We start from the raw sequence: 112,979 nt of genomic DNA, 5'->3' as shown, positions 1-112,979 counted from the left end.
AGTACTATGTGACATTTTTTATAGCTCTAAACCATTTTATAAATGTTTACATACATTATTTCCACCAATCCTGTTATGAAGCAGGTGATCATCAGTAGCGGCTTCACATAACACAGGGGCTCTCAGAATACAGCAGCATGGGTCAGCAATATCACTTGGGTCCTTGTTAAAATGTAAATCATTGAGTCCCACCCCAGACCTACTGAATCAGAAACTTTTGGGGTAGGGCTAACAATCTGTGTTTTAAGAAGCCCTCCAGAGGATTTGAAAAACCACTGATGTAACATGATTACATATGCATTTCTATGTGAGGAACTCTATCCACTACCCCCTAAAACTCCACCCCAATGCAAAGCAATATTTTTTAAAAATTCAGTCCAGTGAGTCTCAAACTGGGGTATATCAATACATCAGAATGACCCTTGGAACCTGTTCAGAATCCCAGTGCTCAGGCCCTAAACTGGACTCACTGAGTCAGAATCTCTGGGGCAGCATCTTACATGTGAGAACTTCTGTGATATAGTTTGGCTGTGTCCCCACCCAAATCTCATCTTGAATTCTAGTTCCCATAATTCTCACATGTTTTGGGAGGGATCCTGTGGGAGATAATTGAATCATGGGGGTTGTTTCCCCCAAAACGTTCTTGTGGTAGTAAATAAATTTCACGAGATCTGATATTTTTATAAGGGGTTTCCCCTTTCACTTGGCTCTCATCATTTTCTCATGTCTGCCGCCATATAAGATGTGCCTTTCACCTTCTGCCATGATTGCGAGGCCTCTCCAGTCACGTGGAACTGTGAGTCCTTTAAACTTCTTTTTTCTGTATAAATTACCCAGTTTCCTGTATGTCTTTATCAGCTGTGTGAAAACAAACTAATACACTCTGCTTACTCCATCAGCTCGAGACACCTGAAATAGATTACAACAAGCCAGAAGGAAGAATGCACATCATCTAAAGAGTTAACTGGTTACCACTGAGGATTGGGAACAGAGGTCCTAGGGGAAGATCCAGTTGCTTACAACAGAAAACCCTCTCTTCCCGTTCCAAACCTGCAACAACCTGTAATTGGTCTGAAGGCAGCGCCCCACTTTCCTCAGAGTTGTTGCAGATTTGGAACAGGGAGAGAGGGTTTTCTGTTCTTCATAGCTGGATCATGTTTGTGGCAACTTTGGATGCAGATAAGGGTATAATGTTTGATCTATTTTGAGCTCCCTGCCCACTCATGTCTCTCATTCTGAGACTACTACCAACCATATCTCCCACTAATTGGGCATATGAGCAGTACCCCAAGCCCCAGATGATTGCACCCAACCAATTTATTGGCTGGCTAGCAACCAATCAGATTCCCTCTCAAAAAAAAAAAAAAAAAAATGCAGTAAGGCCTTGCTATTCAAAGTGTGGTCAGCTGACCAGCAGCATTAGGGGAATCCCTGGGAGTTTATTAGAAAATTAGACTCTCTGGCCATCTAGACCTACTGAATTAGAATCTGCAATCTAACAAGGTCCCCAAGTAATTCATATGCCAGTTAACCTTTGAGAAACACTAAGTCTGGGCAGCATGGTGAGACGTTGTCTCTACAAAGTAAAAATATTAGCTGGACTTGTGGTGCATGTCTGCAGTCCTAGCTACTTGGGAGGCTGAGGTGGGAAGATTGCTTGGGTCCAGGAGGTCGAGGCTGCAGTGAGCCATGATTGCACCACTGCACTCCAGTTTTGATGACAGAACCATACCCTGTTTCAAAACAAACAAACAAAACAAACAAACAACAACAACAAACACTGGCTTAAGAAACAGACATGATAAGTCAGTAGTAGGCGCCATACCCCATCCATGATTGGTTTGTTTTTATACATTTTCGATACATGGAGAGAAAGAGGAAATAGCCTGCGTTCTTGAATTTTCTGTATCAAGCCCTCTGAGGGGAAAGCTTTCCTTTATTTTGTGATCTTGGATGTCCAGGAGATTTTTGGTTGTATCCCTAAGATACACCTCTCTCTACTTAAGCTATCTTGAGTAAGTGTTTTTTGCAAGAGATAGCTTGCCAAGTGATGAACTAAATCATGACTAAAAGAAAACTAAAATGGATATTTTGAGTCCTTTTGTAGATTTTGTACAGAGTATTAGTTATGGGTAAACCAACTTTTCTTTCCCTTTTCAAAATAAGAAATAATGAATCGTCATGAAAAATTCAAAGCGAGGTAACAGGCATGCACACTTGGCCAGCTACTGGGGAGGTGGGAGGTTCACTCAAGGCCACAGGTTTGAAGCTGTAGTGCACAATGATCATGCCGATGAATAATCACTGTGCTCCAGCCTGGGAAACATAGCCAGACACTGTCTCTAAAAAATTTTTTAATAAAAAATTGAAATGTTTCAGAGGGTAGCAAACTGGGGGAAAAAGTTTGTCTTCCCTTAGGATCTCTGTTCCCAGTCCTCAGAGGTAACAAATTAACAACTTTCTGTATAACTTTTAATAATTTTCTTGATTTTTTTTTTTTATTTTGACGTGGAGTTTTGCTCTTGTTGCCCAGGGTGGAGGGCAATGACGTGATCTCGGCTCACCACAACCTCTGCCTCCCAGGCTCAAGCGATTCTCCTGCCTCAGCCTCCTGAGTAGCTGGGACTACAGGCATGTGCCACCACGCCTGGCTAATTTTGTATTTTTAGTAGAAACAGGGTTTCTTCATGTTGGTCAGGCTGGTCTTGAACTCCCAAAGTCAGGTGATCCACCTGCCTCGACCTCCCAAAGTGCTGGGATTACAGGCATGAGCCAGCACGCCCAGTCAATCTTTAATAATTCTCATACGCACCTCTAACATTTTCTTTTTTTCCCTTAGCCCCAATAAAAGAAAATCAGAAAGCAGATTATCTTATCATCAATACACATCTAGGGATATATATGATAATATCTAACATTTGAGTTTGCCTTAACTCAAACCTTTTTAAATTGCCTTTCTATGGCTTTATTTTTAATAGTCCTTAGAGACAAGTAGTAGGACAAACACTATTACTTTCATTGATTCGATATATGGTTACACTGATGTTTAAAGTCACATCCACAGTTCTCATTGAAGTTCATTAAATAAGTAGTTACATGAAAGTTCCTGCTGTATTGCTTTAACATAATAGAGGACATTATTCAGTAGGTCACATGTCAGGATTTTCTTTTAGAATTTAGTGCTAAGGAAAGATGATCAATGGCCGGGCACGGTGGCTTATGCCTGTAATCCCAGCACTTTGGGAGGCCAAGGTGGGTGGATCACCTGAGGTCAGGAGTTCGAGACCAGTCTGACCAACATGTGGTGAAACCTCGTCTCTACTTAAAATACAAAAATTAGCCAGACATGGTGTCGCATGCCTATAATCCCAGCTACTCAGGAGGCTGAGGCAGGAGAATCGCTTGAACCTGTGAGGCAGAGGTTGCAGTGAGCCGAGATCACGTCACTGCACTCCAGCCTGCATGATAGAGTGAGGCTCTGTCTCCAAAAAAAAAAAAAAAGATGATTAACTCTGAGAAATTGGAAGAGTTCTTCCTGTCTAAAATAAAGACTGAGTCACTGACTATATTTTATACTTTCTGCCTTGACTGCCAGGGTCCTCAGGGTCAAACTGGAAGTTCAACCACAGAAACTGATTTTTCTAGTTAGCATATTTTTGTTATTGTCTTTGGCTATGAGCTTGATATGGTTTGGCTCTGTGTCCCCACCCAAATCTCATTTTTAATTGTAATCCAAATTGTAATCCCCAGGTGTCGAGGGAGGGACCTGGTGGGAGGTGATTGGATCATGGGGGTGGTTTCCCCCATGCTGTTCTCATGATAGCAAGGGATTTCTTCCACAAGATCTGGTTGTTTGATAAGTGTGAGACTCTTCCCCCTTCGTGCTCTTCTCTCCCTCCTGACACCATGTAGGATGTGCCTTGTTTCCCCTTCACTTTCTGCCATGATTGTAAGTTTCCTGAGTCCTCCCCAGTCACGCAGAACTGTGAGTCAATTAATCCTCTTTTGTTCATAAATTACCCAGTCTCAGGTATTCTTTATCGCAGTGTGAAAGCGCACTAATACAGAGCTACTATTTCTGTGTCACAATTTCATTATATTTTTTGTTTAATTATAAGCTGTTTCAAGTATTTAGGGGGAGTAAGAAAGAGGTTTAGATAAAATGACTTTTAAAATGGGGAACACAAAGCACCAACAAAAACTTAAATGTACCGAGATATTTACTGGCAGAGCTGGAACTGGAATTATAGTTTCCCAAATTTTAGTTCATAACATTTCCTCTCTTCTACATGAAATGAATGGTGAGGTTTTCCTTCTTAATCATTTTATGTGTGTTTTTAAAAATATGGCAGTTCCACAAACATCACGGCTGGATGTTGTTTGCTGGAACCTGTGCCCCAGCTTTTGAAGGCCACCCTCCCTGCCTTATTTGTTGTTTTCAAAGGCAGTTTTTCTATAATGCGGTGCTGGGTGCCTGGGGTTTGCCGGCAAACAGAACGAAAAGATAAAGGTCATACATTTCCTGCTATACTAAATGGTCCTTCAAAAATGCAGAACACCATTGTTCTGTTAGCCTTTCTGCAAAGGGATGGCAAATATCTACCTTGAATAAAAGCATGTTAGAAAAAAAAAACACTTTGGGAAGCAGAGAGGTGAGTCATATTTCAACAAAGGATTAATGCAAGTCCTGTTTTGTTAGTTTTGAGAACTCAGTTATTTTTTTAATCAGGTAGTTATGAGAATTTTAAATTCTATTTTATAAAAAACAACCCAACTTAATCCTGTGATGAACTATGACTTTTATTGACCTTTTACAAAAAGTACAAGAAAGCTATTGATAAATCTTTTCTTTTTTGTAAAAAAAAAAAAAAGAGAGAGAAAGAAAAGAAAAAGAATCCAGACAAAACACAAAACACAAACTGCAGCGTATGTGGGATGGCGAATGCCATTGACTTTCAAGGCGCCCTCTACTGGCAATGGCTTTAAGTTTTTAAACATCTATTGTATTGTGGGCTTTGGAATTTCATTCTTTAACCAAATGAGATTTTCAGTACATTAGTAGAAAGAAAACATATGCAGGAAAAAAAGCCCCAGATATTTTCTCTCAAGAATATAAATAAGCAAATATATACAAAAGTATCAGGCATTATTTTACATATCCTGAAAACTATGCGTTAATTGTTAACAGGAAGAAGAATAATACAGTCAGTTGTTCATCAAAGATTTATTGAGTTCTTACAAGGGGCACCATGTCAGGCATTGGGGTCACAGAGGTGAGGCTGACGTGACCCCCACATCAAGGGTCCTACTCTTGTGAGGGAGTCAGACCTACCTGCAGACAATTAGCGTGTCATGTGTGGAGTGCAATGTGAGACCTGAGGAACGACCCCTAAATCCTCCTGAGAAAGGAGTTTAGGAAAGGCTCCTGGAGGAGGCTGGCAAAGAAATACAAGAACATAGAAAGGCACTCTAAGGACAGGGAAGGGTGTTAGGTAAGAGAACATGATGTGTGTGCGGAACACAAGCAGAACCACGGTGATAAGTTCCGGGTTGGCTGGCTGTACACAGCACGATGTGTAGGGACGGCCAGGAGAGGATGCTATAGAGCAGCAGCTCTCAAACATTTCAGTCTCAAGACTTTACAATTTTAAACATTATTGAGGACCCTTCCCCTCCCCCACGAAGTGCTTTTGTTTATGTGGGCTTCATTTATTGCTGTTTATTTTTATTTATTTATTTATTTTTTGAGATGGACTCTGGCTCTGTCGCCCAGGCTGGAGGGCAGTGGCGTGATCTCGGATCACTGCAAGTTCCGGGTCCCGGGTTCACGCCATTCTCCTGCCTCAGACTCCCGAGTAGCTGGGACTACAGGCGCCCGCCACTAGGCCCGGCTAATTTTTTGTATTTTTGGAAGAGGAGGGGTTTCACCGTGTTAGTCAGGATGGTCTCGATCTCCTGACATCGTGATCTGCTCAACTCAGCCTCCCAAAGTGCTGGGATTACAGGCGTGAGCCACCGCACCCAGCCGATGTTTACTTTTAAGAAACTGTTGGATGGGCATGGTGGCATGCGCCTGTAGTCCCAGCTACTTAGGAGGCTGGGGTGGAGGGATAACTGGAGCCCGGGAGGTGGAGGCTGTTTGCCAAGATTGTGGCCCTGCATGCTCCAGCCTGGGTAAGGGAAGAAGACCCTGGGGGCCGGGGAGGGGAAGGAAGGGAGGGAGGGAGGGAAAGGGATTAAAAGTGGTAAGTTTGAAATGTAGTTATCAATGTATTTAATTACATGTTATCTTAAGCTCTATTTTATGAAAGAAATCCTGAATTTCTCAAATACAAATTAGTGAAAAATGTGGCATTGTATTATATTTTTACAAGTTTTTTTTTTTTTTTTTTTTTGAGATGGAGTCTTGCTCTGTTGCTAGGCTGGAGTGCAGTGGTGCAATCTCGGCTCACTACAACCTCCGCCTCCTGAGTTCAAGTGATTCTCCTGCCTCAGTCTCCCGAGTAGCTGGGACTACAGGTGTGCATCACTACGCCCAGCTAATTTTTGTATTTTTAGTAGAGACGAGGTTTATCCATGTTGGCCAGATTGGTCTCGTACTCCTGACTTCAGATCATCCACCCACCTTGGCCTCCCAAAGTGCTGGGATTACAGGCGTGAGCCACCACGTCTGGGCCTACAAATCTCTTTAATGTCCAGCTTAACTAGAGACAGCTGGATTCTCACACCTGCTTCTGCCTTGGATCTGTTGCAACATCACGTGTCTGTAGCTGCTGGAGGACTCCACTGTGCACTCATGAAAGAAAAAGTGACAAAGGCAAATAACATAGTATTATGAAAATAGTTTAGATTTTGTCGGCTCCCAAGGGGTCCCCAGACCATATGTAAGGAACTACTGCTGCAGAGGTGGGCAGGGGCTAGGTCACGAGGGAGAGCTGGGCATATAACATTAAGTGGCTTGAAACCTGCCAGCAGGCAAAAGGACTTGAAGCTGAGAAATATGTTTTCAGGTGTGAATTTTAATTCATCGTTTTTGCTGCTGTGGAGGGGATACATTTGAGGAACATGAAATTGAGGGAGACAAGAAAAGTAGTTAGAGAGTTATTGCAATTGATTGGGCAAGAAGTGATGACTCAAGTAAAACAGTGTGTCCAGGGATGCAAAAAAATAGGGAATGGTGTTGGGAAATATTTAGGAAGTAAAACTGATTTGGCTTGGTGATTGAAAGTTGAAGGACTGGAGGAAATAAATAAAACTTATAATTATAGCTTGGGTAACTGAAGAGAAGGTGATACAATTAAATGACCTAGGGACCGTATAATGCCATGGTGCTGCAGGGAAGAAGGTAATGAATGCATTTAGATTGAGGCTTGCTGCCCTGGTGGGCCTAAGTATGGTTCAGGAGAGGCATCTGGAAGGAGGGTGAATGTGTGAATCTGAATCTTGTGCCTGCACATATTTACCATCAAACTTGAGTTTAGGGCCCTTTATCTGAATAGGCCCCTTTTATAGGGACACAAGATACTGCTTTTTAAAAACACACATAGGTAAAAATACTTTTTAACTCTAGTTAGTATCACTGACTCTTCCCACCACAACTTCTCCTCCATTGTGATTCCCCACGTTAGATGGCTTGGAGTGGCTACAGGCATTTTGGGGATTCCCCTAAGGAAAAACTGAGCTAGGGATACATTTAGCTTGAGTTTAGGATGTATTTGTTACTTGCAGCTGCTTCGGTTAAGTTGTTGCTGACTTATCCAGTAAAGGAACAGCTTCCAGGAAGATCCCATCCTATACTCTGCTGAAGTAGAGGGTGTATGTATTGCAATATGAACTTATTCAATGGCACCCAGCAAAAGACATTTCAGCAGAGTGTAACAAAAACAATGTTAGAAATGTTTGGGGTCAGAGTGAATCTGAAAAATTTTCTCAATCATTAGACATAAAAAATGTACAAAGAGAATTTTGTTCTTATCAATGACTAATCAAAGTGGAATTCTCTTCTGGAAAGAATTGTAGTGCATTAAAGATGGCTATAGGCCGGGTGCAGTGGCTCACGCCTGTAATCCCAGCACTTTGGGAGGTTAAGGTGGGTGGATCACAAGGTCAGGAGTTCAAATCAGCCTGGCCAACATGATGAAACCTCGTCTCTACTAAAAATACAAAAATCAGCTGGGCATGGTGGCGCGTGCCTGTAGTCCCAGCTACTCAGGAGGCTGAGGCAGGAGAATTGCTTGAATCCGGGAGGCAGAGGTTGCAGTGAGCTGAGATTGTGCCACTGCACTCCAGCCTGGGTGACAGAGTGAGACTCTGTCTCAAAAAAAAAAAAACCGGCTATAAAGTCTTAATCACTCCCTCCATTGTGTGGTAGTGTCTGTTTCCCCTTTCCTTAAATCTGGGCTGGACCTGTAATTTGCTTTGATCAACTGAATATGGTGGAAGTGATGCTGAATAACTTCCATATCTGGACCTTAGAAGACAAAAAGCTTTTCGCTTTTGCACATTGAGAATGTTCTGTCTTGGAATCCAGATGCCATGCTTTTAGAATTACAATTCAGAAGGGAAAGCCATGTAAAGGAGATCCAAGGCAGTCAACCAACAGTGAGCACCACTGCCAGCCTTGTAGTGAGCCATCATGGAGGTTCTAGCTCAGTGGGACTCCGAAGTTTGCAGTCCCAGGCAACACCAAGTTTAGCAGATAGTCTGCCAAGCTAAGTTCAGTCCACCCAGAATTCTGAGACAAATGACTGTTTTAAATTGCAAGTTGCATAATAATTTGTTGCTTGGCAATAGATAACAAAACCCCTATTGCATCATGTGTAATTTTAACAACTTCTTTGGTGTATGTGGTGTGTGTGTACACACACAAAAATTTTTCTTTAATGGAAATTGCATGAAGTAGAATTTTGTGATGTTGATATTTGTCAACTTTTAAAACGATAGACAATTCAGTGTTCGGGCCAGAAGGAAAATAAAAGTCAAAGGGGAGTTTTTTGTTGAGAGGATAAATTTGACTATATTTATAGAGCTAAGAGGAGGGAGTAAGTAGAAACAGAGAGTTAAAGGTACAGGAGAGAAGGGAGGTACTTTAGCAAGTCCTTGAGTGGGACAATAATGAATTGGATTAAGGACACAAATTGAAATACTGACTTTGTCCAGAAGGAAGTTAACTTCATTCTGTGAGAGTGGTGGAAATGACGTAAGCAGGAGAGATGTTACCCAGCTTAGTAAACCATTTATCTTAAAGTACAATACTTAAAATAACATTAACCTGCAGCTAAGCAAAATAAGTATTATTTCTTGATTTCATGAATTTAACTGGAACATAAAACATTTTCTCTATTAAAAAAAATGAAAAAAGAAAGAGAAAACCACATCTTAAAAGTGGTAGACTGCTGTTGGTCAGGCGTGGTGGCTCACGCCTGTAATCTCAGCACTTTGGGAGACTGAGGTGGGAGGATCATGAGGTCAGGAGATCAACACCATCCTGGCTAACATGGTGAAACCCCATGTCTACTAAAAATACAAAAAATTAGCCAGGCATGGTGGCGGGCGCCTGTAGTCCCAGCTACTTAGGAGGCTGAGGCAACAGTATGGTGTGAACCTGGGAGGCAAAGCTTACAGTGAGCTGAGATGGTGCCACTTCACTCCAGCCTGGGCAACAGAGAGAGACTCCATCTAAAAAAAAAAAAAAAAAGGTGGTAGATTGCTTTGTCTGGTTACAATTTCTCAAACTCTAAAATTGACTTCAGGCTGGACACAGTGGCTAACACTGTAACACTATAATCTCAGCACTTTGAGAGGCTAAGGTGGGAGTATTACTTGAGCCTAGGAGTTTGAGACCAGCCTGGGCTACATGGTAAGACTCCATATCTTTAAAAAAAAAAAAAAAAAAAAAATGCCGTGGAACACTTATAGAATGTTAGATAGGTCATTCTTTTAGTGCAGCTTACAATGGTTTATTCAACATAGCAAAAACTATCTGCTGATAAAAATTTAGAACAGACTACAGTTGTGGGAAAAGCCAAAAGAACTTCATTCAAAAGCACTTTTTGCTTTAAAATTTGGTAGTTAAAAACAGGGCTTCCTTTCAGTTGTTTAATTTTGTTTGAAAATATTTACTTTTTAGTCTTAATTATATTTAACATAACTTACTTCTAATTAAAAGAAGGGCAATAATACCCTAATTCTTATAAGTTTAATTTTTCTTGGTGAGGATTTATTCAAAATCAACTTTTTTTTTTTTTTTTGAGATGGAGTCTCGCTCTGTCACCCAGACTGGAGTACAGTGGCACGATCTCGGCTCACTGCAAGCTCCGCCTCCCGGGTTCACGCCATTCTCCTGCCTCAGCCTCCGGAGTAGCTGGTTCTAGAGGCGCCCGCCCCCACACCCGGCTAATTTTTTGCATTTTTAGTAGAGACAGGGTTTCACCATGTTAGCCAGGATGGTCTCAATCTCCTGACCTCGTGATCTGCCCGCCTCAGCCTCCCAAAGTGCTGGAATTACAGGCGTGAGCCACTGTGCCCGGCCTATTCAAAATCAACTTTAAAAACACCACTCAGGCCAGGTGTGGTGGCTCACACCTATAATCCCAGCACTTTGGGAGGCTGAGGCAGGTGGATCACTTGAGGTCAGGAGTTTGAGACTAGCCTGGCCAACGTGGTGAAAACCCATCTGTACTAAAAATACAAAAATAAGCCGGGCACAGTGGCACGTGCCTGTAATCCCAGCTACTTGGGATCCTGAGGCAGGAGAATCGCTTGAACCTGGGAGGCGGAGGTTGCAGTCAGCCGAGATCCTGCCACTGCACTCCAGCCTGGGTGACAGAGCGAGACTCAGACCATGTCCTCTCCCTCTTACTCTCCCAAAAAAGAGAAGAACATGGCAAATGGCAGTTACAGCAAAGCAACACACTCAGGAAGGAGGCTTCAAAATCATTTTTTCAAAGTCTACTGTGTGCCCTGTTCTAAGTGCTGAGAAAACAGGAATGGCCAAGAAAGACAAAGTTCCTGCCCTTGTGGAGCTTACAAATAAGCATGGGGAGAAAAGAAGACAAGCACATACATACAGACATGATCATCAGAAGTGAGACGGAAAACAGCAACAATCAGTGTCGCAATCAGATGAGAGGGCTGGGGGATGGGGAGAGCGGTGGTGACTGGGAGGGTTGGGCAGATTGGCTGGCTGAGGTGGACTTCTCTGAGGCAGGGGCATTTAATCGAAAATGCCAGTGAGCCAGCCATGAGAAAATCTGGGAGAGGAGCCTTTCAAACGAAGACACGTGCAAATGATGTCGCCAGCTTCTCTCACTCTGATGACACAAAATGTACCGACAGCACTGAGCTACCGTGTGTCCCTATTAGAAATCATATTTACATTTTCAGTCTTTGGGATTTGAGGCATCTGGTACTGATATCCGTATCTTCTAGATGTTTCAATAGGGGGTCCATTAGAAAATCTGAGTTATAAAAAAATTAAAAACATAGGGGATAAAGAGAGAATGAAAATAACAAGAAAAGCAATATTAAAACACACATACAGTTTACATTTAAATGTCCCAAAGGAGATGTGTTGGAGCTGTTTGTGGATCCATCCAGCCAAATAAAACCACACACCAAGAGGTTCTGTTAGGGAAGATGAAAGTAACTATAACAGAATAGGAAAACCAAATTTACACACTTGTATGTGGATCATTTAGAATATAAACAATTTACTCTGAAAAAAAGTTTTATAAATCCCTATGGTATTGACATAAACTAGGCATAATAAACTCAAATGTGAAATCATTAGATTTATTTGTAATGACAGGGTCAGTTTGAGAACCTGTGTTCAGTGATAGTGATGCTTTGGATGAAACAATTCAGCTCAAACTCTTGGCATTATGATCATCCTTTCCTAATATGTGTCTCGAAGGTCCCCAAATAGTCCCAGGACCTGCCTGGCTTTTGTGAATACTCTAGCAAGTCCAAAGTAGGGCAACACATCCTGTATCCAGACATGAAACGAATGTCATCAAGGAGGCCACTGAACCACCTTTAAAGGAAAGACAGCTGGAGTACTCCAGTGGGTAGAAGATTTGGAGATAATTGTGGCTAGCAATTTGGCATGCAGAAAGAAGAGAAGAGAACACTGTTTTCAAATGGGAAACAGAAAATGAGACGGGGGGCCGGGCGCGGTGGCTCAAGCCTGTAATCCCAGCACTTTGGGAGGCCGAGGCGGGTGGATCACGAGGTCAGGAGATCGAGACCATCCTGGCTAACATGGTGAAACCCCGTCTCTACTAAAAATACAAAAAACTAGCCGGGCGTGGTGGCGGGCGACTGTAGTCCCAGCTACTCGGAGGCTGAGGCAGGAGAATGGCGTGAACCTGGGAGGCGGAGCTTGCAGTGAGCCGAGATCGCGCCACTGCACTCCAGCCTGGGTGACACAGCGCGAGACTCCGTCTCAAAAAAAAAAAAAAAAAAAAAAAAAGAAAATGAGACGGGGAAATGAAAGCACATTCCCAGATGGATCGATTTTATTTCCAAACATGATTCACAACAGATATATGCTTTGCTACCTCCACACTGGATTTTCATTTTATAAAATATATTTGCTATTAAAATCATTCACAAAATCTACCTTCCCCTTCGTAGTGGGAAATAAGCAAAGTCAAAGGTTAAAAGGTCATGCATAAAATAGATCCAACAAAATAATTATATAATAGTCTTAAGTTCTTCACAAATCAAGAAAACATTAATTTATACTTCACTATACAGCACTTCAAGGTTTTTCTTTATATATTAATGTTCATATTTCACAGACAATTTTACAAAAAGATTATCATTTTTTTCATAAAATAGGAAAACAAAGCCACAGTACTAAAAAAAAAAATCAATCCACAGAGTGTAAACATTTTTTATAAGAATAAACACTAAAAGAACAATGAAACTCAAGTGCTTTATCAGAAACAGTGGTTGACCTCTTTTTTCCTTTACTCCCTTTTCATCTGAGAGAGCCTTTTAGAGATCGGGAATCATTTGTTGTCTGCAATTACTAGAGGCTTTGGCTCACAATTCTGGGGAAAAATATCAATTTAAGGAACCCTGTGTATACATTTTATTTTCTTTTTCTTTGAGACAGACAACCTCAAAATAAAGTCCAAATATTGGTTCCTTCCAATATATAAGGAGGGTAGTTACCATAGAATAAGAACTAAAATCCCATTTTTTTTTAAGGAAAAAAAAAGACCTTCGATGATGCAGGTGTCTGTGTATAAGGAACTATGACCTACCAAAAAACCACCACATAAGAAGAGGCCAATATAATTTGCCAGTCTGACAAGACAGTTGGTATTATAGGTGGAAGAGACCTCAAGGATCACATAATTCAGCTCTTTGATTTTAGAGGGAGGAAAGACGAGGCCCAGAGATGATAAGTGGCTTGCCTAAGTACATTAGCAAGTTAGCTTCAATGGTTATTTTTATACACACACAGGCACACATACATACTGTTGCACTGACTTCTGTTTTGTACATAAAATGCTACTGGCTCATACAATACATCAATAAGTATGCAAATTTTCATTTGTTATTTGATTGCTGGAAGTGGGAAATACTCATTCTTCCTAGGAGTGAAATGGTTCTACTTTCTCTCCGTGGTGTACTGTATCATTACTCAGCTCTACTGCTGCCCTCTACAGCCCCTAACAGTAGCATGGATTGGGGAAGAAGGAAGGATGGCAGGAAGGCAGGCAGAGATCCTCAACTCAAATCAGAATTGGAGTGTCTTGTGTCAAAGATGTTCCCACTGGCAGTGAAGACTTTACATGAAGTTAAGCTTGAGCTGTTGAAACTTCCAGACCTGGCTGGAAGGAGGAAATGGGGGATCGAGGCACCACCAGGTACCAGTGTACGCCCTTCACTCAGAACATGAGTTGTGTTCCTCTGACCCTAAAAAGCAGAGATGAGCAGTGTGTGTCCTGCCTAAGCTACTGAACTATAAACTTAGATGACTTTACTAGGTGCAGTCATAGTTTCTAATTATCTTAACTTGTAGATGCATATAAACATGAAAATATTTATGCCTATGTTATAGTAGTATTAATAGCTATTATATCATTTCCACAAAATTACATGTGGTTATAACTGTAGGGAAGATTTTAAAACCCTAAGGCAATTTTTTAAAAAATACCATTGTTTTCGATATTTATTACGGACATCTTTCTGAAAAACCTTAAGTCTAGCTATGTATATTAACATTAAATAACTTAAAAAAATAAACAATACATTATATTGTAGCAAAATAGCTCCATTTTAACGCCATATAAGTGAAAAAAATTGAGTTTTCAAGAATAGACTAGACCTCTAAAGGTATTTTTCACAATTCTGAACTAATATTAAATATATTTTCTTTTTCGACTATGCCAAATATATTCACACTGCTCTTGGTACTTTATGTCAGAAGTATTTTTATGTGAAACACTAGGTTGTTTCATTTGTCTGTTTTTACTTGCTCTATAATGAAAAGTTTACTCTCAATCTAAATAAATTTGCTCCCAAAGATCTCCCCAGGGAGAAGGGGGACAGCATAACCAAAAAACAACAGAAACCTAATGATATACAGATATTCAGTGCATGCGACTTCATATTTTCTAATAATAGTAGTAGAAAGTAACTTTCAAGTATCCCTGTAATCCAACTGGTCTTACAGATAGTGATCTCATAAAATGAATAGTATTCTAGAGGAAGGAAGTCCTTTAAGAAACTCGTTCTTTCTAGAAAACCTTTGCCAAAATTCCCATAGGAAACAAAACCATCCATTCACGAAAAAACAGAGGGTACTTGGTCCCCTGCACTGACCTGAAAGCGCGCACATTTAACACTGCTCTGAACTCAAGGTTAACTCTAGCAGAATTGAGGAGTCTTCGTTTTCTTCTTATTGAAGGTCAGTCTGTCATCCAGAGCTGGAAGAACTGCTTCTAAAAAGAACATCTTGATGAAGGCAGGACCCAAAGTTATTTCTAGTTCCTAGTCCTGCTTTCTGTAGCTGTAGGTATGAGTATAGTTGGCTAAAATAACAAGAACAGAGAGATTGGCCCACTCTGGGAACCAAATTCAGATGTTTTGCACTTAAGTTAGTCAAATTCATTTTTAAAAATTAGGTTATCATAAAGACTTCAGTTATGGAATAGAGACTCCACAACTCACATGTAGAGGGGGATGAGAGGAAGAATTAGTCGGCTAAAAAGTGCACGTCTTTCCAAAGCAGGTGTAGGAGGTCAAGAGGGTCTCGAGGCTTCTGGAAGTTTTGCTCCTTTACAGGTTTTGATCCAGCCACTTGATGTAACTATTCCTAGTCCGGATTCCCACTGAGAAATTGGTGGGCCAGCTAGTGAAAATCATACATCCGTGAAAGCCATCCTCAAAGTGATCCAGGGTCACTTCCACACCGGCACTCTCCAAACGCTTGGCATACATGATCCCATCGTCTCTGAGAACATCATGCTCACACGTCAGAATGTAGGTCTTTGGGAGGAGCTGCAGCACTGCCTGGTCTGCAATGAGTGGGGCAGAGCGGGCATCCAGCAACTGAGGAAGCTCCTGGACAATCCTGGCATTGCCTGTGGTCTGTACAACAGGCTTGTAGTTCTTTGTGAAGGATGCAGGCAAGAGGGATGTCCAGTTTAGACGGGCCCTGAGGGCAGCAGCCTCTTCCACATCAAGTGAGGTGTGATTGTTAATGATCATTGCCTGCACAAAGTCATAGTTGCCTTTGAAGTAGTCCACCCAATACTTCACCATGACATAGCGGGGCAGGATTGGCGTATTCACATTTTGCTGATAAGATGGTGTGTTAAAATCTAAAGCTTGAAGAACCGGATAAATTAAAGCTTGCAGTTTGAGCTTATTTTTTAGGCTGGCATCTTGAGTAAACTAGAGAAGAGGAAGCAAATGCATTATTTCATTTTGCATGCCTTCTTTTATAGGAACCATACCCTATAGAGTAGCTTAATGTGTTGCTCTGTCAATGGTATAAGTGTTACATTTCTACCAGGCACTGTATAAATAATATAGTTTTAAAAATGATTCTCCATCGTTACCATCACCACCCTATCAAGCTGCTAGATACTTAACTAAGAAAGGTATGATGTTTACAACTCATAGTTTTGAGTGAACCCTGTACTTGTATCTATCTTTAGGCAGTTAAGACACCTGGGTATTATGAATGGATAATGTATGAACCTTCTTTAATTTTTTATTCCCTACAAAACTCCCAAAAAAGGTCATGACTTCCTAGGGAGAAAAAAAATTAGTCCTACTCTTCCAGAAGAGAGGGGCAGAAAAAAGTTAAACAGATTATGAGACTCCTGAGTGTTTTAGTAGGACCTCAGGGTATGTCTTCTGGTGAGCATCTTCATGCTTGGTGAGAGAATTTAAACAGTTCTGGCAATGTACCCTCCATTCTACATAATGAGCATATGCCATAGAGTGAAGTTGTCATGGGAATGTGAATGAGTCCCCTACCTCAACAGATTTCAGTGCCCCCACGCCTCCCCATCATGTTAATATTGCTCCATTTTGTAATTCTGGTGTGCAAAATTATGTATTTGTCCTGTAACATCTAAAAGAAAGCTAACGAGTCATGAAGCTTCATAGAAAACTAAATGATCTTCAAGGTAACTTTAGCCATACACTTCTGCTTCATACCTGGACTTTAGAAACCCAGGTGAGATGTGACTGCTTTCCAAAACATGAATGGTCAGTAAATAGTACTTTGAATATGTGCCAAAAATTGTATACACATCACCTTGCCAAGTCCTTGCAACAGCCCTGCAATCAGATGACATCGTCCTCATTTTTCTGAGGCTCAGAGAAGTTAAGGGACTTATCCAGGGCCCCACAACACTCAAGGGTGAGTCCTGGGTTAGATTCCAGTGCTGTCTGGCTTGAAAGCCAAGTATGTTCTCTCCACTGAGCCAAGACTCTCTTGTGACCACATGTGGATGAAAACCTTGCCAATGCCAAATGGAAAATCAAGTTCTTGAATTACAACAAAAGAGTTAGAAACCAAGGTACCTCAAAATTAGAATGACAGATGGTATTTGAGGACACCAAATGAAATTTGGAGGTGAGACGACAAAGATGTCTTAAGTTATTTCATCCATAACAGGAAGAAAACGTGCTTTTTCCCAGCTGCCAAAAAAATTGGGGTGCTATTAGAGCTAGACATAGTTTTCAAAGAATTCAATCAGGTGAAACTCATAGTAACTTGTAAGATAATAGTTAAATGGCTGAATTGTTTAATTTTTTTTCTTTTGCATTAAGAAAAAGTTGGGGAAACAAATTTTAAGGTTTTAATGTGGCTCAAAGTTGTAAGGAATAATCTTAGGAACTGGAATTTAAGCAAAAATACTCTGCTTTGCAAGTCAAACATGAAAAAGGAGCAGGGAACACTTGAGTTCCATACATAGCCCTGAGAAGCAAGGGATGTCAGCCCTTCTCTAACACTGACTGTAATCAGGGACTTTACAAAGTCTCATAGGTGACACTTCCTCCAATGACCCATCTTTCTACTTCAGCAAGATCTCTGAGAGCTCTACAAGTATAATCGCATGAACAATTTGGCCATCTAGTGACCAGCCCACCCAGCTATGCCTTTGCCACACATAATGGAGGGTGTGTTGGTCTGCTGGACCTTATCATGCACCACTCAATCCACCAGCACCTTAGGACAGTGGTGTTACCTGTTGTCCAAGGGCAGCAGCCAGATTTCCACCAGCACTGTCACCAGAAATGCAAATTCTGCCTGGATCAACCATATACTTCTGTAAGACTTCTGGCTTCAGGAAATACTTTGTGGCCCGTACAACATCATGAATTTGCTCAGGAAAATAAACCTTTGGAACTAGCCTGTATCTGTAAAAACAAAAGTTGTATTCATTTAAGGCCTTTGCCAAGTTTTGGGGACATTTAAAGTTTAGAGACAAACTGATTCTTTTAAATCTGGAAATAAATAGATAAGAAATTGATTCAATGGAATTACTGTATTCATATTACTGTATGAAAAAGAAAAAAATAATAAAATATAAATATAAACCATTTTCTTGCAAATCAAATACTTAGTTTAAAATGTGATGATTTTGTATTAGTAATAGTACTATTTTTCTTTAAACTATCAGCCACCAAACCAAACCTACTTACCACCAAGAACAACCAAAATAAAATTTCAAAGTAAAAGGTAAAAGGTGGACGGAGGTTCATTGCAAAGACATGGATAGCACCATAATAGATTTTAGAATTTTATTTCTGGAAGTCAGTGTTCCATTCATAATGTCTCTGGGTTAAAAGGTGACTTGGCAGCATTAACCACTTCATTGGTCTCTCATTTAATGGTCCATCATTTACTTCATGTAATAAAATTGTACGTCACTGGAGAGGTCCATACTAGCCTGACATTAAAACCAAGCAATGCATTCACTACCTGGAAGACTGTAACTAAAAGGCCAGTTGTTAACCTGCAAAAGGGAAGCTAAGTTTTCCAGACAGCCTAGAGCAGGCCCTCGGGGATACTTCTGGGGCTCCTCCAACTGGCTCCACTTTGCAAGATCAGAATCCTTTGGAATCCTATCTGTACACCTAGCAGAATTCATATCCCTTTAAGACTCCCAAAAAGCTCTGGTTTTGTCAAATGCCCCACCCATAATATTATCTTACACATCCACATTGGCAATCTTGGTTTAGAGTTCTCTTCCACTCCCTATTCTCCTATTTTGCTTATTAATTCTCACTCATCTTTTAAGCCTTAACTGGAGGGTTTGGCCTCCTCTAGGTCACCTTCCTTGGTCATATCTCCACTTGCTTCCGGGCTTGAACTGGCTAATATTCCTTGATATTTCTATGTGCCAGGGTATGTCACTCACTGTTCTTATTGGTTTATTTGAAAAGTATTTGTGTTTTTCCTAAAGACTGTGTTCTCTGATATCAGGAACTATGTTTTATTCATTACTGTGTTTCCAGTATCTGCCAATGTGAGGGGCACATAATCATCCATCCAATAAATCTCTTTTGAGTATTAACATACCTTCGTTTTGCAAACGAAGAAACTAAGGCATACAAAAGTTACTTGATTTGTAAAAACTCAAAAACAGACCAAAATTAGGTAAGATAAAAGCTAATTACCTAATTAAAACTTAATAACAGTCAGTGAAGACTCAAACTTTTGATTTCCATCTTATAATTAGCATACTTATTTTCACAAACTAATTTTTTCTAAGCTACTCTAAATAAGGACATTTATTTTCCACCATCTAAAATCCAGCTAATTGGACTGGGAACGGTGGCTCACATCTGTAATCCCAGCACTTTGGGAGGCTGAGGTGGGTGGATCACTTGAGATCAGGAATTCAAGACCAGCCTGGCCAACATAGTGAAACCCCGTTTCTAATAGAAATACAAAAAAAGGGCCAGATGTGGTGGCTCATGCCTGTAATCCCAGCACTTTGGGAGGCAGAAGCGGGCAGATCACCTGGGGTCAGGAGTTCGAGATCAGCCTGACCAACATGGTGAAAATTCATCTCTACTAACAATATAAAAATTAGCCAGGCATGGTGGTGGGTGCCTGTAATCCCAACTACTTGGGAGGCTGAGACAGGAGAATTGCTTGAACCCAGGAGGCGGAGGTTGCAGTGAGCCAAGATGGCACCACCGCACTCCAGCCTGGGTGATAGAACAAGATTCCATCTCAAAAAAAAAAAAAAAAATTAGCTGGGCATGGTGGTGTGCACCTGTAATCCCAGCTACTTGGGAGGCTGAGGCATGAGAATCGCTTGAACCCAGGAGGTGGAGGTTGCAGTGAGCTGAGATCATGCCACTGCACTCCAGCATGGGTGAAAGAGTGAGACCATGTCTCAAAATAAAATAAAATCCTGCTAGGTAATTAAACATCTTGACATTCATAAATGGACAAATGTTTGAGAAATACGTTGGTAAGTAGTGAATGTGGATCTGGTCACTCTGGAATTACCACATTTTGAAACTAAATGCAATAAAAAAATTCCCTTAGTGGAGGTGGAGCTTGCAGTGAGCTGAGACTGCACCACTGCACTCCAGCCTGGGCGATAGAGCGAGACTCTGCCTCAAAAAAAAAAAAAAAAAAAAAAAAAAAAAATCCCTTAGTGTTTGCCATATAGCAGATAAAATAAGCTTTCAGATTTCTCATTTTTCCATCTGGGGTGGTCAATTAATCATGCAAAATGCTTTTTTTTCCAGTTGATTTTTCACTATACATGAAAGCTGCTGCTATATAATTCCATTTGAGCAAAAAAGTAGAATTACACAATTTTGTCCACTAGATGACATAATTTCATATGATTCTATTTACCTCTAGTTCTTGGGGTGGGGGGGTAGGGTCTCAATTTTTAATCTTCAGTATTACGAAGCTGAACTTTTAATTTTAATAAAAACAAATGTACTTCATGACTCAAGTTGTAAAAACAAAAGTTATTTTATTTCAGCAATATCCCACATATCACAATAAACTGTTTTCCTGGTTGCCCAGGTGGTCAGAACATATCCACTAGTATCCATACATCAAATAAGTTGAGTTTTTAGATGTTATTTCAGAAAAGGTCTGAGAGACTTTGATCAAAGGAAACTGGTAATCTAAAAAAAAATGCTACTGCTCAATCTTCTCAATTAATAATTGGCTTATATAATAGGATAAACACACTTAAAAACAAATAGGTTATGATGCAAGAGGGTTCCTGGTACCATAAAAATCCATGGCCTAACCCCTCCCCTCATCTGTTTTCATGCTGGAAACATTCTTCAGTTTTACTCAGTAAAAATGGACACTTTTGGCCAGGCACGGTGGCTCACCAGCACTGGGCGCAGTGTAATCCTAGCACTTTGGGAGGCCAAGGTGGGCGGATCACGAAGTCAGGAGATGGAGACCATCCTGGCCAACATGGTGAAACTCCATCTCTCCTAAAAATACAAAAATTAGCTGGGCGTGGTGGCGGGTGCCTGTAGCTACCCAGGAGGCTGAGGCAGGAGAATTGCTTGAACCAGGGAGTCAGAGGTTGCAGTGAGCCGAGATCGCATCACTGCACTCCAGCCTGGTGACAGAGTGAGACTCTGTCTCAAAAAAAAAACAAAAACAAAACAAAACAAAAGGATAATTTTTGTAGACTGGAGAATATCCTGAAAGTAGATATTTATTAGGTTACCTGGTATAATGATGAACTTTCGGCCGGCCGCGTTGGCTCACGCCTGTAATCCCAGCACTTTGGGAGGCCGAGACGGGCGGATCACAAGGTCAGGAGATCGAGACCATCCTGGCTAACACAGTGAAACCCCGTCTCTACTAAAAATACAAAAAAAAATTAGCCAGGCGTGGTGGCGGGCGCCTGTAGTCCCAGCTACTCGGGAGGCTGAGGCAGGAGAATGGCGTGAACCTGTGAGGCGGAGCTTGCAGTGAGCCCAGATCGTGCCACTGCACTCCAGCCTGGGCAACAGAGCAAGACTCCGTCTCAAAAAAAAAAAAAAAAAAAAAAAAGAGGAACTTTCAAAGTAGCTTGAAATTCACCTAATAAGTATATCAAAATGTTGTAATATCTAGACACAGAAAGCCAAGGATCAGGAGGAAATTCATGGGTGGTACAGCCAAATAATGCATACATAAATATATCTGCTGTCTGCTGCTGGTGCTCAAAGTTACGTCCCTGCAAAGTAGTGAAAGAGGGTTCTGATATTCAATATTTAAAAACTGCAGATCTTAAAGCACCTGATACATAAATACCAAAGATGTCATATCATATTAATACTATGGATGCATATATATTCCTCAATTTGCCCAGCTCACATCAGGGAGAGGATGACTCTGCAATGCCAAGTGGATTATCTATTTTTATCACTGCATGTACCTCCCACTAGAAGAATAAAATTTGGTGTAAATTCAGGCATGAGGTTTAATCAAATTAATGTGTAGAGTCTATAAAAATGACCATATTCCTGCTGGGTGACGTACGTTGCCAAATGTTCTACAGATGTATGTCGCTCAAATCTCAAGCAAACTTCTGGGTTTAAGGATGAGAATGTGAGGCTCAAGGAAAATGTGTAACTTGTCTATAACAGCTAGAAGTGGCAGAACTGGGATCTGAACTCACAACTGACTTCAAACCTATGCCTCTCTTCCTTTAAAGCCCTGAATGACACCAATGTGTTAAGAGGGTTGAAATGCGCATTCTTCCTCAAAATAACCTAACCTGGAAGCCACGTGTAAAACCTTCTGCTATGGAAAGGACACCAAGTTTTCTTCATATAGTGCCAGTTAGGCGAAAGATACGTGCAGCATTCTGGAATAAAATTATACTCCTATCAGATTCAGCAGGAGAGAGGATAAGCCTCACTCCTTTGCCAACTTTTTTACTTTTCACCATCACCCAAGAAAATCTCAATAGATTCATTTTGGGAACATAAAAAAGTTAATATTCCCCACTGTCTTGGGGATATTTTTAGTAGGGGATATCCAAAGCAAATCAATAATTAAAACCAGATTGTGCTCTCTGAGTGAGACAACTCCAGAGGGAAAATCTATTTACTCCGCTAACAGAAGCTTCCTTTCTACTGTTGCATCAAGAGGTTTAAAAAAAAAAAAAAAAAAAAAGCTTCCTTTCTTCCCTGCCCCCTTTATTTTTATTTATTTATTTATTTATTTTTTTGAGATGGAGTCTCACTCTGTTGCCCAGGCTGGAGTGCAGTGGCACGATCTCGGCTCACTGCAAGTTCCACCTCCTGGGTTCACACCATTCTCCTGCCTCAGCCTCCCAAGTAGCTGGGACTACAGGTGCCCACCACCACACCCGGCTAATTTTTTGTATTTTTAGTAAAGATGGGGTTTCACCGTGTTAGCCAGGATGGTCTCACTCTCCTGACCTCGTGATCGCCCACCTCAGCCTCCCAAAGTGCTGGGATTACAGGTGTGAGCCACTGCGCCCAGCCCCCTGCCCCCTTTAACAGACAGTCTTACTCTGTCACCCAGGCTTGAGTGCAGTGACATCATCATAGCTCACTGCAGCCTCAAGCTCTGGGCCATAAGCGATCCTCCCACCTCTGCCTCCCTAAGTGCTGGAATTACGGGTATGAGCCACTGCATCCCACCCAGAAGCTTCCTTTCCATTGAAAAAACATATAATAAAATTGTGCTCGAGGGGAAGGAATGTGGATGAATGATTGTTTCTCCGAAACTGCACCACTGCACTCCACCCTGGGCAACACAGTGAGACTCTGTCTCAAAAATAAATAAATAAAAAATAAATAAACTAGAGGTAAAAAGGTACTCAATTATAGTTAAACTGCACCAAAGTTTGTGAATATAAAATAAGGCCTTTCTAGATTATATAAATGAGGATACACCTGTGTACCTTAGATATAAGATAAACATTGTAATGTATTTAACAAATACTTATTGTGCAATTAATATGTAAAAATAGCATAGCGTTGTAGAAGCTGCTGAGTAGTAGGCATGGCTTTTACCTAGTTTTTGTAACTCAAGGACTTTACCTATTGGTTATTTGGTCTGTCTCCAGACCCTTGTGCCAGCATGAGTGACATGAATCATGGAGTCCCAACTCCTGGTGCTCATATGAGGTGATTACATTACCAAGGCTGCTGGAACTCCTGCCCACCAGCTTCCTCAGATAAGAACTTTCCCCAATGCCACAATCCACATGAAAGAATAGCAAAGCCATGACACCACTACCCACTCTAGAGGGCCTCAAGGCAAGGAGCTGCTGGCTCTAGACAGCCTCTCTTCTAGAAGGTGGAGGTCCAGGAGAACCAAGGGTCCACCGTCCTCCTAAAGACTCTCAGAATCATCCACCCTTACTTCTGTTTTCCTCAGTTGTCTCTCCATCTGTCTTCTCTCACATTTCATTCCCTCACTGCTCTCTGCCTCCTCCCTCACCTCTCAAGCCCTCTTATTACACCACTTTGGTCTTCCATGACCAATCCACTTTTCTAATGAGGTTCTGCTCATCCTTAGGGGTTTGATCCAAGCATCACTTTCTTTAAGACACCATTTCTGACCCTTTAAATGAGGTAAGATCTTGCCTGTTAGATGCCTCTATTACTACTTGCCCTTCTACTTCCCATCACTTATCACACTTTTAACATTACTTATTCAAGGTCTTTTTCTTCTAGATCATAAACTCTATGAAGGCAGGAATTAAGTCATTCTTACATTGTTATGTCACCAGAATTTAACACAGTAACTGACACAAAACAGGAATCCAATAAATATTTATGGAATAAAAGAAAGAAGAAAGAAGCGAGCCACTGAGATCCAGCTCTGAACATACTTTGCTTTTTTTTTGAGACAGGGTCTTGCTCTGTCACCCAGGCTAGAGTGCAGTGGCGCAATCTCAGCTCACTGCAGCCTTGACCTCCCATGCTCAAGCAATCTTTCCAACTCAGCCTCCCGAGTAGCTGGGACTACAGGCATGTACCACCATACCTGGCTAATTGTTTTTTAACTTTTTTGTAGAGATGGGGTTTTGCTATATTGCCCAGGCTGGTATTGAACTCCCGGACTCAAGTGATCCACCTGCCTCAGCCTCCCAATGTGTTGGGATTACAGGTGTGAGCCACTACACCTGGCCTGAACATCGTTTCCAAGAGAAACATCATGATCACATAATGTTGGCTGTACCTCAACTACAGCATAGGTTATAAAGTGCCCTTGGGTAAGCCTGAATCCTAACAAGGATTACTATCTCACTATTTCTTCAGGAAAAAAAAAAAAAAAAGTACTGTGAGTTCCAAACATGCTGATAAATAAATGTGTAAGTTGACCCTTTCATTCTATAGGCTAGATAGAGCAATAATCCTCCAGACTCATCTAGTGCTTTTGAATATCTGAACTCCTTTTATATCAATTGTCTAAAATGATTCTCGTGACAACTCTCTGCAGTCATTATCCCAACTCAGCATGCATTTACCTAGCATGCACACTCCAAGCCTTGCACTGGGTTCTGGAGATGCAAAGGAAGGAAGACGTGATTTCTGTTTCCAGGAGTTCACATTCTTTTGTTTTTGCTTTTTTTGTTTGTTTGTTTTGTTTTGTTTTGTTTTGTTTTTGAGACCAAGTTTCGCTCTTGTTGCCCAGGCTGGAGTGCAATGGCGCGATCTCGGCTCACCACAACCTCCACCTCCTGGGTTCAAGCGATTCTCCTACCTCAGCCTCCCGAGTAGCTGGGATTACAGGCATGCACCACCATGCCCAGCTAATTTTGTATTTTTAGTAGAGACGGGGTTTCTCCATGTTGATCAGGCTGGTCTCAAACTCCCGACCTCAGGTGGCCTCCCAAAGTGCTGGGATTACAGGCGTGAGCACCACGCCCAGGCTTTGTTTTGTTTTTTGAAAAATAGGGTCTATGTTGCCTACGCTGGACTCAAAACTCCTGGGCTCAAGTAATCGTTGTACTTCAGCCTCCCAAGTAAGGTGCACCACCATACCTTGCTCTTTTCCCAGTAGCTCACATTCTAAACATACAGGAAGGGTTCTCAACCCCATTTTGCACATGAGTTTAAGTGACCTGCTTGAGGTCACAGTCATGAGTGATGGAACTTGACTGCCGTACGCTGATGTCTCCCATCTGGATACCACGTTGTAAAGATTAAGAACACTGCAAAGTTAAAATCAAAGCAATTCCTTCTAAATTTTAGCCCTTTTCAAAAAAATCTTCTTAAACATGTCTTATTCTTCTGTGTCTTATGATAAGCCTGACAATACCCATTTTACTTGAGACAGATGCTGATAAGGGGAGAAGGGAATGGAGGAACGGTTTAGGGCATGTGGCCAAATAGTGATATTGAAGCCCAGAGGGTAAGCCCTGTGGTGAATGGAAAATCCGCATGATGCCAACTGAAACAGGCCCAGCTTCTCTCTTTTTCTCAGGCCTGCAAGGAGCTGGGGCTACACAAGAAACCAACTGAACGGCCCCTGAAGCTTGTTCCTCAACATCAAGCTGTACGGCCTTGTCTGCTTAAACATCCCCTGTGCTTTCCTCTGGCCAGCTGCCCAGGCCAGCTGCCCAAATCACTTCCTTGAAGGTTCCTGTATTACCAAACTGCACTGACAACACTTGAGTAATCTGGGAGGCCTCAAGGAGAGTCCGGAAAGGCCCAGGTGCGGTGGCTGCTTCCTCAGCAGATTTGGCTCCAGCTATCTGGACTCTAGGGCTTTTGGGTGACTCTAGGGCTTTTGGGTGACTCTAGAGCTTTTAGGTGGCTCTAGGGCTTTTGTCCACATGGTCAGAACTGCCTCAGTGACTCTGAGCAGTCCCTTCCAAGAGACTGCAGAATAGATCTGCTTAAATCTGGAGTAGGAGCAAAGAGGTGATGCACCATGAACAGGAGAGCAGCTGATAGAGAGGCAGAGGGAAGAAGAGAACTGAATGAGCCTGGGGCAAGGAAAAGTGGTTGATGTCATGGCCCTGCCACTCAGCATTATAAGCTTCCTTCAACAGTGGCTTGAAACTGGATCAGCCAGAGACCTCGGGAACTATCTGACTTACTCCCCTACCCCATCTATGTGACAAGCTAGCTATCTGGCCTTATGCACATTACTTAGCTTCTTGGGTCTCAATTTCCTCACTTATGAAAAAGATATCAAAATATCTTGGATGTTTTATATGAGAATGAAGATGCTTCATTCGTTCATTCCATAAATATTTACTGAATGCTCACCATATGCCAGGAATATTTCCAGGCACTAAAGATTCAGCAATAAACAAAACAAACAACAATCCGGAAATGTTTGCCTTTATAAAATTCATATTGTGTATTTCCACTTATTACAATAAACATGTAATAAGCCAAATATGTGATTTGTCAGATATTGATGATAGCTTCGGAGAGAAATGAAACAGAGAAATGTGGGTTGCAATCTTACAAAGGCTTGTCAAAAAAAAGGCTTGGCTGCGAGGATGGTATCTAAACAAAGACCTAAAGTAGAAGAGACACGTGTGCAAAGGCATTCGCACAGTACCTGGCACAAAAAAGACAGCGTGATTTTTGTGTTGTATTATTATCATCATAATTGTTATAATTATTATTCACTTTCTTCTTAGTTGCCCAGAAAAGTGGCTTATACAGGACTGATAGAGACAACTCAAAACATTAATATTACTACTATCACTACTAACTACACCACAAAAATTTGTTGAACACGTATTTCTATTCCCAAGGTCCAAGTCATAGAACCTGACTCTAAGAGAGTAATTTTTTCAACTCTTGGCTGTAAAAGAGATTCTCTTAAAATCCTTACTACTTTTTAGATTTAAAAAGTTAGTATTAAACTTATATGTTGCAAGTAACTGATTGCATACTTCTCTAGGTTTTTAGTTAATCCTTTTTTCAGAAGTTTTCAAAACTAAATGTGAAAAGGTAATTTGAAGTGTTATAAAGCTAGTTCAATAAATTTTGTTATATCAGAAATCATTTTTCTGATTATTCTGAGTGTGACTTTGGGCAAATCACTTTGCCAACTCGAGACCTTTATTTTATACTTTATCACTTGTAAAACAAAGTAACAAAGTAATTCTAGATAACTAAACAAAGTTATCTAGAATTCCTTCATAAGAAAAGTTTTCTATGACTAGCATTAATTACTTACTCAATGGAGACAATGACAGCATTCAATTCCTCAGCCATTGCTGTACACAGCTCATCATAATACCTGATTTCTAAAAGACACAAAGGGAACAATCATTACAAAACAGGTCATTTAATACTGTTCACTCTTAAATTCTGCTAAGTGTTAATTGTTTTTAGCCTTGGAGCTAATGCTGAAAACAAATAATAAAAACCAAATGTGAACAAGTGATAGAGTTACATGTACACGTGAAAAATTAAATCTGATTTCTAATAACATGCAACTACTATAAATAACAGGAAATGCATAGTTTAGTTTTGAATATATTACCATCTAAATATTTATTTCATAATGGACTATATGAAATGCACTAAATTGATCCTGATTTTATAGCTCTTCAAATGTATATACCTTTCTAAAAAATCACAGCAAATAAGCAGTCTCTTCCTTAGAATCATGCAATTTTAGGCTGGGAGTGGTGGCTCATGCCTGTAATAGCACTTCAGGAGGCTAAGGAAGGAGATCACTTGAGGTCAGAAGTTTGAGACCAGTCTGAGCAACATAGCCAGATGCTGCCTCTATTAAAAAATGTTTTTAAATTAGCCAGGCATAGTGGTGCATGCCTGCAGTCCCAGCTGCTTGGGAGGCTGAGGAACTTGAGCCCAAGGGTTTGACGTTACAATGAGCTGTGATAGTGCCACTGTACTCTGGCCTGGGTGACAGAGTGAGATCTTATGACTAAAAATAATAAACCAATTAAAAAATTTTTTGCTCTTTTAACACTTCATTTGCTGTAGTTTGGTAAAGTGATTGGTTTGAAGAATATGGTATTCTCTTTAAATGAACACATTAAAAACCAGAATTTTAGGGAAGTCTTAGCATTTCTTAGAGGATCCAAAGGTCTGCAGTAACAGAACCAATTTAATATGTAAGAATTTAATCCTGCTGGGCGCGGTGGCTCACGCCTGTAATCCCAGTACTTTGGGAGGCTGAGGCTGGCAGATCACAAGGTCAGGAGACTGAGACCATCCTGGCTAACACAGTGAAACCCTGTCTCTACTAAAAATGCAAAAAATTAGCCGGGAGTGGTGACAGGCGCCTGTAGTCCCAGCTACTTGGGATGCTGAGGCAGGAGAATGGTGTGAACCCAGGAGGCAGAGCTTGCAGTGAGCCGAGATCGCGCCACTGCACTCCAGCCTGAGCGACAGAGCAACACTCTGTCTCAAATCCTTAGTTGCTCTCAGTAAATTGAGATCTATATTGTGCCAACTGAGAGACAAATATTTCCTTATTTACAGGGTTTCTGAGGCAGTCTTAGAATCAGAAGTTTAAGAATTACATAGACACCTGTGACCTCCACCTGCTCAAGTTCTTCCTCGGGCAGAAGTGATCAGTCAAAATTATGCAGAAAAGGCCAGGTTGACTCTTGTAATCCATCCCATTCCTGGCACCCATACTTCCTGTCCTCCTGTACAATGTTTCTCCTGGCAAGCGTCCAATGCTACAGACTCAATCTCTTTGAAGGCAGAAACTCCTTCTTATTCATTTTTGTATCCCTACACCCGAGCATACCTTAGACTGACCAGTGGTCCAGGCTTGCCCACAACTGTTTGAGCTTTTGCACTGAAAGATCTGCAGCCCAGCAAACCCCTTGGTCTCAGGCAAACCTATATACTCATGAACAATTATTGAAAATGTGAAAAAAAAAAAATCACTGAATAAAAGAAAAAACAATGGATATGGAATTAAATAAGATTACTAGAAAAAGTTATACCTTTTGACCTTTGTTGCTTTAAAAAAAAATGACATAATGATAAAATCAACAAAACAAGTTGTCATTGCTTTTAAACTAAGGGGATGCCAAAAGCTCTGGACTGAAGATGAGGAAGTAGCTCTATGACCACTATTAGCAAAGACAAGGCCCCAACTTCCGCCTTGGGAGGCTGTCTTCTGGGCGGCTCTGTTTGGCTGCCTGCCATTTTGAATGTGTTCTAGTCATGAAAATCATCCAAATCTAAAGAAAACATTCTTGAACTTTGCAAGATTGTTTCCTTTGAATGGTTGCATACATTTTATATTTTAACCTTTGCTTTCATAAGCAGATAAAACATTAACATGTGTATTAAGGAATATCTGGTCTATTTCATAGAAATATATCTTCAAAACACAAGTTGGCAAAAGAGGCACAGATAATTCCCCATATGCATGCCTGGTGAAACTTCACCTTGTTTTGGTGCAGAAAGCTGTATCAGCACTGCACAATAAGTCTGTGATTTAGATCATAGGAAATATTTTAAAACAGTCTACCTGAATTAACAAACAAACCAACAAGCAAATAACTTTTACATAGGATAACCATATAATTTATCACCCAAACCAGGACCCTTTTGAGAGTGTAAAGGGGGCACTAGTAATACTTTTGCTGAAATTAGGAGTAACAGGGAGTAACAGGGACCATCCAGGGGAACCAAGATAAATGGTCCCCTTCTTTCCCACTAAGAAAACCAAACTCAATTACACATCTCCCGCAAGGCCAACCAGAACAACAAACCATCTGAAGGTGACCAGGACGTACTTGCACTTGCCAAGGCCCAGCCTCCTCCGTGGATATAAACAACACTGCGTTTCAGCGGTTCTTCAGGCTTCGGAGGGCCTTCAAACACTCTGACTTCTACACCATCAAAGTCCGTGTCGGTCACCTTCACTTGGGCAGAAGACCATGCACTTTTTTTGCCAAAAGAAACAATGATAAAATTCAGTGCCAGCAGGTGATGGCTCAGTCCCAGGTAGTGGATCAGGTTACTCTGCAGGGCGAGGGAGGAAATAAAGAGGGAAAGCGCATGTCAACTTGGCATCACCAGAGCTGCCCTCACCAACCGAGTGTCTGATTTCCTACAAGCAACTTCCACTGGACTGGAGGGCTCATTGAGCCCTTTTAATACAAAAACCAATTGTATTTACCTTTTGCTTTTGGAGTTGACAAAATATTTTCATACACGAGATCTCCTCAGGTATTATCAGTCCCATTTTATTTAGAAGGCTTAGAAAACAACTATGCTTGCTCATTTCATTTAAGTGGTAGTTCTGGGACTCAAACCTAAGATTAGGTTTGAATTCCCGGATTCAGTACCTTTTTTTCCTAAGTAAGTATATCACAGTTCCAATAACATACTAGGAGTGAAGAAATAATATATTTTATTCAATGCAAATAAGAGGAAAATTTTCTATTTACTTTAATTTCTTTAAATTCCTTTGTAACATATATTTGAGTGTCTCATTATTTAATTTCTTTAAATTGCTTTGTAACTTCAATATATTTAATTGCATCTTTAAGTGTGTCTTGTCCTTTTGAAAGGAGTGTGTGAGAAAGAAGAAACATGGTCAACTGAGGCCCTGGCATTTAGAAGCAGATCAGCTCAGATAAAACCAGAAGCTTTTTAGAAATGTGCAAAGACTATACTGCCTGATGGTCTCTTCCCTTCTGAACCCTCAGGGTATCAAGCTCTGCATTAAGTGTTCGCAGAAAGTTATTTGGTTGCAGAAGGAACATAGCAAGGAGACCTAATTTACCCACCAAGCAAAGACACTTCTGAGTTTATTCCCTTCTCTCCACTTTCCCAAGTTCATCAGGAAGGGGAACAGCTGGAGAGTTAACAGTGCTCTTTTGTAGACTATGAAACAGAACACTGGTGATTAATGATCATAAGATCAAAGAAACAATGTTGCTAGCGGAAATCAGGACTATATGATGTCTGCAATGTGGCACCTTACAGCTTCTCTGGCTGTGCACAGGGCACGACAGTACACCTTGAAGAGGGTCCCTGTGTGTTCACTGCCTCAGCCTTTGGGCAAATTCCTGAGCCCTTTACCCCAGTGTCCCATATAGACATTATAACTGTGTGTGTATATTTTTTATATATATATATGTATATATATACATATATATATCTCCTGTCATGAAAAGAGTTAGAAAGCACTATATTAAGAAAGCATTAGCAAGTGTTAATGAAAAACAAGAACAAGAGGCAATTAATCAAACAATGAACAGCTATTTCAGGAATTCTTTTAATATCATTTGCTGGCAAGTATAAGCAGCAGCAGAGCAAATGAATATTAAGAAAATTCAACTTCTACATGTGCCCTGACATCAACTGCCCAATTTACTGAACAAGTTAAAACTGTCCATGTTTTGATAGTAATTTATGCACGTGTACATGCACGTATGTGTGCACACATGTACTTGCACAGAGGATTCTAACCATCAACTTAAGTTCTTTGGTAAATTGGAAGAAGACAATCACCATCTGAGTTTTGTGAAAAAATGTTAGTCTAATTTAGAGAATATTGAGATCTGCCAGGGAATAGCTAAGAATCACTGTATTTCCAAAGTTTCTAGAGTAGATATAATAAACCCTTGTTAACACCATTATCAATTAATAGGCAAGCTCCATTCCACTTGTCACAGGACAAGTAGTTTGACCGGCACGAAACGATGAAATATGAACAAAGAAATGGCAGACCTGGCTCTGTTATATTATCAACTGTACTTTTCTTTTTAATTAAATGAAGACTTTCTTAAACATTTGAGACAAATTATATGAGCTTCTTTAACTATATGAAGCTGTAAAACAAGTGAATTGTCTTTATATGACAGATATGAGAAGACTGTACATTTTACAAGAGAACCCGCCTCGAGTTTCCTTTATGTAATGCCTGCTTGAGCACATGCAGTTTTGACTCAATTTGTTCATACCTTTTCAGAAACATCTCTCCACATTAAATTATGTTTCGCTTGCATTCACAGAATACCTAAAAAACCATCTGCATTGTTTACAATAGCAACACAGTGGTGTGGGGGTAGAAGTGCTGATTAGAAAAGGGACAATTTGGCTGGGTGCAGTGGCTCATGCCTATAATCTCAGCACTATGGGAGGCCAAGGCAGGCAGATCATCTGAGGTTGGGAGCTTGTGACCAGGCTGGCCAACATGGTGAGACCCCATCTCTACTAAAAATATAAAAATTAGCTGGGGCCAGGCGCGGTGGCTCATGCCTGTAATCCCAGCACTTTGGGAGGTTGAGATGGGCGGATCACGAGGTCAGGAGATAGAGACCATCCTGGGTAACACGGTGAAATCCCGACTCTACTAAAAATACACACAAAAAAAATTATCTGGGCGTGGTGGCGGGTGCCTGTAGTCCCAGCTACTCGGGAGGCTGAGGCAGGAGAATGGCTTGAACCCGGGAGGGAGGCAGAGCTTGCAGTGAGCCGAGATTGCACCACTGGGCGACAGAGTGCGACTCCGTCTCAAAAAATAAAATAAAATAAAATTAGCTGGGCATGGTGGCACATGCCTGTAATCCCAGCTACTTGGGAGGCTGAAGTAGGAGAATCACTTGAACCCAGGAGGCAGATGTTGCAGTGAGCCGAGATTGTGCCACTGCACTCGAGCCTGGATGACAGAGCGAGACTCTGCCTCAAAAAAAACAAAAAAAAACCAAAAACAAAAAAGGGGGGGGGGACAATTTGTTTATGCAGTGTAAAAGACAGGAATATGAAAGGGTAGGTAGATGAGTAGAAAAAGAATTTAGAAAACTGCTGTAAGAAAGACTGTGCTAATGTTTACAATTGTATTGATAAATTAGAATTATACTAGAGCCAATATTGAGACTGTCTGAAAACTTGAAAATGGATATGAACAGTGACCTGTTGTTAATTACTTTTCTTGTTACTATTATAAATAATAGCTATCACTGCCTGAGTGCCTACAGTGAGTGCGAGGGTAGGTTGCTGAAGTCTGGCTACTCTTCTGTGAGGTAAGTACTACTATCTTGCTTACAGAGAGAAGAGAAGAGAAGCCTAGACATTAAGGAGCCAGTACAGAAGCTGGATTTCTAAAACCTTGAGGGGGCTGCAGGACTTACAGAATTGCCCTAGAAATGCTGGTGTAGATAAATGTGGGCCATGGAAGCTGCTCTGAGCCCTATCCAGTATGGGATAACATTTGCATGTCTATGTGATATCAGTGATAAACTTGTGAATATTATCTAACTTTTTTTTTTCCCTCAAATACCGTTCCCTTAACTCTTCACATTACTCCCCTCCTACCATACTGCCCAGAAAATAAATTCAGTAGCCACACCTTTCTATAGTTGTTACTTCTTTGAAAGGATATGAGAAAAAAGCAAAGAAACAGGAGTGAGTTTCTTCCTTTGGATTTTTAAAAACCTGTATCTTCTTTTTTGTTTGTTTTTTGTTTTTGTTTTTGAGATAGAGTCTCACTCTGTTACCCAGGCTGGAATGCAATGGTGTGACCTCGGCTCACTGCAACCTCTGCCTCCCAGGTTCAAGCTATTCTTGTGTCTTAGCCTCCCAAGTAGCTGGGATTACAGGCATGCACCACCGCTTCCGGTTACATTTTGTATTTTTAGTAGATATAGGGTTTTGCCACACTGGCCAGGCTGGTTTCAAACTCCTGGCCTCAAGTGATCCACCCACCTCGGCCTCCCAAAATGCTGGGATTACAGGCACGAGCCACTGCGACTGGCTGAGAATCTTTTAAAAAATAGGCATTGATTTAGAGGATTACATGATGAATAAGTCTCCTAGAATAGAAAGTGATTTCCCAGGCTAGATGGTAGAAGAGGGGAAGAGAAAATGTTGCAGATATGAAGTGAGGGCTTTATGGATAAATATTTGGGAGCCAGTGAAAAAAGAACCCTGGGGTGCAACAACTCCCAGATAGGTCTGTGGAATCTGAAGCAGCTGACTGTGCCTCATGCCCAGACAGAACCCTGGAAAGCGGCAAGACCTTAGGGAAGAGTAGATGCAAGGTATGTCTAGAAAGATAGTGCCTCAAATGGCCTTAGAGCCCCAGGCTCCAGCTGGTGAAGGAAAAACAGAATGATTCTGCATGCCCAATGAAAGCATAAATGTAGCAGGCTCTGCATGAATGTCTTGCAGATGGACCTAAGACAATCTATCTTTTCTCCACAGCCCATTGTATGTACCCAAGAGTTCAACAGGAATATAAATGATCTGAAAGATCGACTATCTTACAGATAAGAACAAAGGATATCTCAGGACAAACTGTAAGGATCAAACACCAAGGATCAGGTAGAACAGTGATGTGGGGTGAGGATGAGTGATATCCAGATGGCTTCCCCAAACCACAATGCCTCAGCACTGTATAAGATCCTGCAAAACCTGAAAGAAAATAGTGATGAGTGGGAATTCCTAAACTCACTGGGAATAAGTTTCTACCTAAAGGATGAAGCCTTAAAATATAGATCAAGTTATGTTTCCTTGAGCTTATGAAATCAGATTCAGATACACACAAGTAACATTCTGGAAGTAACAAAGTTTCCTGAAACCTCTATTTCTTTTATATATATATATGTGTGTGTGTGTGTGTGTGTGTGTGTATATATATATTTTGAGACAGAGTCTCACTCTGTTGCCCATGCTGGAAAGCAGTGGCATGATCTTGGCTCACTACAACCTTTGCCTCCCTGGTTGAAGCGATTCTCCTGCCTTAGCCTCACAGATAGCTGGGATTATAGGCGCCCACCACCACACCTGGCTAATTTTTGTATTTTTTTTTTTAGTAGATACAGGGTTTCACTATGTTGCCCAGGCTGGTCTTGAACTCCTGACCTGAAGTGATCCACCCATCTTGGCCTCCCAAAGTGTTGGGATTACAGGTGTTAGCTACTGCACCCAGTCTCCTGAAACCTCTTTAGAAGTAGCAGAGAAACTCCAGGAGAACACAGAAGCAAGCCAAGTTTTAAGGGCAATGGGCTGTAAATTATTCCATCTTGGCTAAAGTAAGCTAGGGCAATGCTAGCGGTCTTAAAACTTGTCTCCATAACCATTCCAGGGTCTAGGGGAAGAATTCTGCCTAATGAGATGGAAGGGGATAAAGGTTACTCGTTACGCCTCAGTGGAACCAGACAAAGAAATACAGTGGGGCACTGGCTCCCTACCCAGGTCTGATGGCTGAAGATCAAAGGACAAACAAGAAGCAAAGGAAACCAAGCAAAACTGTGCTCTGCTTATGAATATATAAATTAGTTATGTTTATATATGGGGTTGTTCTGTCTTGATTAAGTCAACATATAAATTGTGAAGTATATCCTATGGGCAGATAACTTTGTAGGGGAGAAAGAGAATCATCTGAAACTTACAGTAATAGAGGAGAACCAAGGCTTGCAAATGAATAGCTGATGCTAGTTAGCTAAGCAGTAAGTGGTAAGAAAGGCCTAGATAAAGGGTTGCACAAGCTCAGAGAAGAAAGGAATCACCTATGTCTGGGGATGAAATCCAGTAAGGTGTCTAGCCCTGAATTAGGTCTTAGATGATGCCCCATCATAGGTATGGCTAACAAGGAAAAGGGCTGGAACTAAGGTGCAAGTATTGGAAAGTGGTTTGTTTTTGTTGTTGTTCTGTTTTTGTTTATTTGGCTTTTTTTGTTTGTTTCTTTTTTTTTTTTTTTTTTGAGACGGAGTCTCCCTCTGTCACCAGGCTGGAGTGCGATGGTGCGATCTTGGCTCACTGCAACCTCTGACTCCCTGTTTCAAGCGATTCTCCTGCCTCAGCCTCCCGAGTAGGTGGGATTACAGGCCCACGCCACCATGCCCAGCTAATTTTTATATTTTTAGTAGAGACGAGGTTTCACTATGCTGGCTAGGATGGTCTCAATCTCCTGACCTTATGATCCCCCTGCCTCGGCCTCCCAAAGTGCTGGGATTACAGGCATGAGCCACCGCACGTGGCCTGGAAAGTGTTTTAACTCAAACGCCTATGGGTAGGTAAGGTATACAAGCAAAATGGAGGCAAGAGGAGCACGGCAATAACAGACTCAATCTAAAGGAGGCATGTGTAGCACAGAAGTCAGCAGCATAGACTCCAGAGCCAGAGCACCTGGACTAAAATCCAAGCTCCCTCACTTACCAGCACTGGGCCCCCGGGCAAATGATCAAACCTCTCTGTACCTCAATCTCCCATCCAAAAATGGAAGCAATTATACACATGACCTCAAAAGGTTGTTGTAAAGACTGGAAACTAAGGCACCTAGAACAGTGCCTGTCACATAAGAAGCCCCCTTTTTTTTTTTTTTTTTTTTTTTTTTTTGAGAACGAGTCTCACTTTGTCTCCCAGGCTGGAGTGCAGTGGCGCGATCTCGGCTCACCGCAAGCTCCGCCTCCCGGGTTCACGCCATTCTCCTGCCTCAGCCTCCCAGTAGCTGGGACTACAGGCGCCCGCCACCACGCCCGGCTAATTTTTTGTATTTTTAGTAGAGACGGGGTTACACCGTGTTAGCCAGGATGGTCTTGATCTCCTGACCTCGTGATCCGCCCGCCTCGGCCTCCCAAAGTGCTGGGATTACAGGCGTGAGCCACCGCGCCCGGCCAAGAAGCCCTTTTGAGTCAGTTATCACCAATACTACACCTCTGCTCCAGAAAATCATTGCGTAAAAAAGTGAGCCCAGCGACAGATATTCCAGTGTTTCTAGGGAAGCTGAGACTATCATTTTTCCTATTATGCACATTTGTTATTAGTACCACATGGATTATCAAGTACTGAAATTGTTGCAGGTTAAAAAAGTGATCTTTAAAAAGCTTATTTATATGGTCATATTTAAGGGGAAGGAGGCAGCTAGGGAAGAACCAGCAGCACACTGATACCCCATGCACATTAATGACTTTGCATCTGGTCAAGTTTCAACATGAGCCAGCAACATCAATACTTAAGCATCAATTCTAACTCGCTACCCAATTCGTTCTTCACATTTGAAGGTTTGTATTCTATGTCAGTGACTCTCCAATTTTTCCACTACGGTCATTTCATTCAGTCCATCAGCTTTTTAATTCTCTTTATATTTTGCTCTTAATTGTGCCTATTATAAGAAAAAAAAAATCTATAATCTCACGGAACATTTATTTAGCTGCATGAAAATATGATAATTTAATTAAAATATTAATGTTTAATGTTCAATTAAGAGATGGACCTTAAAGTAGAGGTATGGAACCCAGCCTAGGAGAGAAAAGACAGAGGCTGTCCAAAGAGACTGCCTGGACACAGTACCAGCAGAGGTGAATTGAGTGTTAATGAAGTAAAGATTCCAATTCACTCAAGTCACCTGAAAGTAACAGTTTCCTGAAACCTCTTTAGAAGTAGCTGGGAAATCCAGGAACACACAGAATTGTGTTAAGGGCCTTATGGGCTGCAAATTACCCTGTCTTGGTTAGCTGAAATAATCTAGAACAGTTCTAGAGGTCTTAAAACTTGCCTCCATAACCAATTCCAGGATCTAAGGGAAGAATTCTGCCTAAGGAGATGGAAGGGGAATAAGGGTACTCATTATGCCTCAGTGGAACGAGACAGTAAAATCTGGTGGCACACTGGCTCCCTACCCAGGTAGTTGGTTCACGTTGAAACTTGACCAGATGCTAACTTATTTATGTGTACGGAGTATCAGTGTGCTACTGGTTCTTCCCCAGCCTCCTGCCTCCCCTTTGATACATGATCAGAAGGCTGGAGAAGGAAAGAAGGTTGGGGAAAGGCAAACAGATGTTTCTGGTCATGGGGCAGTGTTCACGCTTTAGCCCTTTGCCCACCACGCTGACCTAGTAAGGACAGAAAGAGAACCTGCAAGGCATCAAAGTACCCTTTCCCATTCTCAACTAGAATACAAGGTTGAAAACATACCTTCACTTGCTAAGGGCTAGATCTCTATTCCAACCCAACTCTGATCAAAGGACAGGGATGTTTGAGCACCATTTCTGGGAGGATTTAGGCCACACAGTAAATTCCACCAGAGAGGGAAAGTTAATTTGCTCAGGTAAAGTTGAATAAAATAAAAAAAAATGGAAGCTTCGGAAACACCATCACTTAAAGAGCTGGTGAGCAGGACAGGAAGAACCAATCAATAAAAAACAAAAAAGGACAAGAGGGGGAGTGAGAAAAACAGAGAAAAGGGACAAATTGTTAGTGTGGCAACAGAAACAAGAAACCAGAGATATTAAGGGGAAAGAGATTTCAAGAAAGCAGGTTGTCAAATGTCTGCAGAGAGGCCAAGTAGGTCATTGGTGTTGGCTATGGGTTCACTGGTGAACCTATGAAAGACAGTCTCATCCAAGATATGGGGCTGAAAATCATATTGTAATGGCTTGCAAAGTGAGCAGGAGTTGAAGAAACAGAGAGAGTAAATGCAGACAGATTACATCCACTGTTTGTAGAGATAAGGAAGGCACTAGAATAGCTGGGAGAGACTTGAGTGTGCTTCTTGGGAAACAGCTTGTCAAGAGAGAAAGACAAACTTACAGAGGTAAAAAGAATTGAGTGAATTGAGATCCTAGAGGAAGGAGGACATAGGCTCTGGAAAGTAGATGGAAGGGAGAATTCATAACAGGTAATTTATAGGGGGCAAGGAGGCAAAGTGAGAAGATATATCTCTAAACAGAACTTGATTTCTGTGGATGTCAGTTCTGTCTTTGTCCCAAAGAAGATAGTGATATTTTGGCCAGGCACGGTGGCTCAGGCCTGTAATCCCAGCACTGTGGTAGGCCAAGGGGGTGGATCATGAGGTCAGGAGATCGAGATCATCCTGGCCAACATGGTGAAACCCTGTCTCTACTAAAAAATACAAAAATTAGCCTGGCGTGGTGATACGCACCTGTAATCCCAGCTACCCGGGAGGCTGAGGCAGGAGAATCGTTTGAACCCAGGAGGCAGAGATTGCAGTGAGCCGAGATTGCACCACTGCACTCCAGCCTGGCAACAAAGTGAGACTCCAGCAAAAAAAAAAAAAAAGAAAAAAAAAGTGACTTTTCAAAGACTGCCCTCTTTGAAGGGAACCCATTGCAATCTGGCTTCCAGCCCCATCTCTCTGATGAAACTATCCTTATTAGACTCACCAATGACCCCTGACCACAATGCCAAAGCCAATGCCAACGACCTACTTGGCCTCACTGCAGATATTTGATAACTTGTGCTTTCTTGAAACTTTCTTCCCTCTTAACTTCTCCAGTTTCTTGTTTTCTTGCCACATTAACAATTAATCCCCCACTTCTCCTATTTTTTTTCTTTTTTTGGTCTTTTATTGATTGGTTCTTCCTCTCCTGACCACTGGTCCTTTAAATGATGATGTTCTCAAAACTTCCATTTATTACTTCATTCAACTTCACAATTCCTTCTTTCCTTGAGCAAGCCAATGTACTATCATGGCAAATAGGAAGTCTTTACCAGCAGACTACTAAATTCAAAGACTATGACCTGTATTCTATACTAATTTCTAGTCCCTGATCTATCTTTCTCAAGCTTCCACCCATATTTCCAACCATCTCCAGGATCTAATCTATAAGCTCCTCAAAATTAATATGGCCTACTCTCCCTTCTCTACTCCCAGAGCAATTAACAACATAAATCCTCAATTATCTGACCATAAGTCTAACTTCTAAGCTAGAAACCTTGATACCGTCCTCAGCTTCTTATCTCACATGATTTCCAATCACCTCATCAAACCCTATTAACTCCACCTGCCAATGTTTTCTGATCTAGTTCTACCCCTAGCTCCACCCCCGCTCTCGTTGCTGCCTTGGCAAAGATGCTCATTATTTTCTGCACTTGCCTGATAACTTGAATTCTAGATAACCCTCTTTCTCTATAACTTGCTGCATACTGCTGTCAGAGTTTCTACCCTGAAAGGCTGATCACATTACCTGCCTGCTTAAAAACTTCTGCTGACTTCCTGTTTCTTACAAAAAAAAAAGAAAAATCTAAAGTTGGCATTCCAGTCTGGTCCCACACTACATTCCAACCTCATTTCTCACCACCCTACCCCTTGCAGTCAAGCATAACTTGCCTAACATTTTTCATTTTTTTTAACTTGCTATTCTCTTTGGCAATGCCCTTCACTGGTATGCTGAAATCAGCTTTTGCTGGGTTTTACAAACCAACTGATAAATTCACAGGAATTTTGCAAGTCAGTTTGTCAGAGGTATGTGAACCAGAGCATCTCTGTCTTGAATAGAGGATGGGTAAAATGAGTCTGAGACCTACTGGTGGGTCTGGAATTTTTGGGTTCTTGGTCTCACTGACTTCAAGAATGAAGCCATGGACCTTCGTGGTGAGTGTTACAGTTCTTAAAGGTGGCGCATCTGGAGTTGTTCAATCCTTCTGGTGGGTTTGTGGTCTCGCTGACTTCAGGAGTGAAGCTGCAGACCTTCGCAGTGAGTGTTACAGCTCATAAAGGTGGCACAGACCCAAAGAGTGAGCAGCACCAAGATTTATCGTGAAGAGCGAAAGAACAAAGTTTCCAAAGCATAGAAAGGTACAGGAGCGGGTTGCCACTGCTAGATCAGGCAGCCTGCTTTTGTTTCCTTATCTGGCTCCACCCATATCCTGCTGATTGGTCCATTTTACAGAGAGCTGATTGGTCCATTTTACAGAGTGCTGATTGGTCCATTTTACAGAGAGCTGATTGGTGCATTTACAATCCCTGAGCTAGACACAGGTTGCTGATTGGTGTGTTTACAAACCTTGAGTTAGACACAGGGTGCTGATTGATGTGTTTACAATTCTTGAGCTAGACACAAAGTGCTGATTGGTGCATTTACAATCCTCCAGCTAGACATAAAAATTCTCCAAGTCCTCATCAGATTAGCTAGATACAGAGTGCTGATTGGTGCATTTACAATCCTCCAGCTAGACATAAAAATTCTCCAAGTCCTCATCAGATTAGCTAGATACAGAGTGCTGATTGGTGCATCCACAAACCAGCTGCTGGCCTGGGTGCTAAGCCCCTCACCTCCCAGGGCCAGTGGCACCGGCTGGCTGCTCCGAGTGCAGGGCCCGCCGAGCCCGCACCCACCCGGAACTTGCACTGGCCCGCGAGTGCTATGCACAGCCCCGGTTCCACCCACACCTCTCCCTCCACGCCACCCGACAAGAAGAGGAAGCTGGCTCCAGCCTTGGCCAGCCCAGAGAGGGGCTCCCACAGTGCAGTGGCGGGCTGAAGGGCTCCTCAAGCATGGCCAGGGCAGACACTGAGGCCAAGGAGGTGCCGAGAGCAAGCAAGGGCTTCTAGCACATTGTCACCTCTCACTGGGCTGCATTCCCAGATGGTTAAGGCATTCTAAGTCACAGGATGAGATAGGAGGTCAGCACAAAATACAGGTCATAGAGACCTTGCTGATAAAACAGGTTGCAGTAAAGAAGCCAGCCAAAACCCACTAAAACCAAGATGGCAATGAGAGTGACCTCTGGTGGTCCTCACTGCTACACTCCCACCATCACCATGACAGTTTACATATGCCATGGCAATATCAGGAAGTTACCCTGTAAAAGGGGAGGCATGAATAATCTACCCTTGTTTAGCACATAATAACCATAAAAATGGGCAACCCGCAGCCCTTGGGGCTGCTCCGCCCCTAAGTAGCCATTCTTTATTTCTTTACTTTCCTAATAAACTTGCTTTCACTTTACAGACTTGCCCTGGATTCTTTCTAGAGTGAGATGCAAGAACCCTCTCTTGGAGTCTAGGTTGGGACACCTTTCTGGTAACAAGTTGACATTACATCAGTGGCTTGAAATTGGCCAGGGTGGGAGTATTTACATCATGGAATCAGCAAGTGCTACAAATCAGGGTGTAGACTTGCTCAGGTTCCAGGCCTTTGGCGGATCCCCATCTGGCTAGGGATTTTTCCTACACCAGTCCTTCTTCCCTTATTTCTTTTACTTAGCATTATTTTTGTAGAGGAAACCTTTTGTCCCACATGAGGGCATGCGTGGACCTAAAGGGTTCTATGGGAGCACAGTGGCACTCTCTGCACACAGCAAAGCACTGGATGGAATTATTAAGCCAACCTGTAAAGCACAAAATAAGTATGCAATAGTAGAACAAAAGGCAGATAAAGGTGTAAAGGAATTGATCTAGGTAAGTTAATTTACTTAGGCCTCGGAACCTGGCTTTTAATCATCTGCACACAGGACTGCTCTCTCCAGGGGGCAACCATGTTAATTATCCACAAGATGTGTTGACTCAAAGCCTTTGTCATTAAATCTGTACTAAATAAATGCCCGTAGCACCAGCTTGTCAGGGCTGTGGCTGCTGACTCTTTACAGAACCCTCCTTGGTGAGCAGCCCGGTCCCCTAGCCAGGCCAAAAACCTGTGTCTGCATACATTTTTTCATCTGTCACTCAGCCACGGTCTGTGGGTCAGACCTAGCACATGAGTACATTTATTCTCAAACCTACATCATAAAACTAGAAGATTTTACATCTGAAATTAACATTTAGCTTCCCATATTTACCCAAAGGGAAACTAAGGCCCAGAAAGGATTTGCAACTTTCCTGGGCTCAGTGACTATGGCAGCATAGCTCTATGCTTGACCACTCTGGATCAAGCAGCCACCTCCCTCATTCCCCTTTCCTTCAGCTCTTCCTCAACAGCACATCACTCTCTTGAGCCTTCCCTGGTAATAATACAGGAGTTATTAAAAAATAATTTTTAGGCAGATAGAGAGGGTAAAAGGAGTTCTTGGTAAGGCTTTTTCCTTTAATAAAAGCAACCCCTGAACCATTTCTTTCTTTCTTTCTTTTTTTTTTTTTAGACATAAGTCCTAGGGTACATGTGCACAACATGCAGGTTTGTTACATATGTATACATGTGCCATGTTGGTGTGCTGCACCCATTAACTCGTCATTAACATTAGGTATATCTCCTAATGCTATCCCTCCTTCCTCCCCCTACCCCATGACAGGCCCCCATGGGTAACGTTCCCCACCCTGTGTCCAAGTGTTCTCATTGTTCAATTCCCACCTATGAGTGAGAACACGCAGTGTTTGCTTTTCTGTCCTTGTGATAGTTTGCTCAGAATGATGGTTTCCAGCTTCATCCATGTCCCTACAAAGGACATGAACTCATCCTTTTTTGTGGCTGCATAGTATTCCATGGTGTATATGTGCCACATTTTCTTAATCCAGTCTATCATTGATGGACATTTGGTTGGTTCCAAGTCTTTGCTATTGTGAATAGTGATGCAATGAACATATGTGTGCATGTGTCTTTATAGCAGCATGATTTATAATCCTTTGGGTATATACCCAGTAATGGGATGGCTGGGTCAAATGGTATTTCAACTTCTAGATCCTTGAGGAATCGCCACACTGTCTTCCACATTGGTTAAACTAGTTTACACTCTCACCAATAGTGTAAAAGCTTTCTTATTTCTCCACATCCTCTCCAGCACCTGTTGTTCCCTGACTTTTTAATGATCGCCATTCTAACTGGTATGAGATGGTATCTCATTGTGGTTTTGATTTGCATTTCTCTGATGGCCAGTGATGATGAGCATTTTTTCATGTGTCTGTTGGCTGCATAAATGTCTCCTTTTGAGAATTGTTTGTTCATATCCTTGCCCACTTTTTGATGGGGTTGTTTTTTTCTTGTAAATTTGTTTAAGATCTTTGTATATTCTAGATATTAGCCCTTTGTCAGATGGGAAGATTGCAAAAATTTTCTCCAATTCTGTAGGTTGCCTGTTCACTCTGATGGTAGTTTCTTTTGCTGTGCAGAAGCTCTTTATCTTAATTAGATCCCATTTGTCTACGTTGTCTTTTGTTGTTATTGGTTTGGGTGTTTTAGTCATGAAGTCCTTGCTCATGCCTATGTCCTGAATGGTATTGCCTAGGTTTTCTTCTAGGGTTTTTATGGTTTTAGGTCTAACATTTAAGTCTTTAATCCATCTTGAATTAATTTTTTGTACAAGGTGTAAGGAAGGGATCCAGTTTCAGCTTTCTACATATGGCTACCCAGTTTTCCCAGCACCATTTATTAAATAGGGAATCCTTTCCTCATTTCTTGTTTTTGTCAGGTTTGTCAAAGATCACATGGTTGTAGATATGTAGTATTATTTCTGAGGGCTCTGTTCTGTTCCATTGGTCTATATCTCTGTTTTGGTACCAGTATCATGCTGTTTTGGTTACTGTAGCCTTGTAGTATAGTTTGAAGTCAGACAGTGTGATGCCTCCAGTTTTATTCTTTTGGTTTAGGATTGTCTTGGCAATGTGGGTTCTTTTATGGTTCTATACGAACTTTAAAGTAGTTTTTTCCAATTCTGTGTAGAAAGTCATTGGTAGCTTGATGGGGATGGCATTGAATCTATAAATTACCTTGAGCAGTATGGCCACTTTCACAACATTGATTCTTCCTATCCATGAGCATGGAATGTTCTTCCATTTGTGTCCTCTTTTATTTCGTTGAGCAGTAGTTTGCAGTTCTCCTTGAAGAGGTCCTTCACATCCCTTGGATTCCTAGGTAAGTTGGATTCCTAGGTATTTTATTCTCTTTGAAGCAATTGTGAATGGGATTTCACTCATGATTTGGCTCTCTGTCTGTTTTTGGTGTATAGGAATGCTTGTGATTTTTGCACATCGATTTTGTATCCTGAGACTTTGCTAAAGTTGCTTATCAGCTTAAGGAGATTTTGGGCTGAGATGATGGGGTTTTCTAAAAATACAATCATGTCATCTGCGAACAGGGACACTTTGACTTCCTCTTTTTCTAATTGAATACCCTGTATTTCTTTCTCCTGCCTGATTGCCCTGGCCAGAACTTCCAAAACTATGTTGAATAGGAGTGATGAGAGAGGGCATCCCTGTCTTGTCCAGTTTTCAAAGGGAATGCTTCCAGTTTTTGCCCATTTAGTATGATATTGGCTGTAGGTTTGTCATAAAAAGCTCTTATTATTTTGAGATACGTCGCATCAGTAACTAGTTTGAGAGTTTTTAGCATGAAGGGCTGTTGAATTTTGTCAAAGGCCTTTCCTGCATCTATTGAGATAATCATGTGGTTTTTGTCTTTAGTTCTGTTTATATGATGGATTATGTTTACTGATTTGCATATGTTGAACCAGCTTGCATCCCAGGGATGAAGCCCACTTGATTGTGGTGATTAAGCTTTTTGATGTGCTGCTAGATTCAGTTTGCCAATATTTCACTGAGGATTTTTCCATCGATGTTTATCAGGGATATTGGTCTAAAATTCTCTTTTTTTGTTGTGTCTCCACCAGGCTTTGGTATCAGGATGATGCTGACCTCATAAAATGAGTTAGGGAGGATTCCCTCTTTTTCTATTGATTGGAATAGTTTCAGAAGGAATGGCACCAGCTCCTCTTTGCACCTCTCACAGAATTTGGCTGTGGATCCATCTGGTTCTGGACTTTTCTTGGTTGGTAGGTTCTTAATTATTGCCTCAATTTCAGAGCCTGTTATTGGTCTATTCAGTGATTCAACTTCTTCCTGGTTTAGACTTGGGAGGGTGTATCTGTCCGGGAATTTATACATTTCTTCTATATTTTCTAGTTTATTTGCATAGAGGTGTTTATAGTATTCTCTGATGGTAGTTTGTATTTCTGTGGGATTGGTGGTGATATCCCCTTTATCATTTTTTATAGCATCTATTTGATTCTTCTCTCTTTTCTTCTTTATTAGTCTTGCTAGCGGTCTATCAATCTTGTTGATCTTTTCAAAAAACCAGCTCCTGGATTCATTGATTTTTTGGAGGGTTTTTTGTGTCTCTATCTCCTTCAGTTCTGCTCTGATCTTAGTTATTTCTTGCCTTCTGCTAGGTTTGGAATGTGTTTGCTCTTGCTTCTCTAGTTCTCTTAATTGTGATGTTAGGGTGTCAATTTTAGATCTTTCCTGCTTTTTCTTGTGGGCATTTAGTGCTATAAATTTCCCTCTACACACTGCTTTAAATGTGTCCCAGAGATTCTGGTATGTTGTATCTTTGTTCTCATTAGTTTCAAAGAATATCTTTATTTCTGCCTTCATTTCCTTATTTACCCACTAGTCATTCAGGAGCAGGTTGTTCAGTTTCCATGTTGTTGTGTGGTTTTGAGTGAGTTTCTTAATACTGAGTTCTAATTTGATTGCACTGTGGTCTTAGAGACAGTTTGTTATAATTTCTGTTCTTTTACATTTGCTGAGGAGTGCTTTACTTCCAACCATGTGGCCAAATTTGGAATAAGTGTGAAGTGGTGCTGAGAAGAATGTATATTCTGTTGATTTGGGGTGGAGAGTTCTGTAGATGTCTATTAGGTCCACTTGGTGCAGAGTTGAGTTCAATTCCTGGATATCCTTGTTAACTTTCTATCTCGTTGATCTGTCTAATGTTGACAGTGGGGTGTTAAAGTCTCCCAATATTATTGTGTGGGAGTTTCAGTCTCTTTGTAGGTCTCTAAGGACTTGCTTTATGAATCTGGGTGCTCCTGTATTGGGTGCATATCTATTTAGGATAGTTAGCTCTTCTTGTTGAGTTGATCCCTTTACTATTATGTAATGGTCTTCTTTGTCTCTTTTGATCTTTGTTGGTTTAAAGTCTGTTTTATCAGAAACTAGGATTGCAACTCCTGCTTTTTTTGTTTTGTTTTGTTTTCCATTTGCTTGGTAGATCTTCCTCCATCCCTTTATTTTAAGCCTATGTGTGTCTCTCCACGTGAGATGGGTCTCCTGAATACAGTACACTGATGGGTCTTGACTCTTTATCCAATTTGCTGGTCTGTGTCTTTTAATTGGGGCATTTAGCCCATTTACATTTCAGATTAATATTGTTATGTGTGAATTTGATCCTGTCATTATGATGTTAGCTGGTTATTTTGCTCGTTAGTTGATGCAGTTTCTTCCTAGCATTGATGGTCTTTACAATTTGGCATGTTTTTGCAGTGGCTGGTACTGGTTGTTCATTTCCATGTTTAGTGCTTCCTTCAGGAGATGTAAGGCAGGCCTGGTGGTGACAAAATCTCTCAGCATTTGCTTGTCTGTAAAGCATTTTATTTCTCCTTTACTTATGAAGCTTAGTTTGGCTGGATATGAAATTCTGGGTTGAAAATTCTTTTCTTTAAGAATGTTGAATATTGGCCCCCACTCTCTTCTGGCTTGTGGAGTTTCTGCTAAGAGATCTGCTGTTAGTCTGACTGGTTTCCCTTTGTGGGTAACCCGACATTTCTCTCTGGCTGCCCTTAACATGTTTTCTTTCATTTCAACCTTGGTGAATCTGACAATTATGTGTCTTGGGGTTGCTCTTTGCAAGGAGTATCTTTGTGGCATTCTCTGTATTTCCTGAATTTGAATGTTGGCCTGCCTTGCTAGGTTAACGAAGTTCTGCTGGATAATATCCTGAAGAGTGTTTTCCAACTTGGTTCCATTCTCCCCATCACTTTCAGGTACACCAATCAAATGTAGATTTAGTCTTTTCACATAGTACCATATTTCTTGGAGGCTTTGTTTATTTCTTTTTACTCTGTTTTCTCTAAACTTCTCTTCTCACTTCATTGCATTCATTTGATCTTCAATCACTGATACAATTTCTTCCACTTGGTCGAATCCGCTACTGAAGCTTGTGCATGCGTCATGTAGTTCTTGTGCCACGGTTTTCAGCTCCATCGGGTCATTTAAGGTCTTCTCTACACTGTTTATTCTAGTTAGCCATTCATCTAATCTTTTTTCAAGGTTTTTAGCTTCTTTGTGATGGGTTCAAACATCCTCCTTTAGCTCGGAGAAGTTTGTTATTACCGATTTTCTAAAGCCTTCTTCTCTCAACTCATCAAAGTCATTCTCCATCCAACTTTGTTCTGTTGCTGGCGAGGAGCTGCAATCCTTTGGAGGAGATGAAGCACTCTGATTTTTAGAATTTTCAGCTTTTCTGCTCTGGTTTCTCCCCATCTTTGTAGTTTTATCTACCTTTGGTCTTTAATGATGGTGACCTACAGATGGGGTTTTTGTGTGGATGTCCTTTTTGTTGTTGTTGATGCTATTCCTTTCTGTGTGTTAGTTTTCCTCCTAACAGTCAGGAACCTCAGCTGCAGGTCTGTTGGAGTTTGCTGGAGGTCCACTCCAGACCCTGTTCACCTGGGTATCACCAGTGGAGGCTGCAGAACAGCAAAGATTGCAGAACAGCAAATGTTGCTGCCTGATCCTTCCTCTGGAAGCTTCATCTCAGAGGGGCACCGACTGGATGAGGTGTCAGTCGGCCCCTACTGGGAGGTGTCTCCCAGTTATGCTACTCGGGGGTCAGGGACCCACTTGAGGAGGCAGTCTGTCCATTCTCAGATCTCAAACTCTGTGCTGGGAGAACCACTACTCTCTTCAAAGCTGTCAGAAAGGGACGTTTAAGTCTGCAGAAGTTTCTGCTGCCTTTTGTTCCGCTATGCCCTGCCCCCAGAGGTGTAATCTACAGGGGCAGGCAGGCCTCGTTGAGCTGTGGTGGGCTCCACCCAGTTCGAACTTCCCAGATGCTTTGTTTACTTAGTCAAGCCTCAGCAACGGCGGACGCCCCTCCCCCAGCCTCGCTGCTGCCTCGCAGTTCGAACTGGGACTGCTGTGCTAACAGTGAGCAAGGCTCCGTGGGCGTGGGACCATCTGAGGTGCAGGATATAATCTCCTGGTGTGCTGTTTGCTAAGACCATTGGAAAAGCGCAGTATTAGGGCAAGAGTGTCCCAGTTTTCCAGGTACCATCTGTCATGGCTTCCCTTGTCTAGGAAACAGAATTCCCTGACCCCTTGTGCTTCCCAGGTGAGACGATGCCTCGCCCTGCTTCAGCTCACACTCCGTGGGCTGCACCCACTGTCCTGTACCCACTGTCCAACAAGTCCCAGTGAGATGAACCTGGTACTTTAGTTGGAAATGCAGAAATCATCTGTTTTCGGCGTCATTCACACTGGGAGCCGTAGACTGGAGCTGTTCCTATTCGGCCATCTTGGAACCTGAACCATTTCTTTTCTAACAGAAAAACAACTTGAAGAGCCAGTCTGGCAAGCTTTGATACACAAATACTGGCTATTAGAAATTGTCCACCCAATATGGTGACTCCTGCCTTCTTCTTGCCACGGTGTGTGCCAAGTGTCATGGCCACCTCCTGATAACACCATGTGTTCAGAACATCATGGCAACCTACATTTGCATATTAAAGGGCTAAGGTAGGAGGACCAGGTGTTTTACAGGCTACATAAATGACACACCTGGTCAAACCAATCCCCTGGGCCCAATGCAAAGCAGACACTGCCTCCTCCAGGATCCCAATATAAGCAACCACTTTTCCGCCACACGCTGAGTTTCTCTTTTTTCTAATCCCCCCCTCCCTTTGTCTCTGTATGGGGGAGCTGTTTTTTTCTTCCTTTCTTCTTGCCTAATAAACTCTCCACTCCTTAAAACCACTCCATGTGTGTCTGTGTCATTTTATCTAAACTGGCGCGAGACCAAGGACCCTGGTTTTCCTCCAGTCATCAGAGCTGTATCATTTTGGTGCATTGGCCAGGAATTCATTCATTGGAGTGGTGACTATGGAGCGAATCTCAACCTCAAATCTGTCCTTTAATCTCAAGGTATCCTGTTGCAAAACCTTCCTTCTTTCCTGCTTTCTCTGTCTGCGGTCTCTTACTCTCTGTGTGTTGAATGTGTGAGAATTTTTACAGCCTAGGGAAGTAATCCTGTTAGGTAAGATCAGGAAATGCTGTAGACCCGGGATATAGCTCAGAAAAATGCCATTTCAACCTTCTAGGAACAGAGTTCCCCTTTTCCATCTCCAACAGTGAGATTACTCTCTAGTAAGTCTCTGGGTAGCCCATGATATTTCTAAGCCAACATCGCCACCTAGTGGAAACAGAAATCCTCTTCATAAGACACATTGCTGGTCCTTTGTTGTACACTGCAGTCTCCTTTCACACCACTAAAAATCAGGCTCTAGGCTACTTCTGCAAACAGGAGAGCTCTCTTTTCAACAGTTAGGAGTAAGATGTCTTCTGTAGCCAAATTTTTGTCTCAATACTGTCCCATCAGCAAGGAAAATGGCCATTCGGTTCCTGTGTTTTTTAAAGGTACCTACTCTGTCTCCAATTAAGACAGTACTTAATCAGTAAGGGGATTTTAAGTACGGAAGTTAACCAGAACCAGTTTTCTAGGGGTAAATGTTTTAGCATGGGGCAAAATAGCAGGCAATCTAGCACATTGCTCCATTAAAGACGGGGGCTCAAAGACAACACAGTCTCTCTGGAGACTGTGGGAGTCTCCAGAGAGACTTTTTTGGGGAGCCAGGCAGATCACACAGGTTTAGGAAGTCAAAGGGAAATCACAGAAGGCGGATGACCTAAGGTTGTGCAGGTAAAACATGGTTAGTCCCATCACTTAGTTCATCTGGTTCTATGGCTTGGAGGACCATGTCTTCAACCATGGGTGGCATATTTAACTTGGTGCCAGAACCCAGGAGCCAGGGAGGGAAAACAGTTGAACACTCCCTGTCTTCTCCTCCACCCTAGGTCACACAGAAAGGAAGACTAAGAGGATGCTTTTATTCTCACTTCTTTTTCTAGATGGGTATCAGATTTTCTTCAGCTTGCATCCCTCTGGAGTGCACTCGACAGCACTGGAACATTTCCTTAACCTAAGGACTTTAAAGGGAAAAGCAATTCATTTTCTTTTATACAAGGGCATGGCATTTTTACTAAACCTTTGCCAAACGTTGTAAGATCAACCCAGCTCTTTTAGCAATCATATTGGGCAGTCCCAGGGAAAATAGTTCCCCAAAAGTTAAAGAAGCAACTTCCAGGGGAACCATCTGAGGATCCCCCTTATTTGGGGTCCCTTCAAGTTCCCTGCTCATGACAAAACCTTAGGCAAATAAAAGATGACGTAGGCCAATGTTCTGATGACCCTGATAGGTAAATAGAAGCTTTCCAAAATTTAACTCAGGTATTTCACCTCACATGCAGGGATGTTATTCTGCTCCTAAACCAGACCCTCACTGCAGCTGAAAAGCAGGTAGCTCGGCAAGCAGCACATATTTCAGAGACGAGCAATATATCTCCTATAATATACCAAAAGGGAAGAAAGCAGGTAAGGAAAGCAAAAAAATAGCAGAAACACCATTCCCAATAGGGAGGGAAGCAGTTTCAGTAAATAACCTTAACTGGAACCCCAATAGCTCAGGAAACGAATGTAAAAGGAAGTTTTTTGTTTGTTTGTTTGTTTTTTTTTTTTTAAAGACACAGTCTAGCTCTGTTGCCCAGGCTGGAGTGCACTGGCGTGATCTCGGCTCACCGCAATCTCCGCCTCCCAGGTTCAAGCGATTCTCCTGCCTCAGCCTCCTAAGTAGTCAGGACTACAGGTGCGTGCCACCACACCCAGCTAATTTTTGTTATTTTTAGTATACAAAAGAGTATTTTCTTCTCTCTCCAAGTGGAATGTTACAATGATGGCTATAGCTTCAGCCTTCATCAGCAACCACGAAGAAAAGACAGAGGCCTTGGGTCTAATATCTTTGAGACACTGAATTGACACCAACGCTTCATTCAACTTCTCGTTTTGTGAGAAAAATATTTAGAGAAGTATTTGGAGAAGTCCACTGTTAATGAGTTTTCTGTTACATGCAGGAAAACATGAAACTAATTGATACTAGGTAGATATAGAGAACGCACAGACATATATATTTTCACTCCAGAAAGCAGAGTGTGAGGAAGCTAAAGATAGCTAGGTATTAGGTCAGTATAATGAAAAATGCAATGATGGAGCTTTACAAAAATGAATGGGCTTGCTAAAAACATAGCGACTTCTGTACTAGCAGTTCAGTAAAGTCTGCAGGGCAACATGCCAGCTACATTAAATGAGGTCTGCCTAGGAAGCAGTGGAAAAAAATATTATGTGAACTTCTAAGGGTTATTCATTTAATCTCTAAGATGCTATGGCTGAGTTTTTTAAAGAATAATCGTATTTGCCTATTTCATGTTATAGTAGGAATTTTCCCTAAGGAAGTAGAACTATTTTAGCTCAGAATGGTAATATTTCTTCTAAAACTTATCAGGAAACTAGAAGGAACGTTTTGTGGATGTAGCTTTCCTAAAGGTCATGCAGAACTTCCAGGTATCACAGATTTGGAAAGATGAATAATAGCCATTTCAGTGGTTATTGTTTTATTTTAATTTTTTAATTATTATTATTTTTTGAGATGGAGTTGCCCAGCCTGGAGTACAGTGGCACGATCTCGGCTCACTGCAATCTCCACCTCCTGGGTTCAAGTGATTCTCCTGTTTCAGTCTCCTGAGTAGCTGGGATTACAGGCACTTACCACCACACCCAGCTAATTTTTGTATTTTTAGTACACATGGGGTTTCACCATCTTGGTCAGGCTAGTCTCAAACTCCTGACCTTGGATGATCCACCTGCCTTGGCCTCCTAGAGGGCTGGGATTACAGGTGTGAGCCACCGTGCCCAGCTCGTATCATTTTCGAAGGAGTTGTGTAGCACACAGAATGGTTTCTAAATAATATCATCCATAATATTAGTTGATAGTCCCTTCATAATTCTAAATCCAGCATTTTTCAAAGCATTACCAATGAGGGGAACTTTTAAGATGAAGCTAAATATATATATAAAAAAGAAAAGTGAATTACTGCAAATTACTATACATATTATAATTTGAAATTTTGTTAATATTGTCTAAGACAAATCATCCTTTTGGGATATTTTTTCTCCATACTATTCAAACTACCCTTCATCTATAATGGCAGACATGGCCTAATGATTCTCATTTTTAATCAACAGTGTTGTCAGACATTTCAATGATTCTGAACGTAATATCATGACATTCAGGGCCAGAGACCAAGCATTCTCTACTTGCTCTCAGCTGAAAGCAAAGAGGTTCTCAAGAGCTGTCAGCCTTTCTCCTTTATGCTCTGAAAGCCTCCTAAACTTGTCAGTTTACTTCCGTTTCACTTTTATTGAAAACGATGAAAGAGAAAAGTTACTACAGTGTTTATACTTTTAAAGTGAATGTCTTTTGTAATAAGGTAGAAATATCACAGAACCGTGGAATGTTGGGATCGGAAGCATGTTTGGGATATCACCAAGTACAATAGCCACATCCTGCCTATGAGGAAAGCTGGAGGGGCTAAAGGACCTCTCAAAGCTACACATGTGGAGTCAGCAGCAGAGCAGATCTTAAAGCAGCAAGTGACTCTCATGGACATCAGAAATCACACTCTTGCTTAACATGCAAATTAACACAGCTATTTTTATAAAATCCCCCCCATATATTGGCAGTAATTCTAAATTCTAGTCATTTTTTAACTATTAGAGAATAAGATTAGAAGCCTCAGTAGTTAATGGTGATAATAATTTCCGTTTTATATGGGGTTTTATGGTTCACAAATATATTTTATAAAACAAGTTTGTAATATTTCATTTTCTCATATTGAAGGCTCTTAAAAGAAATAACCAAAAACCTATGTTATTAAAATTTCATATGTAAAATTATAGTCGAGAATAATGGAAGATTTTTCCCCTTATCTTTGCTCTCCTAGATAGTAACCAGATAAATGACTTCCCAGAGAAATGCACAGAGTCATATAAGATAAAACGTCTCTTTTCTCCATTTTACTCAGAGTTCGATGATGAACTATGACTGGATATTGAAATAATCATTCTTTTATCCTTTGTAGTAAGGCTTACTTTATCCAGTGGCAACATGATCAGACAAGCAGCTCTCAGATGTGACAATATTAAATTCAATCTTAGCAAGCAGCTTCTCAATTTCACACTTGTGGTAGCTGGATTGACCCAACTATTTTTTGGAGGTTAAGGGAAACTTTTACATTTGCAGATCACCATCCTTCAGAAACCAGAACGTAGGATTTTGTTATCTCACAGAATTTTATGGAGATGGAAAGATCAGTTAGTATTTATTAAATTTTAGAACACAATCAGATGGAGGGTTTAGGAAGAAGTAGATATGATTCCCTAATAATTCACTTTGAGTTTTTCACTTTGATCCTCAAAAATGTGTGAAACTTGGGACTTTTACTTAGCATACCTTTTGGGTAAAATATTTTAATTGTGCCAGTTCCAGGCTCTTGGTTCTAACACAAAACCCCTGCTACACACACATATACACACACACACATATATGCGCTACCTGTATGTACACCTGCTACATGTGTATACACCTATATATACACACCTATATATGTATATACACTGTATATGCTATATATACTATATATAGCATATATAGTGTATATATAGCATTACTATATATACTATATATAGCTTATATAGTGTATATATATAGCATATATAGTATATATACACTACGTAATACACCTATATATACACGTAGCAGGTGTATATATAGGTGTATATTTACACATGCACATATCAGATGTATATAAATGTAGCATGTATAGATACACATACACACATGCAGACACATACTTGTTACATATATATTTACACATGCACATATCAGGTGTATATACATAGCATATATATACACACATGCACACAGGCACATACTTATTACATATATATTTACAGATCAAGTGCATGCATGATGGCATTTATGCGTCAAGAACAGATACGCATATATGAGGGTGGTTCACACAGATTCTGATGGAGCATAAAAACTCTTATACATGCACATATCAGGTGGCATATACGTTGTCATATGTGCACATTGTACACAGTGCACATTACTTAATTTTTAAAACAAATTTAGTGTACACCTGCACAGTGTACAGTGTTTATAAAGCCTACAGTAATGCATAGTAATGTCCTAGGCCTTCACATTTGCTCACTACTCATTCACTGATTCACCCAGAGCAAATTCTACTCCTGCAAGCTCCATGGTAAGTGCCCTATACAGGGGTAGCATTTTTTAATCTTTTATATCATATTTCGCTGTACCTTTTCTATCTTTAGATACACAAATACTTACCATTGCATTGTAATTGCCTACAGTGTTGAGTACCAAGTTTCACCAAGTATTAGATATGCAAATACTTACCACTGCATTGTAATTGCCTACATGTTGAGTACCGTTTCACCAAGTTGGACAGGCTGGTTTCAAACGCCCGACCTCAGGTGATCTGCCTGCCTCAGCCTCCCAAAGTGCTGGGATTACAGGAGAGAGCCACCGCGCCCGGCCAGGAAGCTTTTTTAAATATGCGTTTTAGAAAGCCTACAGAAAACCAGGGCCAAACCTCTCAATTACTCTAAACTGTCTATAATAGACCAAAAACCAGATAAGAATCCTGTGGCCTTTATAGAAAGGCTGAGAGAGGCACTAACAGAACACTCCTCCTTTTTCATCCCCTGAGTCAGTGGAGGGACAGCTCATCCAGAAGGATAGGTTTATCACATAGGCAGCTCCCAATATTAGAAGAAAACTACAGAAGCAAACTATAGGACCAAATAGCACCTTAGAGAACCTCATGCAGGGGGCCACTTGGTCTTTTATAATAGGAACTAGGAGGAGGCCCAAAAGAAAGAGAAAGCTCAGGAGAAGGACAAAGGTTCCAGCAGCAGCTTTGCAGGCTTGCAAAGTCCAGGAGCCCTAAGATGCATCCATTAGTTGCTATCAATGTGGCAGGCCAGGGTATTTTAAAGAGGAATGCCCAGGCAGCAAGACGAAGCCACCTCAACCCTGTCCAGCCTGTGGCAAAAGCCAATGGAGACAGAACTCTCCCCAGATACGGAGGTCACTGGGTTCAGGGCCAGTCTCGCAGATGGTCCCACAGGACCCGGGCCCCAAACCTCAGCCCCGGCCGCTCAAACTGCCGTCATAGCACAGGAGCTCCGGGTGATACTGGAAATTGAAGGAAAGGAAGCAGACCTCCTTCTAAACACCAGGCCCACTCTCTCTCTTTTCTCCTCTCTAATCCAGGCCTCCTCTCTTCCTGTAGCACAACTGTAAGGGGCATTTCAGGAAAAACTCTAATCCAATATTTTTCTCAACCTTAGTTGTGGTTAGGAGAACCTATTTACACATGCTTCCAAGCCACTGTCATAATAGCTCTACTAGTCAGAAAAGCCTCCAAGTTAACCCAAGGAAATAATTTAACTGTTTACACCCCACATAATGTGGCAGGATCACTGTCCTCTAGGGGTAGCTCTTAGCCATCAAATAGCCGGTGAAGCAAGAAGTACCTAAAGCAGGAGCGGTATGTACTCTCCCGGAACACAAGCGCCCAACTGGCTGAGCTAATAGCTCTTACAAGAGCACCTAAATTAAGCAAGGGAAAGGTGGCTGACATTTATACTGACTCCAAGTATGCTTTCCTAATGTTCCATGCTCGTGCTGCCATTTGAAAGGAAAGGCATTTTCTTAACACTAATGTATCTCCTATAAAATATCACCAGGAAATTAGCAGGTTATCTTGTTTCTCTTCCATGAGAGACAGCAGGGATGTATTGTAGAGAACATTGAAAGGGAACAGATAAGGTGGTCAAAGGAAATAGATTAGCTGATCAGGCAGCCATACAAAGGCAAGGAAGCCTCAAGGCACTAACACATTTGAGCCCTTCTAATCTAGGAGGGCACCATTTTAAAAGAAATTAAACCTCAGTATTCCTTTGCAGAAACAGAACAGGCCACTTCTCAGCCCCATAGTTTTCAGCCCTCAGGATGCCTACAGTCAGGATGGCAAACTCTATTTGCCAGCCTGCAGCCAATGAAAGTCCTTAAAATCCTTCACCGAGCTTTTCACTTGGGAAAGGATAAAACTTATCAGTGTGTTCAGAGATTGTTTTCAGGCAGAAAACCTCTAAACTGGCTAAGCATGTAACCTCTCTCGCTCCCTTCCAACAAGAATTAACACAACCAGCAGAAGCCCAACCCCAGGAAATAAAACCTTTATTTAACCCAAGAAAGTTGGTATTAATAGAACATCTTAAGCTAAAAATTATAAAAGATAAGTGAGTGGGCTGGGCACTTTGGCTTACGCCTGTAATCCCAGCACTTTGGGAGGCCCAGGCAGGCAGATCATGAGGTCAGAAGTTCAAGATCAGCCTGGCCAACATGGTGAAACCCTGTCTCTACTCAAGATACAAAAGAAAATTAGATGGGTATGGTGGCACGTGCCGTAATCCCAGCTACTCAGGAGGCTGAGGCAGAAGAATCACTTGAACCCAGGAGGCGGAGGTTGCAGTGAGCCGAGATCGCAACATTGCACTCCAGCCTAGGCAACTGCGCGAGACTCTGTCTCAAAAAAAACAAAAGTGAGGGCTACTCATCTTACTCAGTCCCACCTTTCCCCCAACAGATACTTTTTTTCATTTCTACCCTTTCCTGTCAAAATTTGCTACCAAACAGTTGAACTTCTTTTTAAGGCATATTCGCAGGGAAATTTTAATTATACATGGGATTGCATTTGTAACTTTGTAAATCCCCAAAGGGAAATGTTATATCTTGGCAAGTAGTTTTAAATGAAAATTATTTACTATGCCACTCTTGTGGAAATTGTTACAGTCACGCTACTATTTGCAATAGAACTATATACACTGTGGCACCCACAATGTGGAATTGTGGTTGTAAAATTCTAATTGCTGTAATATTTTGCCTGATTATCATCCTTATAACAGGATTAATAATTGCAGGAGAAATTTAGTCAAGGTTATTTTGCCTATAGTAGGAGTAATAGTTACGGATAAAAAGCAAACATAAAAGTTTTACTATCATTAAGTTTAATAGGACTTTTTACTAAAGGTTGGTAATATAATGCACTCTAAGCTATGAAAAAAAGGTTATAAAGAAATAAATTTTATATAAGAAAGGATTTTTGTGTCCAGGTGCAATGGCTCACGCCTATAATCCCAGCACTTTGGGAGGCAAAGGAGGGTGGATCACTTGAGATCAGGAGTTTCAGACCAGCCTGGCCAACATGGTGAAATCCCAGCTCTAACAAAAATATAAAAATTAGCTGTGTGGTGCCTGTAATCCCATGCACTCAGGGGAGGCTGAGGCAGAAGAATTGCTTGAACCTGGAAGGTGGAGGTTGCAGTGAGCTGAGATCACACCACTGCACTCCAGCCTGGGTGACAGAGCAAGATCCTGTCTCAAAAAAAAAAAAAAAAAAAAGAAAAGAAAAAAAAGAGAAAAAGAAAGAAAGGATTTTGTGAGTTGATGGGTGCAGCAAACCAACATGGCACGTGTATACCTATGTAACAAACCTGCATATTGTGTACATGTACCCTAGAACTTAAAGTATAATTTTAAAAAATTTTTTTCAAAAACAAAAAAAGGAAAGGATTTTGTATGGTAAATACTTGTCCTAAAAGGAAATGACTGATTTTTTAAAGAAAGGATGTTTAGAATGAGTCAGAAAAGTTTAAGTATGTTGTAAGAGGGTCTGTGAAAATCATGAAAAAATTTAATCATTAAAGGAAAGGATTGTCAAAATTAACGCTAAAGTTATTTTAGACATCCAGTAACGTATTTCTCCCAATCATATTGCAAGTTATAAAAATTGCCTAAGCCTAAAGTTATTCTCTAATGGCAAGTCAAGGGAGAAATGTATGCTTTTCTCAAGGAAAATGTTACTTTTATGTTAACGTTTCTGGTAATGTACAGCGACATCTAGTGGAGTCAATCCAGTATTGCACTCTATTGGTGTATACTAATACGCACCAAACTCTTTAACTGTCAGTTATGGTCTATAAGACCCCCACTAACGGTGGTAATCTTAATGCTTTTATTCTCACCCTATATTATAAACCTTCTTGTAAAACTTCTCTTTTCGCCTAGAAGCAATCAAACTCCAAATAGTACTGCGAGCAGAACCACACACGGACACGCCATTCTTCCAAGAATCCTTAGATCAACCTCAGGAGAAGACCCAATTGCTGCTCATCAGCATGCCCCTTTTTAGCAGGAAGTAGCCACAACGAATCATCAGCCAGCACCCCCTAACAGCAGCTAGCTTTGCTTCTCTTGAGGGGGGAAATAAGACAGGTGTTACTTAAAAATAATTTTTAGGCAGATAGAGAGGGTAAAAGGAGTTCTTGGTAAGGCTCTTTCTTTTAATAAAAGCAAACCCCTAACCATTTCTTTTCTAACAGAAAAACAGCTTGAAGGGCCAGGCTGGCAAGCTTTGATATGCAAATGCCGCCATTAGGAATGGTCCACCCAATATGGTGACTCCTGCCTTCTTCTTGTCATCACGTGTGCCAAGTGTCATGGCCACCTCCAGATAATACCATGTTTTCAGAACATCACGGCAACCCGTATTTGCATATTAAAAAGCTAAGGTGGGAGAGCCAGGTTTTTCACAGGCAACGTAAATAACAACCTGGTCAAACCAATCCCCTGGGCCCTACGCAAACCAGACACCACCTCCTCCAGCATCGCAATGTAAGCAGCCACTTTCCCGCCACACACGGGGTTTGTCTTTGTTCGAATCCCCCCCCTCCCCGCGCCCCCTGTCTCTGTACCAGGGAGCTGTCTTCTTCCTCCTTCTTTCTTTCTTGCCTAATAAACTCTCAACTCCTTAAAACCACTCCACATGTGTCTGTGTCGTTTTATCTAAACTGGCACAAGACCAAGGATCCTGGTGTTCCTCCAGTCATCGGAGCCATATCATTTACACCTCTCTTGGTCCTATTCCTGTCTCACTCTCCATTGCCTTCCATATGCAGGCACATAAAAATGAGACTTTTAAAAAATCAAGTTTGTGCTCACATCTTTGTTACCCACCACAACAACTAGATTGTGAGCTCCTTCAGAAAACTGGGTCTTGGAGGCCAAATTTTTTGCCAGTGCCTTATGTACACAAGGTCATAAACAAATACCCTTCCTGAGACTACTCAAGCTGCTAAAAGCCTCCCTTGATTGTCAGGACAGCAGCATTTGTTTTCATTTGAGTGTTCTAAGTAGCCGCTGACTAAAAGCATCAAAAAAGAATTAAACTTCTAAACAAAACCTCCCATACTCCCTTCTTTGATATGACAATTCAGAGCTTGTCCACTCACACCCTGTGACTTCAGAAGTGTGTTACACAGGACACTCCAGAAGTTGGGTTAATCTGCTTTTTACAAAGTGCAGGAAGTGGCAAATTAGACACCACCTTTGAAAAAATGGTTTCTTAAATGGCACATAAACACAAAAGATACAAGGTGAATGATTTTTATAGATATCTACAGATATCTGAAGAGCTAGATTCAGATAGTAAATTAAGTACCCTTTTGTACACATTCACATGATGATCATGACAAGTTATTGCCTACTATTTAGAATACATAATAATAAACCATGGACTCTTTTGAATGGCCCTTTACAGTTGATGACCTTTTGAACTTTCACTTGTGTGAATGTCACAAGGACTTGTCATAGGAACAGCAGATGTTACACTCATTGTATGCTCATTTGGGTCTTAGAGAAGTAAATATTTTGCTCAGGATCATAAAGCCCTAAGTGACAAAGCAAGCGGTTGGGGGGGGGGGGGGCGAGGGGGAGGTTCACGCCTGTAATCCTAGCACTTTGGGAGGCCGAAGCAGGCAGATCACCAGGTCAGGAGATCGAGACCATCCTGACTAACACAGTGAAACCCCGTCTCTACTAAAAATACAAAAAATTAGCTGGGCGTGGTGGTGGATGCCTGTAGTCCCAGCTACTGGGGAGACTGAGGCAGCAGAATGGCATGAACCCGGGAGGAGGAGCTTGTAGTGAGCTGAGATGGCATTGCTGCACTCCAGCCTGGACAACAGAGCAAGACTCTATCTCAAAAAATAAAAATAAAAATAAAAATAAAAGCAAGCACCAGAACTCTCAAAAGTTCGACTGATCCTGACCCACTGCTCTGAATATGATCAATCAGAGCTCTGATTAAACACTGTCATTATTTTAAACAGAAACCTCTCCTATTACACAGGTTTTGCTGCATTTAAGATAAAAAGATTTAAAATCAGGGTAGGGAGGGGAAGTAGGTCATGAAATGTATCCCAAATTCTACCCCACTGGCAGCACATTCTCTCTGCCAGCTGATCTGCTGGGCTGGTTAGCAGGAACGGTTTGCCTACATAAACAGTGTCTGAGAAAATTAGCATCAGTACCAAAGTCTCTACAGCCAGCAGTTTCAAGTTAATGCAGCTCAGTCCCTCCTTGGCCTGAGGCATTACAAGACAGGATGGCCTGCCAGTTCCAGAGGCAAGAAGGAAGTCACTGTGTGTTGGGACAGAATCTGGAATCACGAACAATGGAGCGTTTAAATCTACACCAGGAGCAGCTTCTTGTTTTAACAGATTCAGGACATTGGAACAAGTCACTCCTTCTAAACGTTTAGTCTATTAATAGATCCACAATTATAATAAACTTGTTTAATGTCTAACAAACTAAGTCTAAATCAAATATCTATACAACAATTGAGATCATTATATGGTCTTCCTGAGGAGAATATACAGATAAAATACTCCACCACAAGGAAAAGGGTCCATATTTATTTTTTACCTACTCATTCAAACATTATAAATTTAAAAAAAATTTTATATATTAAATACACCTTAAAGGGGTACAACTGCAGGCTTCCTACCTGCGTATATTGTGTGGTGGTGAAGTCTGTGCACCCATCATCCGCATAGTGAACACTGTACCAAATAGGTCATTTTTCAAGCCTCACCCCTGCTTGAAATGCTTGTTCCCTGGTGCCAAAAAGAAATAGCACTTGAACATACATTTAATTTACTCAGCAAGGCCATTTTCACTTCCTGCAGAAAGGGTACGCTTGCCAGCAGTTTTGTCACGAGAGTACACCGAACAAAGGAGACAGGGTCATTTGTATCCTGACGCGTTCACCCTACTGCTGTGTCCGGTTTCCATTGGCTGGAACGGGACCTCACATTTGGTATTTGTCCCAATTGGCTAGCAACTTAGAAATTTTTAAAAGAGGCAAAGGCAGAGGAGAACAAAGGAAGAGGAAGTAACTTGTGGAATGCTGAGAAAGGTAAAAACACCTTTAAATATGGAAGAGGGACAGCTACGACCTAATGCTTGCTTGGACCACTATAAACATGCCAGGGAAAATATTCAGGCTAAATTGTGGGAGCTAAGAACATGAAATATATTGATTTCTTTATTATAGTTAGCAGATACTTAAGAATGTTAGCACAGATCTTTGAATAAATTTTGCTTTTAAGAGAAGTTACTACTTATTCCTAATTAGATGGGGACGAAAGTCTTTGAAGACGAACCTCTACTTTACTTTTTACACCCCCATCCCCCACCTTTTATAGTCTCCAATGTCTATAATATTCCATTCTGTATGTCCCATACACCCATCATTTAGCTCCCACAAATTCATTCAGCAAACATTTGAGTGTTGCCCACCAGACACCTAAACAGGTACAGATAATACAGGGGTTATTAAGACATTATTTTAGCTAGATACTAAGGGTAAAGGTTCTTGGTGGAAATTTTCCTGTAACAAGAAACAACCCCTGAACCATCTCTTTTATAACAGAAAAGGTGACTTGAAGGGCCAGGCCAGCAAGCTTTGATATGCAAATGCCAGCCATTAGAAACTGGCTTCACTCAATATAGTGATTCCAGCCATCTTCTCCTTGTCACCAGTTGTGCCAAGTGTGATGGCCACCTCCAGATAACACCATGTGTTCAAACATCATAGACTCACCTTTGCATATTACTGGGCTAAGGTGGGAGGGCCAGGTTTTTTGTAGGCTACATCAATGGCACACCTGGTCAAACCAATCTCCTGGGTTTTAAGAACTAATTCTTTTCTTATCTCTATTATTATCACTACTCAATCAAGTTTCCAGTCCAGGGCTACTCAAAGGATGGTCCAAAGACCGGCAGCATCTGAATGCAAATTATTGTGCCCTAACTTTGCATACTGAGTTAGAACCTCTGGAGCAGACCCGGGAGTTTCTCCAGGGGATTCTTTTGCACATTAGAGTTGAGAAACATCAGCCTAGTCAATTAAAGGTGTGAAAGAGACTCTCGTTAGGCAGTGTTTGATCTTACCAATTTTCTTTGCCAAGGTAATGGGTAAGGCATCTTGGGGTAACACTGCTAAGAGGATGACTTGTAGTGACGAAACTCGGGTAGAATGTATGAATCACAGCTGGTGGCCTCTCTCAGGCTTGAATGGTCCCTCCCCTGAACTCCTCACCCTTCAAGACACCACCTCTGTGAAGCTCCCCTCCCGCTACTACTCAATTCTCAATAGACAATTGACCTCTTCATGCTCTCCATGTCAAGTGGAAGGTTTGGTTTGTGTGCACCTTCCCTGTAAACTCACTGAGGACAGACACCAGGTTGGAGTCATCTCAGTATCCAGGCACCCAGGATGGTGGACAGCCATAAATTGATGGGGAGGAGCATGAGCCCTGCCCCAAATCTCAGGGGACCCACGAGGCATCTACTTTGGTGCCACATGACAGCCTCCTCTGGGGACGACACTGGCATCACAGGCCCACCCCTCCCCATCAGCCACTTTACACCCTTGCATTTCTCTAACCTGGCAGACTCAGGAAACAAGGACCCACAGATTCAAGCCAGAAAGCTGTAGAGGGAATCATAGAATAAGTGGTGCACTGAGTGAAGACTGACAGCACATCAGAGTGGTCAGACAGCAGAGTGCCCTAGGCTGTGTAAAGAATTGTTGCGGTAAGTCAGGGATCCCAAACGGAGGGACCAGCTGGAGCCATGGCAGAGGAACATAAATTGTGAAGATTTCATTTTAATATGGACATTTATCAGTCCCCAAATAATACTTTTATAATTTCTTATTCCTGTCTTATGTTAATCTCTTAATCCTGTTATCTTCATAAACTGAGGATGTACGTCACCTCAGGACCACTGTGATAATTGTGTTAACTGTACAAATTGATTGTAAAACATGTGTGTTTGAACAATATGAAATCAGTGAACCTTGAAAAAGAAGAGAATAACTAAGTTTTAGGGAACAAGTGAAGACAACCATAAGGTCTGACTGCCTGTGGGGTCGGGCAAAAAGAGCCATATTTTTCTTCTTGCAGAGAGCCTATAAATGGACATGCAAGTAGGGAAGATATCGCTAAATTCTTTTCCTAGCTAGGAATATTAATATTAATACTCTGGGAAAGGAATGCATTCCTGGGGGGAGGTCTATAAATGGCCACTCTGGGAATGTCTGTCTTATGCAGTTGAGATAAGTACCGAGATATGCTCTGGTTTCCTGCAGTACCCTGAGGCTTATTAGGGTGGAGAAAAACTCCACCCTGGTAAATTTGTAGTCAGACCAGTTCTCTGCTTTTGAACCTTGTTTTCTGTTAAGATGTTTATCAAGACAATATGTGCACCACTGAACATAGACCCTTATCAGCAGTTCTGCTTTTGTTCTTTGCCTTGTGATCTTTGTTGGACCCTTATCAGTAGTTCTGCCTTTGCCATTTGTCCTGTTCCCTCAGAAGCATGTGATCTTTGTTAGACCCTTATTAGTAGTTCTGCTTTTTGCCCTTTGCAGCATGTGACCTATTCCCTGTTCTTACACACCCTCCCCTTTTGAAACCCTTAATAAAAACTTGCTGGTTTGAGGCTCAGGTGGGCATCATGGTCCTACCAATATGTGATGTCACCCCCGGCGGCCCAGCTGTAAAATTCCTCTCTTTGTACTCTTTGTCTTTATTTCTCAGCCAGCCAACACTTATGGAAAATAGAAAGAACCTACACTGAAATATTGGGGGTGGGTTCCCTCGATATCTGGCACGCCAACATGGTTTTCTTTTTCCTAGGTGCATGTGGGAACCTGATTCCCTTTGGTAGGTGTGGAGAAACATTCATTGGTCCGGTCCACAGAAACGCTTGTTTGGCTCCCTGACGATTGGTGAGTTGTCTGTGTATTGTCCGGGGTAACTATGGGTCACACAGAGTCTAAACGTTATGCTTATCTCTGCTATATTAAACTCCTGTTAAAACAGGGGGGAGTTCAAGTGCCCATGGAAAATATGGTCACCCTATTCAGGACAGTGGAGGAACACTGTCCTTGGCTTCCTGAGAGGGGAATGTTAGATGTGGAACTATGGGATCGTGTTGGTGCAAAACTCCAGGAACTGGTCCCGACAGGAAATTATGTTCCCGTCACTGTTTAGGGTGATTGGGCCTTGGTACATGCCATCCTAATGCCATACCAATCTTGTGACCCCTGCAGTTACCACAGTTTTTTGAATCTGGTGACCCTCTACCTCTTCCTCAGCTTTCCTCTCCCACTCAGCCTGTTATCTGCTCAGCCTCTCCCTTCGCCTGCTCCTCCCTCACCTGACGATACTGAGGATTCAATATCTAACTCCGGTGACTTTGGCTTAACGTCACCCCTGGATGACCTTATTTATTTTCACAAAGAGCTGGTACTTGTAGCTCCCATGGCCCTGACTCGGACAGCCAGGGACCATATCTATGCTAACTCTTCACTCTTCAAACCTTTGCAGCCTTTGCCTCCGGAGCCACCTAATGGCTCTGGGACCAAACTACAATTTACCTGTAATTCTGCAGGCCCTCCCCAGTCCACCACAGCCCCTCACCCTCCTGTCATTTCAGTCCCTTCACCGGTCACTTTGCCATCCACTCTACCTTCTTCTGTGTACCCTTCTTCACACATGGACACCCCTGCCACTCTGGTTGCACAGGATTGGGACAATAATTACCAGTATGCTTCTGCCTCTGCCTCTTCTGCTCCCCCAATGCCCCTTTCTCATGCTCTCATACTGGTCTGACCGCCTCAACCTCAGTTTCCCTTATCCACACATACTTTTCCTGTCACTTCTATGCCAACTCCGTCTCATGTGCCTGTTCTTGAAACTTCCATGCAATGCTTATTATGCCAGAACAAAGAAACAAGTGGATCAGAGGTGTGGGTTTATCCAGTTGCACTAGAACCTCCCAATGCTCAAGGGATACAAGTGCGTCGATATGCGCCATTCAATCTTACCTTTATAAAATAATTCAAGGATGCTTGTACTCAGTATGTTCCTACTTCTCCATATGTTAAAATGGTATTACAGACTCTGCACTGAGGTTGTTTTGCTTCCTTTAGACTGGGATCTTTCGGCAAAAGCTGTTCTAACTCCATCTCAGCATTTACAATTTTGTACCTGATGGTCAGAGGAGGCGTGTCTGCAGGCTCAGCTAAATCGGGCTGATGGCATTCCAATTACTCAGGCTCAGCTCACAGGCTCCAATAATTACTTTGACACTACCACCCAATTAGGCTTTGATGCTTTCACCACAGAACAAGTAACAAAGGCGTGTAGGCGAGCTTGGGATAAATTACAGACCAAGCTCCTGTTTCCTTTACTACTGTTAAACAGGGTCACAATGAACTGTATCCCGACTTTTTGGCTAAATTACAAGATGCTGTTGAAAAATCTGTCTCTGATGAGCGTGCTCAAGGTATTCTCCTTCATATGTTAGCTTTTGAGAATGTGAACCATGAGTGTAAAATGGTCATGCGCTCCATCCAACGACAAAATTTACCTGATCATGAGGTGTTGCCTGCATATATTAAAGCTTGTGAAGGCACTGGATCGGAGACCCACAAAGCTATTCTGTGGGCATGGGCCACGAAGGACGGCAACCAAACTGGCTCAACTGATTCTTTTCTTGGAGCCTGCTATAATTGTGGTCAACTTGGTCATGCTCGAAAAAATTGCAGTGTTAAAAACTTAAAGGCGGGCAAGCCGGCTCAACAAACATGGCCAAATGCTCCTGCTACTGTTTGCCCTCGTTGTCCTAAAGGTAAACATTGGGTAAGCACCTGCTGCTCTAAGTCTGATATAAAACTAAAGTTATCACAGTTCATACTGGTCTCATTAATTCTGATTCCTTCGATGAGATTAAACTTATGGTGTCTGCCAAGGTTCCTGTTTCCATTCCAGCTGATGAGTCAATTGCTCAATTACTTTTACTACCTAATATTGTTTTAAACAAAGGAGATAAGACACAGGTCCCTGGAATGGGCTCCGGCAGTAAAAAAAAGTCGCTTACTGGATTAATATAATTTCTAAAATTCTCCCTAAATGAAGGCAAGCCAGGGTTATGGAAAAACGCCCAGACCAATACCTGAGAACCTGGAACAATTATAACGTGGGGAAGAGGGTATGCTTGTGTTTCACTAGGAGATCATCAGTCCCCTGTCTGGGTGCCCACTAGGAGACTTAAACTTCGTGTGAATACTGACAACGAAAACCACAGGGAAGAGACGCTCACATCAGAGACCGCCCTCATACCTGGTGAGATTTGTGCCAACTCCTCAAAAACTGGCATGCCAAATCAAAATGGGTCTGGTTCGATACTCCCTAATGGCAACGGAGACCCCTCTAACTAATCCCACTTCTCTTAATTCCCTTTCTTTTTCTCCTTATGAACCTAAAACTCTCACCATTTCTATTAGCCTGAAAATAACATTCCCCTCTTCTTCTCTTTCTCCTTCAGCACTGGATCTTGCTTACAATAGGTTTTATTTAATAATTCTCCTCCTTGTACTTTCTGTCTCACTATTTACCCCTCAAACTGATTTACCTGCTACACAAAATTATTCTTATTGGGCTTATGTGCTTTTCCTCCACTTATTCGACCTCTCACCTGGATGGATGCTCCTGTGAAAATCTATACTAATGACAGTGTGTGGATGCCTGGAGCTACAGATGACCGTTGCCCTGCTCAACCAGGAGAAGAAGGCACTGCATTTAATGTTACTATGGGTTATAAATACCCTCCTCTGTGCCTCGGACATGCACCTGGTTGTATCCACCTAGAAACCCAAGTCTGGGCTGCTTAACTTCCAGAGAGATGGGGAACGGGGACATTTGGTCTCCAGCCTCTCCCTTTCTCCTTTAAGACAAATGAAAAGGGGAATAATAGGAGATACCCCATACTTTCAAATATGAATCTGTAGGAAAACTATGTCCTAAAAATTTTGAGGGCCCATCTAAAACTTTAATTTGGGAAGACTGTGTTAACTCACATGCAGTAGTATTAAAAAATGACTCTTATGGTTTAGTAATAGACTGGGCACCAAAGGGCTATTTGAAAAACAATTGCTCCTCTGGCAGATGGGAATGCCTGGAGGCTACTTATTTTATTTTTTATAGGGAGGACGAAGATCATCATCCTACTTTGCATAGGAGGTTCAGCTCATTCTTTTCCTTAAAATGGGAAGATAAGGGCATTACTCCCCCGAGGCCTCGTATGATATTCCCCATTCTGAGCCCAGAACACCCAGAACTTTGGAAACTGGCTATGTGATCTACTTCCTGTTCTTACACTCCCTCCTCTTTTGAAACTCTTAATAAAAAACTTGCTGGTTTGAGGCTCAGGTGGGTATCATGGTCCTACTGATATGTGATGTCACCCCCGGTGGCCCAGCTGTAAAATTCCTCTCTTTGTACTCTTTCTCTTTATTTCTCAGCCAGCCGACACTTAGGGAAAATAGAACCTATGTTGAAATGTTGGGGGCGGGTTCCCCCAATAAAGAATGACTGACACTTAAAAATGACTAATGACTTTATTAACAGCCTGCCTAGCTTGGTGAAATGTCAAGTCCTTGCCCTCAAAAAGCTGTAGAAGAATTCCATGAGATTGAAGCCAAATGTGATAAGACATTTCAGCCTCTGGAAAAAAAAAAAAGTATGACACTTATAAGCCTTTACTTACCAAGATACATGAACTCACTGGTGAAATAGAGGGGATATGCATGGACCCTAGAGGCTTGTGGCCCTGAGGAGGACCAAGAGGTACTGGGGGAGAAGAACGGGGAGGAAGAAGGGGAGGAGGAAAAAGTGAAGGTGGAGAGACACAGTGAGAATTTCCCACTCTGAGATGTCTGATGACACCAACAAATAAGAGGAGAGAGAAACTGATGATGAAGAAAACAAAGAACTAAAGTGTTTTTAAAAAATATTGGCAAGCTTTAAAAAGACTCAGTTTTTAATTAAAATACAATATAAGCCTATTCAGATGTTCTTTAAGTAAGGCAATCAGATCCTGTCTTGCCCCAAATTTTCAAATTTTCATTTTGAACACAATAAACATATCCAAAGGTGAAAATAATGAGTTTAACTTGAAACTATTGTTTCATGATCTCTTCTGTGAGGATTTGCAAATTGAGGCCTTTAAAGGATGCCAAGTAGATATGAGGAATGCCACGTCGAAACCCATACATCACACCATTACACTACACATGGAACACCCAAACCAAGACTGAACACATTCAGCTGTGAGCAGTGGGTCACACCTGTAATCCCAACACTTTGGGAGGCCGAGGCAGGTGGATCACCTGAGGTCAGGAGTTTGAGACCAGCCTGGACAACATGGTAAAACCCTGTCTCTACTAAAAATACCAAAAAAAAAAAAAAAAAATTAGCCAGGTGTAATGGCAGGTGCCTTTAATCCCTGCTACTGGGGAGGCTGAAGCAGGAGAATCGCTTGAACCCACCCAGGAGGCAGAGGTTATAGTCAGGGGAGATTACACCACTACACTCCAGCCTGGGCAACAGAATGAGACTGTCTCAAAAAAAAAAAAAAAAAAAAAAAAGACTGAACAACACACCTTTTTCAAAGAAAAATTATGCCCCATAACTGAGCAGATAAACACATTCCCACTGCTTAACTCTCAAATTCCTTTAGCCCTGAATTTTCCCAGGGCAGAAAAAGCAGAACCCAAGGTAAACACTATCTTTCCTAATCCAGACATCAGCTTTACATTTCAGGGAGTGCTGGAATAGACAGAGCCTGTGGTGGAGACCATGGCACTACTGTTAATGACCCCAGGAAAACTGCCATTTCAAGTTCTGAAGAAGGTTCCGAGTTTAGGGAAACAACATGTTGTCGAGGCCAAAGCAACTCCATCTTGGATGCTAATCTGTCATGTTGACTTATGATTAACCCTAGTCCTGGGAAAGCCTGTAAGACTTCCAGTTTATCTACTGTTTACCGTAAATCCAGCCCTTAGGTCAGAACAACCTTAAAGTGACTGTACTTCAATTGTCCTACACATCATCTCTTCTGAATCACAAATACTCTTTCCCTATTATGTATAAGTCCTGGGTCTGGGGGGTAATGGTACAGGGATCCACCATCTCATCTTGCCACCACCTGAGACAGAGACATGGCTTCCATTCATAAGTGTCTATTAAATGATTAAATGGTTCTTTCTGAGAAACTGGATATGTCAGCCTCTTTCTTTGGTCCCTCAGCTTCCACAGACTTTGGGGGTAGGTTTGCACAGGCCTCCCCACTGCAGAACAATGCTTTAGTGATGTATAACCTGTATGTTATCTTCAACACTCCTATTTATTATTTATAATCTCATGTTTAGGTGTTTTCATAGTAGTGTCTATTTAGGAAAAACGAACAAAATGCGTTAAGTATGAAATCATTGTACGTAGCATTTTAGAAGTATTAATGCTCTGGAGGAGACACAGAATGCAGCAAATTCTCTAAAGCAGGTGCATCCCATGTTGTTACGTTGTTTGATCCTTGTGAATGCTTTGTCATGTAGCTTTTAGAATATTACTGTGAAAATTATCAGTACTCTTCACTGAAATGAATGTTTGGGATAAATATGGACTTGAAGAACAAGTGTGTGCCCCTGTCACCAGCTAAAAAGTAGAAAGGATTTAAGTTTGCTTGCATTAGCTACTCTTTCATTATTTTGCTATGTGAGACATATTCAATATAAGATAGTTTGCCAGATAGTTACAGGATCATGCCTGTAAACCCAGTGCTTTAAGAAGGGGAGGCAGGAGAATCATTTGAGCCCAGGAGTTCAAGACAAGCCTGGGCAATATATTAAGACCTCTGTCTCTACAAAAAAAAAAAAAAAAAAGAATAAAATAAATTATCCAGGCATGGTGGCTCACACCCATAGTCCCAGCTACTCAGGAGGCTGAGACAGGAGGATTGCTTGAGTCTGGAAGTTGAAGTTATAGTGAGTCGTGATTACGCCACTGCCCTCCAGGCTGAGTGATAGAGCGAGACCCTGTCTCAAAAAACAAAATAAAGTAGTTAAGGATCAATCAGACTTGGGAAAATATAAATAAAGATGTGCATAATCAAATTGAACTGCTTGATAGACTGGCATATAGCAGTTAAGAATTTTCAAGAAGAATATATCTAATGTAAAGACTCTTAGCTTCTTTGTAGGTTTTGAACTGTGTGTGACCCAGTGATCTGGTAAAGAAATATAAGCATACGGTTATTTACCACAATAGTTTTACTTAATATTATCAAACATTTTCCTCTTCTCATACCATGAATTCAGCTAACAAAGTGACTAAACATATTTTCTTTCTGGCAAAGCCTTGCTGAAAGTTACCATTTAATCATTCTTTATAATTTCTAATGAATAAGATTATTAAATAAAAATTAATGACGGAGTGAATGTTTACATGGGCAACTGTTCTGTCTTTGAAGCTAGGTGCCCATCCACATAGGTCATGAGGAAAACTATGTATTTGTTCACTGCTTCACCCTAACACTTACAACCCCTTGCATACAGTGTATTCAACACACGCTTGTGGAACAATGAATATGGAATAAAAGAATGTCCATAATCACTTAAAAAAAAAAAAATATATATATATATATATATAGTACTTGAGAAAGAAATACAGTGGTGCTTCCCAAATATCTGAAACTATTTACTAAGACATGTATTGGTATGTCTTATAGTTAAGAGATTACTAAAACTAATTTTATTTTACCAAATACCCAAGAAGAAAATCTAACCTAGCAAATGGCACAAGACTGCAAACAAAAATTGGAAATGGCTTACTAAAGTGCAACTATACAGGCACTACACAAACTAAAACAACATAAACCTGGATGAAACAATCAAGTAAATCAATTCCTCAGGAGAGTTAATAACTCTATCTAATCTGATGAGTTTAGTTGTGAAATTAAGCCACACTGACGTAAGGAGCCAATCGAAAGGACACCATCTAGTCTTTGTGCAATTCTGTGGAGAAATCCTAGTAGTTGGAATTCACAGTTTAGCAGAGTATCATTAAAAACCCATCTTTTGGGCCAGGCACGATGGCTCACGCTTGTAATCCCAGCACTTTTGGAGGCTGAGGCAGGCAGATCACTTGAAGTCAGGAGTTCCAGACCAGCCTGGCCAACATGGTGAAACCTCATCTCTACTAAAAAAGCAAAAACTCGCCGGGCATGGTGCTGTGTGCCTGTAACCCCAGCTACTCGAGAGGCTGAGGCAGGAGAACTGCTTGAGCCTGGGAGGCAAGGTTGCAGTGAGCCGAGACTGTGCCACTGTACTCCAGCCTGGATGACCAAGCAAGACTCTGTACCTGCCCCCCACCAAAAAAAAAAAGATCCATCTTTGGGCCGGGCATGGTGGCTCACACCTTAATCCCAGCCCTTTGGGAGGCCAAGGCAGATGGACTGCCAGAGCTGAGAAGTTTGAGACCAGCCTGGGCAACACGATCAAACCCCATCTCTACTAAAAATACAAAAAGTTAGCCAGTTGTGGTGGGTATATGCCTGTGGTCCCAGCTACTTGGAAGGCTGAGATGGGAGGATGGCCTGAGCCTGGAAGGCAGAGGTTGCAGTGAACCAAGATCACACCACTGTACTTCTGCCTGGGACAACAGAGTGAGACCCTATCTCAAAAAAAAAAAAAAAAAAAAAAAAAAAGACCCATCTTCACTGGGCTCATAATGGGCTTCTCTTGACCTAATAATTCTCTCTAATCTAGGTCTCAGCCTTCATTTCCTCATATATCTTTCTTCAATAAATCCTTTCCCTAAGGCTTCAATCTTAAACTGGATGCAAATGAAGTCGTGTAATTTTAAAACCCAAAGGGCCCACAAATATAGACTGTCTTCTTGGAAACTGATGCCCAGAGAGATGGGTGACAAGCTCTGAGTCACCCAGTTACAGACACGTTCAGACAAGAATCAGGGCAGCAGGTTCCTACTTCAAGATTCTTTCATTACATCTCGATTGAAAATAGTTCCAGTTTATCTCAATGCTTCTACAACCTTAATTTTTTTTTTTCTCTTCCCCTTCATCAACTTAACTTTATACTTATTTTGTTTTGATTTTTTTCTCCCACTTTTCTGTTCCATCTGTCCCCCCAGACCTAGAAGTAAAGCATCATTCTAAATCCTCACCACCTGCAACCTTGTTAGACAAGTATGACGACCAGATCTCTAACCTCTCTTTGACATCTCTGGCTTTCCAGGCTTTTGTTGCCTTTTTACAAACTTAGAATTTTAGAATGTTAGAGCTGGAAGGAAAACTACGGGGCAGCCCCTCCCAAACATTCTATAGAACAGCAGATGGAGGAGACAACTTTGCAATGAGAGCAGGCTGAAGAGTTCTGAGATCTATGATTCACTCAGCTTGGGAAATGCTGCACAGCAATTCTCCTCTCAGAGATTCACAATGCATGTCAGCTTTTGAAACACACTGACAAGTCCTAGCAGGAGCAGAGAAATTTACTTCACTCTGCTTAAACTTTAGTCTTTTCACAACTCTTCACATCCCTTGAGACTGCTTTGGGAAGGCCTTGCCTAGCTCCCTTGTTTTACAGATGAAGACTGAGTCCATCCTTAACATGAGTAACCAATGTCCTGCTCTATATGTTGGGACCAGGGCTCCAACCCAGCTGAGTCCCAGCCCAGAGCATCCTCTTGAAGTATTTCTCCTCTGCTGGATCCAGTTCTTTCTGGTCTTCCACACACCAAATACCCAAGACTTCATCTGGTACTACACATAGTGTATTCACTTAGTGACTAGTGTTCAAATAGTGTAAACTAGGTTCACAAGGTGTCTATTCGTGTGGGGGACAGAATGGTGGATGCTTGCTCTTATTTCAGCTTGATCTCACATCCAATTATGTGAGACATAGGGCTGTACTGATTTTGCTTACATAAGTTCTATGTGATACTCGATACTGGGATGTGGACATGCAAAGCCATCCCAATGATCTGAGGGGTTCCAAGGGACTAAAGGAATAAGCCCAGAGTATCCTGAAGGAGATTTGAGGTTAAAGGCTCTTCAGATGGGCGTCCTAGGTTTTATGCGAAAAGTGGTGTGTGATCCTGGACCCTTCTAGAAATTTGGTAGTACATGCTAAACTTTCCACACTTCCTTCGCATTTTCTCCTAACTTCATAACCTACTTCCCTTTTTCTCGCTTTTCCTATTATATTTCTCATACCAAGTTTTCCTAGTTGATTCTAGAGGCCTTAATATGCCAGGAATCAAGGTCTCTTCCCCATTTTTTCTAGGGGGAGGGAGAGCTAGGAAGAAGTAACATGAAGGGGTTTTAAGCAAGTGGAAAACATGCTTTGCCTAAAAAGAAGTGGGCTGGTATTTACACAAACTGCTTGCTGCTTTTCTGTTTGGGCATCTCCTGAACAACTGTATACTTAATGGACAATAAAGGTGAGAATTAAAGGGTGGGTGTCAGAAGCTTTCACTGATGAGAGATAGCCTGTACTCCTTTAATCCAACCAAATAGGCCTACTTGCCAAACATGCAACTTGGTTTTGTGGATGGTTATTTTATTCTCACCTCCTACCCATGCCACCCCCTTCCCTTAGCCCCCGGGCGATACTATTCTGACCCATTCTTCAAGGTACAGCTTTAATCTGAACCTTCACAACACCACTCTGGCTCAGTTTTCACCCTTCAGAGTTCACAGCCTTGATAACTGTACTGTCCGTTTGAAAATTACTCACATACTGATGGCCTCCTAGCATCTCTAGGCTCATGTTCCTGTATTATTTTTGCTCGCTGTACAATATCTTTCATCTTCTCAAATAGATTCTGAATCTCTCAAGCACAGGAACCACATGGAACACTTGTGAAAATGAAAAGAATTCAATAAATATTTGTTCATTACATGAAAGATTAAATGAGCTTCCTGTAGAATATAGGTCATAAACTCATGTCTTCAAGGGCCAGGGCAACTAATGGAAATGAGTAAAACAGGGAACAGGGAGTCTTGTGGTAAACTAGAGAAACAATACCCTCAGAAAGCAGCTGCTGCTCAGCCACAGGCAATTATGGGACATGGAGATGCTGGCCTAGTGTTGCCAGACGGCAATTTTTCAAGAGAAGTAGAAAGCCCAGATTTTGTGAAATACCTGTAACTTTCAGTGTTAGCAATGAGTTAAAAAATGTTTTTTTTTTTTTTTTTTTTTTTTGAGACGGAGTCTCGCTCTGTCGCCCAGGCTGGAGTGCAGTGGCCGGATCTCAGCTAACTGCAAGCTCCGCCTCCTGGGTTTACGCCATTCTCCTGCCTCAGCCTCCCGAGTAGCTGGGACTACAGGCGCCCGCCACCTCGCCCGGCTAGTTTTTTGTAAAAAATGTTTAATATGCAATGTCGGCCAAAAATAACATGTGTAGGTCAGTCTCTGGCTGTTTGAAAGTTCGATCACATCTTTTCATACAAACAATAATATGCATAATTGACAGTGTTCTAGCCCCTAACCTGGACAACAAACAGAACCAAGGCATAAAATTAGAAGTTTGATTGTTCAGTTTTAAATTTTAAATTATGTTAATGCATAGAAACAGTTTAATTAGAGAACAATGAAAATGGACATGGAGGCCGGGAACAGTGGCTCACGCCTGTAATCCCAGCACTTTGGGAGGCTGAGGCGGGTGGATCACCTGGGGTCAGAAGTTCGTGACCTACCTGACCAACATGGTGAAACCCCGTCTCTACTAAAAACATAAAAATTAGCATGGGGGTGGGTGCCTGTAATCCTAGCTAGTCAGGAGGCTGAGGCACAAGAATCGCTTGAATCTGGGAGGCAGAGGTTGCAGTGAGCCGAGATCGCATCAGTGCATTCCAGCCTGGGCAACAAGAGTGAAACTCCGTCTAAAAAAAAAAAAAAAAAAAGAAAGAAAGAAAAAAGAAAATGGACATGGAGATTACGGAGACTCTAAAGAAATTTATTGGATCTTCTCAAGGACTGCAGAGCTGATGCACTTGTTTCTTTTAAAGATTTCTTTTCCCTTCAAAACAGATTTTATTTTCCTTGATTTGAGTATAGTTTTGTCAGAGGTAATTATGGTCACTCTTGGGGGAAATAACAAAAGAAATGGAAGGATTAATTTTTCTGAGATCATTACTGGGTTGTAGTTAGAAGATTAAAGGAAAATAGATTAATGAGATTATATCATATTTATATATAAATATATGTATTTTTAATATCTTTATATCTATATGAAAGAAAGTCTAAGCTGCCTAAATGCTGTCCTCCTCACCCTTCACCAGGATAGCACTATCTACACTCAAATACCAGGAAGTAGGCTATTTATAACTGGGTGTTATGATAGGTGTCCAGTACTGTGCTAAGGGTCACAGGCAATGCACAAGGTGTTGGCCCTTGTCCTTGGAGCTGACAGGTTAAACCGTTGGTGGTAACTTACAGACGCTCTGGACATGCAGGATTCTACAACCCAAGCAAGGCTGGAAGCAGACAATCCTCACCCACACTGAAAAACCAAAGCAACTTTCAGAGCACGTAAATGTCTTCACCTTTGCAAACGAGTTGGGAATTCACATATGTGATCTCATGTGGCTACTACTGACTAAAGTTTTGTTTTGTTTTAAACAGCAGAACTGTTTTCAGAAACTTTGGTTCACTCCTTGACTACCCTTAGCGGGGACAAATGCTCCTTGCCTGAAGCTGAATTTGATTTCTGGAAAAGTCAAAGTTCTTCTAGATAATAAGTTGTAGTAAAGCTGAGGATTTCACTTTGTTCATAGCAAGCAAGACTATAAAGCAATGAGACTGATATTCACATGTACCTCATAAAATGACTTGGAGTAACTTTTTTGGGGGGTGGGGGGTGGGGGGTGGGCGGAACAGAGCTTGGCTCTTGTTGCGCAGGCTGGAGTGCAGTGGCGCCATCTCGGCTCACCGCAACCTCCGCCTCCCGGGTTCAAGCGATTCTCCTGCCTCAGCCTCCCGAGTAGCTGGGACTACAGGCGCCCGCCTAATTTTTGTAGTTTTAGTAGAGACAGGGTTTCACCATATTGGCCAGGGTGGTCTCAGACTCCTGACCTCAGGTGATCCACCCCACTCGGCCTCCCAAAGTGCTGGGATTACAGGCGTGAGCCACCGCGCCTGGCCCTTGTATTTCAAAATTAGCCGGGCGTGATGGCACCAGCCTGTAATCCCATTTACTTGGGAGGCTAAGGCAGAAGAACTGCTTGAGCTCAGGAGGCGGAGATTGCAATGAGCTGAGATCGCACCACTGCACTTCAGCCTGGAGTGACAGCCTGGGTGACAGAGCCAAACTCCACTTCCCCCTCCCCCCCCCCAAAAAAAGCCCCTGTATTTCCTTTTTCAGGGTAGTATAGTAAAATTGGAAAGACTGTGAGAGTAAAATAGACCATTTTATAATCTCTTTGTAGCCACTTGCCAGCTGTATGAGGTTGGGGAAAATATTTAAAACCTCTCAAGCATTTTTTTAAATGAACATTTCTTTAAGAATGTAGAGTATGAATGCAGGAATTATGCTTGCTTACTGCGCTTTCCCCAGAATAGTGCTGGTGCAAAGCGATATGCAATAAATATTCATTGAAGGAATGAACAAGAATGTTAATGTCAACTCTTTTCAAAGAGATTCCAATTAAACAAGGTAACCATTTAAGCTACTGAAGTAACAAGTTAGAAAAATCAATTACAATTGTTCTGGAAAAGCGTGTAGCACAACCAACATTCTTGCACATTGCTATTAGCCATATAAATTGGAAAATAACTTGGAAATATGTAGTAGGACCTGCAAAAATATTTACAGCCTTTGATCTAGTAATTCTACTTTTTAGGAATTTTTTGAGGAAAAAAATCCTAAGAAACAGATTACACAATATGTTCACTGTAACATTATTTATGGTAGCAAGCAACTAAACAGTCTAAATTTTTGGCAATAGGAGAATAGGTTTAAAAAATGACACAAGCTCTAATGCATCCATTACAGAAGATGGAAATAATATGCAGTAATTGGACAAATCCTTCTGTTAGAATTCTAATATTAGTAGTGCATATTCAACCTAACAAAAACAAAACATATACACAAAAAGAAACAGTGTATTAAGCTGAGATTATAAGTGATTTTTTTCTATTTTCCAAAATTTCTATAGCATGATTATCTACCTTTCATAATAAAATAATTCAGTTCTAATTTGCCAAAGAAATTACGCTTCTGTGGGGAAATTTTTAAAGCAGCTATGACATCCAGGGATCGTGGAATTTAAACATTCTCTGCTCCCTGACATCCACACACTGCCCAAACACCTTTACCTACTCATATTCCTATATTTTGCTTCTTTGTACACACTTTGCTTACACAACTTGTCTGTCTTGCCTGGGCAGTAGATACTTTCTTCAAACATAGAGAGGGCTGGACAGTAGGATTCCATTTGTTACTGGAATTTCTTCTGCTTTCCCTTATGATCAAACCCCAGTCCATCCTTCAGTATCCATGTCAGACATCCCTTCCTCTATGGTGCCCTATCCAACTCATCCCTCAGACCATCACTCCTGCCTTCGTGCTTTCTAGTTTAAGCTTCTACTTTTAAAACTTGTTGCATTATCATTATGAGCTTCTAGATATCTCCTTCATTTTTGTTCCCCTAGGTTTAGCACACACCTCTTACATACTTTGTGTTCAATATAATTGTGAAATGAATGAACGTATTGCTGTTTGTTTCCTTTCACCATTGTTGCTAAGTTCATGCCTTCTGAAGAAGCAGGCAGCTTATCCCTTACCACTCTCCACTTTCCTGCTTAGACTCTTCCAGGGCAAACGCAAGCACATTTTTATTTATTTATTTATTTTTGGAGACAGGGTCTTGCTTTGTCGCCCAGGCTGGAGTGCAATGGTGCAATCTTGGCTTACTGCAACATCCGCCTCCCAGGTTCAAGCAATTCTCCCGCCTCAGCCTCCTGAGTAGCTGGGATTACAGGTGTGTGCCACAGCACCCAGCTAATTTTTGTGTTTTTAGTAGAGACGGGGGTTTCACCATATTGCCAGGGCTGGTCTTGAACTCCTGGCCTCAAGCAATCAACCCACATCAGCCTCCCAAAGTGCTGGGATTAGAGGCATGGGCCACGGCGCCCAGCTGCAAGCACATTTTGTTGATCAATTTCACTGATGCTGCCTTATTTGAGAAATGGGATGCAGAGACTACTTCCTGTCAAGGTGTTATCACCAATACCCTCTCTATTGTAAAAGCTGTCCAGGGACTTTTGGTCACTCATCAATCTATTCACTCACTCAGCAAATATGTGTTTACTTTGTGCCAGGTACTTTTAGGAGTTGGGCATACAGTGGGGAAGTCCACAGACAAGCCCCTCCCCTCCAGAGCTTTCAGCCAGGCAGTGGAGATGGAATTACTTAGGAGTAAACAAATCCCATGACAGAAAGAACTGGCAAACAAGGTTAAAGAAAGAACAGGGTGTTGGCTGGGTGAGGTGGCTCACGCCGGTAATCCCAGCACTTTGGGAGGCTGAGGCGGGTGGATCATGAAGTCAGGAGATTGAGACCATCCTGGCTAGCACAGTGAAATCCCATCTCTACTAAAAATACAAAAAAAATAGCCTGGTGTGTTGGCGGACGCCTGTGGTCCTAGCTGCTTGGGAGGCTGAGGGAGGAGAATGGCGTGAACCCGGGAGGTAGAGCTTGCAGTGAGCCAAGATCATGCCACTGCACTCCAGCTTGAGTGACAGAGCAAGACTCCGTCTCAAAAAAAAAAAAAAAAGAAAGAAAAGAAAGAACAGCGGGTAGTGAGAGGAGATGAGAGGGAAACTAGACTGGGTAGTTAAAACAAGAGGTCACATTCTCTAACCATAGACCCACCCCTTTTGACAAACATGCAAGAAGCGTTTGTTTCCAATAAGGCACCATAGCTGCCAACAACTGCAGTGTTTGTTTCAAACTTTAAACAAAGAACGACCTTCTGAAATAATACATTAGGAACACAGCAAGAAAGACAGACTTAAAGAAGTTTTTGTTAAAGACAAAAAGCTACTAAAACCAAACAGAAGAAAAACCTCATTGTTTTCAATCAAATTATATATTTGGCCACCAGGAGTTAAATGCTACTCTACTCTAAGGTTTGTAACAGAATATTTTTATTTCTTTTACTTCTTTTTTTTTTTTTTTTTTTGAGTCAAAGTCTTGCTCTGTCACTTAGGCTGGAGTGCTGTGGCAGGATCATGGCTCACTGCAAACTCCACCTCCCAGGTTCACGCCATTCTCCTTCAGCCTCCCAAGTAGCTGGGACCACAGGTGCATGTCACCATGCCAGGCTAATTTTTTTTTTAAATTTTTTGTAGAGATAGGGGTCCCACTGTGTTGCCCAGGCTGGTCTCAAACTCCCGGGCTCAAGTGACCCACCTGCCTCGGCCCCCCAGAGTGCTAGGATTACAGGTATGAGTCACCGTGCCTGGTCTAGAATATTTTCAGTAAATAGTTTCAAGTTTATTTCACCAAGTAGTACTTACTCTTGATATTGGTTGTGTGCTTTCATTATCCTATTATTGGCTTATTAAAAGTAACCCCAATTAAAGCAGTGAAATAGATCTAACAACACAAGGCAGGCTAGTCCCACCCATGGTTCAGTCATGTAAAGATCTCCTTCAAACTTGGATACTTTTGGAAACTCCACAGCGGTAGCTTCCTGTGTGTGCCTTGCTCTTCCACCTCAAACTCTTGCACCTGCTGTTTTCACTTCCTGGAATGCTCTTCCTCTTGGAAGAGTGCTGCTTCTCATCCATTCAGACCCAGCTCAGCCAGCACTTCCTCTGGGTTCCTCTGAGTTCCTCAGACTTACAGGGGCTTTCTCCGACCTGGCTCCCATAGCACCCACTTTGCACCACAAACTGAAGCCCTCAGCATATTTGTTTGAGATTGTCTACGTCTTGGTTTTTCAGAGTATGAGAAGCTCCAGGACTCTGCAGTGTCTGACACATTCTGGGTAACCAAAAAAAATGTCTGCTGAAGATATGTTGGCACTTTAAAAAATGAATAATGCATCTTTTTCCTCCATAAACAGAAAGAGGAAGAGCTATAACAAAATATAAGACTATATGTTTAAGTATAGCTTCAATATCTATAAAAAGACCCTGAAAGTAAACCATGTGCACATAAAGCCACAAGGACTAATCTGTATTTCAGCAACTTTAATGATTACAGGTGTGTCAAATTTTAACATGCTACCCATGATTGCTTCCCAATCTTCTAAAGCCTGAATATGAAAAAACAAAAAAAACAAAACAAAAAAAAAACAAAGGGAGGGGATAGTTAAGAGTTGGGGATGAGACAAAGACATTTAACCACTCACAATACCGAAATGGAAATCCAACTCTTTGAAGCAGTTAAATTCTATTATTTGCTCTCAAAATATGCTTTGAGGGAGACAGAAACCATGTTAATGTTTTTAGAGTAATTGAACATCACTACCAACGAGGTTCCTTCTATAGACATGATCAATAATACTATCTTTCTTTTCATCCATGTATTAAGCTTCATTTAATTGAACAATTCAGAATTGGGCAATTTTAATTAGCTATGTGAGGAAATAAGACTGACACATTACTGGTTTTGGTCAGTAGAAACCTCTGGCTGCCAAGAACCAAATTTGGCACATGGAGTATCCTGTAAAATACTGACCCACTGTCCTTAACAAAAGTATAGTATGTGTATTTAATTCTTAAATGTTTTTATTTATTTTTTTTTTTTTTGAGACAGAGTCTCACTCTGTCACCCAGGCTGGGGCAGTGGCACAATCATAGCACACCCCAGCCTCAAGCTCCTGGATTCAATCGATCCTCCCCCCGCCCAGTCTCCTAAGTAGCTAGGACTACAGGCACCTGCCACCACACCCAGCCAACTTTTGAAATTTTTTGTAGAGACGGGTCTCGCCACCTTGGCCAGGATGGTCTCAAACTCCTGGACTCAAGCAAACTTCCTGCTTCATCCTGCCCAAGCGTAAGCCACAGTGCCCAACCTGTATTTAAATGTTATACAACTATAGAACTAATGGGATTTAATCTAAAATGGACTAAGTTTATTATTAATCTGATGAGAAACTTTTTTTTGAGACAGACAGAAAAGGCTACTTAGCCTGTGAAGAGTCCAGATTGTAAAATATGTTTCCACGTCGATGAACCAACCGACATTAATTTAGTTAGCTGGGGAAAGATATATATGTGTGTATATATGTGTGTGTGTGTGTGTGTGTGTGTGTGTATTTTACTATTTAGTTCATCAGTAATTTCCATCGGTAACCTCCACCTTTAATTTTAATCACAACCTATAAAGCATATTTTGACTATTTCTTGTCAGAAATGATAGCTCAAGATCAACATTGCCAAAGTCAAAACATCGGTTTTGGAAGACATCGTTAACACCACTCCAACAGACAGGTTACAGGTCGAGACACTGAATGGAAAGGCACAGATGCCTGGAGTGCACTTGTGGAGTCCTGACAGGTCCATTGCAGTCCTCAGGTTCCTCAGCTTCTCAGGAGAGTTCATCACAGCTGGCCCCGCCCTGCTGGCAGTGCTCTGTCTGGGCTTCTCTGATGTCCTCTTCCCAGTTTTTTCTTGTTTTCCCAACTTCTGCTTTCTCCAAGGCTCCACATCTTCTTGGCAGCTCTAACACTACTCTTCACTCAACACTGGCTCCTCAGGGGATTTCATGGATTTCCAGGGTTTCCCTTATCACTGACCTGCCAACAAATTTCTCCCTATTTCCTATATTTCCTTTACTTATTCATCTCATGTTTTTAGTACTGGATTGTAGCTCCAGGAGGACCAAGTGCTGCTTGTCTTGTGAATTGCAATATCCTAGTACTACCACATAATAATTGCTCAACTAACAAAAGATAGAGAGGCCATGATATATTTCCTCAATTATGGTGGTTAACTGAAGACACCTGTCTTTCATAACGTCAGAAGTCAAAGTCATCTTTTCCATACTCATAGGCCAGATCTCAAAGCCCCAGAGTTGTCAATCATTTGAGCAAATCTAAAGCCCTTTGTTGAGGAAAATATCAACCCTGCTTGTAAGTACGTCTTCACTACCTTCACATTGAGGCAAGATCACCCGCCATTAGGACTAGAATTCAAGTAAAGCACTTTAATTTTTATAACAAAATGTCATGTCAACAACTTTGCCTAAGGCACCTACAGTCTAAGGAATTCTTCACAGTTGACATAAAATTCTAAAATGAACTGATACCTTGGCAAAGCCCAGTGGAGCTCCTTGATATAAGACAGTGACTAAGAGGAGATTTCTGCAGCTTTTGGAGCACTACCTCCAGACAGATTACCTGGAGTGGAATTTTGGCTCTGCCACTTACGGGGTATGTGACTTGGGCAGATATTTAATTAACCTCTCTGTGCCCCAATTTCCTCATTTATAATTTAACAACAATAGTACTTATGTAACAAGGCTGGTATAAAGATTGGGTTAATATATTTAAATCATAGTTAGAAAAACGAGCTAGCAGCCGGGCGTGATGATTCACATCCGTAGTCCCAGCACTCTGGGAGGCCAAGGTGGGTGGATCACTTGAGGTCAGGAGTTTGAGACCAGCCTGGCCAACATGGTGAAATGCTGTCTCTACTAAAAATGCAAAAATTAGCTGACCGTGGTGGTGCACACCTGTAATCTCAGCTACTTGGGAGGCTGAGGCAGGAGAATCGCTTGAACCTCATAGGCAAAGGTTGCAATAAGCTGAGATAGTGCCACTGCACTCCAGCCTGGGTGACAGAGTGAGCCTCTGTCTCAAAAAAAAAAAAAAAAAAAAAAGACAAAAAGAAAAATGAACTGGCTATGATGATGATGATGATGATGATGATGATTCATATATCCAATTAGAACATCAGCACACCAAATCCATGGACTCTAAAACTTTAACTTTAGGAAGAGGTTTTGAGTTCTTGTTATATGCCAAGCACTGGGTTAAGAAACTCATATACACAATTACATTTAATCCTTATAAGTCTTGAAGGAGGTACTGTCATTATCTTCATGTTCACAGATAAGAAACTAACACTTACAGATGTTAAATAACCTGCCCAACTAGTCACAAGTGCTAAAGCCAGGATTTAAACCTAATAGCCATAACCAACAGCAGTCCATGTTAAGAAGCTCTACACCTACGCCAGGTGCGGTGGCTCATGCCTGTAATCCCAGTACTTTGGGAGGCTGAAACGGGCAATCACGAGGTCAGGAGATCGAGACTATCCTGGCTAACAAGGCGAAACCCCGTCTCTACTAAAAATACAAAAAGTTAGCCGGGCGTGGTGGCTGGCGCCTGTAGTCCCAGCTACTCAGAAGGCTGAGGCAGGAGAATGGTGTGAACTCAGGAGGTGGAGCTTGCATTGAGCTGAGATCGCGCCACTGCACTTCAGCCTGGGTGACAGAGCGAGACTCTGTCTCAAAACATAATAATAATAATAATAAATCTATACCTGTATAGAAATCCCAAAACCTGAAAGCAATAGCAGATTGGCAAGAACAATGGTGACAATAAGAGAGAGAAAAAAAAAATTACCATTGTAGTTTAGTGTAGACAACTGACAAAAATAAAATTTGGACTAAATATATTTCTCGTGTGCCAAGTACTGGTCCAAGTGCTTTACATATTAACTAATGTTTGATGATGATGACAACAAACAATAAAACTTTATTCACATCTTGTGCAATCTTCATAACTTTCCAGACTGGGCATTTTAATCACTTGCTAGATCAGTAAACAAACCCTTAGGTTATGTTCTCTGTTCAGGGCAACTAGTTGGGCAGGTTATTTAACATCTGTAAGTGTTGACATGACATTTTGTTATAAAAATTAAAGTGCTTTACTTGAATTCTAGTCCTAATGGCGGGTGATCTTGCCTCAATGTGTTGCCATGTTACCCAGGCTGGTCTTGAACTCTTAAGCTCAGGCAATCCACCCGCCTTGGCCTCCAAAAGTGCTAGGGTTACAGGTGTGAGCCACAGCACCCAGCCTATATACATCTTTAAAGCAAATACTGAGGCCATTGGCTTGAGGTTGTCACTTTAACTAGAGCTCCTAGGTAAGCAGGCCAAAACCCAATTCAACATAAACAGTAAAATAAAACTTAAGCTTAAACTTTCAGAAACCACTAACTGACCTCTAGCCACTGGATCATATTCAAATAAGGCAAAATGCCTAGCTGTAGCCAATCAAGTAATTTCTCTACCTCTCTTGGGTGTTTGGTCTATAGAATCTTGCTGTTCACCCTGCAGAGTGCAGCTCTCTTGGCTCAAATAAACTGTTATACTTTTTTTGTCTCAAGTTTATTTTTTTAAAAACAGTATTAGCATCCTCCAGGACTAAAATTTGTAAACACATAATACACTTTTTCCCTATGTGATGCATTCTTGATGTGGATCATACAACTAGCCACAAAAGAGCTGAGAGTGGAGGGAGAAGAGGGAGAAGGGGAAGACAGAAGATTGAACGACCATAACAGGAGACTGCTGAATACAGCTGAAAGAGCTATGGGGTCCAGCAGACCTTGTTCACAGCCAACTTCACTAAGCAGGCCCCTGTCTCTGAAGAAGTTACTGAACTTTGTTGAGCCTCTATTTCCTTTCCTATAAAATGAGAACATTAACTACTATTTTATAAAGTGGTTGTGTTTATAATTCTGCAAATGCATCTATTACTATGTAGATATCTGCCAGCAATCTTATTGTTAAAAGCTGATCTTTTTCTAAAAGCAGAATTTTTTTTTTTTTTTTTTTTTTTGAGATGGAGTCTCACTCTGTCACCCAGGTTGGAGTACAGTGGCGTGATCTCGGCTCACTGCAAGCTCCGCCTCCCAGGTTCAAGCGATTCTCCTACCTCAGCCTTCCAAGTATCTGGGATTACAGGCACCCGCCACCACGCCCGGCTAATTTTTGTATTTTTAGTAGAGACGGGGTTTCACCATGTTGGCCAGGCTGGTCTCGAACTCCTGATCTCAGGTGATACCCCTGCCTCAGCCTCCCAAAGTGCTGGGATTACAAGCGTGAGCCACTGCACCCGGCCTCTAAAAGAAGAATTGACTTGCTTTGCAAAGAAAGTTAAGGAAGCCTGGATAATTGCTATCTGGCCTTGCCTCTCACAAACAAGGAAGAACTGTGTGCAGTGAAATGGAAGTGCCTGAAACCTTGGGACAAAGTGACTTTACCTTGGAAATGATGCATATACCAGAAACAGTGAGATAAACATCTTCCACTTTTTAAAAAGTAGATTTCAAAGAGTTCAAAGAAAGATAGTTTGAGTCTCAGGGCAGGGACAACATTACGGGACAGGCAGCTCAGAAAAGGGTCTCAGAAAAGGGTCTTCCTTAAAAGAATCACCAGTGTTCTTTTAAGGAGATGGCCTATAACTAACATTTAGTTAGAAACAGACACATAATTCACGACAAATTTGAAAACAAGCAAAAATCTAAACATGAGGAAGTTAGAAACCCAGAAAACAGTGAGGCTTGCAAAACACAGTTGTGAAGGACAACACAAAACCATTTTTGTCTACGTTCAGAGTCAGAAGCGCGTGGACGCACAGGGCCTGCCCCATGTGACAGACGCAGTAACACAGTGATAATGCAAGCAGAACCATGAATTCCTAATTTCTCTTTAGTTTCTCTATCACGAATGGTTTTCAAACAAAAACAAAAGTCCTAAAGCAGTAAGAGGAAAATTATGTCTATGATAGGTGAGAAAATTTATGATTTGGTGGGGGTGCCTGTACATAAGTAGCAACATAAGCAACATCTAAGGGCCATAAAAGAAAAACAAAACACTAGCAGAGTGTTGAGAAAGCAATTAAGGGAAGGAGATGGGGAAGTTCTCAAAAGAGATGATTTCTGAGTTGGTATTGAAATATTGGATATTGGCCAAAGTAAAAGGGTGGGAGGGGATCTGGGACAGAGGGGACAACAGGAGAAGCATAAGCAGATTCACGAGCTAAACTGTCATCTATGACACAGTAAGGCTGCAGTCAGCAAAATGGTGCCAGGTTGTAGCAAGCACCAAGTGCCAGCCAAAGAACTTAGCACTTTTATTCTACAGGGGATAGGAAGTGTGGGTGGGGTGGAGGAGTGGCAACTGGAGGATTAACAGTCAGACTGGAGCACTCAGGGCTGGTAACAAGTGATCATTTCACAACCTTGACGTGATTAGGCCTAATGTGTGCAAGACAAATAAATGCAGCCTGAGCATCCGTCCTGGTTTGACTGAGAATCATTCAGGTTTAAAACCATTGTCCTGAGCCAAGCATGGTGCCTCATACCCGTAATCCCAGCACTTTGGGAGGCTGAGGCAGGAGAATCACTTGAACCCAGGAGTTTAAGACCCACCCTGGTAATATAGGGAGACCTCGTCTCTACAAAAAATACAAAAATCAGCTGGGCATGGTGGTGTGTGCCTGTGGTCCCAGCTACTTGGGAGGCTGAGGTGGGAAGATTGCTTGAACCTGGGGAGGCAGAGGTTGCAGTGAGCCAAGATCATGCCACTGCACCCTAGCCTGCGCCACAGAGACCCTGTCTCAAAACAAAGAAAAAAACACTGTTGACCTAGCATGATTATTAATAGCAGTCCCTGCTACTCTCAAAGATGTCCTGGTTTGGACAATAAATTATATGGCTACCTAAATACATGTAACTTGGGGACTATCTATCTGTGTTTAATATCAACGATAATAGACATACATTTTAAAAGTTACAAACCAGGGAAACGTGAGCTTCCCAACAGGTATTCTACAAATGGATTACAGGTGGGGCACTAGCTATCAATGTTTAAATATTTTATAGAGGTAAAAACTTAAAGCCATTTTGTCTAACTATACAGAGTTGAAGAGTTGGCATCAGAGTTGGCATTCTATTTGAGAACCATTTGTGTAACTCTTTATAAATCTTGTGAATTCTGTTATTCAAGCTCATACAGATTCCCCCAAAATTGCTTCCATAATCCCCAGTATACAACACAAATGTAACTGTTTCTGACACGAAAAATAGTAAGAAGCACTGATGTAGATTAATTGTGGAAGCTCAAAAAAAAAAAAGAAATCAGGACAAAAAAATCACTAGTGACTAAGTTATCATGAGTGTCCTCACAGCATAGCCCAGCAGGGAGGGCATGAAAGTAAGAGACCATGAATTTCTATTGCAGTTCCCATTTCACAGGTTTAAAAAAAAAACTTTCTTTTAAGAGACAGGGTCTTGCTCTGTCACCCAGGCTAGAGTGTATGGTGTGATCACACACCACAGCCTTTACCTTCTACGCTCAAGAGGTCCTCATTCTCCCCAGTAGCTGAGATTACGTGCCACCACATCCAGCTAATTATTTTTTGCAGAGACAGTCTTACTTTGTTGCCAAGGCTGGTCTTGAACTCCTGGCCTCAAGGGGCCTCCTGCCTTGGGATTACAGGTGTGAGCCACTGTGCCTGGCCCTGATCATATGATCTTGATGATGTCCTTGACTCTTTCTGAACCTCAAGTTCCCTTAGCTGACAAAAGGAAATAACAATGGCAACCAGTCATTTATTGAAAAAATGAAAAGAGGCGATATTAGTAAAAACCTTCATAAAATCTAGAGTACTTTATAAATATGAGGTATGCTAAAAAGTTATGTTCTTTAAGGTCTCATTTCTCTCAGGGATAGCCTCTTTTTCCACTCGCCACTGGTGTCCCTCAGGGGCACCCTTGGTAGAATCCCCCAGATCTTTCTCTCACTCCAAACACCTTTGTTTCAACTACTTCTGCCACTATCCATTTGCCGACCACTCCCAAATCCATATCCCCAGCCCAGCTCTGTCTCCTGAGCTCTGGATCTGTATATGCAGCTGTTTATGAACAGCTATCCTTGACTAGTCAGCTGACATTTCAAAACAGGGTCCCAAACTTTATACTTTCACCCCTAGGTCTGCTCTTGCTCCCAAATCAGGGTCATGGTCCCCATTCACCCAACTATTCCAGAATCTGTCCCAGGAGTCATCTTTGACTCCTTCCTCTCCAGTGCTCCATACTCTCCCCTCCAACAGCAGCTCTGATCAGCTGTCTTCCAAATCAGTCCCACTTCATTAGTTCATGCTCTCACCTGAATTAGCATTTCCTAAATAGTCTTTTGCCTTTTTTTTTTTTTTTTTAAGATGGAGTCTCCCTCTATTGCCCAGGCTGAAGTGCAGTGGCACAATCTTGGTTCACTGCAACTTCCACCTCCTGGGTTCAAGTGATTCTCCTGCCTCAGCCTCCTGAGTAGCTGGCACTACAGGTGCACGCCACCACGCCCGTCTAGTTTATATATATGTATATATATATATATTTAGTAGAGACGGGGTTTCACCATACGGGCCATGGCTGGTCTCAAACTTGTGACCTTGTGATCCGCCTGCCTAAGCCTCCAAAAGTGCTGGGATTACAGGCGTGAGCCACCGCGCCTGGCCCACTTTTGCTTTCTTACATTCCAGTGTCTACACTGCCACTGTGAAGGACTATTCTAAAACACAGTTTTGAGCATGTGACTTCTCTGCTAGAAGACTTTCGGTTGCTCCTTTCTTGTCCACAGAGCTCTTTCTCACCTGACTGGTGCTTCCCTTCTGCCTCCCTCTCTGACCTTTGAACTTTAAGCTTCAGTCAGTCTAAACCACTTGTAGTTCCTCAGCTATACCATCCCCTCCCACTAGAACCTTCACATACTGCTGCTTCTGGCTGGAATGCCCCTTTCACCCTTCTCTTCTCTGGTTTCTATTATAAGGAAATCTAGCACAGATCTAAACTCCTGAGTTCAGGAGTAACACAGGCTGGAACTGAATTCAGGCTCTACCTCATATAAACTGTGTCACTTTAAGCAAGTCATTTTTCTTTGCATTTCAGTCTCCTCCTCTGTCACATTAAGAACACCTATACCATGGGCTAAACTAACTGCACACAAAGCACATAGCACAGTATCTGCCACAGAGTAAATGCTCACTATATGCTCAATAGATGTTATTTTTACTGTAAGCACTCAACTTTGACATCTCAGATTAGACACGTTTCCCCAGTGCCCAGGTCCACTTTAGATGTTTCTTCCAAGACTCTTGCAGCAACCCACAGATGCCTCTATCATAATTCAAGCACCCACCTTATCACTGGCAGTTGGTTTATCACCCCTCACTTGACTGTAAGCTTCTCAAGATTAGGTATCTGCCTTACACATTTCTGTTTTACCAGACCAGCCCCTTGCCTTTGTGTTCAGTTAACGTTTATTTAATACGTGATGACTTCCAGGGTTTTAATTTTATTAAACACTGAAAGACAGCTTGTTAAAATTTCATAATATGACACACCTTTGATTAGGCAGGCAATATAGTCCAGTTTTTCACTTGACAATTCAATTACAGGTAAGCACGGTGACTCATACCTGTGATCCCAGCACTTTGGGAAGCCAAAGTGGGAGGATCACTTGAGCCCAGGAGCTTGAGAACAGCCTGGGCAACATAGCAAGACTTTGTCTTTCCTAAAAAAGAAAAAAAAAGCCAGGCATGGTGGCACGCACCTGTAGTCCCAGCTACTCAAGAGGCTGAGGCAGGAGTATCCCTTGAGCCCAGAAGTTCAAGGTTGCAGTGAACTGTGATCACACCACTGCATCCCCACCTGGGTGACAGAGCGAGACCTTGTCTCTAAGAAAAAAAATAAAAGGTAAAAAAAAAAAAATAAAGTCAATTACATTTCTTCATTCTATACAAACATAAAATGAAGGAGAAGTGGTAGACAGTTCCCACATAATTTCATTTGGCAGCAAAAATAAATACATGGTGCTCACTTCAGCAGCATATATACTAAAATCAGAACAATTCAGAAAGGACCAGCATGCCTCCTGCAGAAGGATGACACATATTTGTGGTGTTACATATTTTCTTTTAAAAAGTAAATATGGCTGGGCGTGGTGGCTTACACCTGTAATCCCAGCACTTTAGAAGGCCGAGGTGGTTGGATCACCTAAGGCCAGCAGTTGGAGACCAGCCTGGCCAACATGGTGAAACCCTGTCCCTACAAAAATACAAAAAAAAAAAAAAATTAGCCGGGCATGATGGCAGGTGCCTGTAATCCCAGCTACTCGGGAGGCTCAGGCGGGAGAATTGCTTGAACCTGGGAGGTGGAGGTTGCAGTGAGCACAGATGGCACCATTGCACTCCCGCCTGGGTGACAGAGCGAGACTCCATTTCAAAAAAAAAAAAAAAAAAAAAAAAGTAAATATATGTTATTTTAAAAGAAGCAATTGTGCATAAAATGAACATTTAAGAATGATTAACTGTACTTTCACATCACAGAAATGTCTCAGATCAAGCTCAAATTGCATGGTAGAGATAGGCTGTCCCATTAAAATAATGAGGGTATTTCTATGCTTAGGGCTATATTTGTAGAAGTGCCAGAAAAAATAAAAAGGAAACTATAAATTGGGCATTATCTTACACACCTGGTAGCTGAATCAATCTGACCTTAATTTTTCATAGGTACTATCTGCAGAGACCAACTCAGGTTGTTCACCTGTCAGAACTAATACTGATTAAATAATGCCCCCGACACTATTCTTAAAACCTTTTGCTGCCATATGTTTAAAGAAAAATCCTAGCAAATCAGCTAAAAATTGTGGTTAGTGAAGTTACAATGTGCATGAAGAAATAGGCATCATCACAATTTCTGGACAATCATTATTTACTGATGTTTTAAAGTTAAATTTACCTGACAACAGTAAATATTCCAGTTCAAAACTGTTATGAAAGAGGTTAGCACGTTGGAATTCTGCAGTTTCCAGCTGAGCTGTCATTTAAACCACACCCACACAGCCCAAAAGCACATCATGCACAGAGAATTCAGGTGAGGTGACATTAAGTCTCAACAACTTTGGGGACATTTGGCATGATAAAAGTCCTTGATCAACTAGTCCAAAAGCACTGTCACCCATAAGAAACAGGGGAACACGCAGCACAAATACCTATTTCAGCACTTCTTTTACATTATGTCACGGAAAAGATTCATAGTATAAGCAGTAGTAAGTTAGAGAATAATCAAGACAAGCCAGGCTCATGCTCCAAGCTCCCTTGGGACACCATTATTACCTTTAGTCACATTTTCCTTCCATCATTCAAATGCCCACCTTAACACCGGCAGTTGGTTTATCATCCCCCACTTGACTGTAAGCTTCTCAAGTTTAGGTATCTGCCCTACACATTTCTGTTTTGCCAGACCAGCTCCTCACCTTGGTGTTCATTTAATAAGTGACGACTTGCAGGGTTTTAATTTTATTAAACACTGAAAAAGAGCTTGTTAAAATTTCATAATATGACACACCTTAGATTAGGCAGGCAATATAGTCCGGTTTTTCACTTGAAAATTCAATTACAGGTAGGCACGGTGGCTCATGCCTGTGATCCCAGCACTTTGGGAAGCCAAAGCAGGAGGATCACTCTTCTAAACTATACATTCTAAACTCCCTCCTATGAGATTTTGTAACTATACCTGTTCTACACCTCTCAGCTCCTAGCTTTTTAATAGCTATGTATTAACATGACTTCTCCATCCTACTAGACTGTGGTTTCTTCTAGGTCACTTTAGTGTCTCCCCAAAGCTTCATACAGGATTTCAATTCATGTTAAGTCTAGGTAACTGAGCACAAAGCATGGCACTATGATAGCTATATCAGGGGATCCAGTAAAGTCTTTTTAAAAGAAATTCGGTTTTCCTCATAAAGCAAATACTAAAATATACATTGATATGCATACGCACATCAATTCCACTTTAGAAATAGAAAAATTATCCCTGGGGGAAAAAGTTATTTTTTTAATACATTTTTTGTAGAGATGGGGAGGCTGGCACCGTCTATGTTGCCCAGGCTGCTCTCGAACTCCTGACCTCAAGTGATTCTTGCACCTCAGCCTCTGTAAACTCAGCTGATAGCAATAACCTAAGCACATTCTGAGAATGACCCTGTAGGGCTGACACACCTAAATGTGTGTTCTGAGCTAGGGAGTCCCCAAGTGCGCAACCCAGTGATTTTTTCCTTATGTATGATAAACATGTGAGCAATCTCCACCATGGAACATGGGATGTGTGGGGAAAAGAAAGAGAGATCAGCCTGTTACTGTGTCTATATAGAAAGAAGTAGACATAAGAGACTCCATTTTGTTCTGTCTTTGAGATGCTGTTAATCTGTGACCCTACCCCCAACCTCGTCCTTGCAAGAGACATGTGCTGTGGTGACTCAAGGTTTAATGGATTTTGGGCTGTGCAGGATGTGTCTTTGTTAAACAAGTGCCTGAAGGCAGCTTGCTCCTTAAAAGTCATCACCATTCTCTTAATTTCAACTACCCAGGGACACGTACACGACATACATGGCCAAAGGTCGCAGGGACCTCTGCCTAGGAAAGCTAGGTATTGTCCAAGGTTTCTCCCCATGTGATAGGCTGAAACAATGCTGCTAAAAGGTTTATGGAGATGTTTACATATGCATATCAAGACATAGCATTTTCTTTTGAACTTATTCATGTCACAGAGATCTTTGTCCATATGTCTTACTGCTAATTTTCTCCCTTCGATGATCCTATTGTCCTGCCACTCCTTTATCTTTAAGATGATAAAGATAATTATCAATAAATACTAAGGGAACTCAGAGACCAGTGCCGGCGTGGGTCCTCTGTAAGCTGAGCGCCGGTCTCCTGGGCCCACTTTTTCTTTCTCTATACTTTGTCTCTGTGTCTCATTTCTTTTCTCAAGTCTCTCGTTCCACCTAACGAGAAACACCCACAGGTGTGGAGGGGCAGGCCACCCCTTCAGGGATGTACAGGGGATCGGGGCCCTGAGTTTTGGGTTAAATGAAGGTTGCCAGGTGGAAGTCATTAGGGGGAGGCCATCAAGTGGCAATGCTATGTAAACTGCATGTTTGCAGGCAGTTGTGGTTTTCCTGCCCTGCCTGCCACCACTGTACTGCAGAAAGACAGATATGTTGTCCAGCCTGCTGCCAATGGCCCATTTCTATATATAAAGTAGTTCTTTTGTCCAGCCCACCGCCACTGAACTCTTTCCCTTGTTTGTAAGCCCCTAATAAAACCCTATGTTTTGGCTGGGCACAGTGGCTCATGCCTGGAATCCCAGCATTTTAGAAGGCCAAGGCTGGTGGATCACCTGAGGTCAGGAGTTCAAAACCAGCCTGGCCAACATGGCGAAACCCCATCCTTACTAAGAAGTACAACAATTAGCCAGGCATGGTGGTATACACCTGTAATCCCAGCTACTCCGGAGGCTGAGGCACGAGAATCACTTGAACCCAGAGGTGGAGGTTGCAGTGAGCTGAGATCACGCCACTGCACTCCAGCCTGGGTGACAGAGTGAGACTCCATCTCAACAACAACAACAAAAAACATGTCTTGTCTGCAGGCTCTGGGAATCTTCTTCAGCCTCTTCAACCTGGTGCCTTCACTACTGAGGTTAATAGGGGTTTGGCGCAACAGCGTCCCAAAGTGCTGGGGTTACAGGCATGAGCTACCATGCCTGGATAAAAGAAGTTTTAAAATAATTTATTACTACATGTTCATTGTAGAAAATCTAGAATATACCAATATGAAAACTGAAGATACAACCTTATGGCCCGGAAGAAAAAATCATGTTTTAAATTATATCTTTCTGCTTTTTCTATACAAACATAGATACATGTTTTGATATATAAATAGTGTATACACTATTTTGTAGCCTTTTCCTGCTTAACACGTAGTACACATCTTTTGCAAGTCATTAAACATTTTACAACCTAAATTTTTTTAACTGCCTAGTATTCCCAAATATGAATTTACCATTATTTAGTCTTTTACTGCTCTTAAATTTTTTCTTTTTTCTTTCTTTCTTTTTTTTTTTTTTGAGATGAAGTCTCACTCTGTAGCCCAGGCTAGAATGCAGTGGCACCTCAGCCTCCCAAGTAGCTGGAATTACAGGCGCGCGCCACTGCACCCGCCTAATTTTTTGTATTTTTTAGTAGAGACAGGGTTTCACCATATCATATTGGCCAGGCTGGTCTTGAACTCCTGACCTCAGGTAATCTGCCCGCCTTGGCCTCCCAAAGTGCTAGGATTCCAGGCGTGAGCCACCATGCCCGGCCTTCATTCGTTGAAATGGTGCTGCAAATAAAAGAAAAAAAGATTGCTGAATGTTCCTTCACATTTATTATAAGTGGCAGTGCTTTTAGACTAGTTCAACAAGTTTTTGGTTTTTTTTATCTTTGTCTTATGGTGCTGATGAACAAATTTTTTAATCCTGTAAAATGTTTCCATCTTTATAGCTAGAGGTTTGCCTATTACCATAAATTCTATCTTAGAGGGATTACGGGGTCAAAAAATAAACACACTGCTAAGGCTTCTGATGGATATTGTCAAACCGTTCTACAAAAACGTGGTTCTAACATATATTTTCTCCAGCAGTGTACACTTCTCAGTATTTTAACCTGCACTGAGATTACCATTTAAAAAAAAAATCTGTCTGCATAGCATTTGGAAATCAGCCTTCAGGACTTCCGCAGACTCTCTTCTTTTGTTCCTCTAGTCTCCTGCTGCCTGGTCATCTAAATTACACCTCTGCCCTTCCCAGAGCTCCTTTTGTTCGTGCTTTTCCACTGCTCACGTCTTCTGGTGGCTTTGCTATAACACTGAAATTTGCCTAGCTAGTATTTTATCCCCTTAGGGCCAAAGTATCAACTAATCTGATGAACTAATCCATGCTAATGCAAAGGGGCTCATTTTCAGCAACACGTATGCAATATAACATGCAGTTTCAGGAAAATATATTGTCTACAACAGCAATGCCTTTTATCTTATAGAGCATTGGTTCTCAAGTTTTGCTGCAATTAAGATCATCTGGGGAACTTTTCTTTTATTATTATTATTATTATTATTGTTATTATTATTGAGACGGAGTCTCGCACTGTTGCCCAGGCTGGAGTGCAGTGGCGATATCGGCTCACTGCAAGCTCCGCCTCCCGGGTTCACACCGTTCTCCTGCCTCAGCCTCCCGAGTAGCTGGGACTACAGGCGCCCGCCACCACGCCAGGCTAATTTTTTTGTATTTTCAGTAGAGACGGGGTTTCATCGTATTAGCCAGGATGGTCTCGTGATCCACCTGCCTTGGCCTCCCAAAGTGCTGGGATTACAGGCGTGAGCCACTGCGCCCGGCCGGAACTTTTCTTAAACACTGCTAAGAACATTCATCTCCCAGAGATTCTAAGTTTGGTATGTGGTGTAACCTGAGCATCAAGTGTTTTTTTGTTTGTTTGTTTGTTTTGTTTTAAAAAGTTCTTAGGTGATTCTAACAGCATTTGTGTTTGAGATGAGTCAGAGAGAGCCTAAGTAGTTTCTCCTTAGGGACTATGGGGAACCCCAACGAAGAAAAGCGCAATGAACATAATCTCAATCATCTGACTCACTGTACAAGATAAAGGAGATAAAGAGTAGTAAAGGGTGAAGTATTTGCCAATGACAACAGAATAACATTCACATTTCTTGATGGTAGGTGGCTGACGCTGTGTTAGGAAATAGGCTGAGCTTAATCTCTCAAACAGCTTCAATAGATTTTGTAATTGAGCCAATCAATTCGAACTAAAATTATTTGAGTAACGAGGTTGACATCATGCTATTTATTTACTTATTTATTGATTTGAGACAGAGTTTCACTCTTGTTGCCCAGGCTGGAGTGCAGTGGCACGATCTCGACTCACCGCAACCTCTGCCTCCCGGATTCAAGCGATTCTTCTGCCTCAGTCTCCCAAGTAGCTGGGACTACAGGCACCTGCCACTAGGCCTGGCTAATTTTTTGTATTTTTAGTAGAGACGAGGTTTCACTTTGTTGGTGAGGCTGCTGGTCTCGAACTCCTGACCTCGTGATCTCCCTGCCTTGGTCTCCCAAAGTGCTGGGATTACAGGTGCGAGCCACCGCGCCAGGCCATGACACCATGCAATTTAGTAGTAGCGCTCCAGGTTTCAACTATATAAATTATTTCCAGTTTATATTTATTTTATTGCTTCAAACAAGGTGAGCATTCTTATAGATGTTCCCACAATCCACAATGAACCCTTTGGGACAACTAGAAGACTCACTACAAGTACCAGGCACTTAAATACATTACTAGACCTTACAGCAAACCTACAAGGCAGATATTGCCCTGTTTTACAGGGAAAGCTCAGGAAGATTTGAGGTGACACTGGTAAATTGCTTTATTGGGTAGAATATGTTTCCATCTGAATAATGATCTTTCTGATATTTCACAATTTAGAAGAGAAGTGGTAAGAGCCATTTCTCTGCAAATCCACTCCTGAGCCACAGTGTCAGGTGAGAACACTGGTTACCTCATCTATTACTGACTTCAGGTTACACCCACTATCATTCTCAAGCGCCACCTGAGGGTATACTCTGTGGTGGACCTTACACAGCCTTGTCCTTGATGGGTTGGCAAGCCTAGCTGGGAAAGAAAAGCTTTTCTCCAAACCTAGCTTGTCCGAGATTACTTATGATGGAAAAGACTTCTTTGGTGACCTGAAAATTAAGAATAATCTCTGCAGCCAACACAGGAGTTTGATCTTTTTCCTGTTTTCCTATGTTTAAGCTATTGTAGAAGACCACTAACCCACCCAGGTAAACAGCAAGTAAACATCACTGTTCCTCAATCTTTGAAGGGTATTACTTTCAAATTACATAATTTCATGGGGGAGGAGAGGGATTGCAGGGCTTCCTACACCAAGACTGACTTTATTGACACCAGTGCTAAAGAAGGGGATGATCATTTTCACCATGTCAACATTATAGGAAGCAGGAGGAAAGGAAGGGGGGCAGAGGTCTATAGTTTCATAGGCCTTTCGTAAGAGAGAAAAAGAGCTTTGGAGGTGAGAATGTGGCTGAATTCAGGAAAAGCAAATCCATGTTAGGAATGTGCTACAATAGCTACAATACCCTAGTAAGGGGACTTTTCACAGGATAAAGCCCCACAGATTATGTAAGCCTACACATAGTGAATGGACAGGGAACAGGAATATAAACCCTCTGGGAAAATCATGATTTTTAAAAAATCAGCTTTCTCAGGTTGAAATGATTTTTTTTCCTCTTTCTCTAGTTGTCATTTCTGAAAGAAGGAGTTTATAAAAATATTCTAAAATTAAAGCCCAAGGTTGTGAGGAGGGAGGAGGCTTAGTTTTGGAGAAGGTTAGAGTTTAGATAGAGCAGGCTGCTCAGAAATACTGTCCAATCAGAGGGCTCAGCCTTGGCTGCAGACTGTAGTTTAGATTTTAGATTCTCTGACACTAAAAATAATGCCTCTTACCATGGAATAAACCAGAGACAGTTACATTTTCCTGTCCATGGGAGGAATGAACACACATCCATGATACAGTGGAGAGAAATGCTACCCTCACGGGTTAAGGCAGGTAACCTCACTCAGGAAAAGGTTATCTGACAGCCAAGGACATAAAATAAATGCTGTAGGGCAAGCAGAAAACATGCATCATGCAAACCAGGGCTGCCGCCTCCTCACCTCCTTTCAGCCAGCCCAGCCTCCCAGTCCCCGTTCTTGGGCTGAGCTGAGATCTGCCTCAGGTGAAACGCCTCCTCACCTCCTTTCGGCCAGCCCAGCCTCCCAGTCCCCTTTCTTGGGCTGAACTGAGATCTGCCTCGGGTGAAACGAGAAATCCCTCAAGTGCTTGGATGGAGAGCCCTGCCTGCTGTGTCCCGGAACGGAGCGCTCCACAGACTGGGGATACTGGGAGACTGCCCTTGCCTGCTTCTGCTTCTAAGGTGGCTGCATTCCCAGGAACCAGAGCCTGCTTTTTCCGAGCTCTCCTAAAAACATTTAACTCACTCTCTGCCGGCCCCTATGGGAGAACGACAGTGTGGAGAAGAGTGGTTTATAAAATGCTGAAGGATTTGCCTTTTGACGTTGCAAACCAAGGAAGAGGAAGATATTTAGGACAGACGAAGGTTTAAACAGTTGGCATATTCCATTCAAGCACTTCTTCCCTGTCACAAACGCAGACGGGGAAATGCAGATCTAGCCCGCTGCTGGCAAGGAGGCGAATGCGATACCCTGAAAATTCCCGATTGGACCACCTTAAAAAGCGATAGCCTCAATGCATTAGGAAAAACCTGCGTTTTCGTGGAACCCGGCAGAGGAATTTTGTATCCCCTTCAAATATTGCGTAAGAGGAGGAAGAGAGAAGCAGCGCTGAGCTGCACCTCACCACTTGCTGTGCACCCCGGAAAGTGGCGTCCAGCAGCATCAGCTTCCAGGGGTCGGACACAGAGCCGGGCAGCGGGATGTACACGTAATAGGCGGCCAGCGCCACCAGGGCGGTGAGCAGGACACAGGACGACCTCATCTTCCCCCGGCTCGGCTCGCCAGCGGGTTGGCAAAGAGGAAAGGGCGATGCCACCCGGAGACCTCCGGCAAGTTTCTGCCCGCGGCAGCTGCTCATTCACGCGTTTCTTATAAGCCCAGGAGCCAATCAGAGGCTGCGTCGGGAGGAAGTTGGAGCGCGGACGTGCCCCCTCTACGGTGTCCTTGCAAAGTGTGGCAGTCGCTCCAGGTTTGAGGAAGGCTCTGTCGCTGCGGCGGCGGTAGCACAGCGGACCCTGGAGGACACTGGTTTGTACTGCATGCGTGTGAGGATGGCTTTGCTCCTGGAGGGTCTCAAATGGAAAATAGTTTCAGTGTGACGAGTCTCTGGACAAAGCAAGTGGGTCATTCTGACTCAGAGTACTGAGAAAGGAAATAAAAATTCTGTTTTCTGGAGCCAGACTTGGAGTGGTTTGTAAGTTCTAGCTGATATATGGCAAAAGAAGATATTAAATTCTTCTGGCTCAAGCAATGAAAGACATCTAGCACCCACGTCTTGTTTCTAAATCCCATGCTCCAATAAAAGGAACCGCGGCTTTTTGACACCACCTCTGGAGAAAAGGCTGATACCAGGGCTGGCGCTGTAAGGTACAAGATGAACCTGTTGTGCCAGAGATGCGGAAGTGCTCAAAAAATGATAGGAACTGGTCAAAGGTCCACAGTTGCCAACTTGAAGGGTCTTCTAGTGGCTAAACCTGGGATAATTTTACCATCAATATGAATCATCATAATGGATTATAACCCATTAATTAAAATAAAACTCAGCAATCTATATTAATATAAATAAATGAGGAAAGAAGAAAGGCTTTTCTTAAAATAGAATGCCAACTAGTAACCACGGAAAATTATAAAGGAATGCTAAAACTAGAGGGTAAAAATTTGACACAGAATTTTGGTTCTTCATCGGAAGATCTCTCCACAAATTACTACAAAGGGAAAAAATAAAACTTTTTATTGGAGAAAATTGTGGATATCACCTAAAAAATTCTTTCAGTGGGTAATGGTAGCAGAAATACATTTAAACCCAGATTTCTTGTTAATTATTGGGGGTGAAGAGGGGTGGGTGAGTACTGAATGGGAGAGAGAAAACTTCACTAGCAAAATTTCAACCAGAAATCCAGAAGGAAAACATTTAAAGACCTGTTTCAAGAAAGTGGTAGGATGACAACTCCAAACTTATTGATGAAGGTCTTAAAACACCTGGTATATATAATTATGCATCTTAAGATAGTAATTTTAACTTAATCAATAGAAGTGAAATAACCATAAATTTGATTCTGATAATGATATTTTTAGGAAACAGTTGGCTTCCTCTTCAAAGTTGAAGGAAAACTGGTAAGAAGGGCACACTTTCATGGTATTTCAAACAAGTTCTCTCTCTGTTTTTTTTGGGGGGGGGTTGTTTTTGTTGTTGTTGTTTGTTTGTTTGTTTTGTTTTGTTTTTGAGATGGAGTCTTGCTCTTGTCGCCCAGGCTGGAGCGCAATGGCATTAGCTCACTGCAACTTCCGCCTCCCAGGTTCAAGCAATTCTCCTGCCTCAGCCTCCCGAGTAGCTGGGATTACAGGTGCCCACCACCACATCCAGCTAATTTTTGTATTTTTAGTAGAGATGGGGTTTCACCATGTTGGCCAGGCTGGTCTCGAACTCCTGACCTCGTGATCTGCCTGTCCTGGCTCCCCAAAGTGCTGGGATTACAGGCATGAGCCACTGCTTTTAAGTTACTGGTTAAGCTCATAATTCTAGACAGATAGGAATGTTTATGTTTAGGTTTGTGTGTGAGTATATGTGCAGAAAATTAGAAGCTAATTCTTTTTTTTTTTTTTTTTTTTTGAAATGGAGTCTCTCTCTTGTTGCCCAGGCTGGAGTGCAATGGCGCAGTCTTGGCTCATTGCAACCTCTGCCTCCAGGGTTCAAGCCATTCTCCTGCCTCAGCCTCCCAAGTAGCCAGGATTATGGGTGTCCTCCACCACGCCCGGCTAATTTTGTATTTTTAGTAGATACAGGGTTTCACCATGTTGGCCAGGCTGGTCTTGAACTCCTGAGTTCAGGTGATCTGCCCACCTCGGCCTCCCAAAGTGCTGGGATTACAGCTGTGAACTACCATGCCCAGCCAGAAGCTAATCTTTATGGGTGATCAGAAATAATCCTGGAGATATAAACCAAGCTGACTACTGGATTTAGTTACATTACTTGCTTTCAGGAAATCTGCAAAATAAATTCAAGTTTTACTTAGTCGACGATATTTTTCTCCTAGATTTTGACTATATGTTCATGAAAACATTGATCTTAGAGCTAATGAAAAAACCAAACCGAACCAAAAACAAACAAGCAAACAAATCCAAAAATCCCCACACCTAACTCAGCCTTCCCTCTTCCACTGGCAGTAACACTCTCAGTGTTATAGATGAGCCTCTTGAGGATTAGCACAGCCAAGCAGCTTATTCATATTCCTCTAGTTTGTAAGTGACAGTAGCAATATTTATTTCTGCCTCTCAGTGAAGTGTGACTTCGCTTAAGCAGTACACTAAGAGATAGAAACTAAGAAAGAACAAAGAAACTGCAGTAATTCTCAGATCAGAAATCTGAGAGCCTCTGTAGATCTGAGAGTTTTTTAAAATGAGACTAATTTGAGATAAACATAAACACCTTCATCACTTGTTTTCAATACTTCATTCATTCAACAAACATACCTGGCCCACATTGGGAAATAAAGAAGTTGTGTAAGGTCTCTACTTACCTTAGGTCTCTACTCTTTGTTTTTATATGCTTGGAGGGTGGGAGGGTTCAGGAGAGGATATAAGCAAGATACAAAAGGAAGAGCCAAACAATAAAGAAACAAACAAAAATTAATAAGCAACATGCATTAATATGCCTTGCTATGAAGTAATTCTATGGTAAGCACTTTGAATATATTCACTAATTTAGCTTCATAACGATTCTACGAAGTAGGTACCATTGTTACTCTAAAAGCAGACACTGAAAGATGAAGTGCTTTGCCCAAGCCATCCAGCTGGTATGTGAGCCCAGAGTCTGAGCCTAGCGCTCATGTGCTTTACCACTCAGCTCTACTGCTAAGTGGTTAAAAATGAAGAGAAAACGGCTGGGCATGGTGGCTCATGCCTGTAATCCCAGCACTTTGGGAGGCCAAGATGGGCAGATCACCTGAGGTTGGGAGTTCGAGACCCACCTGGCCAACATGGGGAAACCCTGCCTCTACTAAAACTACAAAAATTAGCTGAGCGTGGTGGTGGGCGCCTGTAATCCCAGCTACTTGGGGGGCTGAGGCAGGAGAATTGCTTGAACCTGAGAGGCATAGGTTGCAGTGAGCCGAGATTGCAGCATTGCACTCTAGCCTGGGCAACAAGAGTGAAACTCTATCTCAGGAAAAAAAAAAAAAAAGAAGAAGAAGAAGAGAAAACAGAACAGGGTGTCTGGGAGCTGCTTTAAATTGGGTGAGAAAGGGGGCGTCTTTAAGGAGATGCCATTTGAGCTGAGATCTGCATAACAGGAGAAGACTGCCATGCAGGGTTGTGGCGGTGCAGGGAACAGGTGCAGAGGCTCTAAGGTGCTAACCCCATCAAGGAACACTAACAGCTAGTGAGGCAGGAGTAGTGTGGAAGAGGTGGCGGGACAGGCTCAGTCACAGAGGTAGTATAGGTGCAGAAAAGCAGATCATTTAGGACCACATAGGCCGTGTTAAGGAGTTTGAATATTCTGGTGCAATGGGAAGCAATTGGAGGTTTTGTAACAGGGAAGTGACATGATCTTATCTATTCATATATTTAAAAAGGAACACAACAGCTGCCATGTGGAGAAGACCTGTCAGGTGGCTTTTGCAGTAATCCAGATGAGATACGATGGTGGCCTGGAGTCACAGTTAGTTTAACAGTGGATTCAAGGGGACAGATTTGGGGTATATTTTAGACATAGGGGAGATAAGACATATTCATAAATTATGAACGATGACAAAAAGAGTCAAAATACTGTGCTTCTATGGCAATAAGGTATAGTTTGAGTGCAGCAATTGACTTTTCCGTTTTTATGGAATTGTCTTAGATTAATTTTTATTAGCATCTAAATATACGACATAGCAATATCATTGCTTAACAAAATCTTTATTTTTATCACTTGAAATAATTTCCCCAAAGTGCCATATATTACACCATGTAAAGTGGTTTTCTTCATCCAAGACAAGCAGAACTTTAGTTCAACATTTATTGAGTTTTGCTATGTGTAAGGCATTGTGGTAGATGCTGTCATGATGAAAATATAGTTCTTTTCCCTGTGAAAAAGTGCTCTAGTTAGAGAGAAAGTCAGGTAAGTAGATAGTTTCAAATATGTACAAAGTTCAGAGATGTAACACGGAAGAAGTCAAAATTAATTCTGTTCCAGAAAAATGAAGAATAAGAAATACTCAAAAAATACTCAAAAATGGCGATGACTGAACAAGTTTTGCAGGCTGAAAAGGAGTGTGTGTACAGGCAGACAATAAGTGAGACCATCCCAAGCAGAAAGAAGAGATTATATGGGAATTCTGAAGTGTGGTAGGAGCAGAGAACTACACGTAGTTCAATATTTCTGGAGCATCAGATGCAGGGAGGTGGAGCGTAATGAGAGTATAACCTGAGAGTTAGAGATCACATAATGGAGGGCCTCCTACGTATGTTACATCATTGAGGAGTTTGAACATTATCGTTTAGGCAGTGGGGAGGCGTTGAAGGGTGTGCATTAGATCACTCTGGTAGAGGGTATGTTTGTGGGGAGAGAATGAAGCAGTTGGGAGGATGTTGCTTTTTTGTTTGTTTTTGTTTTGCTTTTTGGTTTGTTTTTTTGGAGGTGGAGTCTCGCTCTGTTGCCCAGATTGGAGTGCAGTGGCGCGATCTCGGCTCACTGCAACGTCCGCTTCCCAGGTTCAAGCAATTCTCCTGCCTCAGCCTCCTGAGTAGCTATGACTACAGGTGCACGCTGCCATGCCTGGCTAATTTTTGTTGTTGTTGTTGTATTTTAGTAGAGACGGGGTTTCACTGTGTTGCCCAGGCTGGTCTCGAACTCCTGAGCTCAGGCAATCCATCCACATCAGCTTCCCAAAGTGCTAGGATTACAGGCATGAGCCACTGCGCCCGGTCAAGGATGTTGCTTTCAAGGTGTCCAAGATAGAGATGGTATTAGCATAAACTTGTATCAGGTGATGAAAATGAGAACAAAGAGTCAAAAGATACCTGAGAGGTAGAATCGAGAGGACTTGTAAAGGGAGAGTAAAGGAGTCAAGATGAATTTCCAGGTCACTTGCTGAAGCAGATGGGAGAATGGTGTTGTCTTTTCAGAGATAAAGAATGGTGGCCGGGTGCGGTGGCTCAAGCCTGTAATCCCAGCACTTTGGGAGGCCGAGACGGGTGGATCACAAGGTCAGGAGATCGAGACCATCCTGGCTAACCCGGTGAAACCCCGTCTCTACTAAAAAATACAAAAAACTAGCCGGGTGAGGTGGCAGGCGCCTGTAATCCCAGCTACTCAGGAGGCTGAGGCAGGAGAATGGCGTAAACCCGGGAGGCGGAGCTTCCAGTGAGCTGAGATCCGGCCACTGCACTCTAGCCTGGGCGACAGAGCGAGACTCCGTCTCAACAAAAAAAAAAAAAAAAAAAAAAAAAGAATGGTAAAGGGTGAAAGATTTAAGGGGAAATGATAAATTCAGCTTGGAAGAGTTAGGTTTGAGGTATCGATAAAAGATTTAAGTGGAGACAGTGCATAGGCTCCCAGACACAAGCTGGAGGTGTAAATGTTAATCTTCAGCCTGTAACTGAAGCCATGACAATGAATGAGACAGAAGCTCTGCGTGTCTGTGTCTGTGTGTGTGTGTGTGTGTGTGCGCGCGGAAGGATCTAGCGTTGGTCAGAAGAAAAGCAGGCCAGAGGGCGTTGGCATATACTGGTTAGGAGAAGGAGAAGGAAAAGTTGACAAGAGGCCAAGAGGAAGTGGTCAGAGAGGGGTCTGTCTGAACTAGAGGCATGGAGCAGTGGTGAATACAGAGAGGCAAGGAAATCATTGAGAAGTTAAATTGACGGAATTTCCTAATTGGATTCTTGAAAGGGAGAAGGAGAGAATGGAGCCAGTAATGTCTTCAAAGTTTCTGGTTTGGGCAATGTCATTAACTGGCATAAGAAATATCAGAGACAAAGCAGGTGAGGGGATAAAAGAATGAGTTTAGGCCGGGCATGGTGGCTCACACCTGTAATCCCAGCACTTTGGGATGCTGAGGCGGGTGGATCACAAGGTCAGGAGATCAAGACCAGCCTGGCCAACATGGTGAAACCCCATCTCTACTAAAAAATACAAAAATTAGCTGGGTGTGGTGATGCATCCCTGTAATCCCAGCTGCTCAGGAGGCTGAGGCAGGAGAATCACTTGAACCCAGGAGGCGGAGGTTGCAGTGAGTCAAGATCGCGCCACTGCACTCCAGCGAGACTCCATCTCAAAAAAAAAAAAAAAAAAATATGAGTTGAGTCATTGAGTCATGTGATGTGCTCCAGGTAAAGCACCCTGATGGAGATGTCCAGCAGACCATTGAATTTAGAGGTTGGACCCTTACAGGAGGTGTCAGGGCTGTACTTGGAAACAGCCAAGATGGGTAACCCAAGTATCATAACATATTAAACTACTTATACAAACTATATAATGCAAAGTGTATGATACAAGTATATTACCAGGGACACATGATGTATCAAACCCTGAAACAAAGCATCAAGCCATTAATATAAACTATGTAAGTATAAAATACAAAGACTGATACAAAGTAATAAAAGTCTTTAAACTCTTTTTGGTCTACTCTGCATTGTATTCAGCAACATTCTCTGGTCTAAATGCAATGTTGACATTTAATTAAGGTCTAAATCACTACATGATATGTTTCAAAAAATGGCTTGTCACAACCTTTATGTGTCTGCCCATTTTGCATAACGCCCTCTACTGGTTATGGTTTGAAGCTCATACTTGATCTTGCCAACCAAAACGGTATTATACACACTTAACAGAGAAAATCTAGGGTTGTGTTCAAAGAATAAAATGAATATTTTCTCTCTTTTTTGAAACCAACCTGTTATATCATCACCCCAGAGATTTATGAGTTTATAAAAAAATTCATCCTGGACCAGCCCGGACCAGGCTGAATTTTTCCTGGAGTCGGCTCATGGCAACTCCAGGAAAACCACAGTGTTGCTTCCTGAACTGGAGTATCATATTGCTTCCTCCTCCCACCATAAACACACATTGCAGGGACCACTCCTGGTACCTCACCTCCCAGTTTCCTGGATCTTGCCCTCAGTGATTAGTTTAGTTTCGTTTGACTGCTGTAACAAAGTACCACAGACTTGGTAGCTTAAAACAACAGACATATAATTATCTTAAAGTTCTGGAGGCTAAAATCAAGGTGTTGATTTTAGGTGTTGGTATGGCCAATGTGTTGACAGGGACTAAGGGAGGATTCTTCCTTGCCTCATCCTAGCTTCGGAGGTTGCTGGAAATCCTTGGTGTTCCTGGGCTTGTAAATGCCCCCAGTCTCTGCCTCTGTCGTCCCATGACTGTCTTCTCTGTGTGTTGGTCTTTCTATCTGTTCTCCTCTTAGAAAGACATCACTCATATAGGCGGATCTCTTGAAGTCAGGAGTTCATGACCAGCCTACCCAATGTGGTGAAACCCTATCTCCACTAAAAATACAAAAAATTAGCTGGACGTGGTGGCAGGCACCTGAAATCCCAGCTACTCGGGAGGCAGAGGCAGGAGAATCACTTGAACCTGGGAGGCAGAGGTTGCAGTGAGCTGAGATTGTGCCATTGCACTCTAGCTCGGGCGACAAGAGTGAGACTTTGTCTCAAAAAAAAAAAAAAAAAAGCAAAGAAATGAAAGAATGGCTACTCCATAGGCAGGGCAATGGGCTGCTTGACCAAGTACACTTAGAGTTATTTCTTGATTATATGCTAAACAAGGGGTGGATTATTCATGAGTTTTCTGGGAAAAGGGTGGGCAATTCCTAGAACTGAGGGTTCCTCCCCATTTTAGACCAAAGAGGGTAACTTCCTGACATTGCCATGGCATCTGTAAACTGTCATGGTGCTGGTGGGAGTGTCTTTTAGCATTCTAATGACTTATAATTAGCATATAATGAGCAGTGAGGATGACCAGAGGTCACTTTCCTTGCCACCTTGGTTTTGGTGGGTTTTGGCCAGCTTCTTTACTGCATCATGTTTTATCAGCAGGGTCTTTGTGACCTATTGTCGGGAAAAAAGCTGAGTATTGGGAAGAAAGCTGAGGCAGGGCTTGCATGTCTGACATAATGTCCCCTGGAATGGGTCTAGACTTGCTGGCTCCTTGCTTCTAGCCCTCCTAGGCTCCTAGATCCATTGTATTCCCATTATCTCAAGTAGCAGAACATGTTCCATATAAATGCTAAACCGTCACCACTGTAGATCATGTGCCTACCCTTTTGACCTCCACATTCTCACCACCTGTTTCTTTGTTGGATTACCAATAAATAGCGTGGGCTCCCAGCCCTCAGGGCCTTTGTAGCCTCCACAGTCACAATGGCCCCCTGGTCCCACTTTACTTCTGAAACTTTTTCTCAGTCCTTTGACTCCACCGGACTTTGTCACCCCCACGACCTGGTGTTGGGTCTGATCACCCCAACATTCCTGTGCCCAATGTGGGGTGACAAAGCCCCTGGTGAAGGAATGCTAAAGTGTGTGAAAGCGGAGGATGCATCATCAAAGGACACCCGAGGATGTCTAAAAGAAGCTCAGTGGGAAAGCTGAGCACTCGGAAGAATCAGGGTAACAATGGGACAAAGTGAAAGCAGACATTCTGCTTATTTAAATTTCTTAAGGCATTTATTACAAAGAGGGGGAGTGATATTTAGTAATTTGTTATCACTCTTTAGTGCAGTAAAGCAGTTTTGCCCATGGTTCCCAGAACAAGGGACTATGGAGTTGGATGAATGGGAGAGAATTGGCAGAGATTTTAAAAAAGCATATAAAGATGGAGCAAAATTTCCAGTCTTGGTTTGATCAATGTGGGCACTAATAAAAGTAGCTCTTGAGCCATTTCAAAGCAGACGACAAGGCAGATTCAGATGCAGAAGAGGACAAGTGTGAAAAACTAACTTCAGATTCTGAATGTGAGGAACAGGAAATGGAGGAAAATAAAAGAAAGGGAAACTGAAAAAAGTATGTTTTACCAGCCTGTTGGCTCTACCTGCTGAATTAAGTGAAAGGCCACCTCCTGTCTCTCCCCTTACTGGGTGAGAAGATGAATTAGCTACAAAACTTACTGCTCTCATAGTTGCAACATTAAAACCTGGAGCAATTGGTGGTGCTATACAAAATTCTATTCAAAAGGCTAGAGCCAAGGGAGAACTTGAAGCATGGGAATTTCCGGTAACTATAATCCAGCAGGGAGAACAGAATATAGCTAACTGGACAACCTTTCCTTTTAAGATGCTCTCCTACCCAGCTTACCCCCCATGCAATACAATCTCCAAGCCTTGGCTCCTTGGCCAGGGCCTTAGAACTGATAACTCAGTACTTTAACAACTGCAACTGGGTCTACAACAACATAATAGATCAGGATGAAAATGAATTTAGTAAATTAAAGGGAGGCACATATTCCTATAGTGGCAAATGGGGGCAATGAGCAAATATCCTTCCACTGTGTTTCCAAAATCCATCTACAAAGCAGAAAGAAAAAGAGATATACAAGTAGTTAAAGAAAAAACAGTATACCCTATTCCTTTAAAAGCCAGGTTAAATTTAAAACCTATAATTGATAATTGAGGGTCTTCTCCCTGACCCTATAATACTCCAATACTACCTTGTTGTCAGTGTAAACAAGGGTGTAGCCCAAAAGCACTGAGACCACTGAAAACCAGTAGCCTTCCTGTCAAAAATCCTTAACCCAGTAACCCGTGGATGGCCCAAATGCATGCCATTGGTAGTGGCAACTGCTTTGCTAACAGAAGAAAGTAGAAAAATAACCTTTAGAGGAAACCTTATTGTGAGCACACCTCACCAGTTCAGAGCTATCCTAAGAAAAGAAAGCAAAAAGGTAGCTTACTAACTCAAAAATCTTAAAGTATGGGGCAATTCTGTTAGAAAAAGGTGATTTAATATTAGCCACTGAAAATTCCCTTAACCCAGCAGGTTTCCTAACAAGGGATTTAAATCTTACTTACCATACAAAGGTCCGACCAGACCTAGGAGGAACTCCCTTCAGGACAGGAGGATAGATGTCTTCTCCCAGGTGATTGACAGGAAAAAACCACAACGGGTATTTAGTAATTGATAGGGAGAGTCTTATAGAGACAGAGTTAGAAAAATTGCCTAATAATTGGTCTGCTCAAATGTGTGAGCTGTTTGCACTCAGCCAAGCCTTAAAGTACTTACAGAATAAAAAACTCTATCTTAATCCTGACACAAAAGGTTACCTACACCCTCTCTGAGATGAATTTGCCTAAGAATTGTTGTTTACGGGAGTGCATCTTGATGGGGCAGCTGGGTTGTTATGAAATACTCAGGAACCCAGCCCAGCTCTAGAACTTGCCTCTGAGCCCAAAGGCAATGTTGGGCATGCTGGTAAAGGACCACTAGAATTCAGCAGCCCAAGCCCCTTTCTTTGTGGTCAAGAAAGGTGGGAACACAGCTGCAGGACTGCTACATCAGTAAGCATAATGAATCCGATAAGCAGAGGTCCATGGGTGGTTACACACCCTGGAAGGGAATAAGGATTAGGACCATAGAGGACACTCTGGGACTAATGCTCATCAGAAAATGACTAGGGTGCTGGCATCCCTATGTTCTTTTTTTCAGATGGGAAACGTTCCCCACAAGGCAAAAACGCCCCTAAGATATATTCTGGAGAATTCGGCCCAGTCAGAGTGTATGCACCTTTTTCCCTCTCAGATTAGAAACAAATTAAAATAGACCTAGGTAAATTCTCAGCTAACCCTCATGGCTCTGTTGATGTCTTACAAGGGTTGGGACAACCCTTTAATCTGACATGGAGAGATATAATGTTACTGCTAGATCAGACACTAACTCCAAATGAGAGAAGTGCTGCCATAACTGCAGTCCAAGAGTTTGGTGATCTCTGGTATCTCAGTCAGGTCAATAATAGGATGACAACAGAGGAAAGAGAACAATTCCCCACAGGCCAGCAGGCAGTTCCCAGTGTAGACCCTCACTGGGACACAGAATCAGAACACGGAGATTGGTGCTGCAGACATTTGCTAACATGCGTGCTAGAAGGACTAAGGAAAACTAGGCAGAGGCCTATAAATTATTCAGTGATGTCCACTATAACACAAGGAAAGGAAGAAAATCCTACTGACTTTCTGGAGAGACTAAGGGAGGCATTGAGGAAGCATACCTCTCTGTCACCTGACTCTATTGGAGGCCAACTAATCTTAAAGGGTAAGTTTATCACTCAGTCAGCTGCAGATGTTAGAAAACACTTCAAAAGTCCACCTCAGGCCTGGAGCAAAACTTAGAAACCCTATAGAACTTGGCAACCTCGGTTTTTTATAATAGAGATCAGGAGGAGCAGGTGGAACGGGACAAACGGGATTTTTAAAAAAGGCCACCACTTTAGTCTTGGCCCTCAGACAAGCAGACTTTGGAGGCTCTGGGAAAGGGAAAGGCTGGGCAAATCGAATGCCTAATAGGGCTTACTTCCAGTGCAGTCTACAAGGACACTTTAAAAAAGTTGTCTGAATAGAAATAGGCCCCCCTCATCCATGCCCCTTATGTCAACGGAATCACTGGAAGGCCCACTGCCCCAGGAGACAAACGTCCTCTGAGTCAGAAGCCACTAACCAGATGATCCAACAGCAGGACTGAGAGTGCCTGGAGCAAGCACCAGCCCATGCCATCACCCTCACAGAGCCCTGGGTATGCTTGACCATTGAGGACCAAGAGGTTAACTGTCTCCTGGACACTGGCGCAGGCTTCTCAGTCTCACTGTCCTGTCCCGGACAACTGTCCTCCAGATCTGTCACTATCCGAGGAGTCCTAGGACAGGCAGTCACTAGATACCTCTCCCAACCACTAAGTTGTGACTGGGGAACTTTTTCACATGCCTTTCTAATTATGCCTGAAAGCCCTACTCCTCTGTTAGGGAGAGACATCCTAGCAAAAGCAGGGGCCGTTATACACTAGAATTAGGAGAAGGAAAAAGGGTAAATATTTATACAGACTCTAAATATGTTTACCTAGTCCTCCATGCCCACACAGCAATATGGAGCGAAAGGGAATTCCTAATTTCTGAGGGAACACCTATCAAACATCAGGAAGCCATTAGGCCCCAAAATTCTCCTTGCCTCTGAATCTACTTCCTCCAATCCCTGCCTAAAGATAATTTTATGGGGAAGAGGATTTGCTTGTGTCTCTCCAGGTGACAATCAGGTGCCTGTGTGGGTGCCCACCAAACATCTGAAGATCTATCATGAGCCACAGCATCTAGTGGATCCACCTGTACAGCACAAATTGAAGGTTTGAAAAGCCTCAATTTGCTTTCCCTGTGCCTTCTGTTAGACGGGGCCTGTTTCTCATTATCTGTGGCCTCCTGGCTACAGCCACAAAAGTTTTTGCTTCTGTTTCAGTAGATTTACTAATGTGGGGTTGGGGGTATGCTTGTGTTTTTGGAGGAGATTAACAAACCGTGTGGATGCCCTCAAGATGTCTATGACCATAGAATAGGAGATAGGAGTGACCCATGGATCGCAACCATGGACCAGGTTCCCCCAGTATGAGCCATGAGCCAGTTGAATCTGAATGTGAAGATGGAACAAGGACCGACTGGAGTCACAATGCTTAACGGACCGATGCCTTCTGACTCAGCTCTTCTCTACCCTGAATAAAGAGACCCTAATAGTTAGGAAGGAATGTCATCACTCCTATTCAGCATGACGAAGTTACAGAAGACGGACCTGCATCCTTCTTCAACCCCTAGGATTAAAGGTCCTCTTGTAAAAGGGAAAGGGGAGGTATATGGGAAGCATTCAAACCAGAGTGATTCCAGTTTGAAAAAGTGCTGAGAAAAATGAAGCTGGATCACCAACCGGCAATTAAGGGCTGCAC

General features: G+C 42.0%; 1 protein-coding gene and 1 non-coding gene across 4 annotated transcripts; one reads left to right on the top strand and one right to left on the bottom strand.

Annotated features, from left to right (window-relative positions):
• Window positions 1-12,490: 12,490 nt before the first annotated feature.
• On the bottom strand, window positions 12,491-100,079 carry NCEH1 (neutral cholesterol ester hydrolase 1). Of its 3 annotated transcripts, none has more exons than XM_003894823.5 (5): window positions 99,706-100,079; window positions 30,213-30,441; window positions 27,659-27,728; window positions 17,727-17,898; window positions 12,491-15,915 (listed from the first exon to the last, which is right to left on the bottom strand). In XM_003894823.5, exons 1-5 carry the CDS (start codon window positions 99,937-99,939, stop codon window positions 15,298-15,300), a joined length of 1,323 nt encoding a protein of 440 aa, XP_003894872.1. In that variant the 5' UTR covers window positions 99,940-100,079; the 3' UTR covers window positions 12,491-15,297. The 3 variants fall into 3 exon arrangements, with proteins under 3 accessions (XP_003894872.1, XP_017811198.1, XP_017811200.1); XM_017955709.3 differs by lacking the exon at window positions 99,706-100,079 and adding an exon at window positions 75,155-75,594 and having other exon boundaries at window positions 12,496-15,915; XM_017955711.3 differs by lacking the exons at window positions 30,213-30,441; window positions 99,706-100,079 and adding an exon at window positions 29,210-29,298 and having other exon boundaries at window positions 12,496-15,915.
• Window positions 91,255-91,357, top strand: LOC116273944. Its single transcript, XR_004182443.1, has one exon. It is a non-coding gene; the product is annotated as a U6 spliceosomal RNA (small nuclear RNA).
• Window positions 100,080-112,979: the final 12,900 nt, after the last annotated feature.

Source organism: Papio anubis, chromosome 2, assembly GCF_008728515.1.
Source record: "Papio anubis isolate 15944 chromosome 2, Panubis1.0, whole genome shotgun sequence".
NCBI lineage: Eukaryota > Metazoa > Chordata > Mammalia > Primates > Cercopithecidae > Papio > Papio anubis.
The sequence above is the reverse complement of the archived record's forward strand: the minus strand, read 5'-3'. Positions and strand labels throughout refer to the sequence as shown.

Bases quoted from the DNA above. Each gene is read 5' to 3' on its own strand.
- NCEH1 (XM_003894823.5), bottom strand. From the start codon at position 99,939: ATGAGCAGCTGCCGCGGGCAGAAACTTGCCGGAGGTCTCCGGGTGGCA. The intron at 30,442-99,705 runs GTGAGGTGCAGC...CTCGCCCTGCAG, and splicing joins TCCGGGGTGCACAGCAAGTG to AGTAACCTGATCCACTACCT. The intron at 15,916-17,726 runs GTAACACCACTG...CCTCTTCTCTAG, and splicing joins CTGCTGCCCTTGGACAACAG to TTTACTCAAGATGCCAGCCT.